At 39.0% G+C, this 121896-nt stretch overlaps 3 protein-coding genes across 4 annotated transcripts; 1 reads left to right on the top strand and 2 right to left on the bottom strand.

The window, feature by feature from the left end:
• Positions 1–11678: 11678 nt before the first annotated feature.
• mmadhcb (metabolism of cobalamin associated Db) lies at positions 11679–18138 on the bottom strand. Its single transcript, XM_063497164.1, has 8 exons — positions 17989–18138; positions 16743–16808; positions 15000–15144; positions 14508–14725; positions 13688–13796; positions 13427–13557; positions 12895–12981; positions 11679–12009 (listed from the first exon to the last, which is right to left on the bottom strand). The coding sequence occupies exons 2-8, from the start codon at positions 16749–16751 to the stop codon at positions 11815–11817; spliced, it is 894 nt and encodes a 297-aa protein (XP_063353234.1). The 5' UTR covers positions 16752–16808; positions 17989–18138; the 3' UTR covers positions 11679–11814.
• A 3532-nt stretch (positions 18139–21670) lies between these two features.
• Positions 21671–28945, bottom strand: nmi (N-myc (and STAT) interactor). Of its 2 annotated transcripts, none has more exons than XM_063497160.1 (9): positions 28739–28945; positions 28548–28613; positions 27164–27322; positions 26950–27066; positions 26178–26349; positions 25507–25613; positions 24233–24419; positions 24016–24119; positions 21671–22606 (listed from the first exon to the last, which is right to left on the bottom strand). In XM_063497160.1, the coding sequence occupies exons 1-9, from the start codon at positions 28775–28777 to the stop codon at positions 22397–22399; spliced, it is 1161 nt and encodes a 386-aa protein (XP_063353230.1). In that variant the 5' UTR covers positions 28778–28945; the 3' UTR covers positions 21671–22396. The 2 variants fall into 2 exon arrangements, with proteins under 2 accessions (XP_063353230.1, XP_063353231.1); XM_063497161.1 differs by having other exon boundaries at positions 28548–28610.
• Positions 28946–34907: 5962 nt separating this feature from the next.
• On the top strand, positions 34908–104378 carry ubxn4 (UBX domain protein 4). Its single transcript, XM_063497146.1, has 13 exons — positions 34908–35108; positions 36092–36194; positions 37290–37318; positions 38572–38690; positions 39553–39706; positions 40121–40199; positions 40832–40886; positions 88936–89100; positions 90868–90995; positions 98077–98179; positions 101304–101435; positions 102633–102853; positions 103651–104378. Exons 1-13 carry the CDS (start codon positions 35024–35026, stop codon positions 103787–103789), a joined length of 1512 nt encoding a protein of 503 aa, XP_063353216.1. The 5' UTR covers positions 34908–35023; the 3' UTR covers positions 103790–104378.
• Positions 104379–121896: the final 17518 nt, after the last annotated feature.

The raw sequence follows: 121896 nt of genomic DNA, 5'->3' as shown, positions 1-121896 counted from the left end.
CCAAACCAGGAATAGAGAGCCTGATGAAAGAGCAGAAGAAGCATTAGAGCTAGTGCACACTGACTTGGCCGGACCAATAGAACCAGAAGCTAAAGACGGGTTCAGGTACACGTTAGCATTTACTGATGATTACTCAGGCACAATGTTTGTGTACTTTTTAAAGGCTAAAAGTGACACTGTAAAAGCAACTGAAAGATTTTTGGCAGACGTCGCCCCCTATGGGCAGGTAAAGAGAATTAGATCAGACAATGGAACTGAATTTACATCTAAAGAGTTTCAGACATTGTTAAACAAAAACATGATAAAGCATGAGACATCAGCGCCGTATTCGCCTCATCAGAATGGGACTGCCGAGAGACAATGGCGAACACTTTTTGAGATGGCACGGTGTATGTTGATTGAAAGTAACCTGCCAAAGAGACTATGGACTTATGCTGTTATGGCTGCCGCAGTAATTCGTAATAGGTGTTACGTCAGACGCACAAAGCAAACCCCTTATTACATGCTGACAGGAAAGAAGCCAGACATGTCGAGGATGGGGATTTTTGGATCAGTTTGCTACGGTTACGGGCACAAAAAAAAAGAAGTTAGATGCGAGATGTGACGAAGGGGTTTTTGTGGGTTATGATAAAAACAGTCCGTCGTATCTAATCTACTACCCTAAAACAGGACGGGTTCTTAAACATAGGTTGGTCAAGTTCCTCACTAAAAGTGTAGTTGAGCACCAAACCCAGACTATTCAGGATGATGACGATGAAGATAATGACCTGACTCCAGGGGACATTTTGCAGTACCCCGCTAGAATGGACAAAACAGGGAATGACCAGAGATCAAATGAAAGTGTGATCCTTGAACCTGAAAGTGACATTCAGGACAATGGTATAAATGATACACAAAACTCAGACAGAACAGAGTCTGAACGATATCCTAAACGAAACAGGAGAAGGCCAGATTACCTGAAAGACTATGTCCAAACTGCAGAAGATGACCAAACATCGCTGACTGTAGATTATTGTTACAGGGTGATGTATAACATACCAAAGACATTTGAAGAAGCTATGCAGTCATCGAACTCTAAGTGTTGGTCAGACGCTATGGAAGATGAAATGAGATCTTTGAAAGACAATAATACATTCACTCTGACCACGTTGCCAGAAGGTAAAAAAGCAGTGGGAGGGAGATGGGTGTATGTGATAAAAGAGAACCCGAATCGGACTAAAACATTTAAAGCAAGATATGTTGCTAAAGGCTATAGCCAAGTTCAAGGCATTGATTACAAAGAAACCTTTTCGCCGACTGCAGATATGACATCGGTGCGTATTCTGATGCAATTAGCAGTACAGTACAACTTTACACTCCATCAAATGGATGTGAAGACTGCTTATTTGCACGCCCCAATCGATTGTGAGGTGTATATGCAGCAACCAGAAGGTTTTGAAGTAAAATCAGACACAGGTGAAAAACTGGTCTGCAAACTAAACAAATCACTATATGGTTTGAAACAATCTGGCAGGAACTGGAATAAGATGTTACATGACCATTTATGTGAAAAAGGTTACAAACAAAATCCTGTAGACCATTGTGTATATTCCAGACAGACAGCGAGTGAGACAGTGATTCTTATCATTTGGGTTGATGATGTAATCATAGCTGCCAACAGTGAAGATGCTATTGGAAACGTGAAACAAATGTTGAATGAGAAATTTAAGATGAAGGATCTTGGTGAGCTCAAACATTTCTTGGGTATTGACTGTATACAAGAGAACCATGAGATAAGACTAAACCAGACACGGTACATCACAAAAGTCCTTGAAAAGTTTAAAATGTCTGACTGTAAGCCACGTTGTACTCCTTGTGAACTCAAAAATGACTTTGATGCACATGGTGAATCAGTTGATTCAGGAAAATATAGAGAATTAGTGGGCAGTTTGATTTACTTAATGACATGTACAAGACCAGATTTGAGTTGGATAGTGAGTAAACTGTCACAATCTCTGTCTGAGCCAAAAGAGCATCATTGGACAGCAGCAAAACATGTGTTACGTTACCTTAAGGGGACACTAAACAAAGAGCTGTGCTATAAAAGAACAGAAGGAAACTTAAATCTTATAGCATACAGCGATGCAGATTGGGCCACAGATTTGAGTGACAGGAGAAGTACAACGGGTTATTGTTTTGTACTATCCAAAAATGGGCCAGTCATTTGCTGGAAAACCAGGAAGCAAGCTACAGTAGCTTTGTCAACGTGCGAGGCAGAGTACATGGCGATGGCCGCCACAGTACAAGAAAGCTTATACCTCTCACAGCTACTTAATGGCATGGACATGAAAAGGCACTATTCACTAGTTACTGTTTTTGCAGATAATCAAGGTGCAATTGCATTGTCCAAGAATCCTATAAACCGTCAAAGATGTAAACATATTGATGTCAAGTATCATTTTATTAGGTCTGCTATAACTGAGAAGGAAGTACAAGTTGAATATTGTGCAACAGAAGACATGGTAGCAGACATCATGACTAAGTCTGTAAGTAAAGTGAAAATGGATAAGTTTACGCATGTTTTGTTTGGAACATAAATGTTAATCTGTGAATGTTATGGAAGTATGTATATCATGTAAATGTGTAATGTACAGTGTTAAGAGCAAGTGGGGGTGTTGCCCTATCAAATATGTATGTGCTCTTAAACTGAAAGGTATAAATACGGAAGTGTGTGGTCAATAAAAGATGGCGCAAAGGAAGGCGTGTGCCTCGGATGTAAAAGTCGAACAACGTGTATGTGGTTTATTCCTCCATGAGAAGTACGGGATACCACGGTATTTCCTGCCCTAGAGAATGGAACCCGCAACAACCCTGTCTAGCTTGCTTCAGGGCTAAAACCAGCTCACGATAATTGACTATGTGCACGATAGCATATGCTAGTTCCGGTGCGGAAAATCCTGTGTGGAGCTTTGTTTCCGGTGTCCTATTCGCGCCCTGTTTAATGTCCAAAAGAAGTTAACCAAATGAATGAATTAAGCGTCGATTTACATTTCTATAGATGTCTTGGTCATTTACCCAATATACCTGTAAATGATGTTCATGGACCTGTAGATATTTTGCCCCCACGCCTCAGAGCAAAAGAGAAAAGGGATTCAAATGTTATATTTCTCAGCTGTCCCTCGTTTATTGCGGGTGTTATGTTCTAAAAATAACCAGCGATAGGTGAAATCAAGTAGCCAGTTTTATTTTTTTGATGCGTGGACATCGTGGACATCCAGTACTGCACTTTTTAATTTAGAAGGTAAGTCACAACATACCCTTCATACATACTAATGTATAGAAACCCTCACCAGCAATCGTTCATTTTTTGTGTGGCTTTTTTCACGGTTTGTTAACATGCTGTGTAGGTGTGTACTTGACTCGCTGATATCTACATAACGGGAAACATCTGTGACTGTTGTTCACCTGTAGTTTGAATGCTGAACATTTGCCTGTTTAAAGAATAAGACCAGTCACTATACAGAGATGTGCTTCTGAATGTGGACGATGTGTCTTCTGATTTTGTAATGCAGTTCTGCTTGTGTTGAGTGATGCAAACAACCGATCGATCTAAACTCTTTAAACGTCAATCACGTGGTTACCGGCTACCGGCGAAAATAATCGGGACAGTAAGCCAATTTCTGTCTTAGCGCATTTGCGCCGCTCAGTGTTTTTGTGGTCTTCTTTTGCGGCTAATTCAGTGAATTTTGGTCTGATCATGGGGAAACTTGGTGTGTGGAGTCAGTGATAGCTCTGGGAGCTAACCAGCCTATCTTTAACCGGTTACTTACATGAAGTCTGAAGAATTTCTGGTTCGGTTTTGTTTGTTTAGCGGACTTCTGCGCATTTACGTAACTGCTCGTTTAATTGCGGCTTATTTTCGGTGTGTTTGGTGGTTGTAGAAATGGTTTATATGACATTTCAGCTGAGATTATGAGGTTTCTGTGGATACCACACATGTCTGGACTTATATTTCTCAACCCGCGTTATAACCGATTAAACGTGATCTCCTCATTTTTGCCCCCGGTACTGGAGACATGGGGCTTAAGTGGTTAAACGTCAAAATCTATCATTAGATTTTTTTGTGACACAACAGTGGTGAGGGTTCCCACCTTCTGCTCTTTGGAACTTAACGCAATCTTTCCGTTTTCAAGTTTTGGACATGATTTTGGAGTATATCTTCGCAGTAGCGATTTACCGCAAAGTAAAGCTACCGGAAATGTGCAACCCCACATCCGGCCTCAAACCAGGAAGTTAGCATTTTCTCGTGCACATAGTCAATAACAATAACAATAATAATAATAATAATCTTGTGAAAAAATAATTCAAACTCACATGGGATATTTCATGTTGAGCTTGAGTAAACTCAACAGATGACAGCAGGACCAGGGTTAAAAATCCCTAACACAATATCTAAAACACACACAATGATTAAACCTCAAAGTAGCGATTTGAAGCTGAAGCTCCGGCTCATGTGTCAAAAAAAGAGACAGCGCCCACGTGACCAATGACGTCCGAAGATTTATTCAGCACGTCACAGCTCGATTCAATGGTTTATAAGGAAGTGAATCGTTGACCGGATTTATGTTGTGTTTGGGTGGAGAAGGCGATCCAGTGTGCGACATAATGACAGCAAGGGAGGGAGGACATTCTGCTTCTTCATAAATAAAAATCAGTTCATAGACCCAGGTCTAAAACCCACATAGTTATAATTATATAAGGTATAGTATATTATATACAGGGTGGGCCATTTATATGGATACACCGTAATAACATGGGAATGGTTGGTGATATTAAAGTCCTGTTTGTGGCACATTAGTATATGTGAGGGGGCAAACTCCTCAAGATGGGTGGTGACCATGGTGGCCATTTAGAAGTCGGCCATCTTGGATACAACTTTTGCTTTTTCAATAGGAAGAGGGCCATGTGACACATCAAACTTATTGGTAATGTCACAAGAAAAACAATGGTGTGCTTGGTTTCAACGTAACTTTATTCTTTCATGAGTTATTTACAAGTTTCTGACCACTTATAAAATGTGTTCAATGTGCTGCCCATTGTGTTGGATTGTCAATGCAACCCTCTTCTCCCACTCTTCACACACTGATAGCAACACCGCAGGAGAAATGCCAGCACAGGCATCCAGTATCCGTAGTTTCAGGTGCTGCACATCTCGTATCTTCACACCATAGACAATTGCCTTCAGATGACCCCAAAGATTAAGGTCTAAGGGGGTCAGATCGGGAGACCTTGGGGGCCATTCAACTGGCCCACGATGACCAATCCACTTTCCAGGAAACTGTTCATCTAGGAATGCTCGGACCTGGCACCCATAATGTGGTGGTGCACCGTCCTGCTGGAAAAACTCAGGGAACGTGCCAGCTTCAGTGCATAAAGAGGGAAACACATCATCATGTAGCAATTTCAAATATCCAGTGGCCTTGAGGTTTCCATTGATGAAGAATGGATCCACTATCGTTGTACCCCATATACCACACCAAACCATCACTTTTGTTGTTCCAACAGTCTTGGAGGGATCCATCCAATGTGGGTCAGACCAATAGCGGTGGTTTTGTTTGTTAACTTCACCATTCACATAAAAGTTTGCCTCATCACTGAACAAAATCTTCTGCGTGAACTGAGGGTCCTGTTCCAATTTTTGTTTTGCCCATTCTGCAAATTCTGTGCGCCGATCTGGGTCATCCTCGTTGAGATGCTGCAGTAGCTGGAGTTTGTAAGGGTGCCATTTGTGAGTAGCTAATATCCGCCGAGGGGATGTTCGACTAATGCCACTCTCCAGTGACATGCGGCGAGTGCTACGCTGTGGGCTCTTGCTGAATGAAGCTAGGACAGCCACTGATGTTTCTTCATTAGTGACAGTTTTCTTGCGTCCACATTTTGGCAAATCCAACACTGAACCAGTTTCACGAAACTTAGCAAGCAGTTTGCTGACAGTAGCATGGGAGAAGGGTGGTCTCGTAGGGTGTCTTGCATTGAAATCTGCTGCAATGACCCGGTTACTGCGTTCACCAGATATCAACACAATTTCGATCCACTCCTCTTCGACGTGTCAATGGCTGTGAACAAAGAGAAACTTGTAAATAACTCATGAAAGAATAAAGTTACGTTGAAACCAAGCACACCATTGTTTTTCTTGTGACATTACCAATAAGTTTGATGTGTCACATGGCCCTCTTCCTATTGAAAAAGCAAAAGTTGTATCCAAGATGGCCGACTTCTAAATGGCCACCATGGTCACCACCCATCTTGAGGAGTTTGCCCCCTCACATATACTAATGTGCCACAAACAGGACTTTAATATCACCAACCATTCCCATGTTATTACGGTGTATCCATATAAATGGCCCACCCTGTAGAATTGCGTCTGTCCACTGGTTAAATACAATTTTCTAGATCCGCCAGTGGAGGGGCAGTTCGGGGAGGCTATACAGCACAGGGGTATTTGTCCCAGCTCCCAATCTAGTATAAGATTGTGTTGTAAAATATTATATATAATGTAATTTTTTATCTATTGATACAAAACATCAAGTCACAAGCAAAGGGGGAACACAGCATGGCACATGTTTAAACAAGGGAAGTTTATTCATTAAAACTATTTATGAATCAAATAGACAGAACATAGATTTTCACCCAAAAACATTCACAAGGCACCAAGTCCGGTATCACACAGACATGTCACGTGATATTAAACTGAAGCTGTCAGCTCGGTAGAGTGGCTAGTCATAATAAAGCTGTTCATTTTAATTTGTAGACTCAAGCTGCTCTTCATATTATCGGCCACTAGATGTCACCAAATAGTGCTGTGTTGAAAAGCTTCGAGTAATGAAGCTTTTTTCAATACAAGCTTCATTTAGCCACCAGTACTTGGTTGCAATAAGTAGATATTTCAGTACCTACATTTCAGTGGGTAAAGATAATGAAATACTATCTTAACGATTTAATTTTGTTAATTGGTTTATTTTGCTCATCATTGTTGCAATCTTAAATAAAATACCCCAATGTTAATCTAGAAATACTAATCATTTTGCATAACATTTGCATAACATCTTAGAGTTTAGAGTTAAACTAATTCTAGCCCTTGGTAGAACCTCAAATTCCCATCCTTTCGTGGTCCTCGTGGCAAAAAACGGCCACGCCCCAAAAAGTGCTCTAAAACTTTTATATATCAATATTTTTTTCTACTTTAAATTAGTCAGTCTTTTAAAACTACTTCTGCTTAAAATATCCATATCAAGTTTTAATTATATTTTCATTGTTTTAACCCTTTAAATCCCAGTTTAAGTACATGAGCGCCCTGTTTTTTAACAGAAAAAAAAATTAAAACTTAAATATTTTCCATAAAATACATTTGAAGTAATATTTGATTGTTATTATAATTAGGCCTTTAGATGATCTAAACATTGGCACCAACATTCATTTTGATCCATTATTATTTTTTCTGCAAGAGCACATTTTAAAAAAATCCATCCTTTCGTTGTCCTCGTGGCAAAAAACGGCCACGCCCCAAAAAGTGCTCTAAAACTTTTATATATCAATATTTTTTTCTACTTTAAATTAGTCAGTCTTTTAAAACTACTTCTGCTTAAAATATCCATATCAAGTTTTAATTATATTTTCATTGTTTTAACCCTTTAAATCCCAGTTTAAGTACATGAGCGCCCTGTTTTTTAACAGAAAAAAAAATAAAAACTTAAATATTTTCCATAAAATACATTTGAAGTAATATTTGATTGTTATTATAATTAGGCCTTTAGATGATCTAAACATTGGCACCAACATTCATTTTGATCCATTATTATTTTTTCTGCAAGAGCACATTTTAAAAAATCCATCCTTTCGTTGTCCTCGTGGCAAAAAACGGCCACGCCCCAAAAAGTGCTCTAAAACTTTTATATATCAATATTTTTTTCTACTTTAAATTAGTCAGTCTTTTAAAACTACTTCTGCTTAAAATATCCATATCAAGTTTTAATTATATTTTCATTGTTTTAACCCTTTAAATCCCAGTTTAAGTACATGAGCGCCCTGTTTTTTAACAGAAAAAAAAATTAAAACTTAAATATTTTCCATAAAATACATTTGAAGTAATATTTGATTGTTATTATAATTAGGCCTTTAGATGATCTAAACATTGGCACCAACATTCATTTTGATCCATTATTATTTTTTCTGCAAGGGCACATTTTAAAAAATCCATCCTTTCGTTGTCCTCGTGGCAAAAAACGGCCACGCCCCAAAAAGTGCTCTAAAACTTTTATATATCAATATTTTTTTCTACTTTAAATTAGTCAGTCTTTTAAAACTACTTCTGCTTAAAATATCCATATCAAGTTTTAATTATATTTTCATTGTTTTAACCCTTTAAATCCCAGTTTAAGGACATGAGCGCCCTGTTTTTTAACAGAAAAAAAAATAAAAACTTAAATATTTTCCATAAAATACATTTGAAGTAATATTTGATTGTTATTATAATTAGGCCTTTAGATGGTCTAAACATTGGCACCAACATTCATTTTGATCCATTATTATTTTTTCTGCAAGAGCACATTTTAAAAAATCCATCCTTTCGTGGTCCTCGTGGCAAAAAACGGCCACGCCCCAAAAAGTGCTCTAAAACTTTTATATATCAATATTTTTTTCTACTTTAAATTAGTCAGTCTTTTAAAACTACTTCTGCTTAAAATATCCATATCAAGTTTTAATTATATTTTCATTGTTTTAACCCTTTAAATCCCAGTTTAAGGACATGAGCGCCCTGTTTTTTAACAGAAAAAAAAATAAAAACTTAAATATTTTCCATAAAATACATTTGAAGTAATATTTGATTGTTATTATAATTAGGCCTTTAGATGGTCTAAACATTGGCACCAACATTCATTTTGATCCATTATTATTTTTTCTGCAAGAGCACATTTTAAAAAATCCATCCTTTCGTGGTCCTCGTGGCAAAAAACGGCCACGCCCCAAAAAGTGCTCTAAAACTTTTATATATCAATATTTTTTTCTACTTTAAATTAGTCAGTCTTTTAAAACTACTTCTGCTTAAAATATCCATATCAAGTTTTAATTATATTTTCATTGTTTTAACCCTTTAAATCCTAGTTTAAGGACATGAGCGCCCTGTTTTTTAACAGAAAAAAAAAATAAAAACTTAAATATTTCCCACAAAATACATTTGAAGTAATATTTGATTGTTATTATAATTAGGCCTTTAGATGGTCTAAACATTGGCACCAACATTCATTTTGATCCATTATTATTTTTTGTGCAGGAGCACACTAAATTTCATATAGTGCCATATCAGGATTAACATTTTTTTGCCTACACCAAGTGCTTTTTACTTTTTTGTTCTAAAATAAAATAAAAATTGTCTAAATAACAATACAAGATCACTTTGAACCAGAAAAACATTTATTTTAAAACGATGAACATGAACATTTAGGTTACTGGGAATCGGAGAAAGTTGTGTCCGGGGGCCGTTGCGAACACCTCCAGAGACCGGCACTAGCAGCACGAGTCCCCCGCTTCAAGAACCACCATTCCCCGTTATCAATAGCTCCGACGGTGGGTGTTTGTGTCCTGGTCTCAGTCTCCCCACCACGACACTTCCGATACCATGTGAAAACAAACATATAATTTTTTTGTCTAGCCAAAGGAGTTTGCAAAACAAATCTTGCAAAACAAAGATACTTTGCGCATACTCGCAAACCAGTGCAGTCTAATTTGGCACGACATAGCACATGAGAATAGTAAGATTCAAGATTCTTTTTTTGGCACATGCATAGTTACACAAGTAAAACACGCAGTGAAATGTATCAGAAAAGTTCCTTACGCTTTCCCCCGCGGCGCTTCTCTGTTATGACGCCGTGTCGAGTAGCGACCTGCCCCAGTCTGCGCGCCGCGCCGTGGGGACAACAATGGTCGGGCAGCCGATCAGCCTGGATCGGGTTTCAAAATGTCCGGGTTACATGCGCAAGTCTTATCACAAACGTTTACAAGTGATATGCTGTCGTAGACAATAAAACTAGAGGATTTTGCCATGTAAAAAAAAGAGCAAAACATAAGTAAACAAATACAAACGCGCATAGTAAACATAAAACAGGCGCATAGACCGGAGGGACGTCACGGCCATCGTAACATTTAAAATATAATTTTCTGTTGTAACCTCCAAACTAAAATGGTAATCTAACAATACTTACTTTGCATTTTTTCACCGAAACATCAGCATAAATCCACTGCGAGTCTTTATCCGACACTTGGCCATTTGGCACGGTGTCCGACCTGTGCCTCTGAGTACGGTACCCAGCCCCGGCAATCGTCCGTCAGTTTTTCGAAATTCTACTGTGACTGTTCCTTTGGATCTCCTCTTCGCTCACAATTTGCAGATAGTTGTGTCGCTACCCGGTTGGTGAGCGTTGGAGATAAAACAACCGCGTCCATTTTCAATGCGTCCTCCATGCGGCTTTGTTTACATAGCACCAAATGGCTCTCCGTCAGCGACTGCTTCCGGTTCATAGGTGATTTGACCGTAGCACTTTTTAAAAATTGTATTTGAAAGGGAAAATAAACTAATTTGGTTTTGGTCCTTGCTTTTATTGAATTTGTTTATATTGCAGTGTGGCCGTCTGAGAGAGAAAATACTTTTGAAAGAAAAAGTGTGTTTTTGTGTCTTTTTTTTCTTTTTTAGACATAAAGGCCTTTATATTTTTTTTAAAAAGCACAGTTACTGTTATCCAACATCATTATTCAACACTGATAGTGGCACACAACACCAATTTTTTCACTTTTTGTTGCAAAACAACACGCTCAAAATCTGTAATTGTGACTGAAGTTTGCTGGTTGCTTGAAATATGAATAAATGGCGCCACATGGTGGACAAATGAAAAAATTACAAGTTTAAGGTCCCGACTTCAAAATGTCCCCCTCGCTCAGAAAATCACATTAACCGTCGTAAAAATAATGGTGGTATGAAAAATAGCGTTTATAATGGGTTTCAATGGGGCAGAAATCGGCCACGAGGTTCTTTAGAGGATGTATGTCTGTAGCTCAGCCATTTAAGCTCATTTAAGAAACTTAGACTGAAATTTTAAAATAAAATGAAAAAAAAATACATTTTTGAAAATTTGGCTATATTCCATTAAACACAGTGAAAATGGCGTGGAATTAAAAAACGCAATGGCCGAAAAACGGCCAGAGGTTCTACTAACGGCTAGCTTTACTTATGTCAACATTTCAGCACATTTTAATCCTTAAATTTCATTTTTCAAGATTGTGAGCACTTCAGGTAAAAGCCTGTCCCTGCCACAATAACAAGATGTTTCACCTTATGGTGGGATCAATAAGTATGTCCAGTGATGATTCTAAAATATTTTCAAGGATTAGAAAGGAGTTTAACATTAACTGTAAAATGAGGTCTTTTCTCACTGAGGATGCTCGTGTTTTTCTTAAGAATAAGGGAGGCTGATAAACCGGAAAACTATCTTCTGAGAACTTGTCTCTTTGTGCAGCAGCGCAATATCTTCAAACTCTAGTAAGTACAGCAAAAAATGGTTTAACACACCTGTGGTTAAAAGGGCAGCTAAGGTAATTAATACAAGGGGTATTCATTTATAGAATGTGTCATTCAAACAAACTAATTTCAAAGACAAAACATTCACAAGCTTTATTGTGGTGTCAGCATTATTTAAGCTTTAATATGATTACAGATATGGTCAAAACCACTAACCACTCCGTTAGTGGTGAGACATATTACACTTGGTATCCCAGAGCCTGTGTTCATCTACCCTGCAACGTCTTCATAGTAGGACTATCAGGTGGTGCGCTGGTGAATATTGTCCCTACAAAAGCATGTGTCCCCCACAACGAGTGTCGGATCACTTTGCAGCAGCCCAGGTCCTCAATCTGAAAGCCCAGGTGACGGTATCTGTCATCTGTCTCATACAGTGTGTTGTTGGTGTACGGGCCAAAGTACTGAGAAATAAGAAGGGACACACAAATATGAGACCGTTATCCGATCAAGACCATCTCCTGAAAAGCAACAATATTCTGTATCTATAGTGTGTGTGTGTGTTGGGTGGGGGATGGGGAGTTGCAATTGCACACCACTGTCTGCACAAGTTTGTGCTGCCAACATTACAGCTTCCAAGAAACTTTCACCAGTTTTCTTCTGCAGAAATGTACATTTGTTATACACAGCGCACTGCCACAATGAATCACCCTTAAATACCAGCCCAGGGACAGTTACTTTGAAGAAGACTTTGAAGGTTTGTTATTCTGCAGCTGAATGACTGTGGAACAATCCAGAAAGGCAGAGGCCTGCCAAGCTAGCTGTGGACTTAGAAACAGCTTTTATGATGTCCTGTCTTCAAACCTACTGAAACATGTGAAGTTAAGCACAAAGTCACGCCTGTGCCAGAAAAGCAACCACATCAGCTTCTGTCTGGTGACCAAATATCTAACCAGAATCATGGTGCAGCTTCCAATGGACGTGTTTACATTTGATCATGTGCTTATTTCAGAAAACTCCAAATAAATCTAAATGTATGCACCAAAGACAAAATACCTGGACATAAAAAGAAGAATTTAAAGGAATCACTAAAAGCTCCATACTGTAACTGCATATCTAAATGCATCTGTCACAGACAGCTACCTGCATCTTGACTGTGCTGATCGCGGCTAATTCAGAGTTAATTCCATGTAACATGAGCTTCTAGCAGATTTCTCAGATTTCTACTTTTTGTCATTTGATGCTATATCATGTCTACACCCAATCAGCCATTTCATTTGTTATTATTGTGATAAAATATCGTAAAAACACTGAACAGTTGTTGACAGGCAGAGTCAGAGATAACTTACAGCGAGGCCTGACGATGGGTCGATGAAGTCTGCCCAGAATCCTTCTCGCTGCAGCACACAGCAGATGTCCCGTGCACCTGCAACAAACTACACAGCAGACACCACAATCATTAATGACTGTAAAATAAATAATAAAGTGTCTTCTCCCCTTTCTCAATGAAACTTACACGTTTATTTATTTATTTTTTTTAATCTGTTTCATTTTCACTTTTTTTTTTAACACTACAGATGGGATGTACTACATGGATGTACTACTAATGTTTTTAACATTAGTAACATCTCATATAATGCACCGTTTCTGTAGTTCTCCAGAGGTGGATAACTTTTCTAATAAACTCTTCAGCTCATCATCAGTGTTTCTTTTACAGACCTCTAATATTTGCAGTGCTTAGCTGTTGTAAAAGGTTTCTAAAATAACAGTTACATTTATTTATTCTAAGTACTTGCTGTGATAATGGAGGGAGAAACCCTGTGATGTCTTATAGTGTAAGACATGTAAAACAGCGTAACTGTTCTACAGACAGCATTTAACCTTGTCAAGCATCTGCTCTCTCTCATCTTCCACCTCAGCAGACCATGATGCCATATCGTTCTGCGTCTTCTGGGTAACCGTGACAACCATCATACCACAGGATGGAGCTTCAGGAAACATTGACTGGAAATCTGTTTATCATATAGTTAGGAAACACTCGCATTAGAGAAGAACACCGCTTCTCATGAGAAATACAAGCAATTTCAAAGTTATGCAAGGCTGAAAAATAAATGTATGAAGGATGCAGTTACAGCGATGTACCTTTCTTTAAGAGTTCAGGATAAGCCTGTGTGGCACACTCTACTCTCGAGTTGTCAAAGTACTGTTCAGCTGTGCTGACTTTGCCAGAGGACGCAGGATCGCCCTTGTTCTAAGAAAGAAACACACAGCTGTCAGAAAAGCAAATGTCACCACTCTCAGCGTATGAGCAACAACGGCAACGATAAAAAACCTGGATATAGTTTCAGCATACATTGTTTTAATGTCTCTTCATTCTAAAATATTCAGACGGATGCTGGAGGTCTGGCTGCATGAATCATATCACACCCACGATGATTGGCTAGCGTTACATTTTTGAGTGAAGTACGCCACTTGTTAGCACCACTAAGTCCACACCACACTCATTTTTGACTGATAAAAAATGCATTAAAAAAATGGTGTCACACATCATTTTATCTTAAAAATGTGTATGTGTTAGTCCCCATAGGGAAATTACTCCTCTGCATTTAACCCATTCACCCAGTGAATCAGTGGGCAGCCACCAATACAGCCACCGGGGAGTAGTGTGTAGGGACGGTACCTTGCTCAGGGGTACCTCAGGGTAGCTGTTCAGGGGAATCAAACCCCCGACCTTCCGATCATGGGGTAACCACTCTACCTACTGAGCTATCCCTGCATATGATTATTCATGGACAATCTATACATACTTCAACATAAATTCCTCTGACATTTATTTAATTGCACCAGTGTTTGTGAAATTTGTAGCAAGATTAGCATTAGTAGTAATAATACAGCATAGTTTGGTCCATATTTGTTTTACTTTGATTATTAAAAACATTCATAAGGTTCTTATTGGACTTACAGAGAGCTCTCCAACAGACTGGGCTAGAAGCCACTCATGCTTCTGATAGCAGGATGGAGCAGACAACACATCTGGTAGCATTTTGTCTGTCAGGCTCTTCTGTTGCTCTGTCAATCCTTCCAGCTGGCAGTCAAAGCCCACATTACTGGGCAGCGGGAAGCGCTGGTCCTGGGGCCCGAACGGCCCCATTGTCTCATCAGGCCGTAGTGTCTGCAGTCCTTAAGCACAACATAACAAAGAAAAGTAGCATGCACACAAACAGAGTTTACACAAATAAGAAATTACAAATTTTGGTCAACGCCAATATCACTTCATCAGAGTCCGAGGTGTCAACCTTCGTATATCTATATATCATATATTTATTTTGTGTTATTAGGTCTATACCTAATACCTAATCTATACATAAGATGCATTAGATTAAATTACTGACTAGAAAAACATATGTTATAGTTAATTAATGTTCAAATGTATAAACTTAAAATAAGGCCATACCTTTAGCAGAGGGAGAACTGGCCAAAGCGGGCTCATTTAAGCCTGAAGAATCAGCAGCAGAGAAGGCTCTGCCTCCAGCCACACGATACACCAACACATGGAGCCCTGGAAGGTAACTTACCAACCTGCTTCTGCTGCAAAGCACCTGCACATGCAAACAAATAGTACAACTGTAAATTACAGTCTCTCAGGTACTAATAATAACAATAATAATGCTGAACTCAGACACCTGAAACACCACCAAAGGTCTACATGGTCAAAGGTTTACAGCAGGGGTCTCGAGCTCCAGTCCTCGAGGGCCAGTGTCCTGCAACTTTTTCATGTGTCCCTGATGCAACACACTTGAATACAATTAGTAGGTCATTAGCAAGAAACCTGACTGCATGCTGAGGTGACAATTCAGCCATTTAATTCATGTTACAGCAGCTCATGAGTGAATGAACATGGTGCAATAAATGTACTGTTAAAAGTGCATTTTTCTTAACACTTACATTTACTTAGATTTACTAGGGTTAGAGGCTGCCACTTCAGCAACTTAAGTTCTATACTCTTGGTAATGACCTACTAATTGCATTCAGGTGTGTTGCAACAGGGACACATGGAAAGGTTGCAGGACACCGGCCGTCGAGGACTGGAGTTTGAGACCCCTGGTTTACAGCTTCATCTTGTCATCTGTCAGTTTGGAAAGGGATACAAAGGTTTTGGGATTCTAACAAAGTTTTTCCAGCAGTGATCAATGACTCATCCAGGTCGTAAAGGAACCCAGAACAACATAGAAAGAACTGCAGGCTTCATTTGCCTCAGGTCAGAGTTCCAACAATGAAAAAAATAGACTGGGCAAAAATGACATGAGAGTCCCAAGGCAAAAACCATCGTTGAATAAAAAGAACACAAGGCCTCGTCTCACGTTTGTCCATTACATTGGGTGCATTGACAAGGCAAAAATGTAACCTTTTGGAAGGTCTTATTACATATAGAGAACAGAAAAAAAACATATCAACAGTCAAACATGGTGGTGGTAGTGTTAATTGATGGACACATGAATTTTGCTCTCAACCAAAAAATCCTACAATCCTGAAGTCCAGCCATAAGTTTGTGCCCTATAGCTCAAGCACACTTGGTTTATGCAGCAGGACAGTGATGTGAAAAATTCCCACTCTAATAAATGAATAAAAATAAATTTCAAAAAACTGAAGTGCTTAGACAAAGTTCAGACTTTAATCTGATTAAGATGCTGTGGCATGATGTTAAACAGGCCATTCATACTGAAATACCCTCTAAAGTTGCCAAGTTAAAATAATTCTGCAAAGTGTCTCTACAGGAATGTCAAACATTAATTGCCATTTATTGCAAACAGTCCAACCAGTTATTAAGTTTATTCAAAAACAAACAGAGGTGGTATGGCATCAAACTGAAGCTCCCTACATCACCTCGTTCTCTAGTTATCGCATTCACATACTCGCCTATCCAGCAGGTTGACGACAACACCCCAATTAAATTTTGTATTTACTCGGGTTATCTTCGTATAATATTACAATTGTTTGTATCTAAAACATGTAAATGTGAGAACTATGCAATAAATTTAAAAGAAATCAAGAAAAAATATTTCACGTTATTCATGTGTAAAAAAGAGATTCAGTGTTTACAGTGGTGCTCTGTGATGGTGAACTGTATTACATCACTGCAGGGCATTAACATCAGAATAAGATGAGAATATTACAAACTGTTGTTTGACATACTTACACTGGTCATCCTAGCGTGCTTCTGATTATCTGCAGTATCCAGTGAAGTCTCTGTAAGAGTCCAAGACTGTGTGGAGGAAACATTTCCAAACACATTCATCACAGAAGAAACACTGTACGACTACCACACCATCCTGACTGATCTGCTGCTCAGTCTGCTTCACTTCTCTTAAATCTCATCTATTCTTTTTGAATCAGAATACTTAAAGATTAAGGACATTATGTATGAATCATATAAGCCAGTCAGCAGTCCAGCAATCGTAATCAAAGGTGAGGCATGTTTGCATAGCTAAGTGGACTGCTGCCCCCACGACTTGGCCCCGGATGGATGGATGGAAATCCACTGACTGGATTGGTATCAATGTATGTCAACAGCATAGCTCTGCCACTGATCTGCTCAAATAACTGGATGTAAGCTTCTTAAGACGCAATCGTGGTTTGAGAAACACACTGTTGATAGCCTAGGATAGCCGATGGTTATGGTGAAAAGCAAATCATTATTTTAAATAACTTAAGCCAGGTGATGTATGAGGAAACAAACATTAGCATTATTTTACAAATTAAAAAAGAAATCTGTAAGAGTTCAAGGCACCGGGATTTTGATTAGGAGAATAAAAGCTATTTTAGCTATTTAAAGATAAAAGGTTGATCCCACTACAGCTACTTCAGAAAGATGTTTTTATTATTTGTGACGATGTTTCGTTATACTGAGCAGAAAGCTCCCGATGTTAAACGTGGGCGTGTTTCCTAAACCAGCAGCTGACGGAGTGAACAGGTGTGCAGGTGAACTCGACACATCGTCGAGCTATTCAGGTGTGTGTCGTGGGGAAAATGTCAACTCATGATTTGAAACACGGAGGTACGACATCAAGCGGAAGCTGTTTTATAAATTAAAAATAATCTCATTGTTGTCAGCAGATAATATTGATAATATTGAAATCTGCATTTGCACGAGCTGGAGATGGAGAGAGTCCTTTAATCTTGTCAAACTCCGAGACAGATTTGCACACAGAGGTGACCAATCGGTAAATATGACGAATCTGCGGATAGAATGTGTAAACAAATCTAACCAGTTAACGTAAAACCAGTTCACTACTGTAGTCTTTCGCCTTTAGATACATCTGGTAACTTCTAGTGAGTGTAATAGCACGTTTCACACGGTTTATCCTCACAGCGGTATGACAACCGATACATTTTAGTAAGAAACGCTATCTACTGATAAGCTAACAAGCCAGACCATAACTTACAGGATTTTAACAAGTCCAAACCAGATGACTGCGTTAGTTTGTTCCACAAAATCGTAGAAAAACACTCGACCTTTGAAAACATGAAGACACTGTCCAAATGAACGCCGGGTAACTCACTCTAACAACATTTCTGGCTTTGACCTCGGGGGGGCTTCTTCGTTTTAGTTTCAAATGAGCTTAGAGGTGCATTACCGCCCCCTACTGGACAGGAGTGTGAATCAGGAACTTGGAATACTGGGAATAACAAAAATATTTCTGCAGTGTTAAACCCTTTCTTATCACAACTTTCAACAGTTGGCCATAGATTTGAGACAGTGCCTTTCCAAGCAGGGTTTCTAAAGTAGAATGAATCTTCAGCTCCTCCTATTAACGCCTTCCTGTCCAGGACACAAGCCCGGCATTCTAACAGTACATGCTGAGCAGATTCCATTTTTTTGCAGTGGGCACACAATCCCGTTGGGTACTTGCCTATTAGCTGTAGTGTTTTATTAAGACCTGTATGACCTATCCTGAGATGGGTAATTGTTATTTCACTATTTTGTGACCGTGACCGAAATGTGTCTGAATGTTGCAGAAATCAATTCCTGTATCGCTGATATCTCAGTGCTTCTGCCAAATTCACAGGATTTGAATCCTCAGCGCATGAATCATTTTCATCTGTGCATCTGCTTCCCCACAAAGTGTTATGTGCATTAAAATCCCCACAACATATTATTTTCCCTACACCCATGTGTAGGGTGTAGGGAACACCTACACCCTACAACTACATATTAAACACCTACAGTGTTTAATATGTCCCCGGTGAGCCTTTTACATAATTTATAGTAGTTGATCATTACTGCCTCATCTTCCTCCATCCAAACCTTAACTGTGATTGACTCATGCTCAATATTTACACTGTCTAATCTATGCCTTATTCCAGTTCACACAAATGTGGCCACCCCCCTTACCATCTTTTGTATCATTCCTCATAGCTGTATATTCATTTATAAACAAAGTACCACTCTGCTTTTATCCATGTTTCCATATTACACGTGGTTTACTTTGCAGATGAGATATAAAGTGTTTTAGTTCCTGTCCATTAGCAATAAGACTTCAATCATCCCACTGTAGAATATTTAGGACCACAATGAACCACCACCTCCTGGCTGTGAGCTAGGATTTGTACCACTTAGCATTTCCTGAGCTGTCTCCCATCACAGACCCGTGATTCCCAGGTGTTTGTCTGTAGTCTTCATAATTATTTGGATTTTTTCAGTTTTCTTGTCTGTTTGAGCGGTGCAGTTTATTACAGCACCATAAATAACACAAAATCATTTTTGTTCATAACCAAAGCTTCTTTTCTGCTTCTGCATGTCATCAATGGATTTTACTCTCTGGATCTCTGCTGCCCTTTTACTTGCCTCATAACCACGAAAAGCTGAGATATGCTCACCTCCGCAATTGCACCACTTTAAGTTTGCTCCTTTTTCACATTTACCATACTCGTGTCCCCCTCCAGTGACATGCCCATATCTTTGGCATTTAAAGCATCCCAAGGGAGGGGGAATATAAGGCTGAACATCCTAATTCATATAACCAATGAAAAAAGTTTGGATGGTAGCCTTTCCTCGATAAATTTTAAAATTACAGCTACACTGTCACATTTCTCTCAGTTTTTAAGCACTGTGCCTCGATAACCTTGGATCCTACTATATTTCCTTCGACTTGTTCAGCTGAAACAGCTGTCGGTACACCAGAAATGACTCCAAAAACAATCTTTTTGTCCTCAATCAAGCACCTTCCTGGGATTCCTAATGGCTTTCATAGCTGCATAGCTGTTGCTCGAAATCCACCCCTAAATATTCCTAGAGCCTGGGCTTACTTGAGCCAATCCCAGCTGTTACTGGGTGACAAGGGCTAAGTATCTCAATTTCCAAAGATTTCAAGATTCAAGATTCTTTATTTGTCACATGCATGGTTATACAGATATAACACGCAGTGAAATGGGACCTGGTACACTCCTCGACTGTGCAAAAAAGAGAGGGGCATGATTCAACACACGGATGGCCTGAGGATAAAAGCTCCTCTTGAGCCTCTCTGTCCTTGCCCAGATGGTGCGGAACCTTCTGCCTGATTGCAGAAGCTGGTACAGTTTGTTGCCAGGATGGGACGGGTCCTTCAGTATCTGCGCTGCTCTATAGAGCATAAGTCCAGCATCTCCTGGTGTAAATGTCCTGTAGGGAGGGGAGAGCAGCCCTGCAGCAGTGTCCTGCTGTACGGATCACTCTCTGAAGAGCTTTTTGGTCCTGAACACAGCTGTTCCCAAACCAAGTTGTGATGTTCTGTGTGAGGATGCTCTCCACAGCGCCTGTATAGAAAGTCCTGAGGATCTCTGGAGACACCCTGAACTTCCTCAGTTGTCGTAGGTGGTACAGGTGCTGCCTAGCCTTTTTGGTCTGGACCTGATTGTGGGCAGACCATGTCAGGTCTGAGGAGATGTGGACACCGAGATACTTGAAGGACTGTACTCTCTCCACTGGAGCTCCATTGATGATAATGGGCTTGTAGTCTCTGTGCTGACTCCTTCTGAAGTCCACCACCAGCTCCTTGGTCTTGCTGACGTTCAGCTGGAGATGGTTGTCCCGACACCATGATGCCAGATTCTTCACTTCATCCATGTAGGCCGCCTCATCGTTGTTGGAGATGGCGCCCAACACCACTGTGTCGTCAGCAAACTTCACAATGGTGTTGGAGCCGTGGGTGGCCACACAGTCTGAAGTGTAGAGGGAGTAGAGCAGTGGCGAGAGGACACACCCCTGTGGTGCTCCTGTGTTGATGGTGATGCTGTTAGAGACGCATCTACCCACCCTCACCACCTGAGTTCTGCCAGTGAGGAAGTCCAACACCCATGCACACAGACGGCTGTTGAGTCCCAGATCCCTCAGCTTTGTGAACAGTCTGCTGGGCACTATTGTGTTAAACACTGAACTGTAATCAACAAACAGCATTCCCACATAGTTACCCTGTTTCTGGGTTCAAAGTATATGACCACATAACTTTGGGGACAGTAGTTTCTAATAAAAATGTTATGTAAGGTTCCCAGAAAGTTGATTCTGTTTGTCTGCACATTTTACTGTTTTCTTTTGCTTGTTGTTTACTTTTTGTAAAGTTTTGTTGTTTTATTCTGTTGAGTCATCGTAGACCTACACAAGGTCTTATGAGTTTACGTGTAATGAAATGTGATATATGAATAAAATGAACATTTACTCACAATGAACCTAGTCCATGCACGATCTTGGAATGTGGGAGGAAGACAGAAGCCTACTAATAAGAAGGTTGGTCTGCATGTCAAATATCCATGGACAAGATACTAACCCCAAGTTGCTTTCAAGGCATCCACTGGAATATGAATGTGCATGAATGTTGGATGGAAAGAGCATACAAAGATGTTCTTGTATGAATGGGTGAATGAGGCAAGTTGTGTAAAGCACTTTGAGTGCTCAGTTAAAGCGCTATATGAGAAGCGGTCCATTTACCATTTACAGAGGGAACAATGGTGTGAAGCAACAACTAATAATGTGCTAATGATCATGCTGCCCAGCCAGGAGCCACAATAAAACAACACGTGACTCTGGCAGCAGTGCTAACACTGTGGTTACCAATGCAGTTGCCACAAAATAACAAATATAACTCATGTTACTGTTTCAGGATTCATTAACTTTATTAAGCACAGCATAGAAGACAGTTGAGGCACTAGTTTAAATTGCGGGGATTTTCTTCGTACACAGGATGACGGTGTATCTGAAAGCTTCCTTTGCAGGTTTATAGAGCTAAAAAGGGCAAGCCAACTAGATCATAGATAGCTGTAATAAAACTGCAGTTCTCACCTCTCAAGTGGTAATTTACCAACAGAAAATATCATGTCATCCAGCACATTATACGTTTGTCTTCTGAAATCCCAGATTTGCAGTTAGTTACATTAACTAAAGGAAATACAATTTTCTGACTAAAATAAGTGATTAGATAATGAGATGTGAGGCTTTCAGCCTACTACCCATCCCAGTGTTTACATGTTCTTATAAGTAGTACTGTCTTTGTGTAGGTTGTCATTAATTTTACAGACTGACTGCATAAAATATCACACAGGTTCTTTCTCAAGTGATATTCAGAATTTCTTGGTTTTATCTTTTAACATAACTCAAACACCCCCAACTTTACCACATGGAAGATTGTAATCAAATGTATTAAATGCACAGAGATAAAGTATCATCCCGATTAACCCTGCAGGAGAGCAAATAAATGAAATCTCTACAATGTATGACTTCAGGTTGAGCAAGACATTTGGAAATGATTAGAAATGTACTTTAATACAGGGTGGAGCTCGTCTTACATTTCCTATATGTATTAGAGGACAGTTCATGGTGGTTCACAGACTGTCGTCCTTCTCCTCTGTGCTCTCACAGAAAAAGGCCTGCAGGACTTTCGGTTTAGCGATGTACTTAATGCTCTCTATTTCACCACCACTGTTGCTGGGCTTCTGAAAATGGATTTCCAGATGGTCCTGGAGGTCTTCCTCATCAACCATGTCCTGAATGTCATCCAGGAGGATGGTTCGCTTCGGACAGCCACAAAAGGTCTGAAATAAATCATAAAAATTTGCTTTATTGTTGCTCTGCAAACTTTTAACAACTTTTACAACAACACACACAAGCTTTATAACAACTTGTGTGGGGGGGTGGGGGGTGTCGTTAAGACTTATTCATGTAGGTGTGTGTGTATTTCAACACATAAGAAAGCCCTCTAACGCTAACACTGCTTTTCTACAGACTTAGTAATTGCAAAAAATTTTTAAAAATGCAAATACTGACGCTTACTATGATGTTATAATATAATATTTCTATAATTATATGTTTGTTACAAGTTGTGAAATAATTACATATTTTTGTCAGAGAATAATTATTTTACTATAGCCATAATAATTATGTATTATGAATGTTGCAAGTCATAATAAACAATGACTATGTAACAAAAAAAAGGCTTTCAAACTTAAAGAAGACTTGCAACCGCCAGTGTTAGTCCTCACTGTCATAGTTGACACACCCATAGCATCAATTTCAAGATCCTACGCCACCCTGTTCTCAAGTTATGGCATTTCAGAAAACTTGATCTCTGACCTTGACTTGATGTCTCGGTCACTGAGATTCAAACTTGGTCAAGAATCTTAGTAGCCGCACCTGTGGTGTGTGTGACATCCCATCAGCTCTCAATACAACTTAAAAATCCTCAAAAAACAAATACCAAGACAGCTTGAAATAAAATATAACTCTTTTTTTAGAAGTATTCTCGTTTCTGTTAATCTGAAGGCATCTGAATGCAAAGTTTTATACCAGTTAAGCATTATTAGTGCTAAAGTGAAATAACTATCTTTCACGTTCATTAAACTTGCATGGATGCATTTACATAATTGCAAAAAGACACAGCCTCCCTAAATGTAGAGGTTTTATTGGTTAATGTTAATATTAAAATAAACAGGAAAAATTTCTCCATATGTCTCTGTTGGTGAAATTTTAAGAAATTAGTTTCATAACACGTTGTGGATTCTGATGACTAGGCTAAGTAAAAGAAAGGAATTATCCAGCAGGAATGGCTATTTTGTTAATTGAGTTAGTGATTTCCATTAGTAGCACGACCTTTAAAGGTACGTGGGGTTTGGTAAGTATAGTTTTCCGAGTCATAAATACATTTTATTTGATATTTTGTATTTTGAAAAATAAAAAGGTTTGAAAGCGTCAGCTTGGGAATTAAAGGTAAACTGCCAGTGTGGGGCCTCTCTGCGTGGGCCCCTGTGTGCTCCAACAGTCCAAAGGCATGCACTGGTGACTCCAAAGAGACTCCAGGTGTAAAATGTGAGCATGAACGTTGCCTGTGTCTCTGTGTTAGTCCTGCAACAGACTGGCAGCCTGTCCAGTTAAATTTTTTACAAGTGATAAATTGTGCTTTTAACTAAGTTAACAAAGTGCTTTTAGTCTCAGTGCTGTATCTTACCTGAAATCTGCGCAGCTGGTATTCGTAAATAGGTCCAACCTGCACCTTCACTTCAGTGTCCAGCTCTACATCGTACCTTCCCCTCAGGACAAGGCTCTCAGTAACTGCACACAAATGCACATACATACAACTATTGTAATGATACAAAATTACTTAGAACAACTAACTAAGAATAATGAACTGTGTAATGTGGCACAATTATCTTATAGAGTTTTACCTCCAGGTTGGAGAAATGTGACACACCCAGTCCCAGTGTTCTTGTCATACTCCACTTTCTCCACCTCTCCTCCTCCTCTACTGGGCCTGGAGAAACTAATTTCCAGTCGGTCTTTCATTCTCTCTTCTGGCATGACATCGGGGACGTTGGAAACTTTCAGCTCCTTTCTGGAAACGTCAAGGTGGACCTACATCGGTGTGAACACACACTGTTTACAGGGTGTTGATCACTACAAAACAACACTCAGTGTAACATGGGAATCCCCCAGCAGCCTACACCTATTGCAGCATAACTAAAGGAGGTTTCAGGGTCACCTGGTCCAGCCCTAACTATATGCCTTATCCAAAAGGAAAGTTTTAAGCCTAATCTTAAAAGTAGAGATAGTGTCCGTCTCACGAATCCAAAGTGGGAGCTGAAGGCTCTGCCTCCCATTCTACTTTTAAATGTCCTAGGAACTACAAGTACACCAGCAGACTGAGAGCAAAGTGATGTACTTTGGTATATGGTACTATGAGGTCTTTAAGATAAGTTGGGGTCTGATTATTCAAGGGTTTGTGAGGATTTTAAAATTATATATATAAATATAAAAAAAATTATAAGTGGAAGAAAGCAGTCCTATATATCTGTTTGCTGACCTCATGCTTTGCGTTTATTATTTTTGTTTTATTAATTATTATATTTACTGTATAGTATGTTCTTTATGTTGTCACTTAGGTTTTCATATTCCAGCTTAATTTTCCATTTTCTGGTTCTTGATATTAGGTTGTAGTTCTACTTGTTGTTTGTCCCAGGAGGTCATTCTTTCTGCTCTTTTGTGTTCTCCGTGTCAAGTTTACGTTCCTGTGTTCCTTGTTTAATTACTTCCTGTTTTAATTTGTTAATTCTGACCCTGCCGCACACACACACACACACAGAAGGCCATATTTTCCATGGGAATGACTCAGGATGGATCTAGTTCTGTATTGTTAGAAATGCTTCTTAACTAAAGCCAAAGTTTTTTGGCTTTAGTTAAGAAGTATTTTTAGGAAAGTATTCTCTGTGTGTCATCACAGCAATAAGTAATCCTGGAGATGTGTACTGTCTCACTCCTACTCTGTGGACAGATTTTAATGACCTGACAGTGTTACAACTGTACAAACTATAGAGAGGAAACTAAAGACACAGTCAACATAAAAAATAAGGCTCTAGTTTCTTTTTCGTTTTAGTTGTGAACCACGAGGCTTCATTTTCTAACTGAAGCATAAAAACCCCGATGATACTGTCGAAGCATCTACCTCAAACTTCACAGCAGGATCCATGGTTATTCTTCTCGGCTTCACGTCCAAACTGCTGTTCTCACAGGACACAGAGCACTTGGCAATTTTCAGGATCTGACGAGCCACTGCAGACCAAGAATATGACAAAACGATGTGTATCATTTGCAGTTGTACTGAGAACATGATGTACGTTAAACTAAAGAGATGAACATTCATGTGGCAGCTTCAGATACAGTCCCAATCAAAAGTTTAAGACCACTTGGAAAATTACATAAAAATCATAATTTGCATGGTTGGATCTTCACAAGGTTCCAATTAGAGCTACAACATGCCACAAGAAGACATGGGAGTGAGACAAAACATTTTCTTGAGCATGAAATGTACTGAAAATAAAGCTTAAAGTGAAACAGGCTGTTTTACAGCTGATCCAAAGTTTACGACCACACCTCCAAAAAAACCCATCTGTCTGTCTTCATTTAAATTGCTTTTTTCAGGTGATATTAAAAATAAGAAATCATAATTTCATATTTAATATCTGAAATTGAAATTCTGTTTTTTCACTTAAGCATTTAACTGTCTTGTATGTGTCTTTTTCCAAGTGACAGTGCGAACTAAAACTTTTTGGTTTTATTAACATTAACATAAGTAAGAATGAACCATATAGAGTACTGAAGTCAAATGACATCTACCTTTCTCCTCCTCAAAGGTGATGAGAGCCTGTCCTCCCTGCAGAAGCACAGCAGCTCTCTGGCTGATGGTAAACACTCCTCTGATTGGCTGACTGTCCTCGTCACCCTCTTCTCTTGTTTCTTTATTCTGAGAAATGAATTTCACCTCTGTGTCTGGGATCTGGGCATAGATCTGGACAGATGGGACAATACAGAGTTACAGGCCGTTATCTGTTTCAATGTGTATACAGCTGTGGTCGGGCGTTTGTGTCCACTGATCAGGAACATGAATGTCACCGTTTTATTTGGGGCCGTGAACTGCCTTTCACAGGGTGGAATGACTGTAGAGCATAGCTCTTGAAGGAATTTTAAAAACAGGAATTGGATGCACAAGTTTGAATTTAATCCACACACACTTAAAAGAATATATCCGAGCCTGTACGTCTATGCAGTATCTCACAAAAGTGAGTACACCCCTCACATTTATGTAAATATTTTGTTTTCATGGGACAACACTGAAGATATGACACTTTGATACAATGTAACGTAGTCAGTGTACAGCCTGTATAACAGTGTAAATTTGCTGCCACCTCAAAATAACTCAACATCAACATGCAACTTGCTAAGGGACATCTGGATATGTTTGGTGATGTATTCATATATTGGAGCCTGTAAGTATACATTTGGATTTTCCATGTGTGGAAATCCCATAATTACCATCACATTAATGCCCGTGATTAGTTTATGTAAATGTGAGCAGCTGGACAGATCTGAAAGTGTTCCTGGTTTTTACCTTGAATTTCTGCTCTAACTTGCGGGACTCTGTCTTCTTAGCCTCCAGTTCAGAATGACATCTCTTCAGTTTCTCCAGCAAATCTTGATTGTATCTAGTCAGCTTCTGGATTTCATCCTATGGAAAAGAATAAAATGGAATAATTGGTGAGAGTTATGTACTCTCAGTTTCTCTGAGTGTAGTGTAGATGTTACAGAGATGACAATAAGTGTACCTGAACTGTTCTCATGCTTTGATTAAATTCATCCTGGGTCTTCTGTTGGTTTTTGACACAAGCGTTCATCTCCTGCTGTGCGTGTGACTTGGCATCATCTTCCTCCAGCTTTTCTAGTACCAGCCTGGTTTTCATATCATCCGCTTTTTCGAATCTAGCCTTTAAGAGCGATAGGTGGTGTTCAGAGAGAATACAACTGGAGCTGTGGGCAGTCTACAAAGGGACTACACGCTGCTCAAATAAAATTATTCTCTCACTGACAGATATTTAAACATGGCCAAATATACTCAAGTCATTCTGAATGATATAATACCATGCTGATAAGTAAGAAAAGTACAGAACTGAAAGAGAAACAAAGCTTTACTTAGTTTTTATGTCCTTATGAGGAAAAAGTGGAAGAACTGAAGCGTTTATAAATAGTTTATGATATAAATTTAAAAGAGAAATCCTAAATGATGCTGTGCACTTGACTCACTGATGAAACTCAGTATTCGTGCTGCATCCCCCTAGTGTTGTATGCCTGTATTTTAGTTGACATTAACCTTATGTACCTTTATTTATTTTCTATATAAACAGGCTCCTGAGCAATCACTAATCAAGATCTGTACTGATCACTGCAATTGTGTAGGTTTCACAAGATAATGGTGCTGCCCTTTACAAACTATGACCAATCTTTCCCCCAAACAAAAGACTAAAACAGTGTTTATTCGTTTTTGGTCGTGCTCACTTCACCTGCGCCTCGTTTGCTAAAGTGTGAGCCATCAAAAGTTCAAAAGCCATCAAAATAGTTTTTAGTTGAGCAAATATAGACCTACAGCTACACCCTATGGAATGTTGCCTGAGCCCATTCCATCTGACTTTCACTTGCTGAAACGAGCTGCTTTACGGTTTCTCCCTGTTTACTGCAAACTGCATATTCTGTGCAACCAAATATAAGTAACCATTTAACGTTTAAGCTCAAATGCGTAAATAAAATGTATCCAATGATGTCTCAATGCTAATAAATGTATATCAATGTAAATAATGACGTTTATTATAATATGGCCATTTATATAGACTCTTTCAGGCTTTTCAGTCCAGTACGTTTATTTGTAGAACATACTTAGTTCCGGGCTTGCATTCACGATGCAGGATTGCATCTCGATTTAAATAAGAGATCTGAGAACTGTAATTACTATTTAAATCACTCAGATCACTCCCAGTACTCAGTAAACAAACCACCTTCTTCTATAAACGGAGAATGAAGACACTTCCGGCTGAGCAGTTGTCGTTTTCCCATAAATTTATTTTGACGATCGTGAACTTATTTTACTATTAAACTAAAACGCTGCGCTACTTCACGCCTGAAAATGGAAAATGTAGTTCAGCATTAGTTCCGGCCTACCTTCCATTCCTCCAACTCTCGCTTGGCCTCCTTTAGTTCACCGTCTTTATCCAGGCCTCCTTCCTTCTGCCAAGAAAGAAAGACATCGTTAACTGTGGAGCACTTGTTTCTTTTTAGACGGACTAAAACAGGCAAACAAACAAACAAGCAAACAAACAAACAAACAAACAGATGAACAGATTATTACTCACCTTATCATTTAGCGAGCGACTGCCGAAGACCTCAGCCATAATCTGATTGACAGAAAAGAAACAGATATGAAAACTTCACTTAGTAGCTACGATCCAAAAATCAGCCAGCTGTGACTGCACTGCCTCTTTTTTGAGTACTTATTTTTTCTGTCGAAGTCAGAAAAAAAAACAAAGTGCCCCTGTTGTGCCGCAAACAGCTCAAAATCAAAAGTGAAAGTTACAGGCTGGTGTGACGAGCTTCCCGGTATGGAAGACCAAGTGCGACAAAAGTTCACAGTTAAACAAATACAGTAAATTAATAAAAACGACTCGTGTGTGTGTTGGAAGCTACTGATTCTTTAGATAAAGGACAAAACATGTTCGCCAGATAACACGCAATTTTCTGGCTAAAAATATGTATAAAAGTCTTAACCCAATTAATTAAACAAACAAACAAAAGCAACGCTTTTACAAAAAAAACAAAAAACGATTTTATTTTTTTTTGTACATGTATTTTATTTTAAATATGTTACCAATATGTTACCTAAAGAATCCATAGACGGGGGGAACGTGGAATGAAACACAAGAAGAGAAACAGAAAAGGGAAACAAGACACAAGGACACACACTCACACTTAAACACAAACACACAGGGAGGGACACAGAGGTCAAAGACTATGGCGTTATTTTTGTGTCACTATTCTGAGCGCACATTAAAAAAAATTGAGTACACGTAAAAAGAAATTGCGAGTACAAGTGTTGCATTTTGAAGAGAAATTTATTCCTGAGCAAGGAAAAGCTAAATTTGAGCGAACAAAATTCATTGCTGCATACAAGAAATGTATTTCAGTGTTTGCTATTATCCATATACACACACAATAGCAGCCCCTCTCGCTCAGTTTTTGCATTTGCTCTTGCTCAGATCTCTGCGGACCTGCTCGCAATGTGTTGCACGCGCTCACAACATCTCTGCCCCTGCACGCTCAACTCTTTCTGTACAGTGTTATATTTGTGCCACAAAACCAAAAAATCACAGACTTGGATGCAAAAATTCTCATTGGCTGTTTTGGTCACCAATCAGCTCACTGGCTACTGTAGCCAAACCCAGGCAAACATCCCAGTATGCATTTTGTCCAAAACTCAAACGAGGCATTTGCGGAGGAACGCAGAGTGGCGGAGTCTGAAATATTACTCTTTCTGGATCACAAAATACTTTTAAGACATATTCAGGCTAGAAAGCAGGCAATATAAGAATATAAGAAATTCAAAACAGACTAAACTTAAGACTACTGATGAACCTAAAACATAAACATAATACAAATTAACACCGAAACACAACAAACTTAGAATGCTGGGTCAACATGACCCAGAACCATGACTCTCAGGTGACTGCATAATGAAGCTCATTAAGAGAAGGACAAGGGTTTGCAGCAAAAACAAAGCAAAGCAAAGGGTGGCTACTCTCAGGAATCTAAAATATAAGACATTGTTAGAGTTATTTATCAATTTTTTGATAAATAACAACAAAATTATATTTGTATCACTGGCTGTTATGGGGAGACCCTGGTGTTCAGATAGCCTTTCTTTTATTCTGCTCGTGCTTCACACATGCGCTGCTTCTGCAGCTCCGGGCTGCACTTTACAGCACAATTTCTTCTGGTAAAGCTCACGTCTGCTTCTCTGCTGCCACACAGGAGGAACAATGTTGACGTTTTTTTCAGAAATAATCGATGTTACAGAAGTAACAACAAATAAGAAGAAGTCAGTAAGCTCATCTGTTACTGCTCAGAGTGGCACAGTCTAAAGAAGTCAGTTTCCTGGATGGTGATGTGTAAGCAGCTACGTTGTAACACACATTGGAAGTTACTGTGAAAGGAATGGAAGGAAAACTGAAAAGGTAGCAAGTCAAATACAGCAGTTCAGTTCAGCTTTAGTGGTGTCTTTACACACTACAAGTGAGTAAGTCGTGGTCAAGGTCAAAGACAGCTCAGTTCCTTTCATGAAAATCGCTGTATTACTATCATAATCAGTGGAGCTTCCCTCAAAACCCTCATTATGAAGACTGAGAAAAAACCTTTAGGACAGAGTTTTGGCACTGTACTCCCAACTTTGAGACATCTACACAAAGTGCTGACTACACACTTTTTCTTATTACACTTATTATTCCAGGTGGTGTACCTGCTGCTTTAGTGCCAGTTTTTCATGAATCAGAGTCATCTGTACTGAGTTAATGTTTTTGATACTACTGCTTCAATTTTTTTATAGGTGCATGTGTAAAAGAAACAATACCCCACCTTTCATTATTATTTTTGCTGTGGATTGTGAAGACCAGTATAGACAATTCAATCACTTAAACACTGGAATCAAAAGTGTCATTAAATAAATATTAGATTGATATATAAATATCTTATTCAACGATTACTGTCATATAGATGAGAGGAAGCGAGAAAAACAGACTGGTGGGTGAGCTCCATTAACTCATATCAGCAGAGAGAGAGAGAGTGGCACTCTGTGCTGTAAATTAATTAAAATATCTTAATAAAACTGCCTCTGCTTTCAAGGACAAAATAGAACAGGAGGAGTCTGTTCTCTGCTTTCAACAGAAAATGTTATTTGCAGCATTAAGTGATTTCATCCTCATGATAGCCTGTTACTCACATACTGTGCTGCCATAAGTAAAATATTTATACTGTAAAAATAAAATCTAGAAAAAACCCACACATGAAATGACAGATTTTTCTTTTCCCAAGATACAGCAATAGAAATTTAAGGAAAGTTTCTTCATGGTTCAGAGGTTGCACAGCAGAGTTTAAAGATAATGCGTGAAATGGACTCTTATGATTGGTCAGAATTAGCCAATGAAAATGTGATAAATGTTAACTTTTTACAAAGAAGGAAAACACATTTCATTTAAATGAATATTTTTAAAATTAATTAAAAATAAAATCAAATGTTATGCCAGCTTCTAACTTTACTTGACAGTGTGGAGAACAAACCTGATAACTCCCAGAAAACTTAAAAATCAACCAAACACATCCAGTCTTTGAGGGCTGTGAGCAAAAACGACGCCAGCCGAGGCCCTAAACAGCTGGAAGCCTGTGTGGTTATTACAGTAACCCCAGCAGTCGCAGTCTACTCTCTGTATGATTTAATTTATACACTGAATTACTGTGAGCAACACAAATGTTAACAGAGGGAGAATTTTGTTGAAGCGCAGTGTTTATTATGATCATAACCTGCTGTCTTTAACAGTCTCAGTATTGCTCTTTCTTTGTTTGTGTGGGAGTTTCTCCAAAACATGTGCTCATCGCCATTATTGTCAGTCTGGTATTATAAGTAGTTCTGCTTGGAATTGTGCAGGGCTTGTCTGCGTCAGTGTTTCACAGAACAGCATTATCAATATGTGGCATTAATCAAATTGGCCAGCAGATGTCACTGTGGACATGTGTTTTTCCATTATTTTGAAACCTTGACCGGCTCTAATGCTTCGAACGTTGCATTTTGTTTTTGTTTTTTGTTTGTTTGTTTTTAGGAACTTTATTGAACAAACAATGAGTATATAAGAACAACAACAATCAGCCGAGACTGCAAGACTAGGCTGACCAACCTGTGCACTGCCTGGATTGATTACAAGAAGGCCTATGACTCAATGCCCCACACCTGGATCCTGGAATGCAAAGAACTGTACAAGATCAACAGGACCCTAAGAGCCTTCATCAGGAACTCAATGGGGATGTGGCGGACAACACTAGAGGCCAACTTCAAGCCCATAGCACAAGTCACCATCAAGTGCAGGATCTACCAAGCAGATGCTCTGTCCCCACTGTTGTTCTGCATGGCCCTGAATCCCCTCAGTGCGATCATTGACAAGGCTGGCTACGGATACCGACTACGGAGTGGAGCAGTTGTCAGCCCCCTCCTGTACATGGATGACATCAAGCTGTATGCCAAGAGTGAACGAGACATCGATTCACTGATCCACACCACCAGGATCTACAGCAATGACATCGGAATGTCATTCGGACTGGAGGAATGTAGTTGGATGATAACAAAGAGAGGGAAGGTAGTCAGAACTGAGGGGATCGAACTACCAGAAGGCAACATTGCAGACATAGAGCACAGTTACAAGTACCTGGGGATCCCACAGGCAAATGGGAACCATGAAGAGGCCGCTAGGAAAGCTGCAGCCACCAAGTACCTGCAGAGGGTCAGGCAAGTCCTGAGGAGTCAGCTGAACGGTAAGAACAAGATCTGGGCTATCAACACCTACGCCCTGCCCGTGATCAGGTACCCTGCTGGGGTAATAAGTTGGCCAAAAGAGGAGATAGAAGCCACTGACATAAAGACAAGAAAGCTCCTGACCATGCATGGAGGGTTTCACCCCAAGTCCAGCACCCTGAAGCTGTACGCTAAGTGGAAGGAAGGAGGCCGGGGACTGGTGAGTGTCAGCACCATGGTCCAGGATGAGACAACGAACATCCACGAATACATCACGAAGATGGCCCCAACTGACCGAGTGCTCAGTGAATACCTCAGGCAGCAGAAACCCAAGAAAGAGGAGGAAGAGGAGGCACCATCATGGAAGGACAGGCCACTGCACGGTATGTACCACCGGTAGATAGAGAAGGTGGCTGATATCCAGAAATCCTACCAGTGGCTGGACAAAGCCGGACTGAAAGACAGCACAGAGGCACTAATCATGGCAGCACAGGAACAAGCACTGAGCACAAGATCCATAGAGGCTGGGGTCTATCACACCAGGCAAGACCCCAGGTGCAGGCTGTGTAAAGATGCCCCTGAGACAATCCAGCACATAACAGCAGGGTGCAAGATGCTAGCAGGCAGGGCATACATGGAGCGCCATAACCAAGTGGCCAGCATAGTATACAGAAACATCTGTGCCGAATATGGCCTGGAAGTCCCGAGGTCAAAATGGGAGACGCCCCCAAGGGTGGTGGAGAATGACCGGGCTAAGATCCTGTGGGACTTCCAGATACAGACGGACAAAATGGTGATGGCTAACCAACCGGACATAGTAGTGGTAGACAAGCAGAAGAAGACGGCCGTAGTGATCGATGTAGCGGTTCCCAATGACAGCAACATCAGAAAGAAGGAACACGAGAAGTTCGAGAAATACCAAAGGCTCGGAGAAGAGCTCGAGAAAATGTGGAGGGGGAAGGTAACGGTGGTCCCAATGGTAATGGAAGCACTAGATGCGGTGACTCCCAAACTAGGCGAGAGGCTCCAGCAGATCCCAGGAACAACATCGGAGATCTCTGTCCAGAAGAGCGCAGTCCTAGGAACAGCTAAGATACTGCGCAGGACCCTCAAGCTCCCAGGCCTCTGGTAGAGGACCCGAGCTTGAAGGATAGACCGCCCGCAGGGGCGAAGGGGGGATTTATTTATTTTTTTAAATTATATATATATATATAAATACACACAAAAATTCACATATATGTATTGCTTTGAGAGCCTTTTTGTTGGTGGAGTCTTTCCACATCCTTGAGAAAATGACAGAAATATGGTGTTTTGATAGTAAACGTACATTTATGGATAAAAAAATGTAGCTAAAAGTATTAATAAATTTATTATAAAAAACATTTATCATTCTTGTTGGGGAACTTAAAGAAACAGAATAAAACATTTTCCCATCGTAAAGAAAACTTCCTTAAAATATGGACAATAACAAACCTGCTTAATTCCTTCCAGAAGCTCTGTGTAGAAGAACAGTACCAAAAAAGATGTGTCACAGTTTCTGGATGATCCCCACATAAAATGCTATTAGTGTTTATGTCTCTTTTAATCACGTTACTCACGAAGCCGTGCTAAGTTTGCCCGTCACTATGGCAGTGGGTGGGCCTGGACTGCCCATTAGCCCATTTCTTATTAAATAAACACTCTTTTCTATAGTCATGGGCACTTCATTAATCCAGTTCAACATAGTTACATTCTTTAGAATGTAACTGTGTTGATTTGACACATGGATGCAATGAACAAGAGGAGAGGTGATTAGAGATTTGCAAAGTTTAGGGCCAGGGAAGAACAGAAGGAGCCTCTTTTCGAGAATAATTCATTAGCATAAAGTTGAACCGATTGTGATTTACTAGTGAACCTGGAGGAGGCAGTAATGCAACACTTAGGATGCTGATTGTCGTTAAACTGGAGAGAAGAAGAGAAGCTGACGCTGCAGCCAGCTGATATTCGCTGTGAGCGGAAGTAGAAAGTGACAGGCTGACTGGGCTTTAGGTTTGGTTAGCCTAGCTGCTCGTCCGTGTCTCCAAAGCAGAAACACAGAACTCAGCTTGCAATGATGCTTTGGTTTCAGGGCTCAATTCCTGATGCCATTAAATCGGCTAAACAACGGAGTTTGGTCTTTGTCGTTGTCATCACAGGTAACAGTGGAACACATGCGAAAACTCTACATGGTGCTAGCCAGTTAGCGTTGGAAGTCATTGTAGCCATTAGCTAATTAGCATAGTCAGTGTGTTATGAAAGAAGTCGTCATATGTATTTGATGAATACCCACCGACAGCAAGAATACAGAAGTCTAGTAACGTATCTATGGTGTACACGGTCTGTTGGTGTAACGTCCTGTGCAACAGCACCTGCTGTCCTCACAGCTGAACCGGGCTGACGTAACGCTAGCGTTAGTTGTTTGCATTCCGCAGGCCAGTCCGAGGATTTCATAAATGACGGACAGTCCGTCCACTTCCAGAACAGTAGCTGAGTACACTCATGTGGCCAGCCTCAGCGCTTTCGTCGTTACATCACAGTATTACAGGGCGGTGTGGAGCAAAAGGAGCTCCACATGGTCAGCATGGTTCACGATATGCCGCATATATCTCTGTGTTTTGTAAAGCGAGATGTAAAAAGAAACACATTCATGGAAAGGCTTACGATCATATGTATAATAAATAACGAATTATAAAGAACTAGACCCATGGCGTGGTCTCCTTTAAACAGCTCTCTACAATAAGTCTCAGCATCACCCTGTACCAGATATAAACAGTCTTCTTAGCTGTGCTAATAGTGTACAACAGTGTATTGATTTTAATGTGACTTTTGATCTGAACAGATGTTGTCGAGCACGAAGCTGACACAAAGTGACAAGCAGCTTCTGTTTTCTGTGGGGTAAAAATCTCTGGTTTTGTGCCTCCATCCTGGCACAGTTGTTTATGTGTTTCTGTAATACACCAGTGCATCACAGAAACACTGAGAACAGAAGAGAGAAAAGTGGTTCCCAGATTACGCAGAGGGACGTTACTGTAAGAGTTGGAAAAGATGAGACTTGCACTTCTTTTGCAGTTCCATCAGTGAAGCTGGACCCATAGTTTTGACCACATGTCTCATCAGTTTCCTGTCACTCTGTCCTTAGGAGAAGATGAACAGTCTGCACAGCTGATGTCCAGCTGGGAGGATGACAGGGTCTCAGAGGCAGCCCAGAAATGTTGCGTGGCCATCAAAGTGGAGGCCAAGAGGTAAAGAGTCATTTTAGTTGAAAGTAAACTGCTAAATGATGAACCGGGATTTAAAGTTACCTGTGTGGAATTAACTGTACATAAAATCAACAATAGATTGAGGTGTACTAGCAAAACCTGCTGTGGCGACTTTAAAATCATATGACGTGGTGCTTCATGGATGTTTGTAGATATGATCTGTTACACATCATTTAGTTTCAGCTTCTCAATATTGAATCAGTCGAACATGACCTAAGTCTGTGTGTACACTCTCCTTCTCACCGTGTTGGCCAATCTGAATGAAACTTTGCAGAAACATTGTCATACATACAGCGATTATGAATATTGATTGACATAGCATGTCACAGCATGATTTATTGACATAGAAAAGTTACTGTATTTGGCGATTAGACCCCGATGATCGATCATAGCAGGATGAATCCCAGCAGTGATGAGATTTGGGACAGGACGCCCTGGAGTCTAGACTCTGGTGGTGATGAAGATGAAGACTGAGGCTTGGATGGAGCTATGACTGAGGTGTCTGAGGTGGAGATGGGGAGGAGGTTGGTTGCACGGACGCGAGTCTGTTTAAACCAGAGGCTAATTGGCTCAAAGAAGGTGGACAGGATGATGATTGGACTAGAGTAATGATGCAAGTATTGAGCTTGACAGTGTGGGAAAGAAGAAGAACAGAAAAGCAGACCTTATTAAACTTGTGCATAAACTTATTGTTTTTAAAAAGATGTGTTATAAAGTCTTCTGTTACCTGTTCGTAACTTAACAGTCACCAAAAATTGTATGTGCTGTGGAATTTTGTGTGAGTCACCACTAAATGGAAAAGTATTGATCATTGTGGGTTTTTGCCATTCATGTAAGGAGGATCACTTTTCACACTTTTTCCTCCCTGTGTCACCAAGCCCGTACATCCAACTTTTAATGGCAGGTTTTGCAAACTGCTGCTGCTACTTTAAAGATCAGCCCTAACTTTCCTTTTGATGTAAATCTCGATCACGCTGTCAGTCTAACAAGCATTTGATGTAATATCTCTAAACAGAGATGTTAATGTGCATGGAGTTAAACCATGAAATGTTTCAATTTTTTCTTCTTTCCCCACAGTGACACGTGTGCACAGTTCTCCCAGATTTGTATCCTTCTGTTGTGCGAGGTTTGAGCTGGTGCCGCAGTGCTTACTAAACTTATTACTGACTTGTCTTTGGGAACTGGGTGTCTTGGCGGAGCCTCACAGCAAGAAGGTTCTGACTTGATCTGATTTTAGAGCTTTCTGTGAGCATGTTTTGCTTGTGTGTCTTTTCTCCAGGCTGCTGTGGCTTATCCTCACAGTTCAACAACTGAAGTTCAGAGGAGTTTTTAGAATCGTTGCTCAAGACAACTTTAAAAAAATTACACAGAAGTCTGACTTCATAGAAGCAAAATCTAAGGAAATGAAGGCAGGCTTGAGACGCTTGCAAAGTACTGTAAATTGAGACAACAGATGCTGATGTTAGCCCATATTTCTTAGCTTGAAACTGAGGTCACGGTACATGTGGCCTCTGTTTAGATTTGTGTTCTGATATTTTTCTTAACCTTTAACTCTTAGCATTGTTATACATATACTGTTATTTCTAAGTTCTCTTAAATAAATAAATGAATAATAGCAACCAAGTAGTAACATAAATACTGAAACAAACAAGAAAAGAAGGTAAAATGTTTCCTCCAAACAAAAGTTATAAATTTTAAACATGCAAATCAGTCCGTGCATGATTTCATTGCTCCGCCCATCAAAAAGTCAACTGCGCAAATATATCACCTGCCGTCATTTATTGGACTGATGAATGTCGATTGGAAAAATGTTACATATCGCCCAACCTTAAGTGTTGTATTAATAAACTCACTTACTTTACTCACTTACATCAGTAGCTTAAACAATTGAAGTGTTAATGACGTTTGTAATATGAACTGAGATGGTAAGGGTTAAAGGGTGCTGTGTGTGAAAGCCTTCAAAGAAAATAATGAGAGTAATGATGAGAACCTGCTACCATCTGCTTGTAACTAATGACTGGAATAAATAACGTTGGGTTTGAGTGAGTGAGCACATTTTTTTGCAGTTCTTAATGTCAGTTATCATATTGTCATTTTTAGAAGGAAATGCAGTAAAGATTGTGCACATTCATGCTACCCTCACAAAGTCTCGTAGGTCAGCAGGCGGACTCAAATGTTTGGCGTTGTTTTGGTGTATTGTGTTTATTGGCAACCCTTTCTGCTCTGTATGCTTGTGGACTAGAATTGTAGAAATGAAACCCTTTTAATGTAAATGATGTGTGCTATTTAAAGACTCAGTCAGTTCACATCACTCATGTGAGTTGCTTGAAACTTGGGCCTTAACAAAACCACCCTTAAGATCCAGTGGTGTGCATACCATCGAGCTTCTTCATTGGAGAGAACGGGATTCCTTTGGAGGTCATCGCTGGAAGTGTGTCTGCTGAAGAACTGATAAAGAGAATCAACAGAGTTGATCAGGTACTGATGCAATGTGTGAATTATGTACAGTTACTTTTACAGCTACGGCCAACCCTACTGTTAATTATTTTGTGAAATAACTGTCCCTGGAGTCGTGATTTTATTTTGCAGCTCAGCAGTGTGATGTTTGTGTGCGTCTGTGTGCACAGGACAAATTATTTTAAATGAAGATGGCAGCAGAAATCAACCATACTTTGTCAGTACTTGGTATCCCTTTGGTAGAGAGATTGTGTCAGAGATCCTTTAAAGACTCACACTCTGGCCTTTGTAATGAGGTGACAGGTCATTTTTGTTTGCAGCTTTATTTGCACAGTCATGCTGCACACTGTATCAGTGCAACATTATGTTGATGTTACTTAAACCTTGCTGGTTTTGCAGTGAAATTGAGGTTCTTTTATCTGCTCATGACGTTAAAGTTGTGAGGTTGAGCACATATGATTTTATTGCCCTTCCATTAGTGAGTTTCACAATATACAGTGCTCATCAAATGTATTAGACCACCACCCAATGTTACACATGAATTATACTTCTGTGTCAGATCTACGTCGTAATTTACACCACAAGGAGAGCCCCACCAGACGCCGCAGCCTTGTACATAACCTGGCGTGTACCTCCTGAGAAATGTAACTACATGTAGTGTTGACAGATGGCACAAAGACTTGAAAGGTTGTGCTGTAGGGATACCAGTTACTATGTAAGCTGGGACATAAATTTCCTGAAGAATGCCACAGCTGCTCTAAATGATCAGTGTTGGTAAAAACCAAATACATTTAATGTTTCTTGGTTAATCCACCAGTGTACACGAGATATTTAATTCAAATTCTTTTTTTACATAATGATTTTTCTCCCTGCTTTCTGGTAGATGCACACTCAGGAGAGTGGAAGTGGGACAGTGTCATCAGAGGCAGATGATCCTGTAGCGACCGGCTCAGCCACAGAACCTGCCTCAGCTTCAGCAGTGCCTCTATCGTCTACAGTAACCACAGAGCCTGTAGCAGCACCAGAAGCGGCAAGAGGTGATTGAGCCTGCGCCACATACTTTTCCTCTTAGTGGAGGAAATTTTAAACCCAGTGCACCAAAGTTTAGAAATATGCTGTTTGACCACCTGAGAGTTTATTGTGTTTAAAAAAACAAAACATGTCATAAAAATAAGTCCACCATAGATTTGGGGATCATGTGTGATCACTGTTCAGATAGCAGTCCCTGCTGTTAATGAAGCTATACAGCAGACAATCGTTGTTAACTGAAGATCTGAAACGGTCACTTGTTCTGACCACTAGCTGTGGAGATTTTGGTCCATTTCCATTTTTTGATGGATCAGGAATTTAACGAGGTTGTGTGGATGTAGGTAAAAGATTATGCTCAGACTGTGTTCATGCTGGCAAGGTCTTAACTCGGTGCTTTTCTTCTCTGTTCCTGTTCTACATAGTGTCTCTCTCAAGTCCAGAGAATGCATCTTTAGATCATCCGACTCAGGGTGAAGAAAACTTGGATGCTAAGGTGGAACGGTGGGTACACAAATGCATGTCAGGCTGAGTGTGATCTAAACAGAGGATGTGCTTTGTGCTAAATTGTAAGTCAAATGGCAACTTTTACAGCAGAATAACAATCAAGTCTAATGTTTCACTGCAGTATCATTAAAAAATGTGAGCATAGCTTTGTGAAGCTGTGCTTTGATCTTTGTGTTTGTAAGCTTAACTTCTGAGACTGCTGCTTTTTTGACCCCTCAGCTATGAAAGGCTCATATTGTCAAAACCCTACTGGGCGGGTGGGCAACATGGACAGTTTGGAAATACGATAACTCGAGAACGAGGCAACATGTGATTTTTAAACTGATAGCAAAGGTGGAGCTACTAAAAATCTCAGATGAGTTTGCCTTCCAGTGACCTTAACCTCAAAGTCAGGTCGACTTTTCTGTAAATGTATTAAAAGGTGTGGAGTGATGGATGTCAGCCAAACCTTCTGTGCCATAGCTCGATTAGAGCATTACACGTAACCAGCAAAGAACAACAAAGACTCAGACTGCCAACTTTAATCATAATTAATTTTGGCATTTCGGGACTGGGTTACGATTGACATGAGCCTGGAAAGATAAAATACCAGCTCGATGTGTGATTGGATCATTTTCTTACTTTGTCAGATTGACCAAGAAGCTGGAGGAGAGACGAGAGCAAAGAAAAAAAGGAGAAGAAGAGGTAAAACATTTTGAACACTGAAAACTGTTTAACCAGAAAGAGCCCAGTGTTTTTAGGCCCTGGTTTTTTGCAATGATGCTTACATAAAGTGATACGTGTAATATCAGAGAAACATAACAAATCCGATGCCTGGCCATAGCATAGCCCATTTATCTTTGTTTACGCTAAGGGAATAGTCAGACCACGCTTGAAGATTTTCACCATGTGATCCACTGAGGCATCTACAACAGCAGTGTTGTTTTAACAGCTTTGAGTTCATTACCTTTGAGCTGAGGTCACACGAGGGCAAAGTGGGCTCTTCTGTGAAGGTGGCGTGGTGTTTTGATGCGCTCTGTTTATTCGTAAACTCTGCTTTGCATTCAACCAGAACTTCTTACACCAGAGATAAGCTCATTAACATAAGGGCTGCAACCCATTAAGACTTATTTCTATCATTCATCACCTCAACTGCCAACATTTGGACCGTTCTTATTCACAACGTGAGACACCGTAGGAGAGGAAAGCCAGACAGTGTGCTTGTGCGTCTCCTTTCTCTCCAGTGTGTCCTCACAATAAAACAGATGAACTCCAGCGATTGAGAGGGAAAAACAGAGACCCCTCTTTATCGGCTGTTTTGTGGAAATGTAGCTGTGTGGATCAATATTGGGCTCTGCGATGCAGCTGGCAGGATTCCACTTCTTCAGAGCAGATTGGCACACGGAGATCTGCAGCAAGACAAAAGCTGGAGGAATCTGTGTTTATATCAGCAGTGGTTGGTTTAACGATGTGACTGTTTAATAACATTGCTATCCTTACCTAGAAACTTTTTCATCCACTGCAAACCTTTTTCCCCTTTTTGAGTATACTTCAATTATTCTGCTCAGCGTGTATATTCCTCCAAAGGCCAGCGTACAGGAGGCCCAGTGTGTGGAGTGAACAAACCCAGAATCCTCAGGTATTGTTCTTGGTGATTTTAACAAAGCAAACCTCGGACAGGAACTCCCCAAATACAGACAAGTTATTAAATGTCTGACCAGAGAAGACAACATTTTGTTACGTCATAGTAAACAATCCCTACTACTCTGTGAGGACAGCTGTATACCATCATGCACCAGGGTGAGTTATAATGACAAGTCCTGGTTCACAGCTAAGGAGGCCAAAGCTAGAAAAGAGGGAAGTGTTTCAGAGTTGAGATGGCGACTGTTTCAAGTCATCAAAGTAAAGGTTTAGAAAGGCAGTATGAGAGGCTACACAGACAGAAGAAAATACAGCGGCCATCAGCTTATGACTCTCCTTCTGTCTGGAAAGGGCTCAGGAATTTAACCAATTACAAGCCTAATGCCACCCACTCCACCAACAGATCACAGCTCACCAACAACCTGAACAGCTTTTTCTGTCACTCTGACAAACAACGAAAGAGTTACCTGCCCACCCCCGACTCCAATACAGGAAATGGATTACTGATTACTAGGGGCAAGAATCTGGCGATGTGATATGTATCACAGTACAGGGGAGACGATACGATATATTGCGATACTAAAAACCAGACTATATTTGTGATTTTTAAGACTGAATTTAATTGTAGGAACTAACAATAAACAGTCCAAGCTGTTAAATGCTTAACATAAGCCATCTCAACCAAAATAAAGGGCTACATTTCACTAGAGGAAACAAAAACACTTGCTCTTTAAGTTCAAAATAAATGGAGAAATTAACATCTGCCTAATCAGAAGTCATTTCAAATAAATAAAAAAGGCAGTCACTGTAGTGTTACGTTCCCCTAAAAGGGTCCAGGCGATGAGAGAAAGTAACAAAAAGTGTCCGGGTCGGAAAAAGGAGACAGAGAAGCAAAATGGTTAAATTAAAGAGTTTTATTAAAGGTTGTATTAATAACTCAACTAACAGAGACTGACAAGCCACTATCACCATTTAAAGAAACAAAACAAAACTCAAGCGTTGGTCAGTAAACTGAAAAGTAAGTCAGAAAAGGGTTAGTAACCAAGCACACTCCTCTCCACCAAGCAGGACCAAACAACCAGCTGCAACCACTCACATGGCACTCTGGCACCGGAGATCACCTTTCTCTGGGCTTAAATACCTTTTCTTGCTGATGGAAGGCAGCTGTACAAAAGAAAAAGGTGGCACCTAAGGCAGGAGAGCTGGTAGGACACGCCCACACAGGCAACTTCAGGAGGAGGCCCTGCTAGGGCCGTAACAGTAGCAAGACAAACACAACTACTTTAATCAAATATCAACTCTTTTGAATAACATGAAAAACTAGAAAGTGCATTTTCTGAAGAAACTGCAGTGTGAATGCTTGAATCTGAATGTATGCACTGAAATGAAATAATTACTGAATATTAAGCTAAAGATGCTGAATTAGCTGGAAAATACATAATTTTTAACCTGAAACAAAAGTGCAGAACTTTTGAAAGCTAATTTTCATACAGAAGAAGTTGGAAAATAGCTGAACATGTTTAAAATGTAAATTAGAAAAAGATCAGTAATGACAAAAGAAAAAAATTTAGAAAATTTAGAGTCAGAAAACCTCTGAATGAATAACAAAAGTTCATATTCTTCTAATCACTTAAAGAGTGGAATTATGTATTATAAATCTCTAATTCATAAAAAAAATAATAAAAATAAATGTAAAAACAAATTTGTTGAATTGAGCTGAACAGATGAACAAACATTCTGGAGAAAATACAAACTTTAATATACAGCATAATGTTTTTCAGACATATACACATGTGTATATCATGTTTAATGGCATTACATACATCAATTTGTTTTGTATGTCATAGAAAATAACATAAAAATCTTAAGTCATATTTTACAGCTTCTTTCTGAAAAGGCCTTAAAATAGTTCAACAAATGTTTTTTTTTTTTTTCAAAATAGAATAACAATTATTTTAAAAAGAGACGTTTGCAATGTTTTAAGGTGTTAATAATCTGATTCTGTCATGTGTCTGTTCAACTTTAGTTTTTGGCACAGACTCCATTCTTAAAGAACAAATTACAAAATAATAAACAAATAAAATTGAAATTAAAGTAGCTTTTTTTTGTTATACACTTCACAGTAGAATAAATAAAAATATCTAAATTAAATAACTAAATGAAAATAATAAGCAACATATGAAATACATGAAAATTCAACTTTTAAAACCACAATCCTGAACCTGTGTTGTCTTGTGTTGGTTTCTTAGAACATGGCTGAACAGCTGTTTCTATTGGTCTACTTAATCCACTGATCTGTCTACACATCTTTTTATTACTCATTCTTTTTTTATGTTTTAATGTAAACAGAGTCCACACAGTGGTAAAAGAGAACTGTATAGATATTTTTGAGTAAACTCAAATGAAAGCCTAAGGTGGGGACACAGTTTAACACATACAAATAATCAAATGAACACATTAGTCCTTTTTGTGAACATGGATAAAGAAGTATCATTAATTTACAGCATTGTTCAGCCATGCCACTAAATGCTTTTTAACACTGTGTTTTAACCTTTGTGTCTGTGGGCTCAGACACAAAGTCACAAATTTAGTTAGTCCCTGACTTTGAGTTGTGGTTATGACTAATTATTATACACAAGGCTTTATCTATCTGAACTCTAAGGACACAAATATGAATAAACCTATACTTACCAGCTGATACCCCACGTTACACACTAGGTGTGCCATGTGACCTGAAACTGTGGTACAAACCCATCATAATCATTCTGTTAACACTGTTTTTTAACACTGTTTGTGTTGCTGTTCAGCAGTTTAAAATATTTTAGATTGGATTACATGGAATGAATTTGAGTTCTCTTGGGGTTTTTTGTCTGTGTTTTGTTCTTAGCAGATTTTTTTTTACATAGTGTAGAATTTAAGTTACCACATTTCTGGTCATATGACATCCCGAGTGCCCAGTTAAAAAAATCCCCACAGCTAATTCAACATTAAAACAAAATAAAAATATGTTAAATAAATAAAGGTTTGCTCTGTGATGAAATATTAAATAAGCATACATTGTACAGAGCTCTAACAATGAAAATAATTCTTTAGCCTGTTGATCAGAGAGAGGCAGTCATTATGTCCTTTTAAAACCTGTAATCAAAGAGCACAATGTTTCTGTGAAACTATAAAGTCCCAGATGATCCTCATCATGTCCAGTGACTTCAGAGTGGATCCTCCCTGTCATCCGGCCAGTGTTTGATGTGTGGCAAGCAGCACAGAAGCAGGATAGCTGAGGACTTTAAAAGAAGAGCAGAAAACAGGAACATATGTAGTTGTAAATGTAAATATCAGTGATACTTGTCTTGTCAAAGGGAATAAAATAATGAAAATGTTAACTTACACACTCATTTAGGGAGGATCTTGACACTGCACAGAGGAGGCACAGTCAGTCTGACAATGATGGTGATCTCCAGGGGTGTTTTCCTGCAGCAACATTCCTGCCAACTGGCCATATGATCCAGAGTAGTTGTTTGTAATGAACAGAAAGGTGTATATGTTAGGTAGTGTGCACTTAGAGCTGGTCCTAAGAAACAAACACATCCTGTAATAAACTGAATACCTTTAGTAGTGCTGCTGCAAACGTAAAGCCCTTCTATCATGTGTGGTTTCAAAGAAGGTGTTTTGGAGGCTCAGTCACAGAAACTGTGCAGTCTGTTCAGTCCTGAGTGTCTCAGCTCTGAAGGGGATGGATCACAGAGGGAAACACCTGAGTACAGATATTAAAATACACTCAAAATAACACTCCTAATGTCAAGTGAAAACACAATTTAAACACTTTACAAAGAATTAATACATGTTTTCATGAAAATAATGTCATTAACCCTTTTTGTTGTGAGTAAATCTCACCGACTGCTTGTGGGACAAGCTAGAAGCAGGACTTATCACAGAATCTCTCCTGTGCTCCAGATGTGAAGTCTCATGCTCTGATCGTATGGCGATGAAGATGGTGATGATGAAGCCTCTCTGATCTGTGGCATTACAGTTTCTGGCTGCTATGTGCTTCACACTGTTGGATTTTACATGTGAAGCTTGGAGAAGACACAAGAGGACTGTGTCTCTCTTAACAAAAAAAAAAAAGAAACCTGACAACCTCCCCCCCCCACACACACACACATTCAACTCCCACCTACCCACTCCACTCAGCTCCCCAGCCTCACACCACCCAATGTCTATACAAATGTAGGGTATCCGCTGGTAACAAAAAGCAAGTGTAACATATGTAGTACATATGTAACACTGCTGAAAAATTTCTGGCCAGAAATGTGCAGTTATCAGCCAGTGCATTTATCATCCCAGACCCAGACCCACCCTGATAAATGCACTGGCTGAAACATGATAAAAGCTCATAAAAATGTATGTTTCATCGAAAGATTTGTCCAAATATATAATCATATACTTTTGAAAAACTTTAAAGATTATAACAAACTGAAATCAATAACATTTTTTGTAAATATTATTTCAAACTAGAGGCACAAATAAACTGGCTTAACTGTCATTATTGCTGTAATTAGGTTTTTCTTTTTCTTTTTGCTTTTTTTTTAAAAAAGCAACCGTTAGTCTGTGTTGTTCTCTCAGAAACAATGTTGAACATTAGGCTGTTGTGTGGGCAATCCTCTGGTCCACCCTCCCTCCCTCCCAACCACAGTGAGACTGGGGCAGCCTGGCAGGATGTTGAAGCCTGGCTGCACAGAGGATATGCCTACATTGTTTGTTTTAAACTGCTATATTTGATTTTTCTGACATTCATAGATTACTGATTTTTAGATTTTCTGTAATAAATAAAATTGTCATCTTTTACTGATATCATTACTTAATTCATTTAATTGTATTTTATGTAAAGAATTCAAACATTATACTGCAATGCAGGGCGTTTTTTCTTAAGTCAACTTTTAAATATCGCTCTACTTTCTCAAGTCATTCAAAAATATAGAAATTACTTACTGTAGTCAAAGATCTAGATCATGAATCATCACAGGACAATACACAGTATACAGGGTCATGGTAACTATGGTAGGTCTTCATGACTCCAGAATGGAGACATCGCTCTGGCTGAGAAATGAAAATGAGGTCAAGCAGTGTGTTCTTCTCTGTGGTAGGGGCAGTGATGACCTGTGCGTATCCCCTAGACTCAAACAGCTCCAGGATTGGTTTGTTTGCACTGGATAAAACATTCTCATTAAAATCACCACACACTATGATGGGATGACAGTCCATGATCTCTAATGAGTCTAATAGGCTTACCAGGTTTTTCAGGAATGGCCTCAGATTGTAGTCTGGAGGTCTGTATACAACTGCAATCAGTGCACTGACTGGTGCTTCAACCTTTAAAGCCAGAAATTCAAGGTCAGTTACATTATGGATGTACTGTTTTTCATGCACTTGAATGTCACTCTTCACATAAACAGCAACTCCACCACCACTTCTGTTTGCCATCTGGGGAAAGTTTGTGTAGGACAGGTGTCTGTTGCGTTTGAACAAACTATAATTTTCCAAGTGGAGACTCTCTGCGACAAAAGAGCCCCGCAGGTGTGTTTCTGTTAGGCACAAAACATCTGCTAGACACAATTCATGGTGACTCTTGATGTCATTAATGTGAGCTGGCAGTCCCTCTGTATTATGATGAACAATGGTGAAAACGTCTGACCTGCTCAGTGTTTGCCTCACGTGTAGAAGAGGCATCATGTCATCAAGGTTGGCTTGTCTCATGTTCTCAAGTGCTGCAGTGATTTCTGGGTTGGTGAATATTTTTTTCTCCTCCATATCAAGAAGATACAGTCCACTGAGAGACGTCACTCTACTGACAGCTACGTAGGCCATGCCGGGCTCAAAAATGCTCTTAAGAGAGACAACAGCTGATGTGGTTGTCATACCCTGTACCTTATGTATTGTACATGCAAAGGCCAGCTTCACTGGGAACTGTCTGCGTACCACTCCTTTCTGCTTTAGATTCTCCTCTGCTCTCTCAATGTACACCATGTTGTCAGCTGGTGTGCGGTTATTCTTTCCAGATGTCTCATTATCCATTTGAAGTCCAAGCTTGATGATGTGTTGGTCATTTTCAGAGTAAACTACTCTAAGTAATTTTCCAAAAGCTCCATTAACCAAACCATTTTGTATGTCAATGTTTCTGGTGAGCATGACACGAGCTCCTTCTGCAACTTTCAGTGTGTCTGGTAACTCGTTTTTACCTTCTTTGAATGGTCTTTCTTGTAGTGCCATTCTGCCAGTTCTAGGATCCTTTCTATAATCATCTGCATGGATGTCAATGATACGAGTATGGAGCAGAGCCAGTGTTGCAGAGTTGTGTGCATCCACTTCTTTGTTAGTTGCAAAAATGTGCAACGCATCAGTCGGACAAAGGGCTGGTTCAGTTATGGCCTGTGACAACAAATTTCTATCTGCTTCGCAAAGCACATCCAACTTTCCTTTCACACGGATTCTGTTCAGCATCTCAGCAAAGACAACATCATCTTTCTGACGCATAATCTCAGTCAGAGTGATCATCTGAAAATGCTCCCGCCACAGGTCGATCTCGGACGGGTCGTGCACACAGAGAGGTTTCGACTGTCGCACTGGGGGGTAGCTGATAGAAGTCTCCAACAGCAATGACTGACATGCCTCCAAAGGGTCTCCGAGTCCCTTTGATCTGTTTGAGTCTTGCATCTACATATGCAAAGAGATGTCTTGACACCATAGACACTTCGTCAATGATGATTATTTCAGCATTCAAAAGTTCTGATCTGACTTCATCCAGCTGATTGCCAAGTCCCTGAATGGGAGGTTTTAAGCTTCTAGGGAGCTTGAGTAGAGAATGCAGTGTTGTTCCAGAAATGTTAAATGCTGCAGTCCCAGTGAAAGCAGTTAACAGGACAGTGGGTTTTGATATGTCAGCATCGTCTGCATATCTGGGCACTTTGCTCAGTATCTTAGATGCTTCTGAGTAGATGCATTTGATAAGATGTGATTTTCCTGTTCCAGCACCACCATTAATATAAAAGAAAAACTGCTCTGGATTTAGAGCACAGACTCTTTTAATGCACCAGTCTCTAACTGCATAAAATATGCAGGCTTGCTTCTTATTCAGATTCTGAAACATCTGACGTAACAAAGTGGGATCAATAGCAGGGGGTTCCCTGATGGCTCTGACTTCTGTTGAAGCATCAGCCTGACGGCTGTAGTCGGGCACATCTTCCTGTTCATTTTCATTGTCTCGCTCTCTTTCTTGTTCAACAAGTGGCAACCTTACAAGATCTGATTCAGGTGCCAGATTACACCATTCGTCAGTCACACCTCTGTTCTGCTCATATTCCTCAACAGCGCTCTCGATCTCCTCACTGTTTTTCTCATATTTCTCTCTGTTTCTTTTGACAATGTGTTGCACGTACTGAAGATGGTCAGTACCTGGTAGCTGTACACAGCCAGCACCATAGAAAGCCTGATAGGTTGGCAACGATGGCGTTTTCAGTTCGTGGTCTGAACGATGAGGAAGGTACAGTTTAAGCAGTCTTCCGTAATATTGCTCTGGATGTTTTTCTTGTGAGCAGCGGTGAAATCTGATGATAGCAGGCTTATCGTTTTTGCGCCTTTGCACAAATCCTATCTCATTGAGAAGGGGCAAAACATCTTTACCTTTTGTCTGTTGGCCATACACAATCCTGCAAGTAGCAGCAAAGTCTGCCATGCACATCTCCTCATACTCTGGTGTTTCAGGTCTGGCTTTGTATTTGTCATTCAAAGATGTCATCCAAACATTGGAAGACTCAGGTGTTGTGTTGTCCAGAACTGACAGGGGACGACTCATTTTCACAGGATTATCATCAGTTGGTATGAATATTACAGCACGTGAACATTGCTTCATGTGAAGACCACATGCACGAGCAACACACTCCTGCGCACTGATCTCTCGCTTCTTTGAATATGCCTGCATGACGGCTCTCATTTCATCGCACTCATTTACACTGTCTTTATGGGAGCTCTCAATGACAGTTTTCAGGTACTCAGATAGCCCACCCTCTTTTTTTGATATATATTTCATTAAATAATTTGCAGCGCCGAAAGCATCTAGAACAAAGCTTATGTCGATATTACTGTTCCAGGCTTCAAGCAGATGTGGATTATAGCCGTTTATCCAAGAGTCTTTTGGATCACGCTTTAGTATGATCGTACTCCTTGTGTTCATTTTATTCAGGTATCTCTCATATTCTGCATGTGTCAACTTGCATCTAGCCAAGAGCTGCTCTAAACTCATGGAAGCAGTTTCAGGTTCATTCAGCAGCTGGTTCAGTGGTCTGAGCTTGTTCTTTGCTGTTTCTACTTCCAGTCCATCATCCTCACTGGGTCTTGTGATCATTGTCTCATTGCAGGGTGGTTTGGGAAAACCAAATCGGCACCCGGAGCTTAAACTCCTAAAGCAAGTCTTTGTGTGGTTCTTACTGTGTTTTTGCACTTCTGTTACTTTCTTGTACAGTTCAGGTTGTTTATGTGGATCAGGCAGCTGAGCTGTGATGTATTTGTTTATAAAATCAACAACAGTTTGTTCATCATCCTCCTCAAACACAGGAGCACCTTCTACCCACAGGAGGCAGTGTATGTGTGGGCTTCCTCTGTGCTGAAACTCAACTCTGTAAAAGTAGTCAATGACTTTGCCAAGTGGCTCTGCAGGAGATAACAGTAAATCTCTGAATAATGCTTCAACTCTCTTGTCAAACATGCGCATTGTTGTGACAGGATTGCTTCTCAGGATGTCACACTTTGCTGACCAGTCGAGTCCTTCAAAATTGACTTGTTCACCTTGCTGCCTTGTTATTGCCTCAATCACTTCAGGCCAGCGCATTTCAGCAGCTGAAAATGTGCAAAAGAACGTGGGAGTTCCCAACTGTCTGATCATGGCAAAAAGATCTCTTGTGGTTTTCTCCCAATAGGCTGGGGTTCCCCTCAGAGGCTGCATGAATCTCACTGCATCTTTATTTCGCACCAGTTTTTCCACCTCATGTTTATCTTGTAACATGCCTGAGGTTATTTTTCTCCCATCTCTGGTCAGGGGCTTTGCCTTTCTTAACTGTATCGTCATGCTGGAAGTAGCCAAGTGTATTTCAGTCACAAACTGTGCAAAGAACAAATAGTTTGTGTCTTTGGCAAAACGATCATCAATGCAGAAAAGTCTTGATTTGAAATACCCACTGGGGGATACTTTGATCAGCCTTCTTTCATCAAGTGTGTTTTGACCTGTAGGAAACTGCACAGGGAAGGCCATGGCCTCCAGTTTAGGTGTTTTGAAAAAACTTATTGGATTGTTTCTCTCTGCAGGAGCAACAGAGTAGATTCCTTCACTGAAACATAATATCTCCTCAGCCACATCAGGGGGCTGCAAACAGGACTCGAGTGCAAAACCACCATTAGTCAGTCCATCTGCTTGGTCTGAATCATCTCTCATCTGCTCATGTGATTGTTCACCATCACAGGGTAACATGTCAATATCCTGTTCATTTTTATTTTGTGCTTCACTCAGTGCATTTTTCTCACAGCTGTCAATTTCCATTAAAGCAGCCTCATCATAATCGTCCTCATTCATGTTTTCATCATCATCCTCCTCATCTTCATCAGGAAGTGTTGGATCACACAGCTCAGCATCATCTCTGATGCTCACATCCTTATACTGTGGATGAATCTGCTTGAGTTTATGCAGTGCTTGCACAAGTTTAGACCAGCTTACAGTCTGAAACAGCTGATGACCTTTGTAAGACAAGCGTCTCTTCAGTTTTACTCTCATCACCTGAGAATTAATTCTCAATCGAGGTAGTGCTTCAACAGTTTCCTGTACCTCTGATGGGACACAGACCACATTTCCTCTAATTGCTCTTTGTCTGCCTTTGGGAAGGGGAATGATCTTGGCAAATGGTATGCACTTGGCTATGAGATGTCTCTCCAGTATGTTGAGATCAGACAGTTCAGGTGGAATATCAGCAAGCTCCAGTTTGTTGGCAGCAGCAAGTGCTGGCATGGATCCATTTTTAAGATGATTGTGGCAGGTGTGACAAATCCACTCTCTCTTTCTCTCATCAGGCACATTGCACTGCTCATTTCTGCAGTTTTCATCACAAACATGAACAAACTTTCCTGTCAAACATGTTGCAACCACATGTGGGTTTTTGACATACTTTGACCTTGTGCAGGGTCGAACTTGGTTTGGAAATGAAGTCTTGAAACAGACAGTACATGGGTATGATGGTCCAGCTTTGATTTGTGATTTGAACACAGATATGGCCTCATTGATCACACTGTTGTCACTCTCTTGGGTTTGTCTGTTCACCCATCTGTATTTCCTTTTTATTTTCATTGCACAACTCATGTTGTGCATAATCCTAAATGCAAGATTACTTTGATACCTGTCTCGCATTAGTTGTTTCATCAGTTGTCTCTGTCTCTCTCTGAATTCTAAGTTTTCTCGATACCTTTTAGTGATGTAGCTTTTTTTCTCCTCTCTGAAATCAGTATTCTCACAGTAACGTCTTTTAATATATTGTTTTTGTTTTTGTCTAACTTTAGCATTCTCACAGTAGCGTCTTTTAACATACTGTTGTTGTTTCTTTCTAAATTCTGCATTCTCACAGTAACGTCTTTTAACATACTGTTGTTGTTTCTTTCTGAATTCTTCATTCTCACAGTAACGTCTTTTAACATACTGTTGTTGTTTCTTTCTGAATTCAGCATTCGCATGGTAACATCTTTTAATATACTGTTGTTTTTTCTGTCTAACTTCAGGATTGTTTTTATATGCCTCGCTTGTGCAAGATTTTTTCTTTTCTTTATAATCTTTATTTGAAGCATACTTTTGTCGTTCTTTCCTTTTTTGGTTTTCTTTTCTCTGATTTCTGGGTTTCTCTGATGCAATTAATCTTCTTTTCATTTTGTGCCTTTGTTGTTTATTAACTTTTTTCAGTTTTTGTAAAACTATATCAGAAAGATCACAGGCAGCAACATTTGATATTGCAGGATTTGATTGACATGAAAAAGAATCCCTTGATGGAAGTAAACTTAATTCACTGCATAGTTCTTCAGTTGGTATATTAGGAGGTTCATTCTGATGTTCATATGGTGTGAACTGAGTCATGTGGACTTCTTTTTGTTTCACCAGTGGTGTACAAATGGACATTTGACAAAAGATGTTCTCAGTCAGATCAGTGGTTGTGTTTCTCCTTGGAGTAGAGGAGTTTGCTTCATCAACATTTGTATCAGAGTGAGTAGATGCCACAGCAGTGGCAGCTGTTGGTCTGCAGACTGTGTCTGTGATAGTATCACTCAGGTTGACTGTGCTCATACTGTAGAACTGCACAGGCTTCAGCTCATAGTTACAAGAGGGTGATATCTCCATCATTTCATAAGAATCTTGGATCCTCTTAATCATGTCACTGAGGAGTGTGGATTTCAGCATCACTGCTGTACCACGATCACGTGACCATAGTGGTAGAGGAAGACCACTGTGTGTTCTGGAGTGTGGATCAAAGAAACCATATTTGCCTGATGTGGATCTGAACACTGCAATACACAATCCACTCATAATCAATAAGGCATACTGCACATCTGACAACAGGCAGCTCAGTCCTGCTTCTAAGCTGAGAAAGGTATCTACTGCTTCCTCTGGAGGTTCTTCAAATGTCCCATACCGGGAAGGCTGTGTCATGTCGACATGATACATAGACCTGCGAGCATCAACTTTGTCTGGCAGCTCATCGGTTGCCAAATGAATATTTTTAGGAAATCTTTTCTTGGCTTCTTTGTACATCACATCACCTTTATCCAAGACCAGATTAAGGTCAGTTGTAGTCATGTTTTCATTCTCATGAAGGAATGCAAGAAATGTGAGTGAGTTACATGTGCACTGCTTGTTTCTGGAGTCTCCATATTTAGGATGTGCCTGGCTGTGAGATGCACAGACATGTGTAACAGAGGGCTGGTTTTCAAGGTTCACTGTTTCTGCATGAGATGGTCCTGCCACATCACTGTGACAGCAACTTTTCACAACATCAGCATAACCCACCTGTGGGGTACTTGACACCTTATGTTGGTCTCTATGGTTTACCTGATGTTCATTAAATTCATGCTGTAGTCCACTCTTTACAGCATCAGCATAGGATACCTGTTGTACATGTGCAGGAACATGGTGACCTCCCTGTTTCACACCATCAGCATTGGTCTTTGCAGACACACTGTCTTCTGCAGAGCTCTGAAGAAAATCACACTCAGCTTGTTCACATGTTGGTACTTTGTGAAACTCATGGAACTTCTTCCAGCGTTGTTTTGCAGCTTGGGACTTTTTCTGCTTCCTTGGCATTTTTACACACCTGTGTTTCTCTTAGTCTTTAGAAAATATATTCAAAAAATAAGAGTGGCACACACCAGGAGATGTTTTCTTTCTCTTTATAGTTCAGTTTTTATTTCTCAAAAACAGTTGTCTTTGTTTGTTTGACAGTTTGTTCTTCAGTCGAGAGAATATTATGCACTCTCTTTATTGGCTTGGCACAATTTAGCAGCAAGCCCAGAATGAAAAACAGGTAGAGAGAAAATCTAGAAGAGAGAACAGGCAGAGCAGGAGAGACACGGCTTGGAAATCACAATAAAACCGTGAATTAGAGTTTTCTCTGTTCAGTTTGTTCTCAGGGTAGAGGCAATATATGCACTCTTTATTGCTTTAATGGCTTGGCGTTTTTCAGCAGCAAGCCAAGAATGAAAAACAGGTAGAGAGAAAATTTAGCAGAGAGAACAGGCAGAGCAGGAGAGACACGGCTTGGAAATCAAACCGCAGAGTTTTCTTTGTTTGTTCAGTTTGTTCAAAGGTTGAGGCAAAATATGCGCTCTTTGTTTCTTTAATGGCCCGGCACTTTCAGCAGCAAGCCAAGAGTGAAAAACAGGTAGAGAGAAAATTTAGCAGAGAGAACAGACAGAGCAGGAGAGACACGCCTTTGAAATCAAACCGCAATAAGATTCTTGGATTCTTCAATTCAATAATAAAATTTTTAAATAAAAATATAAATGAGTGAATCGTTAAATAATCACATGTAGTGTGACTACAAAAATGTACGAAAATAATATTTTTTCCCAATTGTTAAGCTGCACATATGTGTATTTATTATAAAATTGTGTTTAAAAGGTCTAGCACAAAGTTTGAACCCATCATTTTATAGCTTATATTAGTCAGATTATCTTTTTATTTTGGTCTATTTCTCTTGCAGTATGTGCCCACCTACCAGGCAAAGCACAGATGTCAGTCAGGTTCCTGAAAGTGTAAGACGAGAAATAATGTTAGCTGTCTGTACAGTATTATCAGACTATCAACAGAAATACAAAGCCCACACGACATGATACACTGAACTTATAGTCAGCAGGGTAATTATAGAGTAATATAGCACACCAGCTGACACAGCAGCCATTTTATAATTCAAACTGCTACTGTTAGACTGCTGCTAGCCTTAGCATTGCTGCTAGCGCTAGCATTGCTGCTAGCAGCTAGCATTGCTAACGCTAGCACTCTTACTGAGCCACAGTGGGAATAATAAAGCTCATTTGTTACTTTTGTCTCACTGACTGCCAATAACTATCACAGGAATATCACAGGAATACTCTTTTTGACAGTTAACAACCACTAAGGCTAGTGTTAGCACTAAGGCTAGTATTAGCATTGTTGCTAGCATTAGCATTGACACTAGCATTAGCACTGCTACTAACAGCAAAATGTCATAAACCTATATAAACAATAGTGAAGGTTATTCTTTTTTTTGCTTGAACTCTGAACTTTAAAAGGACTTGTTATGTGAGTTTAATTGTCAAACATGTACTTTTACCATCATAAAAATAAAACAGTGCAGTACTGAGTGTTTTGTACTTACCACAGTAGAGAGCAAAGCGGAATGACGACAGTTGGTCCCTTGATGGGTTAAAAACAAATGACGAGTTCAGGTGGTGCTTGGAAATTTGACCATCAGTTTGAACAGCAATAATGAGCATATACATGTTTGTGTGTTTGTCTGTGTGTGTGAGAGACATAGAGAGAAAGAGGGAAAAAAATACACTAGACTCATCAGTACAAATTGGTACTTTTTGTGTGAGTATAAGCGAATGAGTGACAAACAGAGAAAGAGGGCAACTGGCATTAAATGAGCAAATAAAAAGTATATCATCTTGAACTGTTTTGTGGGTTTTATTTTAAGACTACTTTAAGTGTGTTAGTGGGGGGATAAACTATACAGACTATAAACAGAGACATTAAATGAGATTAGATTAGTTAAAAGTTAAAATGTGGGAAAATCAACTACAGACAGGTAAATGCTGTGAGCTTTAATTATCCAGTCAGAAAAGATGATTTTAAAGTCATCAACTGACTCCAACTGCCCAGATCTGAAAACCCTCTGTGCAGAAGACAAGTCCATCATTAAACAATAAGCTTGAATTTAACAGGCCAATCACAATGGTCTTCTTAGTTGGCATATTAATCTGTTGCAAAACCCTGTCAAATTGGTCTTATTGTACCTATTGAAAAAGTTAATCTTACTACAACTGCTTAGATGCAACAGACATTTTTAGGTTTAATTTTGGCACAGTGAGAGACAGAGCTCTTAAGCAGGCAGGTGTGAGCCTGGTTGCTATAGTGACTGCACCCAATGGCTCCACACACAGGCACACAGACATGCACCTCACTTGTGCTGCTTAAAATGAACAGAAACGTCAGCTCCAAACAAATCGTTCCCAAATGAAAAGTAAAAGTCGCATTGACAAAATTCTTTCACCGTGAGCGGCAGCAGTGTCCAGTCTACTGAATTCTCAGTTTTCATAACTGTGGAGTTTATTATATTGACGTGGTGACAGTGGAAAGACAGCCTGTACTTCTGATTTTCAAACGAACTTTCTGAGCCATTTTAACATTAGAGTCTATGGAAGAGTTGGAAGGAGGAGGCTGTGCATTGGTGACATTTATGAAAGAACCATAACACCTAGTACAATAATAAACACATTGGATGAAAGAGGACAGCGATGGCTACGTTTTGAGGGTAAAATCATACCGGTAGAGCAAACGCTGCGGACACAGCAGCAGTTTTAAGAAAAGATTTTAAGATTAATTTCCCCCCTCCTCTCACTCTACCAGTTGAGCTGTCTCACTCTAGCGCCAACATTCCGTCCCATACACACCCATTATAAACTCTGAAACGGGTGAAAAAACATCATGAAACTTAAACTGGAACTGAAGAAAAAGTATAATAGATATTGAAAAGATAAATACAAGTTGAATAGTTGAATGTCTTGTCTTCGTTTTAAAGTTTGAATGGAGGCTCTACGTCAATGTATGTGGAAGTAGATACAGTTTAAAGAGGAGTAAGTTTAATGAGAATTTGAAGGGTCTCTCCATTGAAATACATGGGAAATTTTTGTTGAATAATTTTAAAAATATAAATGTTAAAAATGAGAAAAATAGAAGCAGTCATGTCCAAAAGAAGAGGAATCTAACAGTGTTTGAATGGTTTTGAAGGAGATAGAGTACAAAAAACGTTCGGAATCTATAATAACTAGAAAAATTTGCATTTCCTGCGAAAATGCAGTGTGGATGCTTTAAAGCTGAAGCTGTCTGCTGAAACTAGCAGAAAAAGCTGAAAAGTTGCAAAAATTGTAAAAACTTTGCAGAAGCAAAGGAACTTTGTTAAAATGTAAGAACTTAGCAGAACTGCAATATCTTAAAGGAAACATAATACTTGGCAGAAATACAATAGCATAGCACAACTTAGCAGAAATATTGTAACTTACCAGAAACACGATAACTTCTCAAAAATACAAGAATTTAGGAAAAATAGTATAAGATAACAGAAAGAATATATTTAGCCAAACATTCTTAAACATTACAGAAATACTATGATTTAGAAAAACAGTACAACATAGCAGAAATGCTGTGATTTACCAGAGACACTGTAATATACTATGAATATTGTAATTTTATATAAATACTATGTTTTAGCAAAAATACTCCAGTTTAGCACAAATATTATAATATAGCAGAAACACTATTCTATAGCAGAAATGCTATATTTAGAAAGAAAAATATAATATAGTAGAAATACTATGATTTAGCAGAAATCCTACAATATAGCTTAATAACAATGATTTAGAACAGATAATATGATTGAGCAGAATAGTAATAACTTAAGTGAAAATATTGGAAAGGTAAAATGATAAGCTGAATAAAAAGGAACATGGTTAAGTTCGCCCAAAACTAATTTTTGTTCACCTGTGAAAAAATAAAATAAAAATACATTTAGAAAAAAAAAATAAGAACAGCCAACAGATACACAAAATCAAATATGGATACACAAATCACCAAATACACAGAAAATCAAATATGGATACACAAATGTACAGAGAGAGACAAACACACAGGGTCTATGCCAGTCAACCAGTCTGAATATATTATATTTTTATCCACCAATGAGATGCTGCCCTAAAAAAGGTCTTTGTGTGTGTCTTTTTTTCTCTCTTTCTCTCTCTCTCTCTCACACGCACACGCACACACACACACACACACAACAGCAGCAGCAGCAGCAGCAAGTGAACAGGGGCTGTTAACAGCATGTTTCTAGGTCAGTAAAACAGCTGTGAGCTTCTCAATTTGAATCCACCAATCAGAGAGGCTGTGTGCTTTTTCCCGCCAAAACTGGTGCACCAAGTGCAGGCTTTTACACATGCAGCACAGAGAGAGACAGGATTTTTGCAGTGTATTTCTCATAGTGAGGACTCCCCTCAAACAAACAGCCATAAATTCCTAACCGTAGGGGCTAAAACAGTCATTCTTAGACCGTTTTGTTCAGAAGACATGGGGGAATCTTGAAATGTTGACCACTTAAAATACAAATATGAAATATTAAAGATATATGACATAGATGATTGGTTGGCTTAGAAGCCATGAATGCCCCAATATGCAAATTTGAATGTGCCAGGCCTCAGATATGATTGGCTGGCTGGGAAGCCATGAAGCCAACAATATCCAAATTTGAATGTGCAAGCCCTCAGATATGATTGGTTGTCTTAGAAGCCATATAAAAAGCAGTAAAACTGTATTATGATTTGGTAGAAAAACTATAATTAATCAAAAATACTATATTTGGCGGAAATACTATAATTAAGCAGAAATACTATATTAAGTACAAATCCTATAAAATGGCAGAAATAGTATGATTACTGAAATAAAAATAAATACTGAAAAGCAGCAGAAATGCTATGACTTAGCACAATAGTAATAACTTAAATAGAAAAATTGGAAAAGCAAAATGGACAGCTGAAAAAATCCTGAACATGCTAAGGGTCACTCAAATGTAATTGTGAAACGAAAAAAAATCAGCAAAAAAAAGTATAACAGTCACACAATCACAAATATGTACACATATGGAAACACACATGCACAGAGAGACACACACAGGATCAAATTCAGTCAACCAGTCTAAATATATTGAATTTAAATCATACAATAAGATGCTCCCATAAAAACTCTCTCTCGCCCTCTTTCTCTCTCTCTGTCTCACTCACACACACACACACACACACACACACACACACACACACACACACACACACGAAGAGAAAAGTACCGTATTTTCACGACCATAAGGCGCACTTTAAAGTCTTAGATATTCTTCAAAAAGTACGGCGCGCCCTATAGTGCAGTGCGCCCTGTGTGTTGTAATGAGGACGTAGTAGAGAACACCATGAGAACGCTAAAGGGTGAAGTGTGGGCGTTGACTGTAGCGGTATATACGATCGCACATACCTGTATAAAAGAACAGGTATGTGCGTTATATGCAGAACATCGTTGTTTTAACAACCCTGAAAATGGCAAAGAGACACGCTTATGAAGCACAGTTTAAACTGAAGGCCATCAGCTACGCGGGGGAACATGGAAATCGAGCAGCCGCGAGAGAATTTAAGATTAACGAATCGATGGTTCGCAAGTGGAGGAAGCTGAAAAACGAGCTGCAGCAGGTCAAGAAAACACAGCTGAGTTTCCGCGGACATAAGGCGAGGTGGCCCGAGTTGGAGGAAAGACTCGAGCGGTGGATCATCGAGCAAAGAACGAGCGGGAGAAGCGTTTCGACGGTCACCATTCGGCTAAAAGCAGTTTCACTAGCTGAAGAAATGAAAATTGAACATTTCCAAGGAGGCCCGTCTTGGTGCTTTTGTTTTATGAAACGGTGCCATTTTTCCATCCGGACCAGGACTACGGTAGCGCAGCAACTTCCAGCGGATTATAATGAAAAGCTGGCCATCTTCCGCTCCTACTGCAGCAAACACATCGGCGACAAAAACATCCAGCCCAGCCACATCACAAACATGGACGAGGTGCCGCTCACTTTCGACATCCCGGTGAGTCACACTGTGGAGAAGAAGGGGACCAGCACGGTAGCGATACGCACAACGGGGTATGAAAAGTCTTCTTTTACTGTTGTGCTAGTAAAGTGAAACTAAAACTAGTGAAACAAATGAACTGTTAGCTTGCTGTCATTCCGGGAGGCCTGACAAAGGAACTCCAACCGCTGGACATCGGTGTGAACCGCCCGTTCAAAGTAAGGCTGCGAGCGGCGTGGGAGCGATGGATGACCGATGGAGACCACAATTTCACCAAGAGTGAAAGGCAGCGCCGGGCGAGTTACGCCACAATTTGCGAATGGATTGTAAATGCTTGGGCTAACATGTCTGCTGGCACTGTTGTTCGAGCTTTCGCAAAAGCCGGCATCATTTCCGAGGAGCCGCACGGAAAGTGACTCTGACAGTGAAGAAAGTGAAAGTGAAAGTGAACCTGGAATGTTTGATGGAGATTTAGCGCAGCTGTTCAATTCAGACACAGAGGATGAGGACTTCGATGGGTTTGATTGATGATAAAAATGTGAGTACCAAACTCAGTTTTGCTCCTGCTTTATTTTTAAATATGCACTCTTGTATGCTTGTGTGTTGTTGACGATGACGATTACTGGTAATAAAAATGTGAGTACCAAACTCAGTTTTGCTCCTGCTTTATTTTTAAATATGCACGCTTGTGTGTTGTTGATGACGACGATTACCGGTAATAGAAATGTGAGTACCAAACTCAGGTTTACTCCCGCTTTATTTTTCACACTAATTAGTGTGAATGCTTGTAAAAGCATTCACAGTATTGTTGTTGTAATCTTTATTATTATTATTATTATTATTATTAGTGTGAATGCTTGTAAAAGCATTCACAGTATTGTTCTTCTAATCTTTATTATTAGTGTGAATGCTTGTAAAAGCATTCACAGTATTGTTCTTCTAATCTTTATTATTAGTGTGAATGCTTGTAAAAGCATTCACAGTATTGTTGTTGTAATCTTTATTAGTGTGAATGCTTGTCAAAGCATTCACAGTATTGTTGTTGTAATCTTTATTCTATTTTATTATTATTATAGATTCCGTACGTTTTTTGTACTCCTACTCCTTCAAAACCATTCAACTTAGAAAAACCATTCAAACACCATTAGATTCCTCTTCTTTTGGACATGACTGCTTCTATTTTTCTCATTTTTAACATTTATATTTTTAATTTTATTTAACTTTTTTCAACAAAAATTTCCCATGTATTTCAATGGGGAGACCCTTCAAATTCTCCTTCAACTCACTCATTTTTAAACTCTTACTACTTCCACATACATTGACATAGAGCCACCATTCAAACTTTAAAACGAAGCCAAGACATTCAACTATTCAACTTGTATTTATCTTTTCAATATCTATTATACTTTTTCTTCAGTTCCAGTTTAAGTTTCATGATGTTTTTTCAGCCATTTCAGAGTTTATAATGGTTGTGTATGGGACGGAATGTTGGCGCTAGAGTGAGACAGCTCAACTGGTAGAGTGGAAGCAGGTCCAAAATTAATCTTAAAATCTTTTTTAAAACTGCTGCTGTGTCCGCGGCGTTTGCTCTACAGGCATGATTTTACCCTCAAAACGTAGCCATCGCTGTCCTCTTTCATCCAATGTGTTTACTATTGTACTAGGCGTTATGGTTCTTTCATAAATGTCACCAATGCACAGCCTCCTCCCTCCAACTCTTCCATAGACTTTAATGTTAAAATGGCTCAGAAAGTTCCTTTGAAAATCAGAAGAGAAGGCTGTCTTTACACTGTCACATCGTCCATATAATAAACTCCACAGGCATGAAAACTGAGAATTTGGTAGACAGTGCTGTCGCTCACAGTGAAAGAATTTCGTCAATAGGGCTTGTACTTTTCATTTGGGAGCGATTTGTTTCGGCCTGACTTTTCTGTTCATTTTAAGCAGCAAAAGTGAGGTGCATGTCTGTGTGCGTGTGTACTGAGCCATTGGGTGCAGTCACTATAGCAACCAGGCTCACACCTGCCTGCCTAACGAGCTCTCTCTCACTGTGCCAAGATTCATCTTAAACACTTCTCTTTCAACTGCTGCTGTGTCCACAGTGTTTGCTCTACAGCCATCATTTTACCCTCAAAACGTCGCCATCGTTCTTCTCTTTCCAACAGCGTGTCTTTCACAGCTCGGAGATGTAAAGTTTTTAAACTGTGTTGATCCAAGTGGAGGGATCACAATTTAGCCATTCAGTGATTCAAAGAACATGAACTTTTAATATTCATTCAGATGTTTTCTGACTCTAAATTTTATTTTCTCATTTCTTATGTTTTTCTAATTTAGATTTTAAACATGTTCAGCTATTTTCCAACTTCTTCTCTGTGGTTGTCAGCTTTTAGCAGTTCTGCACTTTTGTTTTCATGTGCAAATTTCTGTATTTTTCATCTCATTCAACATTTTTAACTTAAAATTCAGCAATTAATTCATTTCAGTGCATACATTCAGATTCAAGCATTCACACTGCAGTTTCTTCAGAAAATGCACTTTCTAGTTATTATTTCATATTCCGTACGTTTTTTGGACGCTAACTCCTTCAAAACCGTTCAACTTAGAAAAACCATTCAAACACCATTAGATTCCTCTTCTTTTGGAATGGTGTGCTTCTATTTTTCTCATTTTTAACATTTATATTTTTAATTTTATTTAACTTTTTTCAACAAAAATTCCCCATGTATTTCAATGGGGAGACCCTTCAAATTCTCCTTCAACTCACTCATTTTTAAACTCTTACTACTTCCACATACATTGACATAGAGCCACCATTCAAACTTTAAAACGAAGCCAAGACATTCAACTATTCAACTTGTATTTATCTTTTCAATATCTTTTATACTTTTTCTTCAGTTCCAGTTTAAGTTTCATGATGTTTTTTCACCCGTTTCAGAGTTTATAATGGGTGTGTATGGGACGGAATGTTGGGGCTAGAGTGAGACAGCTCAACTGGCAGAGTGAGAGAAGCAAAATAATTAATCTTAAAATCTTTTTTAAAACTGCTGCTGTGTCCGCGGCGTTTGCTCTACAGGTATGATTTTACCCTCAAAACGTAGCCATCGCTGTCCTCTTTCATCCAATGTGTTTACTATTGTACTAGGTGTTATGGTTCTTTCATAAATGTCACCAATGCGCAGCCTCCTCCTTCCAACTCTTCCATAGACTCCAATGTTAAAATGGCTCAGAAAGTTCGTTTGAAAATCAGAAGAGCATGGTGTCTTTATACTGTCACCACGTCCATATAATAAACTCCACAGGCATGAAAACTGAGAATTGAGTAGACTAGACATTGCTGGCGCTCACGGTGAAAGAATTTTGTCAATACGACGTGTACTTTTCATTTGGGAACGATTTGTTTCGGCTTGACTTTTCTGTTCATTTTAAGCAGCAAAAGTGAGGTGCATGTCTGTGAGCATGTGTATGGAGCCATTGGGTGCAGTCACTATAGCAACCAGGCTCACACCTGCCTGCCTAACGAGCTCTGTCTCTCACTCTGCCAAGATTCATCTTAAACACTTCTCTTTAAACTGCTGCTGTGTCCACAGTGTTTCCTCTACAGATATCATTTTACCCTCAAAACGTCGCCATCGTTCTTCTCTTTCCAACACCGTGTCTTTCAAAGCTCAGAGATGTAAACCTTTTAAACTGTGTGGATCCAAGTGGAGGGATCACATTTTAGTCATTCAGTTATTGAAAGAATATGAACTTTTAATATTCATTCAGAGGTTTTTTGACTCTAAATTTTCTTTTCTCATTTCTTAGGTTTTTCTAAGTTTTATTGAAAAACTTTTCAGCTCTTTTCCAACTTCTTCTGTGTGGACGTCAGATGTTAGCAGTTCAGCACTTTTGTTTTCAGTTTAAAAATTCAGTTTGTTTTATCTCATTCAAAATTTTTAACTTAAAATTCAGCAATTAATTCATTTCAGTGCATACATTCAGATTCAAGCATTCACAAAGCAGTTTCTTCAGAAAATGCACTTTCTAGTAGTGTGGATGCCCTAAAAGGGCTTCCACACTATTGAGTTCCTGTTTCTCTTTATTCTTTATTGTGTGGATGCCCTAAAAGGGCTTCCACACTATTGAGTTCCTGTTTCTCTTTATTCTTTATTGTGTGGATGCCCTAAAAGGGCTTCCACACTATTGAGTTCCTGTTTCTCTTTATTGTGTGGATGCCTTCAAAGGCATCCACACTATTGAGTTCCTGTTTCTCTTTATTCTTTAATATTCTTAAAGTTGCTTCCGTACGTTTTTCGGCACTTAACTACTCCCTCAGTTTTCAGCCGATTTTCTCCGTTCAAACTCTAAACTGTTCTGCTCTTTCTGCTAACGACTGCTATGACTTTTGGTGTTTATTACTATTATACTTTTTAAAATATTACACTTTTTTCCTTTAATTTGTCCCATTGAAATGAATGGAAAACTTCCACAATTCTGCTAAAACTTGCTTGGTTTTGAAACTTAACTGCTTCCTCATACTTTCACCTAGAAACTCCATTCAAATTTTAAAATGTTCTCAGATTATTGGGCTATTCCTGTGTTATTCAGCTTTTTCAGATCTTCTACGGTTTTCATTTTATACCTCTTTAAGTTTTCAGTTGCAAAATTGTGATTTTTCAGAAAATACATGCGTTGCTATGGTTGCTATGCAATTAACTCAGAGTGTGTGCTGGTCTGTTCTGAATTTTCTCTTCATGTCTGAACAACTTCTTGCTACTCGCTCAATTTCCACTCAACCTCCACAAATTATACATCAAAACGTAGGTATTTTTGCTGGCTTTCAGACAATGTTACTATCTTTATTGTGAGATTTACCGTTTTTTCGCAATTTGCCTCGAAGTGACACATAGTCTGGTTACTTCCCATTCAAAGTCTATAGGGAGGTTTTGAAATTCAGAGCTGAAATTCTGTAACGGGAGGCATTTTGAAATCGCCATATCTCCTTAACAAAGCAAAGTTAGGACATGAGGCTTGTGCCAATATATCTTCAGACACTGCTGACACTCACAGTGGAAGCAGTTTTTACATTCATCTTACCGTTGAGCCATAAATTACGTTTGTTTGAGGGGTGGAAATCTGTCCTCCTCTCAGTTCTCACACTCTGAAAATGAAGCCGTTTCTTCTCTCGTCATATCTCCGCGACGGAGGTACAAAGAGCTATGAAAATCGCAGTCAAAATACACCAAAGTCCGCTGATTCACCCAGTACAAGAATTATTCTGCTAGCCCTCCTAGTTTTTGAGTTACACGACGTTTTGTAACTCCAAAAAACGGCGCTTTTCGCCGCTCACCGCGATCTATTTTCTCACTGCCCAAATGTCTGTCTTTCAGCCGCCCGCCCCCTTGCCAGGTGGCGCAATCAGTAATGACACGGCTCTGCAGCTCAAAGGTCGTGGGTTCAATCCCACCTTGGTCAAAATTTGTTTTTTCACTATTAATTTATACACTATCACAGACCTGTCATTTATATTGATCATTTATTACAATTCTGCAAAGTTTTATAATTTTAGCAGCTTTTCTAATATGGACCGAAATACATACAAGTACCCAGCCTAATGAAGCAGACAGAGGCAGTAGCTCTGATTGGTGAATTTGAGCAGAATCAGGTTGTTCTTTCATTTCATTTCTTTATTTATTTCACACGTTTCATCGTGTTTCTTTTTCTACATACAGAACCTTCTGCCTGTTTTCAGCAGAAATTCTGCCTCTTTTCAGCAGAAATTCTGCTCATTCACCACTTTTCAGCGCAACGTTCTGCTTCTTTGCCTCTTTTCTGCAGAAATTCTGTTGATTCATCTCTTTTCTGCTCATTTCAGCCTTTTCACCTTTTTCAATGCTTTCATCTTTTTCAAATCATAGAGTTCAAATCAAAATATAGTATTTTTACCAAAGCATTGTATTTGTACGGAGTACAGTATTTCTGCCAAATCATAGAATTACTGCAATTTCATAGTATTTTGAGGAATCCCTTTTGTTATAGTATTACTTCTAAGTCATAGTATTTCTGCTTTGTCATAGTATTTGTACTGAAACATAGTATTTCTGCCAAATCATAGTATTACTGCTATTTCATAGTATTTGAGTGAAATTACAGTGTTTCTGCAAAAACATTGTATTTCTGCTACTGTATTTCCACTGTATTACGTAGTGGCAAAGTAGGAGGCTGACTGTTACTAAGTGCATCAGTGTACATAGGTCATCTCTTGTGTTGGAGTGCCCTCTTGTGGCGCCTTTTGGGTAGTGCCTTAGTAAACGTGAACACTGCAAAGTAGTGGTATCAGACTGGTTTGTAGTGGAGGAATTTGTTGCCAGTTTCTTTCATCTTTAATCCGTATTCATGTTGTAATGTAGTAGTACCACAATATGGAAGTTTTGGCACAAGTACTTTGATTTGGTATCCTTTAGCTTCTTCACCCCTTTTCAGCAAAATTTTCATTTTTTTCACCCCTTTTCAGCACAAATTCCAGCTTTTTTGGCTGTTTTCATAAAAAAAAAAAATTTTCAGCAGAAACTCTGCTGATTCATCTCTTTTCAGTGCAAGTATCTGCTTCTTTGCCTCTTTTCTGCAGAAATTCTGCTGATTCACCTCTTTTCTGCAAAATATTCAGCCTTTTCACCTCTTTTCAGCACAATTGTTAACGCTCCATGGCAGAAACAAGTACACAGCCTGATGAAGCAGACAGAGGCAGTACCTCTGATTGGTGAGATTGAGCAGAACCAGGTTGTTCTTTCATTTAATTTATTTATTTATTTCACACATGGTTGAACAGTGTTTCTTTTTCTACATACAGAACCTTCTGCCTCTTTTCAGCAGAAATTCTGCTCATTCACCTCTTTTCAGTGCAACATTCTGCTTCTTTCCCTCTTTTCTGCAGAAATTCTGCTGAGTCACCTCTTTTCTGCAAAATTTTCAGCCTTTTCACCTCTTATCAGCACAATTCCCAGCAGCTTCTGCTAATTTCAGCAGAATTGTCAGTCTGTCCACCTCTTCTCTGTGAGAGTGAGTTTGGCTCAGTGAGATGAGTAATTGCCTTTTGCCCAAGAGGGCCAGGTTCAAATCCTGCTCATGGCAACATTTTTTTTTTCATCACCATACAACTTTTTGCAACTTTTCATCTTTTTCAGCTTTTCAGCAGACAGCTTCAGCGATAAGGCATCCACACAGCATTTTCGCAGGAAATGCAAATTTTTCTAGTTCTTTATTCTACTTTATTGTAGTTGCTTCCGTACGTTTTTTGGTGCTTAACTACTCCCTCAGTTTTCAGCCGATTTTCTCCGTTCAAACTCTAAACTATTCTGCTATTTCTGCTAATGATCGCTATGACTTTTGGTGTTTATTACTATTATACTTTTTAAAATATTACACTTTTTTCCTTTAATTTGTCCCATTGAAATGAATGGAAATCTTTAGAAATTCTGCTAAAACTTGCTTGTTTTTGAAACTTAACTACTTCCTCATACTTTCACCTAGAAACTCCATTCAAACTTTAAAATGTTCTCAGATTATTGGGCTATTCCTGTATGATTCAGCTTTTTCAGATCTTCTACCGTTTTAATCTTATACCTCTTTAAGTTTTCAGTTGCAAAATTGTGATTTTTCAGAAAATACATGCGTTGTTATGGTTGCTATGCAATTAACTTACAGTGTACACTCATCCATTCTGAATTTTCTCTTCATGTCTGAACAACTTCTTGCTACTCGCTCAATTTCCACTCAACCCCCACAAATTATACAACAAAACGTAGGTATTTTTGCTGGCTTTCAGAAAATGTCACTATCATTCTTGTGGGATTTACACATATTTTGCAAATCTCCTCAGAGCAACACAAAGTCTCAAAACTCTCTATAGAAAGTCATAGGAGAGTTTGTTCAAAATCAGCGCTGGATTTCTCTAATGAGAGGCATTTTCAAATCGTCATATCTCCTTAACGAAACAAAGTTGAGACATGAGGCTTGTGCCAATATATCTTCAGACATCCCTGATGCTCACAATTCAAGAATCTTTTTCTCAACTATTACCATTTGGCCATGAATTGGGTTTGTTTGAGGGTAGGAAATTTGTCCCTCGCTCAGATCTCTTTAGATTTCAAACTCTGGAAATGAGGCATTTTTTTTCTCTCGTCATATCGTTTTGATGGATTTCCACAGAGACCTGAAAATTCCTATGACTGTTCACCAAAGCCTGCTGTTTCTTACGGTGAAAGAATGATTTTGATGCTCCATATAGATTTAGAGTTACAAAACGTTGTTTGAGGGCAAGTCAAAGCAGTTTTGCTTTGCCTCTACTCAGTTACAGTGTATTACAAGTCATATATCTTCAATAATTTATATTCTATCTCTGAATTAAGAAGACCTGCAGATTCCCCCATCTCTTCTGAACAAAACGGTGTCAGAATGACCGTTCTAGCTCCTACGGTTAGGAAATTATGGCCATTTGTTCGAGGGGAATCCTGAATGTGAGAAATACACTGCAGAAAACTTATACATGTCTCTGTGTCTGTGTGTGTAAGGGCTGATTACAGCAGGTGCAGCCAATTTAACTGACCTAGATATACCAAGCGCAGACTCTCAACAGCCACTGCTCCCTTTAGGCTCTGTGTATGTGTATGTTTGTGTGTCTGTATCAATATTTCTCCCATGTTAAAGTATTACTCCTCCATAATAGTATTTCTGTTGAATCAAAGTGGAGCAGTTTTTACAGTCATCTTACTGTTGAGCCATGAATTACCTTTGTTTGAGGGGTGGAAATCTGCCCTCCTCTCACTTTTCAAACTCTGAAAATGAAGCCGTTTCTTCTCTCGTCATATCTCCGCGACTGAGGTACAAAGAGCAATGAAAATCGCAGTCAAAGTACACCAAAGTCCGCTGATTCACCCAGTAGAAGAATGATGCTTCTATTCCACCTAGTTTTTGAGTTACACGACGTTTTGTAACTCCAAAAATCTGCGTTTTACGCCTCTCACCGCGATCTAAATCTGACAGTTCATGTCCCTGTTTTCCAAGCCGCTGCTCTGTTTCCCAGTGGCGCAGTTGGTAATGACGCCGGTCGGCAGCCTGAAGATCACGGGTTCAATTCCACCTTGGTCGACAGTTTTTTCCCCCTACAAATTAATACACTATCACAGACAAGTAATTCCTTTTGTTCGTTTATTACAATTCTGCAAAGCTTTATGATTTTAGCAGCTTTTCTAATGAAAATCTGTCCTTCTCTCAGTCTTCAAACTCTGGAAATGAAGCCGTTTCTTATCTCGTCATATCTCCGTGACGGAGTTACAAAGAGCTATGAAAATCGCAGTCAAAATACACCAAAGTCCGCTGATTCACCCAGTACAAGAATTATGCTGCTAGCCCTCCTAGTTTTTGAGTTACATGACGTTTTGTAACTCCAAAAAACGGCGCTTTTCGCCTCTCACGCGATCTATTTCTGATTGCTGATCTCTTTGTTTTTCGGCCGCCCGCCCCCTTCCCAGGTGGCGCAATCAGTAATGACACGGCTTTGCACCTCAAAGGTCGTGGGTTCAATTCCAACTTGTTCAACCTTTTTTTTTTCACTACAAATTTATACACTATCACAGACCTGTAATTTATATTGATCATTTATTACAATTCTGCAAAGTTTTATAATTTTAGCAGCTTTTCTAATATGGACCGAAATACATACAAGTACCCAGCCTAATGAAGCACACAGAGGCAGTAGCTCTGATTGGTGAATTTGAGCAGAATCAAGTTGTTCTTTATTTATTTCACACATGGTTCATCGTGTTTCTTTTTCTACATACAGAACCTTCTGCCTCTTTTCAGCAGAAATTCTGCCTCTTTTCAGCAGAAATTCTGCCTCTTTTCAGCAGAAATTCTGCTCATTCACCTCTTTTCAGCGCAGCGTTCTGCTTCTTTGCCTCTTTTCTGCAGAAATTCTGCTGATTTATCTCTTTTCTGCAAAATTTTCAGCCTTTTCACCTTTTTCAATGCTTTCATCTTTTTCAAATCATAGAGTTCAAATCAAAATATAGTATTTTTACCAAAGCATTGTATTTGTACGAAGTACAGTATTTCTGCCAAATCATAGAATTACTGCAATTTCATAGTAATTTTGAGGAATCCCTTTTGTTATAGTATTACTTCTAAGTCATAGTATTTCTGCTTTGTCATAGTATTTGTACTGAAACATAGTATTTCTGCCAAATCATAGTATTACTGCTATTTCGTAGTATTTGAGTGAAATTACAGTGTTTCTGCAAAAACATTGTATTTCTGCTAAATCATAGTGTCTGCCAAATCATAATATTTGTGCCAAATTATGGGATTTTGCCATTTTGGCTAAGTAGGAGGCTGACTGTTACTAAGTGCATCAGTGTACATAGGTCATCTCTTGTGTTGGAGTGCCCTCTTGTGGTGCCTTTTGGGTAGTGCCTTAGTAAACGTGAACACTGCAAAGAAGTGGTATCAGACTGGTTTGTAGTGGAGGAATTTGTTGCCAGTTTCTTTCATCTTTAATCCGTATTCATGTTGTAATGTAGTAACTTTTGTGGCACAAATATCACAATATGGCAGAAATACTATGTTTTGGCACAAATACTTTGATTTGGTATACTTTAGCGTCTTCACCCCTTTTCAGCAAAATTGTCATTTTTTTCACCCCATTTTAGCAGTTTTTCTAATATGGACCTCAGATTCTTCTTAACGCTCCATGGCAGAAAAACAGACAAGTACACAGCCTGATGAAGCAGACAGAGTCAGTACCTCTGATTGGTGAATTTGAGCAGAACCAGGGTGTTCTGCCTCTTTTCAGCAGAAATTCTGCTCAATTACCTCTTTTCAGCGCAACGTTCTGCTTTTTTGCCTCTTTTCTGCAGAAATTCTGCTGATTCATCTGTTTTCTGCAAAATTTTCAGCCTTTTCACCTCTTATCAGCACAATTCTCAGCAGCTTCTGCTAATTTCAGCAGAATTGTCCGTCTCTCCACCTCTTCTTCGTGTGAATGAGTTTGGTTCAGTGAGATGAATAGCTGCCTTTAAACTAGCAGTGTCAGGTTCAAATCCTGCTCAGGGCGACTTTTGTTTCTTTTTCCACCACCATACAACTTTTTGCAACTTTTCATCTTTTTCAGCTTTTCAGCAGACAGCTTCAGCGTTAAGGCATCCACACAGCATTTTCGCAGGAAATGCAAATTTTCTAGTTGTGTGGATGCCCTAAAAGGGCTTCCACACTATTGAGTTCCTGTTTCTCTTTATTTTGTGGATGCCCTAAAAGGGCTTCCACACTATCGAGTTCCTGTTTCTCTTTATTCTTTATACTTTATTCTTCAAGTTGCCACTTCCTTTGCCGCTTAACTACTCCCTCAGTTTTCAGCCGATTTTCTCAGTTCAAACTTTAAAAAATTCTGCTCTTTCTGCTAATGTGTGCTATATCTTTTGGTGCTCATAACTTCTATACTTTTTGAGATATTGAATTTTTTTTTGCAATATTTTTGCCCATTGAAATGAATGGAACACATTATCAATGTGGTCACTTATTTCTGCTCGCCGGGATGACCTGTGTTTTAGCTCAGTGAGATGAGCAGCCGTTCTCAGACTGGGAGGCCCGGGTTCAAATCCCGCTTATGGCAACATGTCTTTCAGTTAACAGTTAAACTTCTTTAACTCAATTTCAGCTTTTTCACCCCTTTTCAGCAAAATTTTCAGTTTTTTCACCACTTTTCAGCACAAATCCCAGCTTTTTCTGCTGTTTCCAGCAAAAACCTCTTTTCAGCAGAAATCTGAAAAGAGTTCTGCAGAACTCTTTTCAGCAGAAATTCTGCTGATTGAACTCTTTTCAGCAGAATTTTGAGAATTTTCACCTCTTTTCAGCCCAAATTCTGCTGATTCACCTCTTCTGCAAAATGTTCAGCCTTTTCACCTCTTATCAGCACAATTCTCAGCAGCTTCTGCTCATTTCAGCAAAATTGTTAGTCTCTCCACCTGTTATTTTTCAGAATGAGTTTGGCTCAGTGAAATGAGTAGCTGCCTTGAGACCAGGAGGGCCAGGTGCGAATCCTGCTCAGGGTGACATTTTTTTTTCACCACCATATAACTTTTTGCAACTTTTCATCTTTTTCAGCTTTTCAGCAGACAGCTTCAGCGTTAAGGCATCCACACAGCATTTTCGCAGGAAATGCAAATTTTTCTAGTTGTGTGGATGCCCTCAAGGGCTTCCACACTATTGAGTTCCTGTTTCTCTTTATTCTTTATACTTTATTCTTCAAGTTGCTCCGTTCTTCGCCGCTTAACTACTTCCGCAGTTTTTGTGCTATTTTCCCAGTTCAAATTTCACAATATTCAGCTATTTGTGCTCATTTGTGCTATATCTTTTTGTACTTTTAACTATTATACTTTTTAAAATATTAAGCTTTTTATGCAATTTTTTGTCCCATTGGAATGAATGGGAAAGTTCTAAAATTCTTCAGAAATTCTGCTAAAACTTGCTTGTTTTTGAAACTTAACTACTTCCTCATACTTTCACCTAGAAACTCCATTCAAACTTTAAAATGTTCTCAGATTATTGGGCTATTCCTGTATGATTCAGCTTTTTCAGCTCTTCTACCGTTTTAATTTTATATCTCTTTAAGTTTTCAGTTGCAAAATTGTGATTTTTCACAAAATACATGCGTTGTAATGGTTGCTATGCAATTAACTCAGAGTGTGCACTTGTCCTTTCTGAATTTTCTCTTCATGTCTGAACAACTTCTTGCTACTCGCTCAATTTCCACTCAACCCCCCCAAATTATACATCAAAACGTAGGTATTTTTGCTGGCTTTCAGACAATGTTACTATCCTTATTGTGAGATTTACCGTTTTTTTGCAATTTGCCTCGAAGTCACACATGGTCTGGTTACTGCCCATTCAAAGTCTATGGGGAGGTTTTGAAATTCAGAGCTGAAATTCTGTAATGGGAGGCATTTTCAAATCGCCATATCTCCTTAATAAAGCAAAGTTAGGACATGAGGCTTGTGCCAATATATCTTCAGACACTGCTGACACTCACAGTGGAAGCAGTTTTTACAATTATCTTACCGTTGAGCAATGAATTACGTTTGTTTAAGGGGTGGAAATCTGTCCTCCTCTCAGTTTTCAAACTCGGAAAATGAAGCCGTTTCTTCTCTCGTCATATCTCCGCAACGGAGGTACAAAGAGCAATGAAAATCACAGTCAAAATACACCAATGTCCGCTGATTCACCCAGTACAAGAATTATGCTGCTAGCCCTCCTAGTTTTTGAGTTACACGACGTTTTGTAACTCCAAAAAACGGCGCTTTTCGCCGCTCACCGCGATCTATTTTCTGACTGGTCATGTCTATGTTTTTGAGCCGAGCGCTCCCTTCCCAGGTGGCGCAATCAGTAATGACACGGCTCTGCAGCTCAAAGGTCGTGGGTTCAATCCCACCTTGTTCAACTTTCTTTTTTCCACTACAAATTTATACACTATCACAGACCTGTAATTTATATTGATCATTTATTACAATTCTGCAAAGTTTTATAATTTTAGCAGCTTTTCTAATATGGACCGAAATACATACAAGTACCCAGCCTAATGAAGCAGACAGAGGCAGTAGCTCTGATTGGTGAATTTGAGCAGAATCAGGTTGTTCTTTCATTTCATTTCTTTATTTATTTCACACATGGTTCATCGTGTTTCTTTTTCTACATACAGAACCTTCTGCCTCTTTTCCGCAGAAATTCTGCCTCTTTTCAGCAGAAATTCTGCTCATTCACCTCTTTTCAGCGCAACGTTCTGCTTCTTTGCCTCTTTTCTGCAGAAATTCTGCTGATTCATCTCTTTTCTGCAAAATTTTCAGCCTTTTCACCTTTTTCAATGCTTTCATCTTTTTCAAATCATAGAGTTAAAATCAAAATATAGTATTTTTACCAAAGCATTGTATTTGTACGAAGTACAGTATTTCTGCCAAATCATAGAATTACTGCAATTTCATAGTATTTTGAGGAATCCCTTTTGTTATAGTATTACTTCTAAGTCATAGTATTTCTGCTTTGTCATAGTATTTGTACTGAAACATAGTATTTCTGCCAAATCATAGTATTACTGCTATTTCATAGTATTTGAGTGAAATTACAGTGTTTCTGCAAAAACATTGTATTTCTGCTACTGTATTTCCGCTGTATTACGTAGTGGCAAAGTAGGAGGCTGACTGTTGCTAAGTGCATCAGTGTACATAGGTCATCTGTTGTGTTGGAGTGCCCTCTTGTGGCGCCTTTTGGGTAGTGCCTTAGTAAACGTGAACACTGCAAAGAAGTGGAATCAGACTGGTTTGTAGTGGAGGAATTTGTTACCAGTTTCTTTCATCTTCATTCATGTTGTAATGTAGTAGTACCACAATATGGCAGAAACACTATGTTTTGGCATAAATACTTTGATTTGGTATACTTTAGCTTCTTCACCCCTTTTCAGCAAAATTTTCATTTTTTTCACCCCTTTTCAGCACAAATTCCAGCTTTTTTGGCTGTGTTCATAAAAAAAAATCTTTTCAGCAGAAACTCTGCTGATTCATCTCTTTTCAGTGCAAGTTTCTGCTTCTTTGCCTCTTTTCTGCAGAAATTCTGCTGATTCACCTCTTTCCTGCAAAATTTTCAGCCTTTTCACCTCTTATCAGCACAATTGTTAACGCTCCATGGCAGAAACAAGTACACAGCCTGATGAAGCAGACAGAGGCAGTACCTCTGATTGGTGAGATTGATCAGAACCAGGTTGTTCTTTCATTTCATTTCTTTATTTATTTCACACATGGTTCAACATTGTTTCTTTTTCTACATACAGAACCTTCTGCCTCTTTTCAGCAGAAATTCTGCTCATTCACCTCTTTTCTGCAAAATTTTCAGCCTTTTCACCTCTTATCAGCACAATTCCCAGCAGCTTCTGCTAATTTCAGCAGAATTGTCAGTCTGTCAACCTCTTCTCTGTGCGAATGAGTTTGGGTCAGTGAGATGAGTAACTGCCTTCAGCCCAAGAGGGCCAGGTTCAAATCCTGCTCATGGCAACATTTTTTTTTCACCACCATACAACTTTTTGCAACTTTTCATCTTTTTCAGCTTTTCAGCAGACAGCTTCAGCGATAAGGCATCCACACAGCATTTTCGCAGGAAATGCAAATTTTTCTAGTTGTGTGGATGCCCTAAAAGGGCTTCCACACTATTGAGTTCCTGTTTCTCTTTATTCTTTATTGTGTGGATGCTGGAGGCATCCACACTATTGAGATCCTGTTTCTCTTTAAACTTTATTCTTCAAGTTGCTCCCCCGTTTTTTGCCGTGGAACTACTCCCTCAGTTTTCAGCCGATTTTCTCCGTTCAAACTCTAAACTGTTCTGCTCTTTCTGCTAATTCCGGCTATATCTTTTGGTGTTTATTACTATTATACTTTTTAAAATATTACACTTTTTTCCTTTAATTTGTCCCATTGAAATGAATGGGAAACTTCCACAATTCTGCTAAAACTTGCTTGGTTTTGAAACTTAACTGCTTCCTCATACTTTCACCTAGAAACTCCATTCAAACTTTAAAATGTTCTCAGATTATTGGGCTATTCCTGTGTGATTCAGCTTTTTCAGATCTTCTACGGTTTTCATTTTATACCTCTTTAAGTTTTCAGTTGCAAAATTGTGATTTTTCAGAAAATACATGCGTTGCTATGGTTGCTATGCAATTAACTCAGAGTGTGTGCTGGTCTGTTCTGAATTTTCTCTTCATGTCTGAACAACTTCTTGCTACTCGCTCAATTTCCACTCAGCCCCCACAAATTATACATCAAAACGTAGGTATTTTTGCTGGCTTTCAGACAATGTTACTATCTTTATTGTGAGATTTACCATTTTTTCGCAATTTGCCTCGAAGTGACACATAGTCTGGTTACTTCCCATTCAAAGTCTATAGGGAGGTTTTGAAATTCAGAGCTGAAATTCTGTAACGGGAGGCATTTTGAAATCGCCATATCTCCTTAATAAAGCAAAGTTAGGACATGAGGCTTGTGCCAATATATCTTCAGACACTGCTGACACTCACAGTGGAAGCAGTTTTTACATTCATCTTACCGTTGAGCCATAAATTACGTTTATTTGAGGGGTGGAAATCTGTCCTCCTCTCAGGTCTCACACTCTGAAAATGAAGCCGTTTCTTCTCTCGTCATATCTCCGCGACGGAGGTATAAAGAGCTATGAAAATCGCAGTCAAAGTTCAGCAAAGTCTGCTGATTCACCCAGTACAAGAATCGTGCTTCTATCCCACCTAGTTTTTGAGTTACACGACATTTTGTAACTCCAAAAATCGGCGTTTCACGCCTCTCACCGCGATCTAAATCTGACAGTTCATCTCCCCGTTTTCCAGGCTGCTGCTCTGTTTCCCAGTGGCGCAGTTGGTAATGACGCCGGTCGGCAGTCCAAAGATCACGGGTTCAATTCCACCTTGGTCAACATTTTTTTTTTCCCTAGAAATTAATACACTATCACAGACAAGTAATTCATATTCATCATTTATTACAATTCTGCAAAGTTTTATGATTTTAGCAGCTTTTCTAATATGGACCTCAGATTCTTCTTAACACTCCATGGCACAAATGCTCTTCCCTTTAGGCTCTGTGTATCTGTGTGTGTATCAATATTTTTCCCATTTTAAAGTATTACTCCTCCATAATTGCATTTCTGTTAAATCAAAGTACTTTTACTACATCTTAGTACTTCTGCTCAATCATAGTATTTCTGCTAAATCATAGTATTTTTGCCATATCATGGTATTTGTGCCAAAACATTGTATTTGTACAAAGTCATAATATTTCTTCTAAATCATATTATTTCAATCAAATCTCAGGAGTTGTGCTAAAACACAGTATTATTACCAAATCATAGTATTTGTACCCAAACATATCTGTTCAACTTATTTAACTCTTCTCAACAGTCCAACACCTCTTCTTCACCCCGTTTCAGCAGAATTGAGTTTTTTCACCCCTTTTCAGCACAAATCCCAGCTTTTTCAGGTGTTTTCAACAGAAATCTCTTTTATTTCTGATTGCAGATGTTTTTGTTTTCCAGGTGCAGCAATCAGTAATGACACGGCTCTGCAGTTCAAAGGTCGTGGGTTCAATCCCACCTTGGTCAACGTTGTTTTTTTCACTACAAATTTATACACTATCACAGACCTGTAATTTATATTGCTAATTTTTTTCACTACAAATGAGTAGTGCAAAAACATACTATGTCTGCAACATCACAGTATATCTCTTATGTTATAGTATTACTACTAAATCACATTATTTCTGCCAATTGAAGGAGGCTGACTGTTACTAAGTGCGTCAGTGTACATAGGTCATCTGTTGTGTTGGAGTGCCCTCTTGTGGCGCCTTTTGGGTAGTGCCTTATTAAACGTGAACACTGCAAAGAAGTGGTATCAAACTGGTTTGTAGTGGAGGAATTTGTTGCCAGTTTCTTTCATCTTTAATCCGTATTCATGTTGTAATGTAGTAGTACCACAATATGGCAGAAATACTATGTTTTGGCACAAATACTTTGATTTGGTATACTTTAGCTTCTTCACCCCTTTTCAGCAAAATTGTCATTTTTTTCACCCCTTTTCAGCACAAATTCCAGCTTTTTTGGCTGTTTTCAGAAATAAAAAATCTTTTCAGCAGAAACTCTGCTGATTCATCTCTTTTCAGCGCAAGTTTCTGCTTCTTTGCCTCTTTTCTGCAGAAATTCTGCTGATTCACCTCTTTTCTGCAAAATTTTCAGCCTTTTCACCTTTTATCAGCACAATTCTCAGCAGCTTCTGCTCATTTCAGCAGAATTGTCAGTCTCTCCACCTCTTCTTTGAAAGAATGAGTTTGGCTCAGTGAGATGAGTAGCTGTCTTGAGACCAGGAGGGCCAGGTTCAAATCCTGCTCATGGCAGACTTTCTTTTCACCACTTTTCAGCAAAAATTTCTCAGTCTTTACCCCTTTTCAGTAGAATTTTTGGCTTTTCACCACTTTTCAGCAAAATAATTCTGCTTCTTCACCTGTTTTCAGCAGAATTTTCAGTTCTTCACCGCCATACAATTTTTTGCAACTTTTCAGCTTTTTCAGCTATTTTCAGCAGACAGCTTCAGCGTAAAGGCATCCACACAGCATTTTCGCAGGAAATGCAAATTTTTCTAGTTGTGTGGATGCCCTAAAAGGGCTTCCACACTATTGAGTTCCTGTTTCTCTTTATTCTTTATACTTTATTCTTCAAGTTGCTCCGTTCTTCGCCGCTTAACTACTTCCGCAGTTTTTGTGCTATTTTCTCAGTTCAAATTTCACAATATTCAGCTATTTGTGCTCATTTGTGCTATATCTTTTTGTACTTTTAAGTATTATACTTTTTAAAATATTAAGCTTTTTATGCAATTTTTTGTCCCATTGGAATGAATGGGAAAGTTCTAAAATTCTTCAAATTCTGCTAAAACTTGCTTGTTTTTGAAACTTAACTACTTCCTCATACTTTCACCTAGAAACTCCATTCAAACTTTAAAATGTTCTCAGATTATTGGGCTATTCCTGTATGATTCAGCTTTTTCAGATCTTCTACCGTTTTAATTTTATACCTCTTTAAGTTTTCAGTTGCAAAATTGTGATTTTTCAGAAAATACATGCGTTGTTATGGTTGCTATGCAATTAACTCAGAGTGTGCACTTGTCCTTTCTGAATTTTCTCTTCATGTCTGAACAACTTCTTGCTACTCGCTCAATTTCCACTCAACCCCCACAAATTATACATCAAAACGTAGGTATTCTTGCTGGCTTTCAGAAAATGTCACTATCATTGTTGTGGGAGTTACAGATTTTTTGCAAATCTCCTCAGAGTAACACAAAGTCTCAAAACTCTCCATAGAAACTCAATGGAGAGTTTCTTCAAAATCAGCGCTGGAATCCTCTAATGAGAGGCATTTTCAAATTGTCATATCTCCTTAACGAAACAAAGTTGAGACATGAGGCTTGTGCAAATATATCTTCAGACACTCCTGATGCTCACAATTCAAGAAGTTATTTCTCACCTATTACCGTTCTGAGATGAGTTATACTTGTTTGAGGGTAGGAAATTCATCATTCGCTCAGATCTGTTCAGATTTCAAACTCTGGAAATGAGGCACTTTTTTCTCTCGTCATATCTTTTTGATGGATTTCCACAGAGACCTGAAAATTTCCATGACTGTTCACCAAAGCCTGCTGTTTCGTACGGTGAAAGAATGATTTTGATGCTCCATATAGATTTAGAGTTACAAAACGTTGTTTGAGGGCAAGTCAAGGCAGTTTTGCTTTGTCTCTACTCAGTTACAGTGTATTACAAGTCATATATCTTCAATACTTTATATTTTATCTCTGAATTATGAAGACCTGCAGATTCCCCCATCTCTTCTGAACAAAACGGTGTCAGAATGAGCGTTGTAGCCCCTACGGTTAGGAAATTATGGCCATTTGTTCGAGGGGAGTCCTGAATGTGAGAAATACACTGAAGAAGACTCATACTTCTCTCTGTGTCTGTGTGTGTAAGGGCTGATTACAGCAGGTGCAGCCAATTTAGCTGACCTAGATATACCAAGCCCAGACTCTTAACAGCCACTGCTCCCTTTAGGCTCTGTGTATGTGTGTGTGTATCAATATTTCTCCCATGTTAAAGTATTACTCCTCTATAATAGTATTTGTGCTAAATCAAAGTACTTCTACTACATCTTAGTACTTCTGCTCAATCATAGTAATTCTGGGTAATCATAGTATTTTTGCCAAATCATGGTTTTTGTGTCAAATCATGACATTTCTGATATGTTATAGTATTACTAGTAGGTGGAGGTATTTCTGTTATGTTATAGTATATGTGCTGAATATAGTATATGTGCCAAATCATAGTATTTATCCCAAAATTTATTTATTTATGCAAAATTGCAGTATTTCTGCTAAAAAGCAGAAATAGTACCTTTTAGCAGAAATTTCTGTCAAAAGATATTATTCATGTTAAAACATAGTATTTCTGCCAAATCATAGTACTTGTGCCAAATCATAGTATTTGTACCCAATCATAGCATTTCTGCCATATCATTGTATTTGTGCCAAATCATGGTATTTTTTTGCCAAATCATGGTATTTTTTTGCCAAATCATGGTATTTGTGCCAGATCATGTTATTTGTGCCCAATTAAAATTTCTGTTATGTTATAGTATTACTACTAAGTCGTAGAATTTCTGTTATGTTATAGTATATCTGCTGATTATAGTATATGTGCCCAAACATAGTATTTCTTGCCAAAGTGTAGTATTTGTGCAAAAACATACTATGTCTGCAAAATCACAGTATATCTGTTATGTTATAGTATTAGTACTAAGGCATAGTATTTCTACCAAATCATAGTATTTCTACCAAATCATAGTATTCCTTCAAAATCATAGTATTACTGCAATTTCACAGTATTTGAGTGAAATCGTAGTATTTGTGCAAAAACATACTATGTCTGCTAAATCACAGTATATCTGTTATGTTATAGTATTAGTACTAAGGCATAGTATTTCTACCAAATCATAGTATTTCTACCAAATCATAGTATTCCTTCAAAATCATAGTATTACTGCAATTTGACAGTATTTGAGTGAAATCGTAGTATTTGTGCAAAAACATACTATGTCTGCTAAATCACAGTATATCTGTTATGTTATAGTATTACTACTAAGGCATAGTATTTCTACCAAATCAAAGTATTCCTTCAAAATCATAGTATTACTGCAATTTCATAGTATTTGAGCGAAATCGTAGTATTTGTGCAAAAACATATTGTCTGTTAAATCACAGTATATCTGTTATGTCATAGTATTACTACTAAGGCATAGTATTTCTACCTAATCATGGTATTCCTTCAAAATCATAGTATTACTGCAATTTCATAGTATTTGAGCAAAATCGTAGTATATGTGCAAAAACATACTATGTCTGCTAAATCACAGTATATCTGTTATGTTAAAGTATTACTAGTAAGTCACAGTATTTCTGCCAATTCGTAGTATTTGTACTAAATCATGGTACTTGTTCCAAATCATAGTATTTTTTGCAAATCATAGTATTCGAACCAAAACATAGTAGTATTTGTACGAAGTCATAGTATTTCTTCTAAATCATAGTATTTCAATCAAATCTCAGTAGTTGTGCTGAAACGCAGTATTATTGCCAAATCATAGTATTTGTACTGAAACATTGTATTTGTGCCAATAAGAGTATTTCTACTAAATCAGAGTACTTGTGCCAAATCATAGTATTTCTGCCACATTGTGCTAGTTGTGCAAAAACATAGACTGTCTGCAAAATCATAGTATATCTGTTATGTTATAGTATTACTACTAAGGCATAGTATCTCTACCAAATCATAGTTTTCCTTCAAAATCATAGTATTACTGCAATTTCACAGTATTTGAGTGAAATCGTAGTATTTGTACAAAAACATACTATGTCTGCTAAATCACAGTATATCTGTTATGTTATAGTATTACTACTAAGTCACAGTATTTCTGCCAATACATAGTATTTGTACTAAATCATACTACTCGTGCCAAATCATAGTATTCAAATCAAAATATACTATTCGTACCAAAGCATTGTATTTGTACAAAGTACAGTATTTCTGCCAAATCATAGAATTACTGCAATTTCATAGTATTTTGAGGAATCCCTTTTCTTATAGTATTACTTCTAAGTCATAGTATTTCTGCTTTGTCATAGTATTTGTACTGAAACATAGTATTTCTGCCAAATCATAGTATTACTGCTATTTCATAGTATTTGAGTGAAATTACAGTGTTTCTGCAAAAACATTGTATTTCTGCTAAATCATAGTGTCTGCCAAATCATAATATTTGTGGCAAATTATGGGATTTTGCTGACTGTTACTAAGTGCATCAGTGTCAATAGGTCATCTCTTGTGTTGGAGTGCCCTCTTGTGGCGACTTTTGGTAGTGCCTTAATAAACGTGAACACTGCCAAGAAGTGGTATCAGACTGGTTTGTAGTGGAGGAATTTGTTGCCAGTTTCTTTCATCTTTAATCTGTATTCAAGTTGTAATGTAGTAACTTTTGTGGCACAAATACCACAATATGGCAGAAATACTATGTTTTGGCACAAATACTTTGATTTGGTATACTTTAGCTTCTTCACCCCTTTTCAGCAAAATCTTAATTTTTTTCACCCCATTTTAGCAGTTTTTCTAATATGGACCTCAGATTCTTCTTAGCGCTCCATGGCAGAAATACAGACAAGTACACAGCCTGATGAAGCAGACAGAGGCAGTACCTCTGATTGGTGAATTTGAGCAGAACCAGGTTGTTCTGCCTCTTTTCAGCAGAAATTCTGCTCATTCACCTCTTTTCAGCGCAAAATTCTGCTGATTCACCTCTTTTCTGCAAAATTTTCATCCTTTTCGCCTCTTATCAGCACAGTTCTCAACAGATTTTGCTCATTTCAGCAGAATTGTCAGTCTGTCCACCTCTTCTTTGCGAGAATGAGTTTGGGTCTGTGAGATGAGTAGCTGCTTTGAGTCCAGGAGGGCCAGGTTCAAATCCTGCTCATGGTGATGTTTTTTTTTTTTTCACCACCACACAACTTTTTGCAGCTTTTCATCTTTTTCAGCTTTTCAGCAGACAGCTTCAGCGTTAAGGCATCCACACAGCATTTTCGCAGGAAATGCAAATTTTCTAGTTATTGTGTGGATGCCCTCAAAGGGCTTCCACACTATTGAGTTCCTGTTCCTCTTTATTCTTTATTTTTCTTTTTCAAGTTGCTTCCGTACGTTTTTTGGACTTTAACTACTCCCTCAGTTTTCAGCCGATTTTCTCCGTTCAAACTCTATACTGTTCTGCTCTTTCTGCTTATGGGTGCTATGACTTTTGGTGTTTATTACTATTATACTTTTTAAAATATTACACTTTTTTCCTTTAATTTGTCCCATTGAAATGAATGGAAATCTTCAGAAATTCTGCTAAAACTTGCTTGTTTTTGAAACTTAACTACTTCCTCATACTTTCACCTAGAAACTCCATTCAAACTTTAAAATGTTCTCAGATTATTGGGCTATTCCTGTATGATTCAACTTTTTCAGATCTTCTACCATTTAAATTTTATACCTCTTTAAGTTTTCAGTTGCAAAATTGTGATTTTTCAGAAAATACATGCGTTGTTATGGTTGCTATGCAATTAACTCAGAGTGGACAGTGAAACTTTCTGAATTTTCCCCTCTTGTCCGAACAACTTCATGCTACTTGCCCAATTTCCACTCAACCCCCACAATTTATACATCAAAACGTAGGTATTTTTGCTGGCTTTCAGAAAATGTCACTATCATTGTTGTGGGACCTACAGATGTTTTGCAAATCTCCTCAGAGCAACACAAAGCCTTAAAAATCTCCATAGACAGTCAATGGAGAGTTTGTTCAAAATCAGCGCTGGATTTCTCTAATGAGAGGCATTTTTAAATTGTCATATCTCCTTAATGAAACAAAGTGGAGACATGAGGCTTGTGCCAATATACCTTCAGACTCTGCTGATTCTCACAATTCAAGAATTTTTTTCTCACCTATTACCGTTTGGCCATGAATTACATTTTTTTGAGGGTAGGAAATTTGTGCCTTGCTCAGATCTCTTCAGATTTCAAACTCTGGAAATGAGGCACTTTTTTCTCTCATCATATCTTTTTGATGGATTTCCACAGAGACCTGAAAATTTCCATGACTGTTCACCAAAGCCTGCTGTTTCTTACGGTGAAAGAATGATTTTGATGCTCGTTATAGATTTAGAGTTACAAAACGTTGTTTGATGGCAAGTCAAGGCAGTTTTGCTTTGCATCTACTCAGTTACAGTGTATTACAAGTCATATATCTTCAATAATATATATTTTATCTCTGAATTAAGAAGACCTGCAGATTCCCCCATCTCTTCTGAACAAAACGGTGTCAGAATGAGCGTTCTAGCCCCTACGGTTAGGAAATTATAGCCATTTGTTCGAGGGGAATCCTGAATGTGAGAAATACACTGAAGAAAACCCATAGCTCTCTCTGTGTCTGTGTGTGTAAGTGCTGATTACAGCAGGTGCAGCCAATTTAGCTGACCTAGATATACCAAGCCCAGACTCTTAACAGCCACTGCTCCCTTTAGGCTCTGTGTATGTGTGTGTGTGTGTGTGTGTATCAATATTTCTCCCATGTTAAAGTATTACTCCTCCATAATAGTATTTGTGCTAAATCAAAGTACTTCTACTACATCTTAGTACTTCTGCTCAATCATAGTAATTCTGGGTAATCATATTATTTTTGCCAAATCATGGTATTTGTGCCAAATCATGGTTTTTGTGTCAAATCATGACATTTCTGATATGGTATAGTATTACTAGTAGGTGGAAGTATTTCTGTTATGTTATAGTATATGTGCTGAATATAGTATGTCTGCCAAATCATAGTATTTATCCCAAATCATAGTATTTATGCAAAATTGCACTATTTCTGCTAAAAAGCAGAAATAGTACCTTTTAGCAGAAATTTCTGTCAAAAGATATTATTTATGTTAAAACATAGTATTTCTGCTAAATCATAGTATTTGTGTCAAATCATAGTATTTGTACTAAGTCATAGTACTTCTGCCAAATCACAGTATTTGTACCCAATCATAGTATTTCTGCCATATCATCATATTTGTGCCAAATCATGGTATTTGTGCCAGATCATGATATTTGTGCCTAATTGAAAATTCTGTTATGTTATAGTATTACTACTAAGTTGTAGAATTTCTGTTATGTTATAGTATATCTGCTGATTAAAGTATATGTGCCAAATCATAGTATTTATGGCAAATCATAGTATTTGTGCCCAAACGTAGTATTTCTGCGAAATTGTAGTATTTGTGTAAAAACAAACTTACTAGTACTAAGGCATAGTATTTCGACCAAATCATAGTATTCCTTCAAAATCATAGTATTACTGCAATTTCATAGTATTTGAGCGAAATCATAGTATTCATGCAAAAACATACTGTGTCTGCAGAAATCACATTATATCTGCTATGTTATAGTATTACTACTTAGGCATAGTATTTCTACCAAATCATAGTATGCCTTCAAAATCATAGTATTACTGCAATTTCATAGTATTTGAGCAAAATCGTAGTATTCGTGCAAAAACACACTATGTCTGCAAAATCACATTATAACTGCTATGTTATAGTATTTCTACTAAGGCATAGTATTTCTACCTAATCATAGTATTCCTTCAAAATCATAGTATTACTGCAATTTCATAGTATTTGAGCAAAATCGTAGTATTTGTACTAAATCATTGTACTTGTGCCAAATCATAGTATTTTTTGCAAATCATATTATTTGAACCAAAACACTGTATTTGGACGAAGTCGTAGTATTTCTTTTAAATCATAGTACTTCACCCAAATCTCAGTAGTTGTGCTAAATTGTGTGTAAGTGCTGATTACAGCAGGTGCAGCCAATTTAGCTGACCTAGATATACCAAGCCCAGACTTTTAACAGCCCTGTACACTTTGCTCTCTGTGTATGTGTGTGTGTATATCAATATTTCTCCCATGTTAAAGTATTACTCCTCCATAATAGTATTTGTGCTAAATCAATGTACTTCTACTACATCTTAGTACTTCTACTCAATCATAGTATTTCTGCTAAATCATGGTATTTTTGAAAAATCATGGTATTTGTTCCAAATCATGGTTTTGGGGCAGAACCATAATATTTAAGACACAGTATTTCTGCCAATTCAAGGAGGCTGACTGTTACTAAGTGCATCAGTGTACATAGGTCATCTGTTGTGTTGGAGTGCCCTCTTGTGGCGCCTTTTGGGTAGTGCCTTAGTAAACGTGAACACTGCAAAGAAGTGGTATCAGACTGGTTTGTAGTGGAGGAATTTGTTGCCAGTTTCTTTCATCTTTAATCCGTATTCATGTTGTAATGTAGTAGTACCACAATATGGCAGAAACACTATGTTTTGGCACAAATACTTTGATTTGGTATACTTTAGCTTCTTCACCCCTTTTCAGCACAAATTCCAGCTTTTTTGGCTGTTTTCAGAAAAAAAAACTCTTTTCAGCAGAAATTCTGCTGATTCACCTCTTTTCTGCAAAATTTTCAGCCTTTTCACCTCTTATCAGCACAATTCTCAGCAGCTTCTGCTCATTTCAGCAGAATTGTCCGTCTCTCCACCTCTTCTTTGTAAGAATGACTTTGGCTCAGGGAAATGGATGGTCGCCTCAAGAGCATGAAGGCCAGGTTCGAATCTTGCTCAGGGCGGCATTTTTTTTTTTCCACCACCATACAACTTTTTGCAACTTTTCATCTTTTCAGCTTTTCAGCAGACAGCTTCAGCGTTAAGGCATCCACACAGCATTTTCGCAGGAAATGAAAATTTTTCTAGTTATTATTTCATATTCCGTACGTTTTTTGGCATCTATCTCCTTCAAAACCGTTCAACTTAGAAAAACCATTCAAACACCGTTAGATTCCTCTTCTTTTGGACATGACTGCTTCTACTTTTCTCATTTATAACATTTATATTTTTAAAATTATTCAACTTTTTTCAACAAAAATTTCCCATGTATTTCAATGGGGAGACCCTTCAAATCCTCATTCAACTTACTCATTTTCAAACTGTATCTACTTCCACATACGTTGACATAGAGCCACCATTCAAACTTTAAAACGAAGACAAGACATTCAACTATTCAACTTGTATTTATCTTTTCAATATCTATTATACTTTTTCTTCAGTTCCAGTTTAAGTTTCATGTTTTTTCACCCGTTTCAGAGTTTATAATGGGTGTGTATGGGACGGAATGTTGCCCCTAGAGTGAGACAGCTCAACTGGTAGAGTGAGAGAAGCAAAACAAATAATCTTAAATTTTTTTTTAAAACTGCTGCTGTGTCCGCAGCGTTTGCTCTACAGCCATCATTTTACCCTCAAAACGTAGCCATCGCTGTCCTCTTTCATCCAATGTGTTTACTATTGTACTAGGTCTTATGGTTCTTTCATAAATGTCACCAATGCACAGCCTACTCCCTCCAACTCTTCCATAGACTCTAATGTTAAAATGGCTCAGAAGGTTCGTTTGAAAATCAGAAGAGCATGGTGTCTTTCCACTGTCACCACGTCCATATAATAAACTCCACAGGCATGAAAACTGAGAATTAAGTAGACTAGACATTGCTGGTGCTCACGGTGAAAGAATTTTGTCAATACGACCTGTACTTTTCATTTGGGAGCGATTTGTTTGGCGCTGACTTTTCTGTTCATTCTAAGCAGCAAAAGTGAGGTGCATGTCTGTGTGCGTGTGTACTGAGCCATTGGGTGCAGTCACTATAGCAACCAGGCTCACACTGCCTGCCTAACAAGCTCTGTCTCTCACTGTGCCAAGATTCATCTTAAACACTTCTCTTTCAACTGCTGCTGTGTGCACAGTGTTTCCTCTACAGCCATCATTTTACCCTCAAAACGTCGCCATCGTTCTTCTCTTTCCAACAGCGTGTCTTTCAAAGTTCAGAGATGTAAACATTTTAAACTGTGTGGATCCAAGTGGAGGGATCACATTTTAGTCATTCAGTTATTCAAAGAATATGAACTTTTAATATTCATTCAGAGTTTTTTGTCTCTAAATTTTCTTTTCTCATTTCTTAGGTTTTTCTAATTTTTATTTAAAAACTTTTCAGCTATTTTCCAACTTCTTCTGTGTGAACATCAGCTTTCAGAAGTTCTGCACTTTTGTTTTCAGGTTAAAAACTCTGTATTTTCCAGCTCATACCACATTTTTAGCTTAATATTCAGCAGTTAATTCATTTCAGTGCATACATTCAGATTCAAGCATTCACACTGCAGTTTCTTCAGAAAATGCACTTTCTAGTTAGAAGAACAATACTGTGAATGCTTTTGCAAGCATTCACACTAATAAAGATTAGAAGAACAATACTGTGAATGCTTTTACAAGCATTCACACTAAATATATGAACAAGGTAACATTGAGGTCTTTCTTATTAAGTACTTTGATTTTAAAATACTAATCCAAAAAATGCTCTCAGCAACATCAAAACAATGCACTTTTATGTTACTTTAAGATACACAAATATAAATATAAAATATATAAAAAATAAAAATAATATAAATAAGTACTTATGAGACCAAAATATCAAACTCAAACCTGACATTTTACATGTTCTAACTGATTCTCATGAGCGTTTGGTACCACAGTGTGTTTAAACACTGCAGACAGAGGGGGCTGTAAGTAACCCAGAAAAGTTTGAAGACCTGTAGGAATTAGTAACACAAGCTTTCAAAGCTCGATCAACCTCCATTGGTGCAGAACGGCTTTAAACTGTGTTCCCTGAAAAAGGCCTTTTTGTTCTGAAATGTACATTATTTTTCAAGTTTAATCTTTGTTTTTATAGACAGCGGCACTTTTCATATCATGGGTATTGTCAGTAGTGCTTTGTTTTCATTTGGTGACTAATTTGTTTTGTAGTGTTCCTCTTAAACATGTTGTTACAGCTCTGACCTGTTAGTAGTGTGTAGGATGATGTCTTTTTAGAATATGAGCCACGCTTAACCTACCTGTGTTTTGTCTCTGATTCAGAATGAAATCAGAAAGGAAATGGAGAGACGGAAAGTGGGGAAAGACATGCAGGACTTCAAGAGGAAACAAGAAGAGGAGAAAACCAAGCGACTCTTAGAGGAAAGAAACAGAGAGAAGGCAGAGGAGAAGGCTGCCAGGGAACGGGTCAAACAGCAAATTGCTATGGTAACCTTATCATTCTCTCTGCTCCGTTTGGAAGGAATACCGAAAACAATCATGTCCCCCTCAGAGAAATCTGTCCTTTGTGTTTTACATCATCAGACCTCATAGATAGTTGTTAAGTTATGTATTAACTTATGCTCTATTTAGCATGTGTTGAACTACTTGCAGTATATATCTGTTTATCCCAATGTGGTCCCAGCTGTAATGAAGCGAGAGGTCGGTACACACTGTACAGGCTGGAAGTCTGTGGAAGGGCTAACACAGAAAGTCCTGAAACACCCATGCTGTGTCAGCTCTGTGACAGGAAAGAAAATGGATGGATGTGTTTTCATTTTGTTTTGGGGGAAACTTGAAAGAAAGGCATCAGGGCTCAAATGTGACATATTTAAAGTCTTTATACAGTATTTTCTACATGCTGACTACACACAAAGCACACTTGTAGGAATCCTAGTCTCCTCAGTTATAATAGTTTGTGTCACTGTTGAAAAAAATATATCAGCAAATTGAGCATGAAGACTTTGGTGGATGTAAGGCACATTTTAATGAATCGTTTACATGACCCCGTTGTACACCCCTACAGAATTTGATCAAATTCATTCAAAACTTTTCCAGCTGTCTCGTTTACAGACAGAATGACACACACGCAGATGCAACCAAAAACATAACCTGGTGAGGTGATTAAGTGTAGTCATGTGTTAGATTACTGGATTACAGACATCTTAACAGATTTTCTAACATCTGTTTGAATTCCCATGCTAAGGACAGTTGTAGAGTTTACTGTCAAAGACCAAAGGTTTTGACAGTAAATTTTATTTCAGTTGTTGTAAACATCTTATAATCTGATATTTGAAATTTGCCCCACTCACATCCTGGGTGTAAAGGCGTCTGGGAAAGGATCTCAAAACTGGATTGTAGATGGCAGACAGTTGGTGTCGTAAGCCCCGCCCTCTGTTCAAAGATGGTCATTCACAGCGGACATAGATGGCTTCTTTCCCTCCTCTTTCCATCTTCTCTGTCCAAAATGTGAACATTGGCATCCTCGAAAGAGTGACCTTTGTCCTTTAGATGCAGATGGACCTCCGAGACCGTGACCCTCTTGGGGACGCTCCCATAGGGCTTAAAATCTGGGACTCTCCACCAGTTGCTCTTAGAACCAAAGAAGCTTCTCGGATGTGAGGTGAATCGTCTTCAAGGAAACTTAAAGAAGGCCAGACGCTTTTCTTTCTAAGCTCCTTAGACTACGATGACCTGGATCACCGAGGACCTTCACAGACATTCTGTTTCGCGTTCTTCACTTTCTGTTGTTGTCACCCTGTTGAGTGGGCAATGTAGACACCCAAGTTTTTAAATGCAGTAAGTCGAGAATGATGCGATCTAGGAGCTTCAAATTAATACAATAGGTACATCTAATAAAAATCTTGGACGAGTGTGAATTTTGACCTCAAGGTCAGAGTAAGTTTTCCAAAGATCTTGTGAATTTGATAACTTGAGAACAAGGTGACATAGGATTTTGAAATTGATACCATAGGTGTGTGTACTAGGAGGCTGAGGGGTAGGACTGGTGACCACCTGTATTTTTGTACTATTGGTTTTATTTAATTGGTGGCTGTAACAGAGTGATTTCCCAGTTTGGAGAGAAAATATAGTGTTTTTATTTTATCCTGTTTTTTATTTATTGCAAAAAGTAATTGTTACTACAGCATTGCATTACTTTGGAGTGTGTTGTGCCCAACTCTGGCTGTATCTGCTTCCTGTCTTTGTGTTTTGCAGGACCGAGCTGACAGAGCAGCCCGCTACACCAAAACACGAGAGGATGAAAAGGCTGCTAAGCTGGCGCTGCTGCAGGCCAGGCAGGCAGAAGAGGAGGCCAGGAAGGAGGCATTAGTTAGGGAGAGGAGGTGAGTGGACCATTTAAATTTAAGAAGTAATGTACAGCAATCACATTGAATCAACTGATAGGTGAAGCGAACAAACTCTTCACATCCCTTTTAGAGTCCGACTGATTTTTAAGACTGATGTAGATATTTGGTCAGTTAAAATCTGATATATGAGCCAATATTTTCCCTTCAAACTAATAAAACCTAAATATCTCCTCAACATTTGTTGTGTAGTTACATATGAGTCTTTAATAAGATGACAATGGTATTTAAAAATATGTTTGTTTTATTGTCACAAGTTGTGGACTACTTGACTGACTGTGCTTGGATCAGCTGCTTTTTGTGATTGTGGCATTCCAAACCAACACGGAAGTTGCAAAGTGCCCTCTGGTGGACAAACTATACAATATAATATGGTTGAAGGGTGTTTATCCAGTCCTTTTTTTACTTTATTAATTTTCTCATACCAATATATTGTCAAATAGCCAATATTGGCCTTGAGCTCTAATCACAATCTGAATGAACATCCACAAAACCCACACAGAACCCAAAAGATCTACTGCCAGTTCTGGTACCTGTCATTTAAGATATCAGCTTGTTTATCTCAGTTTGAGAATTGCAGGTTAAGTGGGGGCACTGAGAGGAGATCCAGCATTATATGGTAAATTGACTTCTTATATAGCACATTTCTGCTCTACCTGAGCACTCAAAACGCCTTGTACACCTGGTTCATTCACCCATTCAAACAAGCACTTTTTTCTATACTTTTCTGTGTAAGTGTTCTCCATCTAACAGTCACACACATTCATAGTGGTTTATACTCTAATGGATGCATCAGAGAGCACTTTGGGATTAGGCATGCAGACTGGAGTACCAGCCTTCTGATTGGTGGATGACCTGCTCAACTTCCTGAGCGACAGCCACCCCACATTTACATTTGATTTCCGGTTTGTTTCAAATTGGACTTATGACAAAAGGGACCCGAGGCATCATCATCGTTTTTGGTAAGTTTAACGTGTAATTTGTTATCTGTTCAGTAATGAGTCTCAGCTAGCTAGCGCACAGTCAGCTATCAGAGGAAAGCCAGGGTAGATAATACATGCACAAAAACGAAGTTACCCCAACTAAGGAAATCACTCTGTTGTGCTTAAATGTTAATTAAATGTCAGTGCTGTTGTTTAGCTATTAGCTTTGCTGTTCATACTGTAGTCGACTGAAGGATGTGAAGATCTTGCAGCAGGTGTTGAAACTGTCGACATGAGAAACTGAGAAGTTATTAAGCTTGCCCCAGTCAGTAACCCTTACTGTGCGTTTATTGTAAGTGATAGCAAGCTGAACTTGCTATTAAATGTCATCATGAATTTGCTACTAATGACAGCGAAAACACAGCATTAACCAAAGATGAGTTACTGAGAAATCTGAACACTTTCCCACAGTATTTTGGGCTGAATTCACACACTGTTTGTGATATTAATTGAAATATGGATTAAATACTGAAAACACAGCTGATAACCATAAAATAAAAGAAACAGGGTTTAACTAAAGCTGTCTATGTGTGGCTGAGCTGTTACAGCTCAGTTTGTAATTTACATTAAAACTAGTTAAAGCCTGGTAAACCCAATCTGTGACTACTGGCTTTACATCAAGGCCTTATCTAAAACTATATATAAATTAAACTTTAACAAAGCAAATTGACAACTCCTTTCATTTCATAGAGCGCTATCATAAAGCTCCTCACCCGTTTGCATTGATCATTTACATTACTGCCATCTATTGGCCGCAGTAAGGCTATTTTCACCACAAGCTGCGCTTGTTTCGCACTTATAGGAGATTGCTGCTGTCTCCATTTTACGGGTGTGTCTGTCTCCCATTTATAATAACTTGAGATAGGCATGCTGAGAAGCCAGCAGCTATTTTTCTCATGGTTTGCACATTGTGGATACATTTTTGGCCTTTGACAGTAAACTGATCAGAGGCTTTTGCTGGTCTGAGAGCATTTCTGTGGAAAGCTGTGTTCTGTGGAAGCACAGCAAGCATTACCGTGCAAACAAGTTAAGTAATTTGTCATCGTATTAGATCAGAGTATAAGAGATGGTGTCCTGGGGATCTTCTCCTAATTCTGGACCAGGGCATCACTGAGCTCCTGGACAGTCAGGTGCAACCTGGCAGTGTCAGCAAAGCATAATTTCCCAGAGGTCTTCAATTAGATTTAAATCAGGCGAGCTTGGTGGCCACTCAATGGTGTCAATTCCTTAATTCTTCAGGAACTGCCTGTATACTCTCACCACACGAGGCACCAGGAGGAACCCAGGACCCACTGTAGCAGTGCAGGGGTCTGACAATGGGTCTAAGAATTTCATCCTGATACCTAATGGCAGTCAGGGTGCCATTGTGTAGGCTGCATGGTTTAGGATGTTAGTGGGGCAGTTTGAACTCTTCTTAGCAGAGTTGGAACCACATATGAGGAGGTAGAGAAATCATTTCAGAGAGCCAAGTGAGCTGGAGTATTGTTCAGCTGTGTGTCTGAGGTAAAACTGTATTTATTTTATTATTTTTATATCATTGCATAGTCAGTACAACTGCGCAATTTTGAGCTATCAGTGCACTTGCACTCATAGCGCATGCAGTGATCTGATTGGTCAGATCCTTTTATTCGGATCCCAAAATATTTTTAACCCTTGAAATATTCGCATGAATTTTACGCGTCCGGTGTGAAAGGGTCTTTACTCTGATTAAGCATTGTACTGATTAACTTTTTTTGAGCAGTGTTTTAAAAAGACAAAATTTTGAGGAATTTTTCAGCACCACATTTTAATATTTTTATTACAAAAATTTGGTACTGAGATAGTTTGTTTTAAATATAAATTTTAAGAAGCAGTTTGAAATATTCTTAATGCATTATGTTTCATAAAATTGGGCTCCATAGCCCATGCTTTTAGAGAACTGAAACGCCTTCTCATTTAATGGTTTTTCTAAGTTTTTCCTACTTTGTACATCGTAGATGCATACTGAACACATCAAATATATGAAGCAAGATATATGGAATTATGTATCAAAGAAGAAATTGATTAAAAAAAACAGTCTGATATTTTAGATTCCTGAAAGTAGCCACCCTTTGCTTTCCAAAAGTTGATTCTGTTCATCTGGACATTTTCAGTGGGAGAAACGTTTCGTCACTCATCCAAGTGACCTCTTCAGTCTCAGATGACTGCAGGTTTCCAACTTTATAAACAGAACATTACCACAATGACTGAAACTAGCACCACTAATGAACAACGGTCTGTGAGGTCAGTTCCTTCATCATAAATATGCAAATTGTCATGACCATTGATTAACAACTACTGATCAAAGACCACTGATCAATGGCCATGAGTAACATTCACAGAGAGTTGGGGCTGCAATCACAGCATTGTAAGATGGTTAAAGATGTACCCTTAGGCCCCCTAATTGATTCAGAGAGGGTCTTTCCCTTTTCACGTAAATGGCTCCTTGACTCCCCGCACAAACCAGTATTCCCTCCTGTCCAGGATGTGTACCTCATCATTGAAAGAGTGTCCACTGGCCTGAGCTGATACTGAAGAAGTGACTTGGATGAGTGACCAAACGTTTCTCCCCCTGAAAACACTACGTCCCGAAGAACAGAATCAACCTTTTTGTGATTTACTTAACTGAATGATTGAGTATGCATCAAGACACCCATTATACCATTGTTGATAGCGCTGCAAACCCTTGTCCTTCTCTCAGTGATCTTCATGATTTAGTCACCTTAAATGGTTTTTGCTTCACTTGTCATTTGTGGAATTTCTTACCTCCATAATGGGGTTGGGACCATCAGATGTGTTGTACAGAAGTCAGGTTGATTCACAGCTGACAGCTCTATTTGACAACTGTTTGGTTCTTTCCATAATATGAATTCTAACAGCTAAGTAAAGAGAAATGACAGCCCATCATTACTTTAAGAACTGAAGGTCAGTCAGTCTGGAAAATTGCTAAAACTCTGAATCTGTCCAACTGCACTCTGAAATGCAGTCGCAAAAACCATCAAGTGCTACGATGAAACTGGCTCACATGAGGACCACCCCAGGAAAGGAAGACCAAGAGTCACCTCTGCTGCTGAGGATAAATTCATCCGAGTCACCAGCCTCAGAAATCTCAAGTTAGCAGCAGCTCAGATTAGAGCCCAGATAAATGCCACACAGAGCTCCAGTAGCAGACACATCTCTACATGTTCAGAGGAGACTGTGTAAATCAGGCCTTTATGGTCAAATAGCTGCTAAGAAACCACAACTAAGGAAAAGCAACAAGCAGAAGAGATTTGTTTGGGCCAAGAAACACAACGAATGGACATTGGACCAGTGGAAACCTGTGCTTTGGTCTGATGAGTCCAAATTTGAGATCTTTGGTTCCACCTGCTGTGTCTTTGTGCAATACAGAAAAGATGAATGGATGCTCTCTACATGGATGATTCCCACCGTGAAGGAGGAGGTGTGATGGTGTGGGAGTGCTTTGCTTGTGAGACTATTGGGGATTTATTCAAAATCAAAGGGACACTGAACAGCATGACTACCACAGCATCCTGTAGCCACATGCCATCCCATCCAGTTTGGGTTTAATTGGACCATCATTTATTTTTCAACTGGGGAATGACCCCAAACACACCTCCAGGCTGTGTAAGAGCTATTTGACAAAAAAGAAGAGTGATGGAGTGCTGTGCCATACAGCCTCGCCTCCACAGCGACTTAAACCCAATCGAGATGTTTTTTCAATGAGGCGGCCTGCACAGTGAAGGCAAGAAGGCCAACAAGTGCTTAGCATCGAGCAAGGATAGCTCAGTAGGTAGTGTGGTCGCCCCATGATTGGAAGGTCGGGGGTTCTAATGCACTGAATCCAAGGCTACCCTGAGGCATCCTTGAGCAAGGTATCGTCTCTACGCATTGCTCCCCCCGGCGCTGGAATGGTAGCTGCCCACTGCTTTGCTGAGTGAATGGGTTAATGCAGAGGAGTGGTTTGAAATTAAATTGAAATTAAAAATCTCTGGGAACTCCTTCAAGACTGTTGGAAAACCATTTCAGGTGACTATTTCATAAAGCTCATTGAGAGAATGCAAAGCAGAGGGTGGCTGTTTTGAAGAGTCTAAAATATAAAACATGTTTTGAGGTATTTCTTACTTTTTTGTTTACTATTGTGTTCATTCATAGTTTTAATGTCTTCAGTGAGAATCTACAATGTAAATAGTCACGAAAATAAAGAAAAATGGATAAATGAGAAAGTATGTCCAAACTTCTGACTGGTAGTGCATGTTGTCATCTTCTAGGGCAGCAGATTAATATAATTGTATGTTTTGCTCTGTTTTCTTGAATGGTGACAATGCTTGACTGGCCTGATCTTTGCTCAAAATAGGTAAAATAGTCTGCATTAGTAAAAATCTAAGAGCAGAGAAAATCAGGGCCTGTTTCAGGACAGGGATGGACTTTATTTCAGCTTTGAGGGACAAACTGAACAGTTAACTATTTGTGATCATTGTTTTCTCTTTGTGATTTCAGGAGGTGCCCTCCGATTCAGAGCCCAGCAGCACACAGAGACGAGATGGGCAAATCATTATATGTGTCTAGTTCTTATACTGAACACACTTGTTTTTATATTGTAAATAAATATAATTACCAAATACATCAAATGTATGTATATATTAAACTTAAGTGATACCTCAAATATAAGTCATGACAAAAGTACAAAAGCATGTTATGAGCTGTCAGTAGAAACTGTAGTTTCACCAACAAAGTAAAAGAGAAAAAATTCAGTAGGGATTAAATGTGTTAATATCATCATTATATATCCACACATACCCTGTTTGTCCTACTTTTGTATTTTAGGTTAAGGAGTATAAACTGATGTGGTTTGGTGTTTAAGAAAAAAAATCCACAGTTGCAAGTCGAAAAGTTGCTAATCTAAATGGGCTTGTGTCTGATACAAGTATGTTTTGAGAAAAATTAAAGCTGCAGAATAGCTGACATATAAATGTTAAAATAATGATGAAAGCTCTTTTCTTATAGCCTTCTGTAGGAAATTAGTTGAAAAGGAAATTTTCCACTAATAAGTGTGATGGCTGAAACCCAGTGGTGTTTCCCACTTGAGTTGTCATTCTTTTAATATTTTATCTAATTCTTTTCTGTTGATGCTGCTTCTTCCTGTAAAATGCACCATGAAACAGCACAAATGTCATGCAGTAGTGTGCAGTGAAACAAAATCTAAAATATCCACTGATTCTTTAGATGACATGGTTTGGAAATCTTTGACTTGGCTAAATTTTGCCACAATGAAAGCGAGGATGATCACCCTCTTCATGTAAAACAGAGTTTGGTGCTCATAACATTTGTATCCTGTTGGGACTAAATGATGTGAATTTGAAACTGTAAACATTACCTGATTGTGTTAGGAATAATTGCTGCTTTTTAATCACTGTGAGGGAGGGAGAGTGTGCTTTATGTGTCTGAAAATGTGAGGAGTGGTTAGATAACAACTTACGCATTTCAGTTTTTGTAAATGTGAAGGTCTCGCCTCATCACACCACCGCCACCGCTGAAAGCCTTCTATAAGTGATGTCACCAATGGATGGATGTTGCACGTATTACACAACAAAAGTGAATGAGACACGAGGCAATTACAGAAAATTTAAAAAAAAATATTAAGAATGAATTCAAAAAACTAATGTGAAAGTGAAGAAATTATGTGTTTTTTGTTTTTAGTGCAACTATAAAGTAGTATCAAAAATGTATCAAGGCTGGGTTCACAAGTTGAGTTTACTTTAGGTAACCACATGGAGTTCCCACAGCTTGCATTATTTCAATAGATAAACTACTATTATAGCAATTTGCTAACTTGAATTGTTAAAAGTCAATATAATGCATATCGAAAACATGACTAATTCATACGTGTACACGGTGCAATACAACGTTCCAATGGCTGTGGGCCTAAAAAGTGGTTTCCCATTCAGCAGGACTAACCTTTGCTTGACTGCAGCTTCCAGCAGTTCTGTGAACAGTCTGATGTGCATGTGTATATGCATATGCTGCTCATATTTTATCCTCTCCTCTCTCTTCTTCAGTACCATAGCAAGGATCCAGTTCCGCCTCCCAGACGGCTCCTCCTTCACCAACCAGTTCCCCTCACAGAGTAGACTGCAGGAGGCTCGAAACTTCGCTGCTCAGGTCCGTCTTGATTCTTGCATTTCACATCCTCTCTGCTCTTGTTGAGTTCTCCAGATATCCTAATATATAGATATTAGGATCAGGTTATCTTTGTCACAACCCAGCTCAAAGGATCTGACAACTGGGAGACCACACATAGGCTTTTAAAGGCTGTAAGATACAGTGGCTTGCAAAAGTATTCGGCCCCCTTGAACCTTTCCACATTTTGTCACATTACAGCCACAAACATGAATCAATTTTATTGGAATTCCACGTGAAAGACCAATACAAAGTGGTGTACACGTGAGAAGTGGAACAAAAATCATACATGATTCCAAACATTTTTTACAAATAAATAACTGCAAAGTGGGGTATGCGTAATTATTCAGCCCCCTGAGTCAATACTTTGTAGAACCACCTTTTGCTGCAATTCCAGCTGCCAGTCTTTTAGGGTATGTCTCTACCAGCTTTGCACATCTAGAGACTGAAACCCTTGCCCATTCTTCTTTGCAAAACAGCTCCAGCTCAGTCAGATTAGATGGACAGCATTTGTGAACAACTTGCCACAGATATTCGGTTGGATTTAGACACCAGACAGGTCAGGGATAAAGTTATTGAGAAATTTAAAACAGGCTTAGGCTACAAAAAGATTTCCCAAGCCTTGAACATTCCACGGAGCACTGTTCAAGCGATCATTCAGAAATGGAAGGAGTATGGCACAACTGTAAACCTACCAAGACAAGGCCGTCCACCTAAACTCACAGGCCGAACAAGGAGAGCGCTGACCAGAAATGCAGCCAAGAGGCCCATGGTGACTCTGGACGAGCTGCAGAGATCTACAGCTCAGGTGGGGGAATCTGTCCATAGGACAACTATTAGTCGTGCACTGCACAAAGTTGGCCTTTATGGAAGAGTGGCAAGAAGAAAGCCATTGTTAACAGAAAACCATAAGAAGTCCCGTTTGCAGTTTGCCACAAGCCATGTGGGGGACACAGCAAACATGTGGAAGAAGGTGCTCTGGTCAGATGAGACCAAAATGCAAAACGCTATGTGTGGCGGAAAACTAACACTGCACATCACTCTGAACACACCATCCCCACTGTCAAATATGGTGGTGGCAGCATCATGCTCAGGGGGTTCTTCTCTTCAGCAGGGACAGGGAAGCTAGTCAGAGTTGATGGGAAGATGGATGGAGCCAAATACAGGGCAATCTTGGAAGAAAAGAAGACAAAAGACTTGAGACTGGGGCGGAGTTTCACCTTCCAGCAGGACAACGACCCTAAACATAAAGCCAGGGCAACAATGGAATGGTTTAAAACAAAACATATCCATGTGTTAGAATGGCCCAGTCAAAGTCCAGATCTAAATCCAATCCAGAATCTGTGGCAAGATCTGAAAACTGCTGTTCACAAACGCTGTCCATCTAATCTGACTGAGCTGGAGCTGTTTTGCAAAGAAGAATGGGCAAGAATTTCAGTCTCTAGATGTGCAAAGCTGGTAGAGACATACTCTAAAAGACTGGCAGCTGGAATTGCAGCAAAAGGTGGTTCTACAAAGTATTGACTCAGGGGGCTGAATAATTCTGCACACCCCACTTTGCAGTTATTTATTTGTCGAAAATGTTTGGAATCATGTATGATTTTCGTTCCACTTCTCACGCGTACACCACTTTGTATTGGTCTTTCACGTGGAATTCCAGTAAAATTGATTCATGTTTGTGGCTGTAATGTGACAAAATGTGGAAAGGTTCAAGAGGGCCGAATACTTTTGCAAGCCACTGTATTTTAATGAAAGAAAGTAAAGAAACTCAAACACAGTTTAAATGATACAAAAGCCATAACAGAACATAACCAAGGGAGCATAATGAGCCACAGACGGGGAGAGACAGAGGTTCAGTCAAAGTGGCTTTATAATGCACCATGACTGGATTTCTCTGGTGTGCTGCATCTATAATTGGGTCAGCTCCTGAGACTTAAAACATGCAGTTGAACTATTAAAAGCAGAACACCAATCAATAGGTCTGGCAGGACACCTCTCTCTTTCCAAGTGTTTAAGGAGCAAGTTAAGACATGTAGCATCTTCCACTCCTCTGTGGGGCTTGTGAGCAAACCGTAGAGGATCCAACATAAAGTCTCTGGCCTGGATGACTGTGGGACAATTACAGCATCCTTCCAGACACTAAGGAGATGTTGTCATTTTAAGGACTGATTAAAGATGTTGTGGAACACTGGACTCGGCTCCTTCGCACAGTTTAAGGAGCTGTCCACGTATATTGTCTGGTCCCCGACACTTTTTACCTGAATGTAAAGAAATTTCTCACAACTGTTATAAAAGCAGTTTAGAGCATTGACAAATTCTCTGTGTGAATTAATACCCTCTAAAATATCCTGAGTACTGGTCTTTGCATTCTGGATTCCTACAGTGTTTTTTTTTTTCTTTTTCAAGACCAATCCAAGTCCGGGTTATTGCAGACATTTTATTTTCTAAAGCTGATCTCTGGGCTTGTTTAGCCTTTAGGACTTCTCCTTTCAGCTCTTTGGTAGCTGCCTGCAGCTCTGATGCCTCATTCTTTAAATTGTGGACAAAATTGCCCAGGTTGCTTGAAGACATCCCATTCAGTGCATTGGAAACAGCCCCACAGGCAGAGCACTGCTTCCTCATTCCAGTTCTTAATGTGCATGATTTGGACTTTTTCCCTCCTGACAACAGTTTTATAGCTAGGCAGATGTACACAGTTATGATGTGTCGATCCCAGAGGTGGGAATTTGAGGGATTTAAGAGAGACATGCTGATAAAGGTTAATGTTTTATTTTTTAAGACATACATGATTATAATCATCCAAAATAAAAATTTGGGGCACCAGGGATAGCTTTTGCACACTGTTATCAATTGGAGACTGAGGCAGGCCTTCCGGTGAATGTACACTGTGGTACTAAATGTATCACTTTCAGCTGTAGTGTGTAATGTATTTGTGGGCACACTGCGTTTTGCTAATTCAAGCATCAGGATGATTTTCTGCTTGCTGATTTTGTAGCCTGTGTGTTAAACAAAGCTCTTCACTATTCAGAGTATGTCAAAGCATGTCACACAGGACTGTATCACTTCATGCTAAGTCACTGTAAAATGTTTGTCCTGGTGTCCTCAGGAAGTTGGGAACCGCTATGGAAACTTTTCCCTTGCAACCATGTTCCCTCGGCGCGAGTTCACCAGTGAAGACCTAAACAAGACTCTGCTAGAACTGGACCTGGCTCCAAGTGCTTCTGTTGTTCTTTTGCCAGTGAGTAGTCTACTTTTTAGTAGTTAGTTACTAAGTTACTCAGTGAGTGTTTCATATTCAGCCCAGGCCATGGCCTTAACAGGTTTCCTTGGCAACAATCAAAGTTTCTCCTCGGCGGGTTTAGCAGAACGTGGAAGTCCCTGCTAAACCTAAAAAAAAAAGTTTTCTTCTACAAACCTTGTCTATATTAAAAACTGTAGATTTCTTGTATGGTTGGTTGCCAAAACAAACATTTTTGATACTCAAATGTCTTGAGTCACTTGTCATTGCTTTCTGTTTTACTTCCAAGGAGTGTATTACTTTGTAACTTTTCAGCCCTCAGCCATAAGATAAGATAAGATAAGATAAGATAACCTTTATTAGTCCCACACGTGGAAAATTTGTTTTGTCACAGCAGGAAGGCTTGTATTGTCATCCTGGAAGGGCGACATGGACACCCAAGTTTGTGAATGTGATAACTAAGAACAAAGTGATTTAGTAGTTTCAAATTGATACTATAGGTGAAAAATCTCAGACAAGTTTAAATCTCAGGCCAAGGTTAGAGCTCAAATTTTCTGAAAGTCCTGTAAATGTCATAACTTGAGAACAAGGGGACCATTGCCAATATTTATATTCAAGTGGTCTTGAACAGTAGTTCTCCAGGCTTAAGAAATTACTTTCAAGTCCTGTTTTTCAGGGTTTGCTGTGGTGGTATTTTTATTTTAAGTATTCTATTATACGGGGGGCTTTCCAGCACAGAGAGTGGATCTGGGCAGGTAAGCTGACCCTGAACCACTCTCGCCTCAAGGCACTTTATGTTGTAAGGTAGACCCTAAATAATACACACAGAGAAAAAGCAAACAATCATGACCCCCTATGAGCAAGCACTTTGGCATCAGTGGGAAGGAAAAACTCGCTTTTAACAGAAAATAACCTCCAGCAGAACCAGGCTCAGGGAGGGGCGGGGCCATCTGCTGTGACGGTTGGAGTGAGAGAAGGAAGACAGGATAAAGACATGCTGTGGAAGAGAAACGCAGATTAACATGTAGAGGGAGCCATGAAATTCTCTGAAATTTGCTCTGACTTATGCACAAACTCAGTTTAACATAGAAAAGTGTGGAGACACACACACACACACACACACACGTGTGCATGTTTGAAAAGGTGAACCCTTTTTAAATGCACCTCCTGTGACAGTGTATGAACTCTTCTTCTCAGCAATCAGGCAGGCCTGCAAACACAGTGGTCCAGTCCTCTGGTGGTGGCATTTGGGCAGTTCTGGGTACACTCCTCTACCCTCTGCTGGCTGTATGGAGATTTCTCAGTTCCTTTGTGTTTGCAACACCACCCCCCTCTGCTGCAGCATCTGTCCAGCCCAGGGGTCCCGCTCAGCAGTCCAGCTCTTACAACAGCTCATCAGCCTCAAACAAGGCAAAGAGGTGAGGGCCATTTTGCAGTCTCCACACATGTAGAAGTACACATCATTAATGCGCATATAATGCAACTTTAATGAGGTTCTTCTCAGGGCAAATGTTGAATCCCTGATTTTCTGTATTTTTTTCTTGCAGAAATTCACATTAAAGGCCTTCACACCTGTGTGTAAAATTTGTGCAGATATTTCCTATGTTTAAAAATATTTTTCGAACTCAACTGTTCTTAATGCAGTCTTTCATATCGAGCGCTAAATGTCACTAGACATATTTGCAGCATTTCTTTTTTTGACCCAAGCTTTTTTCCCACAATATTTCTGATCTGACCAATCAGACCACTGCATTTGACAACAAGTGTGCGGGTAGCACAAAACATGTGCTGCTACTGAATATACAAATAGTTTTAACTCAGACACACAGCTACATGCTGCTCCGGGTCAGTCAGCTCCCTGAAATTACTTCTCTGCCTCCTCAGCTTTGCTCTTAAATATGTACAAAAGCTTCCATGACGTTCCTGCTGAAGCCTCCTGTTGGGAATCGGATGACCCAGAATCTCAGTTTTTTCTTTTCTTGTCTAAAAACATCAAGACCAACTCATTATTGCTTGATGTCGACTTCCTTTTTCTTCCTTCATTTTCAAGTTTGGATCGGGAAAGTTCTAAATGTTGTTGCATTTTCACGACGTGTGATGGCCTTAATATAATGACATTTTTAGACATCAGATGTATTGTTTCTTTTTCTTGATTTGGAGAGTTTATGTTCTGAATGTGGTAACTGGCTTACTGTCCTGTTATTTTCCCTTTCAGGGGAAATCTCTCCAAACACACGTTGGAGAACCGTCCCAAGGAATTCAAGAAAGATGGTAAAGTCTGTAGGCTCAGGACTCAGGAGGACAGTGAGGATGACAACAACACTTGGAATGGAAACTCCACCCAGCAGATGTAGTGCATTCAGTAACAGCAGCGTCTCCTTCCTCTCACTCTGTTGCTGTGAATTAGTTCAGTCTGACCAGTTCCAGATTTCTGCTGCACGTAGAGCTGATCTATTTTTCGTTTTCCCTTACTGTGTTCCAGCCCTATGCTCTGCACCGTGGGTAGCTTGGTTATAATAATCCACAGAGCCTCCTTTGGGCTTAATCTCAGTGCTTTGTGTTAATTTTGACATGATTCTGACACTTAATTAGGCTCCGATTTTAGCAGGTTGAAACCCCTGCGACCATGAAAGACTACACCAGCACCTCCTCTTTCAGTTACAGCTCCTATGTGATTACTGTTAAGTACATGAGACGGTTAAACCAAACTGACTTTGTGGAGAAAATGACAGGAAAGAGTTGACCTACAGGTCTTGTAATCTGAGTCCAGCTTTATGTTTTGGAGTCACTGCGTTTTGAAAAGCGCGCACTGGTATGTCTGCTGCTGCAGTCAGAGTTCTACCAAGTGAGACGCAGCACACCTTCACAGGACTGTTGGGATTAGTTGACAGTGGGTGACTGTTGTAGTTCTTCTAATTCAACATTAAAAATCAAAGCAGCTTGTTTTTGTTTTGTTTTGGGTTTTTTTTTTTAATAAAATCACTTCAACTGTGTCTGACTGCTTTAGTGATGTCATCTGAATTCAGAAAAACTGGTTCAATAGACTCACTGTACTGTGGTTGCTTTTAAAACTGGAGGTGACCTGGTGACCAGAGACCACAGAGAATGAATATTTGCCTGTACATAGTTAAGCATTTGTGGGCAAAATAACAGCTTAACGCAAGTAACACATTATAATATCACTCTACAAAGATACAGCAGTCAGGAACCCATAATCCATGCAAAAAAGAATATTTCACTCACCCCAAAAGCCAAATTTTACACAGATCATTAAAAGCCCTTTTCCAGCAAAGGCAGGAATGTGAAATTATATCTTAATTATAATGTTAATTAATTAAACCGTGGCAGCTCACAATAAGCCAGAGCATTCCCTCCAAGTGTGACGTGGCACTCAGAAGTTTAGTCATGTGTGCCCCCTTTACTAGTGGCACTGATGACCAGTGTTCAAAATGTCTGTGAGGACGCGTTCAATTTTTTTATATAGCACCAGTTCACAACAGTCGCCTCAAGGCACTTGTGGTATATATATAATATAATGACAAAGTACTATCGAGGATGACACCCAGACTCTTAACCTGAGGGAAAGGAAGGATTGAGGAGTTGCCAATGTTAATGAAAAAGTTGTTGTATTTGATTTGAGCGGAAGCTATGCCGACAAGTAGAAGTAGTATAATATCTGAAATTTACCCAATTTAAGTGGATAAATTTTGGGACCCTTGCAAACTTAACTTTGCAGGAGCTGCAGTCTTTGAAGCTAACTTCTTGTGCTCCTCTTTGTTTAAAATTCAGTCATTTTCAAGTTTCACTCTTCCATTCACATTAAAATATGAAGAAGGACATGAGAGAGTTAAAAAGTCAGCATAATATGTATATAAAAACATATCAGAGAGGGGAAACAAATTGGCCCAGCCACTGCTACAGATATGCGGACGACACCTGGGTCAAAATCAAAACTCAAGAAGTATCCTTCACTGCAAACATCAACGCTGTGGATAAAAACATAAAGTTCACCAGGGAAGACACAAAGGATAACTGTTTGCCAATCATGGACTGTGCTGTGCACATTGAAGGGAATGGAAACCTCAACATTAAGGTTTGCCGGAAGCCCACACATACACTTTCACAGACACATATGTACTAGTACCTCCTCTTTTACTCCCACCACCCTCTGGAACACAAACGTGGAGTAATCCGGACCCTATAACACCAGGCAAAAATATTCCCTCTAAGCCTGAAGGGAAAAAGAGGTAACACACACATGTAACGAAAGCTCTTAAAACATGTGGTTATCTTAATTGGGCTTTTATCAAATCAGCAAAGATGCACAGAAAAGAAGATCAGACACCAACTAATGAGGATAAGAAGAACAAGTGGAACAAAATCGTCATCCCCTATGTAGCAGGTTTATCATAGAAACTCAGGAGAGTTTTCTCCAAGCACGACATCCCAGTTTACTTCAGACCCAGCAACACACTCAGACAAAAACTGGTTCATCCCAAAGACAAAACTCCTAAACACAAACTTAACAACGTAGTGTATGCTGTACAGTGTAGCGAGGAATGCCCAGAGCTCTACATTGGAGAGACCAAACAGCCACTTCACAAACGCATGGCACAACATAGAAGAGCCACCTTCACGGGACAAGACTCAGCAGTCCATCTGCATCTAAAGGACAAAGGTCACTCTTTCAGAATGCCAATGTTCACATTTTGGACAGAGAGGACAGATGGTTTGAAAGAGGAGTGAAAGAAGCATCTATGTCCACTGTGAGCGACCATCTTTGAACAGAGGCGGTGGCTTATGACACCAACACTCTGCCATCTATAATCTACTGTTGAGATTCCTTCCCAGACGCCTTAATGCCCACTCACATCCTGGGCCATCTGACCTCAGGAAATCACATAATAGGGTGGGGCTAGGTTTCACAATGGGTTCACACGAAACCCTGGCTGATTGTGACCCACACCCGTTTTCACACCTTGGCTCGTGTGATTAGGTAGAGGATCAACAGGGGGTCTTTGACCCTCTAGGGGACATTCCCATAGGGCTTAAAATCTGGGACTCTCCACCAATTCCTCTTAGAACTGAAGAAGCTTCTCATCTTCAAAGAAACTTAAAGAAGTCCAGGCGCTTTTCTTTCCAAGTTCCTTAGAGTATGATGACCTGGATGACCAATGTTGGGGAGTAACGGAGCCCGACACGGAACCTGACGTATTAGCCAGAGGTCCCTTTACTGCGGTTCGGAGCCGCGGACCTGTTTTATATACGCGCGGAATAGTTTTCTATACAAGATCGCTGCAAAAAGTGCAGCCTTACCTAATGTCCACCTACTGTTACTCATATTAAGATTTAAACATCTAGTTGGTATTGGTATGACGAGTAACCTTCAGTAATAGTAATAAATCACACAGCAATAGTACATTCATGTAGTTGTAAAGCATGATAATATACTAAGTAATCCTAAGTATTCAGAATACGTTACTCTCATTGAGTTTTATGCAAGTAGAGGTGACATAGGTCGCGAGATTGAGACACAGGCATTAGAGCCTCTTAATGCGTGTTTTGTTTGGGTTTCCACCAGCGTGGAATTACCAAAAATAGAGAGGGCATAGCCGAACATATGAAACAGGAAAGACTGCCGTGTAATCCATTTATTTCAACAAAGTAACTGTATTCTGAATACCACCTTTTTAAACAGTAACTGTAACTGAAAAGTTACTCATATTTTGTATTTTAAATACATAACATCGGTGCATGTATTCTGTTACTTCCCAACACTGCCAAAGTATATAATGGATTTCTTCTCCACAACCATGGCATGTCTGCAGCTTAAACTGTCAGACAAGAAAGAAAAAGTCTGTTTGTGACAAAGAAGGCCACAGGAAAAAGAGTAAATCAGCTATTTGAAACAACAAAATTGATGCTATCTCAGAGAGAACAGGCAACCTTTAACCATCTTCAGCATTATGTCAAAAATGCTGATGAAACCAAAGCTGAAAAAATCCTGCGCTTCTTCACTGGGTCTTCTGTCATCTGTGTTGACAAAATTCTCATGTGCTTTAATGCTGAAACTGGGCTCAACAGAAAGCCTGTTGATCATACCTGTGGAGCTACCCTTGAAGTACCATGCACTGACAGTTCTTATCCTGAATTTCGAGTTTGACAATGTCCTTTTCAGCAATTACTTTGAAATGGACATCATTTGAACTTGATGGGAGTACTAATGGTTACAGCTGTAAATGTTATAATTATCCCTGAGTTCATATATTCTGTCTGTTTCAGTTCTGTTGAAACCAGGTTTGAGGTTAGCATTAAAGGGACAGCTTACATCAAAATCAACTTTTGTTTTTACTCCTGCCATCAGCCCAAATAAAGGCTCGCTTTTGTTTAAAGTTCAGTTTCCTCTCTCATTGTCTGCTTTTGGGTCTGTTTTCTCAACACACTAGTGTACCCCGCCGTGACACACATTTTCCTTTGGCCTGCTGTTTATCCGCTTAAATTGTTTTGGTGTGAGTTGCCCAGTTTTGAGAGATATTAGCTGTAGAGATGTCTTCCTTCTGTTAAATATAATAAAACTAGATGGTGCTTGCCTTGTGGTATAACAGCTAAGGAACCCATGAAAAACAGGTCAGCTGAAGGGAATCCAGTAATTTTATATCCAGTCACACTCTCATACCCCTTGTAGCTGCCCACTCTGAATTACCTCTCAGGACGCAGAGAGCTTCGACTGTTGCAACTTTATTCTCTCCTCTTTTAAACCACCGACAATGTGGCACCGTGAAAACTATAAAGATGCACAAACAAATGCCATTATAACATTTAAGTAGAAAGTGCAGAAATGTTCACATTTTACTATATAGAAAATTATTTTGATGAACTCAAAACGTGACATTGACATAAATCAATAGCTTTTAAACAATTTATGTTACAGCATTTAATAAAATGAATTAAAGACAACCTTTCTGTCTCTTAAATACATAAACAATCGTTTGCAATCATTAAACCAACCTCTTTCTGCTTCCAAGGGTGATAATCATGCTGAACCTGCTAGCAACCTCCTCCATGCGCATCTCTTAGCCAGTCTTTCCACACCACAAACAAATGACATGCATATACAAAAAAACAACAACTTTTGTACAAATGTAGGCCAATGATAAATACATGATATCATTTCAGTCATTTCAAAGGTTTATTTGCATGACGCACAAACAGACACAATTGAAAGGTACAAATGTATTGTGCATGAAACGATTTCAAACGTGGTGCAGATGTGTGTCACAAGTTGATCTGGCTGTAGGCTGTGGCACTTGGCCAGAGGTGGCGCTGGTTGATTGGAGTCCATGTTAGTGCACACAAAGTAAACTGCACGCTTTAGTTGTGAAGCAAAAGCGCTGAAACCGGAGAAATAAAACGTATGAGGGGAACGATAACGACGACTAGATTCACCCGGTCGTTTACTCTTGCTGTCCTGTGAATAGCATCGGCGGGGTGTTAATTGTTTGCTGTTTTCGCGATCGCGTCGCGCATGAGAATATCACCAGGTAAACTTCCGACATTTTTAAACATTTTGTTGTTCAACAGCATCAAGACTGACGGAGTGTGTTTGAGATAACCTCACAAGTGTCACAGATGACACATTTGGCGTTTTTTTGCTGGTTTGTTGGTAGCAGCTCCTGAAACGCAAGTCTGCCACACATCTGTTCGACCAAATCCAGTTAATCTGCACGCCAGTTAATCTGGAACACCGGTAGCCACGTGATTATCAGCAGTTACCACGCCTACCTAGCCGCATCAGAGCCGTTTTCCGTCAACAACCTCCATTTTAGACCCACCTATAGACACGTGACTGGACAGACGTCACATGCAGTAAATTTGGGCCCACGTGGGTTTTGGCCTTGGAACGTCTGATTGGTTGAAGTAACGTGAACGTGGGATCGTTACTGTGATTCTATTGGCTCAAACAATTAAAAAGAGGTGTCAATCATGCAAATTGACCAAAAGAAACCAAAGTTACAGCCCCTCAGAGTTTAAAGGGCCAGAGGCCAATTAAGCGCTCCATGTGCACGGCAGAAAAGGCCCATTACCATGTAAATGTGTGGTTAATTCTTCAAAAATGTATTTAAAAAAAAAAGCATTTTTAGGCATGTTAATAAAATTAATTAATTTCTGCTCTTAAATACCTAAAAAATTCAACTGGCATGGTGTCCAATTGTGTGCCAAAATTGGACATTTTTGTACAACGTCTGGATATTCATGTATTGACAGGGCTGTAATTTTTCACTGTTTCACTTTAAAAACATAAATCTTTGCACAGATGATGTTTATATGTTGGTTACTGAATTTCTGTAATGAAATGTGAACTGAGGCATATTTTTAAAAGGGTTATGTGCTAAAATTAAAAAAAAAAAAAAAGGCGAGGATAAAATCTACTTACTTTTTCTATGTTCCAGTTTCAGTGACTTTGACACAGTAATATCTGCTTCAATATTTACACCTCTGATGAAATTTCACAAGTGTTAGCTTTATTTTGATACCAAGATTGTAAGCACAGAGTTTGTAATTGCAGAGAAATAATCAATTAAATTTGGACATTGCATTTTCGAGAAGGAAGCTCAGAAACCCCTTTGGGGCTCAAGAGGTTAAGGTGATACTGTGCAAAGGAGGTAACACCTCAAATCTGGTGAAACACCTGGCGACACATAGCGGTTTTTTAAAAGCCAAGAAATGCACCGTATTTGATAGCTTGCTGCAAGAATCTGTGTGTCAGTCGTGCTGTGACAGTAGTCACAGAGAAGTGTTACACTAAGCTCTCAAACTAATTTACTTTTCCAACGAACACCATTTCGGACTTGATATCCACCCGTCTGAGTTGGCTTCTATGCGTAGATCATGCGCAGTAACTCATGGATTCTTTGTTGGCTTTCGTTTCTCACCTTTGATACAGTTAGGTTCTCATTCTGAGTTGTTGTTTTAGGTCCGTATTACTTGTTGCCAGTGTGTTCATCAACATAGCATATATTAAAGATGGTTTAACTCGTGAATTGTTATTCACTTTTACTAAACAGAAAATAAACAACTCAAATATCTATGCTCATGACATCACCAACAAGCAGGGCTATACTGGGAGAAAAAACATTGATTGTAAGGTAAAGGCTTGTATTATTAAAAACAAATCTCTTTTGCTTTGTTAGCACACAAACAAGTTCTAACAAACTTGAAAGTCAGTATTTGGTATGACCACCTTTATTCTTCAGCACAGCGAGAACTCCCTTAGCAAAGCTTTCTTGTGTTATGGGTAGTCTTCAGGAATAGTTCTTCAAGCCCTCCCCTGCTCTTCTTTGGATGATGTCTGCTTTTTGCTCTGGTCTATGTCAAGATGATCCTACACTGCTTTGGTCATGTTGAGGTTCAGGCACTGGAACACAAACAATAGAACACTCAGAGGGTTCCACTATTTTTACTGCATTGGCAGTGTGTTTGGTGTTACTGTCATACTGAAAAAAGAAGCTGTTGCCAATATTGCCACATGTCCGGTTTCCTAAAATGTTTGTAAGGAAACACTGCACTCCATGCCAAGATATGAAAACTGTGGGGAATCAACTTATTGTTATTAAAAAAAAATTTTTTTATTAACTGAATATTCATTGGCATTTTTCATAAGATCAGCAGTTTTGTAACATGTTTTTGTGACAGTCTTTTAGTAACAAAGTGCTTAAAGATACGATTTAAAATAGGTTATTTGGTTAGTTGTCCTTGAGCTAAATGTCTTGTTTTATTCTTAAATGAGTCAGGTCAGTGAACCATAGGTCGGTGTTAAGTAGCTGAACAAACAAACATTATAAAATAGTCAGGTACAAGAACTGAACTGAAATGGACTGAAAAAGCAGCTGCTGTCCAAAGACCTCCAGAGAGCCTGGAGAACTAGAGACCACTTTAAAAATATACATATAATAAACTTGGTTTCTTGGAAGAAACGTAAAGAAATGAGGGCTGAGTCGAAACTGCAAAATACTGTTCATTCATTTCTGCAGGGATATTTTTCTACCAGCAAGAACTAAAATGCTTTCTCAATATTAGTAAACTCTTCCTTATCAGTAAGATCAAGTAGCTCCTCACCCAAAACATTACATTGTAAGGTATAAAATGTATTTAGTTGTATTCCAATTGTTATGTTTAATATCACTCTACAGTGAGTGATGTCAGTCTTGCAACTACCAGACCTCGCTGCACACAGAGGACAAGAAAAAACAGCCCAAACTGAGCTGGCCTGGTCCCCACAGCCCAGAACAACATTCAGGGTCACACATGATATTTTAACACAGATGCGACAATAATTAAACCTCACAGGGTGCACGTGTCAGGTGCACACAGACACACACAGGTGAACAAATTCATCTTGAAACCATTTGAACAGTGTGCCATTCTTCCAAGTACAACACTAAGACACAGCAGTGAAAACATGGACCACAGTAATCTGCACACAGTGTTGGGAATGTATTCCACTACAGATTACAGATTACATGCCCCAAAATGTATTTTGTAACGTATTCCATTAAATGACTCAATGAGAGTAACGTATTCTGAATACTTTGGATTACTGATTGTAGTGAAGTAGATTCTGGGGTAGGATTTTACATGATGTCCACAAACGCACCACTAACATCCACACCTTCCCAGTTGACAGTTAGCAGGCTTATAAGAAACAGCTGCACTTCACTACCAGAAGGAGTCATTTGGCAGTCTTGTCCATCCAAGGTGGCTGAGAGCATTAGGCAACTAAACACTGCAGATCTCTCAAGGAAAGCTGCTCAGTTTAGTATTGCCCTTTAGAGAGTGGTAAGTGGGACTCTTGCGTTCATCATAACGTGGCATAGTAGGGTGGACTTTGACAACTGTTTCCCTCTTTTGTTGCAGGTTTGCACTATACTGCTGCTGTCTTGTCATATGCTGTTTTGTTTGTTATGCAATACTTTTATAACGAACAGTAATTTGGGGTGTATTTGTTTTATGTAGATCTTTTACTAATTTGTTTAACGTTTTATGCTTTCTTTTATTGCTTTAGTGGAGGTGCGGCCGCTTGTTGAGGGGCTAGGCACGTGAGGTGGAATCCCCTCCCCGATGCATGAGAGTGTACACACCGGGCATAGGTAGATTGCACCATTTAGAGTTTAGTGTGAGTGAGGTCTGCAGTGAAATCACACGGGTGAGTAATCGGTGGCACCCTTGGGCACTCCTCCCTGTAGGTTGCCTCCTCAAGTGGCCGGTCTCCACCATTTTGTTTAGTTGCTCTTTTAACATGTTGTGATTGTTTTTAGGGTAGCATTGTGGTAGGGAGTCTGGTCGTTTTGTTAATAAAGTGTTTTAATTATCTATTTTGCCGTCTCAACCCTGCTACCTTAGGTGCCTTTTTGATTTTATAATTCTATGTCTTTTAGTAGTAGTTCTTAATAAACTTTGATTTGTAAAATTCACCTGCCTCACCTCTGCCGTTAATAACGAGTCTGTGGGCTTTGGTAGCCAGTGTAACACTTACTTTGGCTAGAGATATCTTTCCTGGGGTGTAACTCCCTCCCCCAGGTGGCGTTGTCAACATCTTAGTTACCATCCCCGGTTATCCCTCAATCGCGCCACCACATTAATATATTATCATGCTTTTTACAACTACATCAATCTACTATTGCTGTGTGATTTTTTTTTTTTTTTAAATTATTACTATTACTGAAGGTTACTCGCCATACCAATACCAACTAGATATTTAAATCTTAATACGAAATGAGTAACTGTAGCTGGACATTAGGTAAGGCTGCACTTTTTGCAGAGATCTCGTATAGAAAACTATTCTGCACGTATATAAAACCGTAGTAGCCGAAAACTAGCTTTACTTTGTCTGGGTCAACTTTGCTAGCGAGAGACAGAGAGAGGCGTTGAAAAGCTGCTCCAACAGAACTTATTGTTTCAGAGGAAAACACGAACACGGTGTACAGTCGAGTCTTAATAGCTTACTTATAACTGGGCTTGTCAGGCTCTCTTCTTGGCTGCAGTGGTTATTATTATATTTACATGCTTCCAGCTCCCGTTTCTGCTCGGTGACAGCTCGTACTTTTCCTTTTTCTCCCTCCCTCGCTCACAGACACATAACGGGTATGGCAGTCCATTCTCCCTGCAGCACGGACTACACTGCCCATGAGGCTACATTATTTAGGTCTATGCCTGTAACACTCTGCCTGTTGCCTTCATATTAAATTTTTTTAATTATAATTAATATTCACATCATTATGCGGTGTGACATGGGCCGTGAGACTGAGACCCAGGCATTAGTGAAGTGAAATTTATTTTTCGGTCAATAACAACACAGATTATCATTTTGCATAAAAGTGCTCAATCATACAGTAACCGAAAAAGGAATAGGCTGAAGCCTTGTGGCTTATAATTATCCTATCCTTTACCCCATAGGAATAATCAAATCCTTAACCAAGAAAATGAATAGCATTGATAAATAAGTTATATAACAGTTTGAAAAGAAATCAATGATAAATCAAGAAATTAAATCAACCCAAAGTTATTCATCAGACCAAATTTCCATAACCTTGAATGATACAAATTTTTAAATTCTTCCTGAAAAATGACACAGAAAAACACATCTTCAGTTCATCATTAAGTCGATTCCATAATTTCACTCCCAAAACTGACACACATCTATACTTAACATTGGTTCTCACTTTAGGTATTTCAAACTTATAAGACCCCCCCCATGAACATTCTTTTTCATCCCTCGATGAAAAAGAGCCTTAGAGCCTCTTAATGCGGGTTTTGTTTGGAATTACCAAAAATAGAGAGGGCATAGCCTAACATATGAAACAGGAAAAGACCGCCGTGTAGTCTATTTATATCAACAAAGTAACTGTATTCTGAATATCACTTTTTTAAAAGGTAACTGTAACAGAATACAGTTACTCATACTTTGTATTTTAAATACGATACGCTGGTGCATGTATTCCATGACTCCTCAACACTGTCTGCACACAACTGACCAGAGCCCATCCAAACAGGAATATTTCACTCAGCCACAAAGCCAAATTTTACACAGAGCATCAAGAACCCTTTTTCCAACAAAGGCAGGACTGTGAAATTATTGCTTAGTTATGTGTGCCTATGCCAAGAGGCACACATATTACTATTCGTTGGATTTAGTTTTGAGACAAGCTTCATATATGTTACCTCATTTTGTGTGGCTGGATCAGGAATGGTGTGCTATGACTTTTGGTGTTTATGACTATTATAGTTTTTTAAATATTAATATTTTAGTGAAAATTTTCCCGCGCCTCTCTGCCGAACAGTTTTGACAATACGGTTACATATGTTAGATCATTTTGTGCGGCTGGAGCTGGACTAGTATGGTATACACTTTTGGTGTTCATGACTTTTATAGTTTTTGAAATATTTAGATTTTAGTGCAAATTTAGGCCAATTTCCATAGAAACAGACTTTATTTGTGGTGGGTTGGCTCTCTCTAGTGGTATACCGGAGTAGTACGGCCGAAAATCTGTATGCTTGTTTTTAAACTCAATATCCCATAATCCATAGCACGCCTCTGCCGAGTTAAACAATGGCGGACACCTCTTCGTTTTAAGTGTCTTTTATTCGTGTTTCTAGGTCACAAAATAAACTTTTAAGATATTTTCAGGCGAGAATGTAGGTGTGTAAACTTCAAATATCTGCTCGTTTTGTCAAAACATCCCATATTATATCTGACGATGTTGCCGGCTAACTAGCTAGCGTGGCTAGCGCCGCTAGCGACCCTTCGAGCACCCGGGCTTGCCTTCAGTGAGGCTGCTGACCATCACCCGATCGCTCGCCAACAGTCTTTGTCTTAGTTGGACTTATTTTTCGTTTATATGGGCCGATGATGCTGGTCGATGTGGAAAAAATAACTGAGTTGTTTGGTCTTGGCTAACACGGAGCTACAACCGGAGCTACAACCGAGAGCAGCTATCTACCGGTGTGTGTCAGAAAAACATGCGGGGAACGAGACATACGAGGCGGCGAGGGGACCGCCGATTGACCGGTGGTAGATCGTGGATCAGGGAAACCTAAGGCAGGAGCGTGAGGTGAACTGAATTTCAGGTAAGAAGTTATGAATTGCACAGGAGTTTCTATAGAGCTGTGTGCGCGCTAAGTTACTGACGTTGAACTTTATTTTATTCATAAGAGTTAGTCCGTAGAGTTGCCGTACAAACGGAATCGTCCCACATTCAGAGAAAATATTACGATTTATTCTGTCGTTATGAAGCCTCCCCTGTCATTCTCTGGCCCGTTGCAACTTCAATCGTGAAACTGATCAACGATCGGCTTTTCGCTCTTGTTTATCGCGCTAAACACAGCAGCACGTTTAAGCTTGATCAGCTGTTGTTACAATTCATTTGATTTTAATTTCGCGGCTGGTCCAAACCAGGAGATGTCCGTACTGAATCATCAGAGCTGAACTGGTGATGGACAAACAGGTTTACCCTTTAGGTGACATGAATGAGTTGAAGGGAAGTTATGAACTGTTTCTGAGAGACGAATAAACACCCAGCTCCTGTTTTTGTGTAGCTGACAGCTGGTAACTGTGCAGGGGCTGATCTAGCAAAGCTTTTGCCAGGGGACCAGGTAGGGCATTAACAGGGAAAGGGGGACACAAAGATATACTTTTCTTTCTTACTCTCATATAAAATATTTAGCTTTTTATTAAATAGTTATCTGCATCTTACAACCAAAGTTTGTATAATAATACACAAGATTGGCTGTAGACCATTGTTAATCATTCAGAACACTGTGTAAAAATAACAAAAAGCAAAAAGTGAATGCAAAAGTGCATAAATATTTATTTTACGTGTTTGATGTGTGTGGCAGGGCGTGGTCTGCAGTGGCGCTGCAGGGGAGGTGGACCCACCTGAGCGGCACCTGCAATCACGCCTCTCGGGCGTAGTCTGTGCTCTCTCGGGCGTAGTCTGTGCTCTCTCGGGCGTAGTCTGTGCTCTCTCGGGCGTAGTCTGTGCTCTCTCGGGCGTAGTCTGTGCTCTCTCGGCTGTTTTTTGGGTGTGTGTGGGGCTGTGAGTTGAAAAGCTACAGCCGGCTGTGTGGGTACACCAACCATGTGTGAAAAGTGGTCCATAACGTAATGCTTCAAAGCGTGTTCATGCAAACATTGTCGGGTCTGCCGTGGTACAATGGGACTTCTGCTCATGAACCTGTGTGCACAGCGTCTGCAAATCGGGGCTGTACAAAGTCACTTCATCTTTACCCAAAACTGTAAACTGTCATCTGTGAGGCGCGAGCGGTGTTTGTTTTTACCATAGTTCATGGTGGAGAATGGCTGCTCTTCTGAGTTTTGCTCTCTGTAGCCGTATGAATGGCAAACTGCACTGATTCGCAGCGGCATAGGCACACTTAAAATTTCTTCTGAAATTTTCGCTTTCTAGTTATGTGTGCCTATGCCAAGAGGCACACATATTACTATTCGTCGGATTTATTATTATGTGTGCCTATGCCAAGAGGCACACACATTACTATTCCTCGGATTTATTGTGTGAATGCTGTAGGCATTCACACTATTGAGTTCCTGTTTCTCTTTATTATTATTATTATTATTATTGTGTGGATGCCCTAAAAGGGCTTCCACACTATTGAGATCCTGTTTCTCTTTCTTCTTTATTATTGTGTGGATGCCCTCAAAGGGCTTCCACACTATTGAGTTCCTGTTTCTCTTTCTTCTTTATACTTTATTGTGTGGATGCTTTAGGCATCCACACTATTGAGTTCCTGTTTCTCTTTATTCTTTATACTTTATTCTAGTTGCCACTTTTTGTAGGTTTTTTGGTACTTAACTACTTCCACAATTTTCAGCCGATTTTCACCGTTCAAATTTTAAACTATTCTGCTATTTCTGCTAATGTGTGCTATGACTTTTGGTATTTTTTGCTATTATACTTTTTAAAATATTAAGCTTTTTTCCTTTAATTTGTCCCATTGAAATGAATGGGAAACTTCCACAATTCTGCTAAAACTTGCTTGTTTTTGAAACTTAACTACTTTCTCATACTTTTGCTTAGAACAACCATTCAAATTGTAAAATGTTCACAAATTATTGGGCTATTCATGAATGATTCAGCTTTTTCATATCTGTTACCGTTTTCATCTTATCCCTCTTTAAGTTTTGAGTTTCATTTTTGTGATTTTTCACAAAATACATGCGTTGTTATGGTTGCTATGCACTTGGCTTTCAGTGTGCCAATGAAAGTTTTGCAGTCTTCTCTTCTCTTCTGAACAACTTCTTGCTACTTGCTCAATCTTCACTCCACTTCCACAATTTATACATCAAAACGTAGGTATTTTTGCTGGCTTTCAGAAAATGTTACTATCATTGTTGTGGGATTTATAGAATTTTGGCAAATCTCCTCAGACCAACACAAAGTCGGAAAACTCTCCATAGAAAGTCAATGGAGAGTTCGTTTAAAATCACCGCTTGATTTCTGTAATGAGAGGCATTTTCGAATCGTCATATCTCCCGAACGAAACGAAGTTAAGACATGAGGCTTGTGCCAGTATATCTTCAGATACTCCTGACGCTCACAATTCAAGAATTTTTTCTCACCTATTACCATTTGGCCATGAATTGGGTTTGTTTGAGGGTAGGAAATTTGTCCCTCGCTCAGATTTCTTCAGATTTCAAACTCTGGAAATGAGGCACTTTTTTCTCTCATCATATCTTTTTGATAGATTTCCACAGAGACCTGAAAATTTCCATGACTGTTCACCAAAGCCTGCTGTCTCATACGGTGAAAGAATTATATCTATACTCCAAATAGATTTAGAGTTAAAAAGCGTTGTTCGAGGGCAAGTCAAAGCAGTTTTCGCTTCGCCCCTACTCAGTTATGGTGCATTAGAAGTCAAATATCTTTGATAATTGATATTTTAATGATAAATTGTCAACACTGGAAGATTCCCCCATCTCTTCTGAACAAAACGGTGTAAGAATGACTGTTCTAGCCCCTACGGTTAGGAAATTATAGCCATTTGTTTGAGGGGAATCCTCACTATGAGAAATAAACTGCAAAAATCCTTTCTGTCTCTGTGCTGCGTGTGTAAAAGCCTGCACTTGGTGCACCAGTTTTGGCGGGAAAATGTACACAGCCTCTCTGATTGGTGGATTCAAATTCAGCAGCTCCAGGCTGCTTGACTGACCTAGAGACATACAGGAAACACAGTATGCACAGCCCCTGTTTGTTCACTTGCTGCTGTGTGTGTGTGTGTGTGTGTGTGTGTGAGACCCTTTTTATGGCAGCATGTCATTGTAGGATTCAAATTGATTATATTTAGACTGGTTGACTCGATTACATCCTGTGTGTGTGTCTCTCTGTGCATGTGTTTCCATTTGTGTCCATAATTGTAATTGTGTGAATCTGCGCGCTGTTATTTCTTTCTTTTCTTTTTTTGTTAATTTTTTACCTTTCAACAAACACATTTGAGCGACCCTTACCATGTTCAGCATTTTTTCAGCTGTCCATTTTGCTTTTCCAATTTTTCTATTTAAGTTATTACTATTCTGTTAAATCATGCTATTTCTGCTATTTTATAAGATTTATGCTAAATATAGTATTTCTGCTTAATAATAGTATTTCTGCTGAATTATAGGATTTCTGCCAAATCATAGTATTTCTGCTACTTTTTGGTATTTGTGATAAATACAGTATTTCTGCTAAAACATAGCGTTTCTGCTATTTTATAGGATTTGTACTAAATATAGTAATTCTGCTTAATAATAGTATTTCTGCTGAATTATAGGATTTCTACCAAATCATAGTGTTCCTGCTAAATCATAGTATTTCTGCTACTTTTTGGTATTTGTGATAAATACAGTATTTCTGCTAAAACATAGAATTTCTGCTATTTTATAGGATTTGTGCTAAATATAGTAATTCTGCTAAATCATAGTAATTAGCCAGAGGAGTCTGTTCAGTGACAGGTTGATTCTCCCAAAGACAAGAACCAACAGACTTAAAAACTCCTTTGTCCCACACGCCATCAGACTGTTTAACTCCTCTCTGGAGGGGAGAGGGAGGGGAAACAGGAGGACAAAGGAGGGGGGGGGGACAACTAAGCTGTAGTGACTTTTCACTATGCAATACTTTTTGTTAGTAGTCAACGGTGCAATAGACTTCAATATTTGAAATGTGCAATTCACTTGTAATCTTATTCCTATTTATTCTATTTATCCCTTTCATATATTTTATTTATATATATATATATATCTCTGTATTTCTATATGTGTGTATATATAATATTCTGCTCACGCTGTGTAACTTCTGTCGGTGTTGTGCTTTTGGAAACCGAATTTTCCAGAGGAACCCACCCGAGGGATTAATAAAGTCTTATCTTATCTTATCTTATCTTATCTTATCTAATTCTGCTAAATCATAGTATTTCTGCTTCTTTTTGGTATTTGTGATGAATACAGCATTTCTGTTAAAACATAGCATTTCTACTAAATGTAGTATTTCTGCTTAATTATAGTATGTCTACCAAATCATAATATTTCTGACAAAAGCAGCGTGTGTGTGTGTGTGTGTGTGTGTGTGTGTGTGTGTGTGTGTGTGTGTGACCCTTTTTTTGGCAGCATCTCATTGTAGGATATAAATTGAACATATTGAGACTGGTTGACAGGCATAGATCCTGTGTGTGTGTGTCCCTCTGTGCATATGTGTCCATATTTGTAATTGTGTGTATCTGCTGGCTGTTATTTCTCTTTGTTTGTTTATTTTTTTAAAAATTTCTGTGAATTTTTCACTGGAACCTAACCATGTTCAGCATTTTTTCAGCTGTCCATTTTGCTTTTCCAATATTTTTACTTAAGTTATTACTATTATGCAAAATCATAGTATTTCTGCTACATTTTACTATTTGTGCTAAATACAGTATGTCTGCTAAGTCATGCCATTTCTGCTATTTTATAGGTTTTCTGCTAAATGTAGTATTTCTGCCAAATACTATTATTTCTTCCAAATCATAGTATTTCTGCTAAGTTATTATGTTTCTCTTAAGTCACAATTTTTTTGCTAAGATGTTATGTTAATGTTCCATGTCTGAAATACATTACAGAAAGCCCATGTCTCTGTCGGTGTGAGCAAGGGATGCAGCTGCACTGACAGGGACAACTACATAGCCTGATGAAGCAGACAGAAGTGACAGCTCTGATTGGTGGATTCAAATTGAGCAGATCCAGGCTTTTTGACTCTCATAGATACAGCTGAAAATATAAAGCTGAAAAAAAAAAAAAAAACTGAAGAAGCCGATGTCAGTGTTTGAAAAACTTTTTTAACTTCTAATAACTTTACAGAAGTGTGTGTGTGTGTGTGTGTGTGTGTGTGTGAGAGAGAGAGAGAGAGAGAGACCCTTTTTATGGCAGCATCTCTTTGTTGGATAAAAATATAATATATTCAGACTGGTTGACTGGCATAGACCCGGTTTGTGTGTCTCTCTCTGTACATTTGTGTATCCATATTTGATTTTGTATGTATCTGTTTGCTGTTCTTATTTGTTTTTTTTTCTAAATGTATTTTTATTTTATTTTTTCACAGGTGAACAAAAATTAATTTTGAGCGAACTTAACCATGTTCCTTTTTATTCAGCTTGTCATTTTACCTTTCCAATATTTTCACTTAAGTTATTACTATTCTGCTCAATCATAGTACCTGTTCTAAATCATTGTTATTAAGCTATATTGTAGGATTTCTGCTAAATCATAGTATTTCTACTATATTATATTTTTCTTTATAAATATAGCATTTCTGCTATAGAATAGTATTTCTGCTATGTTATAATACTTGTGCTAAACTGGAGTATTTTTGCTAAAACATAATATTTATTTAAAATTACAATATTCATAGTATATTGCAGTGTCTCTGGTAAATCACAGCATTTCTGCTATGTTGTACTGTTTTTCTAAATCATAGTATTTCTGTAATGTTTAAGAATGTTTGGCTAAATATATTCTTTCTGTTATCTTATACTATTTCTCCTAAATTCTTGTATTTTTGAGAAGTTATCGTGTTTCTGGTAAGTTACAATGTTTCTGCTAAGTTCCGCTATGCTATTGTATTTCTGCCAAGTATTATGTTTCCTCTAAGATATTGCAGTTCTGCTAAGTTACTACATTTTAGCAAAGTTCCTTTGCTTCTGCAAAGTTTTTACAATTTCTGCAACTTTTCAGCTATTTTTAGCAGACAGCTTCAGCGTTACAGCATCCACACTGCATTTTCGCAGGAAATGCAAATTTTTCTAGTTCTGGTTGCTTCCGTACGTTTTTTGCCGTTTAACTACTTCCTCAGTTTTCAGCCGATTTTCTCAGTTCAAACTCTAAACTGTTCTGCTATTTCTGCTAATGTGTGCTATGACTTTTGGTGTTTATTACTATTATACTTTT

The sequence above is a fragment of the Pelmatolapia mariae genome, linkage group LG16_19, assembly GCF_036321145.2.
Source record: "Pelmatolapia mariae isolate MD_Pm_ZW linkage group LG16_19, Pm_UMD_F_2, whole genome shotgun sequence".
In the NCBI taxonomy this organism is placed as follows: Eukaryota; Metazoa; Chordata; class Actinopteri; order Cichliformes; family Cichlidae; genus Pelmatolapia; species Pelmatolapia mariae.
The sequence above is the reverse complement of the archived record's forward strand: the minus strand, read 5'-3'. Positions and strand labels throughout refer to the sequence as shown.

Bases quoted from the DNA above. Each gene is read 5' to 3' on its own strand.
- mmadhcb (XM_063497164.1), bottom strand. The intron at 13,797-14,507 runs GTAAGTCCAATA...TTTCTTTCTTAG, and splicing joins AGTCTGTTGGAGAGCTCTCT to AACAAGGGCGATCCTGCGTC. The intron at 12,982-13,426 runs GTTAAATGCTGT...TCTGCTGTGTAG, and splicing joins GAGAGCAGATGCTTGACAAG to TTTGTTGCAGGTGCACGGGA.
- nmi (XM_063497160.1), bottom strand. From the start codon at position 28,777: ATGGCTGAGGTCTTCGGCAGTCGCTCGCTAAATGATAAG. The intron at 27,067-27,163 runs GTACACTTATTG...TCTTTTCCATAG, and splicing joins AAAGCATGAGAACAGTTCAG to GATGAAATCCAGAAGCTGAC. The intron at 25,614-26,177 runs GTAGATGTCATT...CTTGGTCTGCAG, and splicing joins CACCTTTGAGGAGGAGAAAG to TGGCTCGTCAGATCCTGAAA.
- ubxn4 (XM_063497146.1), top strand. From the start codon at position 35,024: ATGATGCTTTGGTTTCAGGGCTCAATTCCTGATGCCATTAAATCGGCT. The intron at 36,195-37,289 runs GTAAAGAGTCAT...CTTTCCCCACAG, and splicing joins ATCAAAGTGGAGGCCAAGAG to TGACACGTGTGCACAGTTCT. The intron at 98,180-101,303 runs GTCCGTCTTGAT...TGGTGTCCTCAG, and splicing joins CTCGAAACTTCGCTGCTCAG to GAAGTTGGGAACCGCTATGG.